Here is a 144,179-nt window from a genome sequence, read left to right on the forward strand (position 1 = left end):
CGTGTAAATGATCCTATGGACGTAATTCGGAACAAACCAATCAATTTCTTCACCGTTGCGTTGTAACCGTCTTTTTTCGTCACCCTTTACTTACAACTGTCGGACGCATTTGAGCCCTGTAATGAAAAGCACATTTGTCACCAAAGTAGTGAGGTTCAAATAATAGAGCCTGAGACGAAACTTTTCTTCCCCACTTGTTCGATAACCCAATTTACTGCCATAACCGGAATGTTTGCGTATTGCATGATTCTCAGATTTTTAGTTTGTTGATTATTGTAAAAGCAATTACATAAACGATAGTGTGTGCTTTTATATCTGATGCACTCTCTCATATCACTGCATTAGTTCTCCCCCTCCCCCATCTCACAAGGCTTCAAACGTCGAAATTTACCACGCAGATGTCAATACCTTGACGCAATCACACATCCCTAACATCATAAGATGTACTTTGTACTAGACGCGTTGTTTTTACACTTATAATACAGCGCTGAATTTTATTGGAAATGCACAAGACAACATGGCAGGACCTGAGATATTAATACGAATCTTTGAACACTTTTTTACGGTTTAATCTATTTTCAGAATATTTGTTATAAGTCCATAACAGATTACCGAAGTTTGGGTCATTGGTGCGCGCGCGCAACAAAGAAGAAAGAGCGCGCCGTCCGATGGCTAGTGATTGTGACGTAACATTATTGCCCACCTGTACAGGTCTGTACATGACAATGGCCTCGCGCTTCGAAGACACCGCCCGCAAAATGTGGTGGATTGGTCACGTGGAAAATATTGCGAAGTTTCAGTTGCTAGCGGTCACTTGGCCAAAAGATCGAGAAGTTTGGGGGGGGGGGGTGAGGGAAATATCCCTAGTTAGTGGGGAATTAGTTTCACGGGAAGTTTACGGTCACACTTATACTAGGCGCGGTCAGACTGGCAAAAGATCGAGTAATTAACATCGCGAAGTCTTCGCAATCTTTTGTCGAGCGGCAACCAAACTTGGATCAAGAAGTTTTGGGTCGTGGGTACGCGCGCACAAGAAAGAACAAAGAGCGCCCCGTCCGATGGCTAGTGATTGTGACGTAGGAGCAATGCACATCTGTACATGACAATGGCCATGCGCTTCGAAGACACCGCCCGCGAACAGATCGAGAAGTTCGGCGGGGGTGAGGGAAATATCCCTGTTTGGAGTGTGAAGTTTCGCGAGAAGTTTTGCGACAAGTTTGCGGTCACACTAGCAAAACTTCGAAATCTTATAGATCGCGAAAGTCAACAGGTAGTGGGTTTGAAATCTTCTCGATCTTTTGCCAGTCTGACCGTGCCTATTGAAAATAGGCCCATGAGTCATACGGCTCACGAGTTATACAACCCATGAGTTCGACACTACGCAAAAAAAAAAGGGGGGGGGGGGGGCTCACGAGACCGACACTATAGGTGAATGATAAAGCCCACGAGACCGACACAGGGCAAAGAAGGCCCATGAGACCGAAAGGATGAACAACGCCATCTCTATGTCAATTACTGGTGTGCATTCTAGTTGTTTTGTTTTGTTTTGTTTTTTTTTTTTATACAGGGTGTTGCATGAATAATGGTGCATTTTCGTCACGCTATTGAGCTCGAGATTGTAACTAAATGGACAGCTATCTCAACGACAACGATATATAAATTTGTCATACAGGTGTGGCATAATAGGAGGCAGTTCTGTCACTCCACCAGGAGCGACATTATTACCAATAATGTTTTCTATGAAAACATTGTACACTTCATGGACCCACCCCCCCCCCCCAAAAAAAAGGCCTAAAGGCAAGAACGATGTACGGCTTCAAGTTCAGATCTTTGATAATGACACCATGTTAATTTTAGTAGACTTTTCTCCATTTCTAGCTCGAAGATATATGCAGGCAGGATGTAGGACCTATGGTTTTCCCCCTTTTCTCTCTCGCTCCACTAGTTAAGTATTAGATATCACCGACTGCTAAGAGGTTTTAGAAAACCAACTTGTAATCCTCTCTGTGACTATTACTGTATGAAATTCAATTGGTGAAAACATTTTATATAGTATCGATACATCCTCAGTTTGTAAATCAAAACGGTAGATTTTTGAAGAAATAAATAGCTGTTTTCCTTTATAATGCATCAGTTTTCCTGACTTACTATACCTTGATAGACGATTACGTTATTTGCTATGATCCATACAAAATCTACTCCTTTACAGATGACTGCACCCCCTCCAGATCGCAGGTGTGCACTGCGACAACCATTTTTGTAAAATATTTCTTTGTAAACTTCACTTCATAATTGCGCAGATCACACTTAATCAAATCTATTTTTTTTTTTCAGAGGGCGAAAGCAAGAATACCTCAAAAGGTAGAGGAGTTAACACGCAAACGATGGTGCTCTTGCATTTTTGGAATTGAAGAGGAAATTCTGGTGCACACTTTCAGTGAATTGTATTAATTTTTGCAAAAATCAAAACACTGACACCACACACGCACACACCAAATAAAAGGTCATGAAAGTTCTAGAGGGTGAGGGAGGGCAACTACTAATAAAGGGTCCCGCTTGCGTTTTTTGTAAAGACGGCACAGATTGGGGCATGGCGCGTGTTAAACCTAGGGGAAAAACGTTGGGTTAGGGTTTTTGGTTATGGTTAGGGTTAGGGTTGGGGTTAGGGTTAGGGTTAGGGTTAGGGTTAGGGTTAGGGTTAGGGTTAGGGTTAGGGTTAGGGTTTGATGGTTAGGGTTAGGATTAGGATTAGGGTTAGGTTTAGGAATAGGGGCCCCGATAGATTTTTAGTTTCCCCAATCTGTGCCGTCTAAAAAAAAACACGCGTCCCGCTTGTCCCCTCTGCTATGGCTCTACACTATGGAACGCAATGTGTTGCAAAAGTCGGGAATAACCGCTGAGCAGAGGATTTTACTGGAATTTTACAGAGGATCTTCCGCTGTGGCGGCGTGCAAAGAAAAAAAAAAAACAAACTACTGACTAGAGGTTTCTAACTCTGCACCAACAAAGAAAGAAAGAAAGCAAGAAAGAACCCTCTGATCAGTAGTTTTATCTCTGCACGCAAAGCTCAAAACCGCTGATCAGTAGTTTTAAACCTCTGATCAGTATAGTTGTAACTCTGCAGCACAGCACGAAATTTCTGATCAGTCGTTTTTATCTCTGCACTCAGTTGCGAAGCTGTTTGGGACAGCCTTCGCCCCACAAGCATCTCACGCTATTACAGTCGGGGGGGGGGGGGGGATCTGGGTACCGTTTCATGAAAGTTGTCAGCGCTGACAATCACCATAGTAAACCGGGGTACCTTTTCATGAACGTTGTCAGCGCTGACAAGTTGTCAGTCTCTGACAATCACCATGGTAACAGTCAGTGACCAGGGGGGCGTTTCATGAAGGAACTTGTCGGATAAAATGTCCGACAAGTCAATTACATCCGACAAGTTCAGAGAAATCAGCCAATCAGACATAAGAATTTCTCAAAACTTGTCGGATACAATTGACTTGTCAGATATTTTATCCGACAAGTTCCTTCATGAAACGCCCCCTGAGCATCTCAGCCAAACAAAACCAAGGATTTTGCTGAAATTGTCAGAGACTGACAACTTGTCAGTGCTGACTAAATTTATGAAACACCCCCTGGACAGATCACTTGGGACAGATATCTGTAGAGAAGCCTATCTGGCTCGCCTTCATGTGCGATTCTGCTCAGTTTTACCATACTCCCATACTAACATATCAGCTCAATTCAAGATAATTGCAGACATCGTTTACAGGGGAGTCACGTCCTCTGAACAGTAAATAAATTAATCTTCTTGCCAATCATGTGAACATGTCGTCTATCATTATCAAGATAAATTCCAGGGGGGCATTTCATTGAGCGTTTTGTCAGATATTTCATCTGACAAACTGTTAAAAGCTACAGAAATCCTTGCATCTGATTGGCTGAAAGCAAATTTGTCTGACAAAGTTGTCGGACAAAATGCTTCATGAAATGCCCCCCAGGTCTATTTGGATACTATCTGCCGCAGGCAACCACCTGCCATAGCAATATCTATTGCAAAAGAGAGAGAGAGAGAGGGAGGGAGAGAAGAAAAAAAAAAACAAGCAAACAAACAAAGGCCTTACCGTGCTCACACTTCAAGGTTCCATTTTTTTTCCTGGTGCCACTTCTGGGGTTAAAAAAAAATAAAAATAAAAAGTGGGGGTCCAAATTGTGAAATCGCGGCATGTCCTCGAGGCTTGGAGGTGGGGTGGGGGCAGAGGTGAATGCAAGATAATGACCACCCCCGTTAGGAAGAGTTAGAAAAGTTAGAGTTAGAAAACTCCGATGAGTAGTTTTTACTTTTTACGAGCAAAGTAATAAAAACGTGATCCCTGATTAGTTACAGTTTTAAACGCACATTAAGTAAAAACCTCTGATCAATTTTTTCCCCGACTTTTGTAACACATGGCGTCCCATACCCTACCACTGTACCGAGCTGAGTGTAGTCTTCTTTGCATGTCCCTACCTCAACTGACAATTCAACACTGAGTGCATGCATATCGCATACGTGCATGTGCGTACCGTGCATAATTACCCTCGTATATGGGGAGTATGGTTGTAAGAACACGTCAACCTACGCGAGAAAAGTGTACTCAGTTCAGCTCTACATCCAGCACAAACCCCTCTCGATCTCCGCGAAGTAAGAAAAGTGTTCGCGAAAGACAACCGCAAGAAGCTGAGCCTGAGCCAAATGATTCTTATACCGACGGTAGGATGTCAAAGGAAAACTTAGGAATCGTCTAATTACCCTACGCAGCGCAGCTGAAGAAGAATTATAACGACTTTCGAACCTACCCGTGATGTTTGCATGTTATGTCCGGATAAATAGTACGAGTGGGAAGTGCTGTCGTAACAGATGAGAGAGCCGCAGCTGGGAAATGCTCTGTGGAATTGCAATTGTTTCACGTGGAGCAAGTTGAGAGCGACAAGCAGTCTGAAATAATGCGACTCGTCATTACTTTTACTGAACGTAACCCGAGTTGATATGGCATCTAAAAATACCATAATTCGCTCCAGACTGAGACTGTCTGGCAGAGCGTACAGGCGCATTTACACCGTCCCCGTTATGGTGACATTTCTATGGACCACCTGTGTGTGTTTATGCGTAGTAGCACAGTTCCCCGTGGACCCCAGCCCAGCAACTCCGGGGGCAGAAAGCAACGGCAAGGGAGGAGAAGCGGTGTCGGCTTCTTCAGCCGCAGTAACTGACACAAGATCTTTTGAATACCCAGGTTGGTCGGGTATTAATATGGAAGCCTGTGCCTGATTAAGGGTCAGAGCTTAAGTTCAGTAAAGGTCTGAAAGTGTTCATATGAAAGTAGAACCTAAGTAAGCAAGCGCGCTGGAGGCCCAAAACCACTAGATGTAGATCTATTTCGGCGCAATTGGTCAAAAATCGTGTCGCTTATGTTCCTTCTCACCTAGGAGAGATAAAAAGCTCTTTCAAAATGCTCCTGTGATTTTATGTGATGCCAAGGGACATATAGACAAAAACTGAAATCATTTCGAAGGCGAGATTGTACCACTAAGCCATTGTGGAGGGTTAAGTTCGGCCAACAGGCTGAAAAGTGCAAGTCGCCAACGATGATTTTTTTATGTTTTCTCAACTTTATGGGAAAATATGAGCATAAAGAAGAAGCTTACTCACACTTTGAGTCACAGTTTCAGGAAAGTAGCCGAACGTTCTATGCAAACCTAACACAACTTTATAAGCTTATCATTCTTTAACAACAAAATACCTGATGGAAATGTGTCGCCAGATCTGCTGAAACATACGTTACCATCTTTGTACTGCAAACTTGGTAGTGCTATTACAGTGAATACTACACAATTGTATTGCTTTTCTGACCAAAAGGGGTCTAAGTTTATGTTAAAAAATATTTCATCACTCGGCTTCAAAAGACATGCGACTGCTAATCTCGCAAATATGGATTTTAAAAAGGTAGATTTAAGAGAAGTAACATACGTTGCCATCTTTGTAAAAAGTACGAAGGTGCATGGCTCTGAATGATTGTTCTAGAGTTGAGACTTATGGAGTAGATTGTCCTCATACCCATGGGTGGCAAAACATTCATTATTATGTTGCTAACTTATACGATTTTATCCACAAGTGTAACATACGTGATGTAACTTATGTTACCACCAAATGACAGAAAGCTTAATTACACCATTAATTACCACCTAAATGTATATTTCTCGAATCTGTGCCGTCGATTTGAGGTCATGGGATAGCTCAGCAACCTCTTTTACTGGCATCTTGAGCATTGGCAGCGCGCAAAATACCTTTACATGATGTGTTGAAAAACTGAGTAAGTATTTGATTGTTGGAAATGTGTCGTTGTTTTTCATAGAATCATGCTTTACTTCTGTTTATTGTGTGTTTATTAAGTCAGTATATTCCACCGTAAAAATCCAGTAATTATTTTGCTGTACAGGCTTATTCTTTTGAAATAAATCACTCAATATGTTAAGTAACGTATGTTTCAAATTTTGGTAACGTAAGTTTCAAGATGTTGTCATGTTAATAACAGACAATCTATGGAAAAGCCCACTTAATCTGAGACAATTTAATTGTTGCAGTTATGATGTTGATGAATTTCTACGTCAAAACATATCAAATTCATTTACAGCTGTATGTTCTTGTTTGTTTGGAGGATGCAGTAAAAGGGGACATAATCATAGTATCTTTAAAAAAAAAAATCGTTTGGTGGGCGTTGATGTTCAACTTGGTTTTAATGATGTCATATCAGGTATAAGCAATGAATTTAACATTGTTTTAAGAAAATTCAATGAATAGCTAATAAAATTAGAGATTACACAAATCTCTACTTCAAAACTAGTGGACCAGGTCCCTGCATTAATGTAGTAACGTAAGTTTCTAGTTTTGGTAACGTAAGTTTTATCAATTCATGTCATTGAAAAAGGATATTTTAGAGAATGTGCATGGATAAGAATAATATTCAATTGTTCTAGAACTATTGTTCAAGGAATTCTGTAGGGAAATACGTCTTTTCAATTATATTTATCTTTGGTTATCATAAACCAATATCGTGACTTACTCCCTGACTATTTTTAACGGAGAAAATAAACTCAAATTTCTGTCGTAATGTCGTTGATGATCTCAAAGTGAAGAAAAACACATTTTGAATGAAGAAAAGGCAACAAAAATACAGTGCATTAGAGAAATGCAGTTTCATCTATTACTGTTACTATCATAGATCAGGCCTACATGATAATAATAATGATAATGATAATAGTAATTATAGTAATAAATGTTTCAGTAAGCTACACGTTTAAGACATTAACATTTTTTGTTCTTCCTTCTCGTTGAAGTTAATACAGTTGCAATGGGGAAGAGCAGTGCTAGGATTAAAACCCCATATTTAGGGTGTAGCTGTAATCAGAATGGCGAAAAATTATCTCTAAGCAAAGATTCAAGAAAAAAAAATTATGCCCGTCTCATAGTTAACAAAGAAAAGAAACAGTCACACATCTTTTTTTTTTTACTCTACCACATCAGGGTAATTATAGGGGAGGGGGTTCAGGGTCCCCCGCCCCTTTGCCAGCAGTCAAAATATAAACAAAAGGAAATAAAAAGAAAAAAATGAATCGCGGACTGACCCTCGCCCGTTTGAAATAAAAAAAAAGCAAACATGAAATTGGGCTTGTATTGGCAGAATCGAATTGAGCTGAAGCCTTTTTTTTTATATTTCTTCAATTTTCTTTTCTTTCTTTTTTTTCTTGCTTGTCAGTCGATGAAAACCGGCAAAAGAAATGAAAAAAAAACCAATGGCACGGGAGCTTTTTATTTTTCTGCCCGTCAGGAGATTAAAACTGGAAGTGTTCGACTTTTTCTAACTCCTGACCCCATTCCCCCACCCCATAAAAATCCTACTTATACGGGCCTGCATGCCTATAATCATTATCAGTACCTTTGTAATGCATGTATAGCAACTTGTCCTTTCACTTTTCTTTTTAAAGATTCAAAACATTTTTCCTGGAGACAATTTCAAGATAAGGCAAGAATTATTAATACAAGACTTGTTATTCTTGTAATCCTTGTGGATTATACTGTTTTATGCATACATAGCAAGTGAAAATCGAGTACATCATTTTACTAATGACAATTTCATTCATCCTACCCAGTATTGTGCGAATGAAACTGGGTAATTTGACGTTATTTCATGAACCTCATTTTGCCATAGTCAACTTAGTAAAGTGGTCATTTATTTAGTTAACAAAGAACATTTCTCGGTTCTTCTTTCCCTATCTCTTGTTTACCAAGTTCAGACATTTTAAATACAAGCAATATGGCGTTATTGTTCATTATGAAGCACTTTAACAGAGTAATCATCTCGTTTCTGCCGTTTCTTGTTTCATACAAGTGTTAAAAATTTTGTGAATACTATTTTATTGCAACTGCTATTTTCAAACTGTTCCTGCATAGAGTAACTGTTGCGACAGCTGATGAGTCTACAAAGTTATGGATTCGAAACATATCTTTCAACAGCATGAAGATAACAAGTTACAAGACATCATATGAAGATAACAAGTCACAAGACATCAAGCATACGAAAACTTTCATTATGATAAAATTAAAGTGAAACCTACGTTACCCACCACTCGTTTTATATTACACGTACATCATGACAATATTTTCATCCGTTAAGGCACGAAACAGCATGTTCCCAACTCTTATCATTTCAATGCCATATATTCATAAGTATGAAGCCAATTGTCTTCAAAATATCAACAGTTACGGATTACTGTTCTACTGAAGAGTTTATACGAGGACATGTTATAAAGTCTTGCAGTTTTACAACTATTTTAATTCTTATTTTTGAGAATTGTATCGCCATAATATTGCGACATCGTGTTATAATATTCGTTCACTTAGAGTTGAAGAGAAATTAGTGTAAGAATATATACAAAAACCAAAAAGAAAATATTCCAAAATTTGCTGCACATGTAGTAGTATTTTCTTTGTAACTTACGTTACATTAACGTGAAACATACGTTACGTGGAATCTAACGACTATATTTTTGTGCACATAGTTTCACATGTTTCATCGATGATACTCAAGAATTAGCTGGCAATTTGTGACTGATAAATGTTGAAAATAATTTCTGAAGAAAGTCTGACGTCAAATTATCAAGAATACAAATTAACATTACCTGTCTAAGGTTTAACACAATAGGACATGCTGTGTTCAGTATAGCATACAGGTCATTTGCCATCCTTCCCATCTGCAGGCAGCATTTACAAACATGGCAGCCGATGGTATACTTCACATCTGACGCATAATTATCTCAATCATAGAATGTAGTCACCAATCTTAATGCATTTGAAATAGAATGACATGGTAACGTATGTTACATGATGAAATTTACGCCCCATGAAAGAAATTATCACACCTTTAAAATGAAGCAAAACTATGTGTTCATATTTTTCAACTACAAACTTGAATATTTGTCTCGTGGATTGGTATAAAAATGAAACCTATTCTAACAACTTTAATTTTCCCGTTTTGTGATTGTCCAATTGTGCCGAAATAGTGGTTTTGGGCCTGGAGCACTTCTGTTCTGTTTTTTTTTTTTTTGGGGGGGGGGGGGGTAGGGGGAGGAGGAGGGGGGCAAAATCTCGACAGGGGCACTTTTTGTCACTTGTGACGATGTGAGATCCTCAGGCTCGGCGAGGGAGCGAAGCGACCGAGCGGGGGTGGGGTGTTGGAGGGGGGGGGGATACCCCCTCCAACAGTAGTAGTGCTTAGAGGGACTTTTTGTAAAAACAGAGTACAAAAGTGACGTTTATTCTAATTATAGAGCGTTTAAAAGCAAATTTTTAGGAAATTTAACATAGATCTAGTGGGGAAAAAAATCTGTGCGAAGGACTATGATAAATGTTAACATATACGGGAGTACATTTATGTGATGGTGTGAGATCCTCAGCAGGGAGCAAAGCGACTGAGTGGAGGGAGGGTGTGGAAGGGGTATACCACCCTCCCACGGTAGGGACTTTTTGTAAAAACAGATTACCCTGGTACAAAAGTCGCGTTTATACTATATGTCTAGAGCATTTAAAAGTAGGGTGTCTGGAGCATTTTTGTAACTTTTGAAATTCTGTGAGAAACGAATTGTGAATTATTTCATATGAAAGAGAATTACATCATTAAGACATGTTTCAAATTTCATGGCGAAATGATGTTTCTATCTTGAGAAATTTAACTTTGAAATCACAGCAATATCACCCCCTTTTTTTACGAGCACGCATGAAAATGTGTCCCAATCATGTTTGCAAACAACGCCGAAAAGCTGCATTCGCGTGTGGATCTCCAGCGATCAGATAATGAGCGTACAGCGGTTAGAAAATACACGTAACAAGCGCAGAAGCCACTCCCCCTATGTGTTGTCATACCCTGTGTGCGCTGCGTGCATACGTACGTGCTCGGTATTCAGTTTATATTCGATTCGCAGGTACCGTATTGAGCGCCCTACAACACGCACGAATCCCGCGTATGTATGCAGGCGCAGCTAGCAGCAGCTAGCGCAGCCCCGCCGGTAAAATTCGGGGAGCCGAGCGGAGAGAGAGCATCGCGATTGTAAGCCAGCAGGGCAGCCGGCATGGCGAGCATGGTTCGAAGAAATATGCAGTCGATTGTCGAGAGCCGGTGCACGCAGCTCGCGTGAAATGTACAAGCTACAACCTCTACAGCCACAGGCTTGGAATTGATGCCACATTACCACTATTCGTACATGCAAAAATGGCCAAATAAGAGTCTTCCGAAATCTTTTGCATGCCCTTTATCGGGTGTTCGTAATACATTGCTGCCGCTACCACCACAGTAACGTTAGTTAAGGCCTACTTCGTCGCACTTGGCTAAGCAGACATGATTGTATTCACAACCGACTTCTCGGCTTAGTGCCAGTGACTCGAGCATCGCGAGTGCACTTTCGAAATAAATGAACAACGATAAGAGCATAACCAATCCACAAGTAAACTAATAGTAGTAGACAGAAATTTAGTAGAGTCTGGTTGTTTTGCAAGACGTACGTGATTTGTGAGCGTGACTGTATCTGATATGTACATTACAGAGTGCATGCTATGTGTGATGCGTGTTGTAGAAGCTATCGCAAGCGACAGCCCATGTCCTGCCTCGTGATATGCACATCATACACAACACATACACACACACACGTAGTGACACACACACAGAGGTAGCTCTTTGCTGGCAGCATCTGGCGTGCGCCGCATGCACACACGATCCCCACACACCGCAGAGGCCATGTGGTGGTAGACGGCGATGCGTACAGTGTAATCAAATTTACATATGCATTAGCCCCTTCGCGCGAAGTTACTATGGATTCTTGCATACGAAGCCCCGCCTAAAACGTTCGCTGTGACCAAAAATTTATTGCAAGGGGTATCTTCAAGGCGATATCCCCACACCAAGACGTGGAGCTAGCGAAAAACTAGCCACACCATCGGATTCAGCATATCCTCAACTACTAGCATGTCTCGGGGCGATACAAGTACCGAAGCAGATGCTGAGATATGGGGATAGATGTGCTTCTATCGATGTTTACATCAATTTATCGTCGGATTCATGAACCGCCCCTCTGATAGAATATGGAGCAAAACTTCCTCTTTCATATGATACCAAATTTGTCAGGATTCGTTAATGGCATGGTCTGGGGATTTGGCAATAAAGGCGAAATTCGGCACAAAAATGCTGGGTCCAAACAGCGTAGGCGCGTGGCTCCATTGCGTTCTATGGGACTTGCGTGTTATTAGATAGCGGCGCGTTTTGGTCGAGGGTTAGCAGTGCGCGATCAGACACCCTATTAAAAGCAAATTTTTAGGAGATTAAACATAGTGGGAAAAAAATCAGTGCGAAGGACTATGATTATGTTAACATACGGGGGGTAAATTTATGTGACGGTGTGAGATCCTCGACGAGGGAGCGAAGCGACCGAGCAGGGGGGGGGGGGGTGCGGGAGGGGGGATACCTTCCTCTTACGGTAGGGACTTTTTGTAAAAAGAGTACAAAAGTCGCATTTATAGAACATTTAAAAGCAAATTTCTAGGGAATTAAACATGAAGAAAAACGTACGATTATAACATACGGGGGTACTTATATGTGATGGTGTGAGATCCTCGGCGAGGGAGTGACAGCAGTGCAATGTTGTGCGCATGTGTGACTGAAAGTGCTTTATAAATGTGTAGTGATCATTTCGGTGCGCTTGCCACTGATCTCTGTAGAGATCAATGGCATGCACTGCTTCAGTGTACCTCCGAAGCATTACCTTTTGAAGAGTGCAGCATGATAACCATGCAGAGAAATGTGGTCCACAGTGTGCAGATGATACATTAAATCTTTGTTTTCAGTTAGTTATGAATTGTGTATGTCAATATCGATATATCACCAGTCAATAGCTAAATTGATTAAGATGTTACATAATGGCCCGAATTAATGAAGATGGGTTAAACTTAGACCATGGTACAAATTTAGACCATGGTCTAAAATAAGCATGAAATAGCCGTACCTTTGACATGCGCGTACCGGCGTATCAATGCACGTTTGCTAATAGTACTACACATATGTAGATGTCTGTTGACTTTCTGTCAATCGTATTTACGCAGAAGAAATTTGCTTAAACCATGGTTTAAACCATGGTTTCAATTGTACCATCTTTGTAAATTCTTGCCAGTGGGTCTCAAGTAATGAACGTATGAATTCACAGTCTGTGTGATCGTACTGTGTAGGATGGTGTTTCAACTGCGACTGGTACAGTCCTGTCGCAACTTCTATACAGTGACAGGGCTGTGTAAAGTTATCGATGGATCTACTCATTGTCTATAACTCTTTTGAACTGCATATTTGTGCATCATAATCGCAATTATAATACAATATGAACTATTACCAAGACCACGCCAAGGATGATATGCATTTATCATATATATGTCGTGTCCTTGGCAAGGTATCGATGTAATGATTCTGTTGTGTTACATATCTTTCAGTGTTTTCCTTTGTTGTTGTTTGATTAATGTCAAGAAAGTGATGATGATCATCAAGTAGGAAAGCATCAGACAAGAGATGTCAAAATCACAGGGTACTGTGGCAGCTGTTTAGACTCTAACTGTCATGGATAGGCAGGAGTTGACTTTGTCATTATTGAGAAAAGTCAAATTATCATAGCCTTTAACCGGTAGTTCCATTGTATTTATTGCCACCAATGCATGAAAATGTGCTGGTAGTGGATTTAACAAAGAAACTGATTCGGTATGCAAAGTGCAAATATGAATATGTAAGATATGAATCCATTACATTTGGAAAATAGAGTGCATGGGCAAGGTTTCTTGTTGCCTTCTTCCTACTGACATTAAAATTAAATCACTGTAGACGTGCATTTTATGTGCCATTGACTCATGTGATAATTTATGTACACTGTAGGTTTTCTATGTTTCATAATGACCTTGCAAGTTCACACACTCTTACATGTGTGTATTTTGTTTGAAGTCTCAAGGGTCCGGTGCTTAACCAGTGATTGTTACCTCCTGTCTGTTAAAAAAGAATACTACAACGTAAATGGCGTGATTCTGATTTTCGTTAATTCATTTTTGTTTTCTTTTGCATCTGTTGGTGATTCCATAATTCTTTTTGTAGAGATTACCTCATCTACAATAATATATGTATTATGACTCCCTGCTGCTCTCTGTACCCTCTGGCATACAGAATGTACCACTGATGATGTTGCCTGTATTGAGGAACACAAAGAGAAAGACAGACTGGGCAAGGAGGCTATAATGCAGCTACATAAGCAGATGGATGATGATCGTGATGGCGAGGTGGAGCTGTCTGAGAGTGATGAGGTAGGCATCCTTTGCAGTGGGCATTGTGATAGTGTGTAGATGAAAGTTTATGAAGACAAACCTCATCTTGTCTTTTTTTCCTCTTTTTTTTTTTCTTCAGATGATCTGGCATCTATAAACCTCTCTTTTCTTTCTATATATTTCTCCCCCCCCCCTTTTTTTTTTTTGGGGGGGGGGCAATTTTTAAACATGTAAAGCAAATCAATCTAAAGTTTTCACCACCAGTTGCAAGTAGTCACAAATGTAGAAAACCTTTTCAGTATGCATCTGATTGACAAATATCCTTTCATCAGTGTACTAAATATATACACCAATTATTCAGTATTTCCAGTATGATATCTTGACTGTGATTTCATAGAGGCATCAATTTCAGTAAATCATACAGTGTTTACAGATCAAAAGTTGAATAGTTATTGGTGCACTGTCAACGTCTGTGTAAAGAGAAAGGCTCAAAATCACTCCTTGACCGATGCAGATTAGATTTCAGGCCATTTTGAGAATTTCAACATTTTTTTTTTTTTTTTTGGGGGGGGGGGCATTCAATGTTGATGAACAATTCATTTAAAAGGGGTAATGTCATAGATCTACAACTACAACTGCATTCTGGTTAATACATGTGTATGACTGCACTTAAGTGGATTAGGAACGGTCATACACACACATACAGTTGTACATCGGTTCACATATATACACAAAAACAGCCTTCTTCAGTATCTAAAACCTTACATGGAGATATGCCTGTCTGTAACCGGGTGCTGACCATGAGATTGCATCCCCAGTCTTTGTTTCAATCATTTCTTCTTTTTTTATTTTTTTAATTGTAATTGTGGTAGTGGGAGATTAAGGAATTGAAGCCAAGTTTATTTTGTGTAATCAGTATTTACTCACTGAACACAACATTATTAAAAAATGATCCTTGTATGTGAAGTACATGGGAAAGTACAATAAAGACTTGATAAATATTGTGTATTCTATCATCCTTGCCACAAAATCACAAGTGTTGTAGATGGGATTGTGGAAACTTTCTTTGATTGGCAGATGAACTCTTCATTGCAATATGTAGTTCAGACTACCGTGGTAATGCATGGGGATGATAAGGATTTAAATAGATTGTTGTGATTTTAAGTCCTTTTTGTTCTTCTTTGTGTTTAAATTCTTCAGAAATGCACAAGGTGAACTTGGACAGATAAAACAAAAACAAGAACAATCCCAACCCAAAACCAGAACATGCATACACTGAATTTCAATTTCATTAGTAGTGTACTATTAATGTAGTCGGGGCATGACACATGAGACATTTTAGAAGATGCAGCCTTTATTTATTCATTTATTTGTACAATGCATTATGTAGATAATACATTTTTTTTTTTTTTTTTTTTTATAGTGACCAATACATTTCCATTGTGTAGTATTTCATCTGTGTGGTCTTCAGATGCTAAACATTGGACAACATCTATATAGCAAATACCTGGAGTACAGTAAGTGTGAAGTGTTCCATTTCAGGTAACTTGAAGAGTCTTGCAGCATATGTACAGGAACTGACAAGTGTAAAGACTCCTTTATGTCTCTGGTCAATTTCTGCTGATCATGTGAGCCAAGCATTGACCTATTGATTGGCCTGAATTAGGTGGTGATGATGCTATTGCCCTGATTACATTATTAGAATTGTTATATGATAAGTAGGAATACTTTTTGTTTGTTACTTTCTCCTTCTAGACAGAATTTTCTTTATAATGTGATGTTCATCTCAGCAGCCTGGAAAATGTTTGTCATTTTGTTTTGTTTTGTTTTTTCCTTTCTTTTTGGAGGGAATATACAATGTAGAAATGAATATTTTGTTGTAATTTCTCATCTGCCTTATCTTTGCTGCTTGATGAAATAGAATATCGAGGAAGCAAAGAAGAGCAAAATGATATTGTTTTTGCTGAAGGTCATGGAAGTTCAGTAAATTACCCATAATTTAACAAGCCTGAACAACTCCTGGTCATATACTATGGATAGTTTGTACACATGACCCTCATATTACATTTGTACTACACACAGAAAAAGTGTGTTTGTGCAACTGGGTGGGTATCCTCCTGCACACGGTTGTGACTGCGTACAGTAGTTGTGATGGTTCAGGACATACAATTGTACAGTACACACACACAAAGCAAGAAGAAAAAAAAATACCCAAAATGGCTGGTGAGCCAAACTGTATCTCTTGAACCGTGTCAGAGTATCCTTTAGAGGCTACTGAACTGTACACCTATACTTTAGTTGGAAACATCCAAACCTTCTGATCAGTATTGAACCCAAGTTCTTGAATTCTTTTTTATACTACAACTAAGTCAGAACTGTAGAAGGCATTGACTTTCAGGAGTCTATCACTTGGCTTGGAGCACATTTCAGATTTTGTGATTTTCAGATGACATATTTACTGCTTTTGCCATGTGAGTAAAATATTTCACAATTTGGGACTTGTACAGTGGTAAAATAATTTGTAAGAGATTGAGTTTGTGATCACATTGATAGAATAAGAAGAACTACAATGTATTATCATTTTGCAGGAGAAAAGTTACTGATTTCACACCTTGGAGATGATATACTGTAAGACGCACTTGTGTTTATTCAAGGGATGCAATATTATTTTTGTGCATTGTTACACATTTCCTGAATATCGGTCGACTCACAAATTTGTGAAAAATAAAAGCGCCAGGAAATACATGGTATACAGTTATTGAGTTTATAAACAGATGCATAGTATGTTCATGTGTAGTCCATGCTAGCATGAGCATGTACTGCTGGTTTCAATTACTCACTGACCTGTTTGTTATGTTACAGTATAAGATGCTGGTAATTAAATTTCTGTGGAGACATTGTATGCCCAAATTACTTGTGTCTGCAGAAGTCTTTGTGTCTATGTAGTGGGTTTTTACATTGTAGTCCTCACAATGAACTACTGCACACTTGTAATCACAGTACAGTAACCTACAATGTACAGACAGCAACATGTACAATACGTGTACATGTTTTGACCAACTGAATATGTTTTTTCATTTTGGAGACTGCTGTTTATTTACCTTTTGTGAGATAAAATGCCATGGTCAAGTCTACTATAAAATGTTTCTTCAGTGAAGTTTGTTAAAATCAGGAAGGTCAATTTAGGGGAGCTGCAATAGATCCATTTATATTTTTTATACCGGTAGTAAAGGTTTACTTTGCTTGTGCTGATTTTATGGATCTAATTTCCTTTTGTCCAGTACCTACAATGTAATACTCTGTCTTGTCTTACAAAACAGCACTTAATAGACATAGGATTAGGAATACGAGGAGGAATTAAGAGTTACGCAAGAGTGGACAATTTGAGAAGAATTTTGGACAGTGGTGATTTTCAGGGTTATAATAATCGATGTTTAAAACATGAGATATGAGCAAATGTGGAGAGTCACATACAGTACCAATGGAAAATCTTTGCCTATTAAAGTAGTTGGCACAGTCCTAGATTGTCCATGCACAATCATGTTTGCAGGAGTTTGTTATAGAAGTAACAGATGTGTGTACACTGTGTTGCATTTCATGTGACCAGTGAAATTCCTTTTTCATTAATTGTTGCAATATTGATCATAACACAACTACCAGAGTTGAGATTGCCTTGTGTGCCAGAATGCATTTCATTCATGGGGTTGAGAAAGAAAGAATACTTCTATTCACATACCAATTAACAGAGAGTTCCATCTTACTTTCCAGTACTTTCAATATTTCTGAGTAGTTCTATTTTGTTCACTTCTTCTTACAGTATAGATTCTGCTGGAGAATATTTCATGTGCAAGATGCACATCTGAACTCAGTCAACAAGTAATTCACTTTTTAAGAGAAGAGAAAAAATACTGATAACTACTGAAAAACCAAAAACATTTGTGGCATGAAATTTTTACGAATTGGAGCCAATGGTCTTTTTTGTGCTATGAGACTTTTGAGAATAAATATTGCAACTAGAATTCCATGTATAGTGTAGTGCATTTTACTTTTGCGAATCTTGGCTCCTTGCAAAATTTGCAAAAGTTTCAGGCCCGCAAAAATTTCTGGTTTTACTGTACCAGAGGTTAAGAAAAGAAAAATTGCTATAAGCCACATTATGTATGAAGATGGATAGTCATGTACAGATCATTGCAGCCTGTATAGGTGGTACATTAACAATTGAGAAACATTCTAGTTACTGGCATCATTTGATCTGATAATAAAAGAGAGCAAGAGCTGTAAGTCTATCAGTCATGCTGGGGTAGATTGGTTTACAGAAGAAGGAAGTACATTTGTAACCGTGCTGTGTGGAAGTTCTTCAGAGATACTAGCTTTGCTGCCACTCAATCCTTTGACTGTCAAGACAAATTATACTTTGTCACATGATGAAATCTTGTGGGTAGTGTGGAAAATTAGCAACTTGGCTCTGCAAAGCATGTAATACTAAATTCACATACAAAAAATTTGTGATTCATATTGACATCCCAGTTGCAAGGTAAGTAATGCCAATGACTGTTACTGTAGGCAAAACCAACCAACCAGCCAACCAACCAACAGCAAAGTAACTACTGTAACTAACTAACTAACTAACTAACTAACTAACTAGATAACTAAATAAATACATAAATAAAAGAATTAAAAAAAAATTCTGATCTTGGATATATAGTGCTCCATGGCTTTTCTATCTTTATGAGCTGGTTAAGCATTAAACAAATCTTGAAAATAAATTTAGAAAAAAAAAGATTAATTACCATTTTATATGATTTTTTGATGAGTTTTGAAAAGCCTACATTCTCAGTCCAACATTATTGCATTAACTCATACATGCTTCTTTTACTGTATAAGCTGTTATTTTTGTGAGGGTTTAATTTTTGCGAATCACAGTTGGATTGTGAATTTTATGGTGCTTTTATGGTAGCGTTGGCGTCAGTTCACAAAAACAACATCTTGCAAAAATGTCTATGACCTCCTCATTCGGGAAAATATCTGTACGCAAAAATATAACAGTGTGATATGAATTATCTGAAAGTTTACGAGCATAGGTATGTAGTGTTATAGTTGTATGTACCTGTAGGCAAATATTGCAGTTTCATCAAACTTCTGGCAGAAAAGTTGTTCAGTACATACCTACAGTATGAAAGAGTATCGTGAGCAATCGTACTGTTCCAGTCAAAATTTAGCCATTTTAATTTGAAGCACAGATCCATGCCCAAAGTCTGTCTCGGCTTCAACTGAATTATAAAAGGGACTGTACATGAAATGGAGTCACACTCTGCATGCTATGTGTTTTGCTTCTCAAGTATTAAAGTACAGGGAGGACTGCGACTCACATAAACTGTTGATCAAATCCAAGGCTTTTCCTATATGCCTGGCTTGAGTTGCTTCACTTGCATTGGTTGTTATCTGATAGTGTTTGTTCTTGTCTGAAACACAATCTCTACATATCATGTATACTTCCTTTCACATTGGAGACTCTTGTCAATTCTGCGCACAGGCACTTCTTGCTGATTATATTCTTGTTCAGTGTGTTTAGTCTCTTCACAGTCTTCACGGCTGGCATAACATTGCAATACATACATGTACCCACTCTACAAGTGACTGTTTATGAAAGTATTGTCACAAGTGTAACACTTGTTGATATTCTCTTGGGAGGCAGATTAAGATGAAGGTGTTGTCAAGGACATCTTACTGTACAAAGTAAAATGTGTGAGAAATCTAAATATTGAGCAAGGGATTATTCCGCCAAACTTCAGAGAGTGAATCTGTTCATTTCTGTAGTACATCCCCTCTCCTTTGCGTTCTTTTTTTTTTCCATTCTTTGTTATTTTTTTCTTTTTATTAAGTCCACCTAAGTTTGTTCTGTCACTCCCTAATTTAACATGAATGCTTCAAATAGTTCTTTTGCAGGGCACACTGAAAACACACCTTGTTATAAAATTTCAAATCCAATGTATCCAACGAAGTATTGATTTCTGTATTTGATAGCACAATGAGCCTAGTGAAGCAGAGTATGCCCCTATGTACAATGTACATTGTACTTGTACTCGTAGATTTAATAAAACTACACACGTATATGTTGTAGTTCCATAACATTACTGGACCTTCATGTACATTGTAGAAGTCCAGCATTTGCTGGAATGTTGTATTCTGAACTTACATTTCAGTCTCTCACAAATTCATCTAAAAATTTGTAGATGTATTTTCATGAAATAAATATTATATCAAACAAACAAACAAACAAAAACATGCCTTTTCACTTTACACAGGTAGATGGTTCCTGGTATTGGCACAGTGTATGTCAAAGTTTAGTGTTTTCCATCTAGATAGTAGTATGACACAGTCACAAACAAACACTTTAAAAGATATCCCTAACAGAAAACAAAATTTAAAGATTCTGGCATGACAGCCAATGTTGGGGCATACACTGTATGCATGAATAAGGGTGACAGGGCCTGCAGTGGTTGAGGCTGAGTGTCAGGAATCGCGCAGAGCTGTTGCTGCATGGTTCTGCCATCTTCAGCAAAGTGTTCCTCACTGCAAAGCCCATTTCATGCTCTCTGAGTTTGTCAGAGCCTTTTGCCATGTTAGTAGAACATGCATTCCTTCTTTCTCAGTGTGAACGAGTCATCAAGACATGTTTCCCGAAGGGTGGCTCTATCCACATTCATTGTCTTCAGTTCATCGTTAATGACCAGTGGTCCTTCAGGTAGCGCAGATGTCTTGGAGGCTTTCCCCACAGCCAGTCCTGATTTTGCCACTGCCACAACATTGCTCAAATGAAGATTTTTTGTTCTGATTTCCAAGTACGATTTGCAAATTGTACATTATCATTCACATGTCCCTTGTGTGTTAACTACGAATTTGTATTTAAAGTAACCATGCTACTTTTGTTTTTGACCTGTGCTGTATAGTTTCTGAGAGATGAACTGAAATATGTGGACGACTTTGAGAGGCACACTCAACTTCATGGGAACGACAAAGAGATTAGCGTTGAGGATTTGTGGAAGACGTGGAAATACTCTGAAGGTTCGTACATGACATTCATAGAAACCTTGGTACACAGATTTGGGTACCAGAATGCATAAAGCACATTGTAAAGAGTGATCTGAATTATCAGATCGCATTTTAGGATTTTGTGCAGATTCAGTGAATTCCAATGAAAAGTGAAAACCAAATCCATCATTCCATATCACTTATCAGTGAAAACCAAATTCATCTGATCTTGTGTTCTTAATAAAATATGGAGTGAAATTGGAAGGTTGTAAGTTTTAACTTAAACAGTTTTCTGCAAAGCTACAGTAGATGGGTTCAAGTAGAACAAAGTCAACAGAGGTTCTGCCTGCAAGAATGACTAAATTCTGTACTACAAGTTATTATGCTATAAAGGGAAGAGTATGGATTTGAATATATATTCTAATTAGCAATGAACTCAGTTTGCTGGTTAAGCAGAAACAACAGATGTCTGGGAATATTGTCTAGTTTATCATGATCAATAATCCTGCCATATGGAAGTGACTAGACGATAAATCTGAATTATGCATTCCAGAACAACCAGCAAAACTTGAATTCATTGCCATTTCAGTGTACTCAAGTCCATTAAGTAGCAGCAGTGCAGTCATCATTTATACTACTTGGCTTGTAAGCTAGACATGACAAGTCGACTGGATTGTGGTATTAGGTTGGCTGCTTGATTGCTTGTACCTTTAAAGAAAACCTTGCAAAGAGCTCATAAGCAGTATTACAAAAAATATTTCATATTTTCTGCTTGTTATTTTTATACACGTAGTTACTTAACCTCTCCAAATTTTCTAGACTTTTTCATACAATTAGCCTATGGAAAGTGACCACAATTGTTGTAGATCTCATAAAAGTATTATAAATAAAAGTTGACAATTCCTCTGTCCAAAAGAAACAGCATATTAAAGAATTAACCAGTGTTGGCAAAGGGCATGACATGCTGTTGGTTTCTATGCTATGACAAAGCTGCTGTTTTTCTCAGATGAAAATTACATCATCTTCACCGTGAATGCCTTTGTAGCATGACTCTTTTTCAAGTCAATGAGTCCCTTCAAAAAAAATTGTCATGGAACAACTTGCTCATGTAACCTTCTTTAAATCAGAGTACAAGCATTTGCAAATAGAAACATTTTCTTAATAGGCGTTTTCACATCAGCCCGATGTTTCGAAATAGCGCGCTATTTTCTGACTTGGGAAATTAACCCGATCACAAAATAATGGGCTATTTGATAGTGTGAATACAAATTAGCGCGCTGATTGATCGAGAAAATTTCTCGAGTCCAACTCGGGAAATTTCCGAAATAGCAGTATAGTTAATGCGAACTATCGCTATTTGATAATGTTCGGGCTGATGTGAATAGGAAATGAAATAGCACGCTAATTTGCAATTACGAAAAATATCTCGAGCTTGGATATTTATCGGGCTGATGTGAAAACGCCTACTGCTTATTGGAGGTACTGTGAAAGTCTTAAGAAAAAAAAATAGCTACAAAGAAATGCACCAGAATGCATGCCAAACAAGAAAGAAAAAATGTTTATTGTACAGATGTTGTGCTATCGGGCTTCATATATAATCTGAATGTAGAATTACTCAGTATGACTGGAGAATATAAACAAGTCTAATCATCAAGTTATCATTAAGTAAAATGTAGGATACTTTGATGCATCATGTGATTCATCGACATATAATTATTCAGCCTTTCAATCTGTAGGACCAAAAATATTGGTACATGCATTGCATTGCATTGTATTGTATTGTCAATATGAATGTACTATCACTTGTGAAATGATCCTCATCCTGTTAAATGCATGAAAGGATAAACTAGCTTTTTCCATGCAAGTTGTACATACTTATATTATAGGAGAAATTGTTCATGCACATCTGTTTAATAACAAAAAGTCATGATTCATTATTCTTTCTTGGTACCTGGCCAAGATATACTATAATTATGCCAAAATTTTGTAGGAAGGGTATAATTAATTACATGCAGAGAACAACAGTGTTGAAAGGTCAATGATACACTGTTAAGATCAAATATCACTGTAATTTGGGGGTGGGGGAATGAACACCAACTAAGAATAACCAGTGGTTATGTAATTTAATGGAAGAGTATAAAAAATGTTAAGTAAATAGGTCATTATTTGAATACACATGACAGTAGTGACAGGTCAAGGGTCAGTAAAGTTTGGCTTACCTGCATGCATACAACTGTATATTTGTATAAACTGAGGTAATAATATTTCTCATGTTCGCTGATCTACTGATTTCATTCAAAACAAAGTTATCTCTCAAATTTTCCATTAATAACCACTTCCTCAGTGGCAGCTTTATTTATGACACATCTGCACCCCCACCCAAGCTCATTGATGCTACTGTGCTCCCATCTACACATCACAATGTAAAGATCAATTCAGTGTGATTTATACCTGCAGATTTTTTTTTTCTTTCATTTGTTGTCTGTCCTACCAGGATATCTTACAAAATTGTCTCCTTGTACCAACACATTGAATGTCTTGATGGTTGCTTTCTGATGTTCTGCATGATGTAGCAGAACAATTCATATCATGTTCATGATAAGATTCTTAATGTTTTTTTGTTTTTTTTTTAAACAGTGAGATAAATGATACTGAATATCTAAGACAACATGGATCAGTGGAGAAGTCATCCAGTGATAATGAATTAAAAATACTTACTAACAAGGACTTTTGGCAAGGTTGAGATGATAGAAATTCATATAGCAGTTCATATGAGAAATTATAGAGAGGAAATCATCTTTTCTAAAGGCTAAAATGTACACAAATATAGAATTAGAATAAGTCAATTTCCTTGACTCCAAAGAAAGTGCTCCTTCAAGTTCAAATTGACTTGAATAATATTTGTAAAAATCAAGAAATAGAACAATGGAAGTTCCATGGAAAAAAGAAATCTTACCACAAATCTTAAATGTGTACCATTTACTGCAGATGTTTAAAATGTGTGGGGTTTTCTTTGTTGTTGTTTTTTGAGGGGGGGGGGGTTGTTAGAAACATTGATATTAGTGACAAGCCCATACGGTATTTATATGTGTATTCGAGAAGGCAACAATGTTATGGCCTCACAACTTTTCCATTGGTTGAAAGAATTTGACTTGAAAGTATTAAAAGTCATTCTTTTTATGACTGTAACCCCCGTTAAACCATTACAAAGTCATTATAACCAAAATTACCATTAACTCACAAGTGTCTCTAGATGAATTCATTTCTAGCAAAGAATGTCCCTGAGGATTTTTTTACTTGTAAATAGGAGACTTGTGAGGCCATGATATCATCATCTTGGTCAATTTGTGTATCACTTCAACCAACATCACTGCATTAAAAAAAAAAAAAAGTTGAAAATTACAGAAGGTTTGTATATCATGTCTTAGTTTTATGAAAGTTACACAGTTCTGTTTGAGTTTACTCTCTTTATCAAAGTCAACTTGAACACGAAATGCCAAATTACATAAACTTGAACGCACTCTAATTCATGTCAAAAACTATAGACAGGATATGAAAATATTCTTGTCGATACATTATGATGTCATGTTTGTGGAGTTCCATTCTTCTATTCCTTTTTTCAGGTAGCATCTGTTTACCTAATTTAAGATTCTGATAGTAGTCAAACATAAAATGGCAATGATAAAAAATAACCCTACAATTCTACAGTGGTAGGACATGCTCTGTCATCACAATAGCATGTCTTCTTGAGCAGAAAACTAAAGCTAAAGAGTATAATTTGTACGTGCCAAGTTACTGAAGAAAGTCTGGATGGATAACTATGGTGTATGTTATTTCATACTGTGGGTGATTCTTCGAGGGAGCAAGCTCTGTGCACACAAGTGTTGATTCTTAGGTGTACGTGTCAGCATACACTGTAGCAAGACAAATTGTTGAGAGAACCAATGCTTAGTTCACACGTGTCCATTAAGGGGCGATGGGATAAGTGCTCTTTACTGGTTATTATTTGACAATGATAGTCTGCACTCAGACCCTAATTTTGTCGCAGAAAGGAAAACTTTGCCATCTTTTTTTTTTGTCTGTTTAATTTGGCCAGTTGCATTGATTGCCATAATAAACATGTCACAGTAACAATAATGATACCCTACATACTTTTTCTGTTTACTTGAAAGATAGTGTGGCCTTTTAATATTTCCTACATTGTATGTGAATATACACTGTTATGATTTGTATGTACTCACAATGTAGTTGCAAAATTGTGAGTATGGTAGGGTTTTGATTAGATTGTACTGAAGTCATAAGTGGTTCTTTTTTGGCCAGCAGGGAATAAGTTGTCTCATAACTGTTCATGAATACAGAAAAAGTGGACCTTTCCATGTGGTAATTTCTTCTCCACACATGGACTAATACAAGGCAAAACTCAAAACTTTATGAAGTGAAGAACCCTGTTTGAAATTTGGTCATGATTTCTTGTAAAATTTTAGGTGCATTTCATTTATGTGGCAGTAAAATTTTATCTAGTTATTTTCTGTCTTGAAACTTGGTGAAGGAATCCGTGGGAGTAAGATTCCTCTCTGTCTCAGGTGTTCATTAGCAATTCATTTGATAAAATTTGTGTCAATAAAATATTCTGCAAAGCTGTAGAATAGCCAGGCATGTCCTCTGGTGTAGAGAAACACTGTCCTCAACCAGGGGCATACATAATGCAATCAAGAAATCTCAGTGGCTTAGATAATGCAATAAAGATAATTCAGCGATTGGATCTGTCTTGCATGAGGAATGGAGATTGCTAAATGGAATTAATCCTGTCTGTGTTCATTTGTCCCTGAGGTCACTGATGTGGGGTAGCAAAGCATCTTTGTGGCTTTCAATAGTGCAGCGAATTGCATGAACATGCTGTAGACAGACCTGTATGCAGAGAGAATCTGTATTTATCAATGTATGTTGGACATACAAATATGCACCAAGTGCACATATATACAAGTTGTATGTAAACAAACATTCCTGCATAGATTGTTCATTCCCTTTGTGAGAAGTGATGACAACTTTGCATAATTTTTTTGTAGTGCCCTATTGTATATCTTGATGCCAGGGATACATAGATCAATACACTATACTGTTAAACCAGAAACCTTTGCAGCATGAAACTTTTCTTCTTTTTTTTGTGCATTGCCACTGGCATTCAGTGCATTGCCACTGGCATTCAGTGCATTGTGTAGACAAAAACTCGTGTGCATTTTTGTTTCTCAAATCTTGGCTTCTCACAAATTCCCGAAGTTTCATGCATCCGAAAATTTCTTGTTTTATATCATGTAATTGTATCTACAGCTGACAGCCACAGAAGCAGTGAAATCATACACCTAACATTTCATTTTGTATAATTTGTCTGTCATAATTTTTCTTCATTCTGAAGCACAATGAATTACATGTGTAATGCTTTCATGTCAAAAGCTGGAACTGTTATGAGGGAACCATAGAAAGTGATATCTGAGATGAGTAGATGAACAGAGGGATGGATTATAATTCAAGCAGAATGCCCCATGCATCTTTCTAAATAGAGACATAAAACAACACCAGTGTTCAAAAGGAATTATTAACCCATTGAGGGGCAGGTGTCTATGGGGAAATGCGTGTTGTGCCAAATCAGACTATCCTCAACGGGTTAAGGCTTTGAAAAGGATATTGACTTCAACCAAAATTCTGTCAATTCAAATATTTGACATTTCATTTTTCATGGTTAAAAAAAAGATTAAACCAGCATTCCATGTTTTTGTTGATGTTGTTTTTATGCCTCCGCCACGAAGTGGTGCCGGAGGCATTATGTTTTCGGGTTGTCCGTCCGTCCGTCCGTCCGTCCGTCCTTCCGTCCGTCCGTCCTTCCGTCCGTCCGTAATAAATTTTGTGGACAGGGTAACTATCAAAACCTTTTAAGGTATCCTAATGAAACTTGGCATGTATGTGTATTAGGGAATGAAGTTTTGCCTATCAACTTTTGGGTGCACATGGTCAAGGTCAAAGGTCAAAAGGTCACGGTCAAATACATAAATTTTCACTATTTCCTCCATATCTATGCAATGCCTGAAGATATTTTCTTGAAACTTAGTGTATACATGTATTACCCAATTAAGATTCTCTGGTGAAAGTTTTGGGTCATGAGGTCAAAGGTCAAAGGTCAAAAGGTCAAGTTAAAATATTAAAACTTCGCTTTTTTCTCTGTACCTTGGAAATTGTTCAAGGTATCTTCATGGAACATAGTATATATACATGTACTGACTGGCAGTTATTATCTAGAGAATCTAGGGTTCATAGGGTCAAAGGTCAGGGGTCAAAGGTCAAGTGCAACACTTCAACTTTTTACTATTTCCCTCATACATGTATTTATGTAATGCCAGCAATTTTTTTTTTCTTTGCACTTGGTGTATGCATGTATAACCTAGATTATGTGGAAATTTTCTTTTTCTCTTTTTTTTTTTTGGGGGGGGAGATTTGCCTCAAAGGTCAAAAGGTCAAAGATCAAGGGAAAGTGCTGAACTAACTTTTTCCTCCATATCTCAGAAGTTGCTCAAGTTATCTTGAAACTTACTACATATTTATGCATGTTCTGCCTGACAGTGATTATCCTATGAATTTTAGGGTCAAAGGCCAAAAGAAAATGGTAACAAGTGTACTTTTCAATACAGAAATTACACTTTTTCTCCATACCTTGAAAATTACAGTATGCATACACTTATGAATGGGTCAAAGTCAAGTTAAAGTCCTTGAATCCCCAAATACATGCTCTCCTATTCATCTAATTAAACCTAGGTAAAGGAAGGTGAACATTCAACACATTTGTGACAAACATGTAATTTCAATATTTTGCCAATATTGTGAAAATGTAATTATACATTGTCCACATGTACTATAGACCTATTAGGAGAATCATGCATTATGGCGGAGGCATAGCAGTCGCCTTAGCGACATTTCTAGTTATTCATGTTTATAGTGTTTGTGGTTTCTAGCAAGTTTTGATGATTTTATTTCAATCCTTGTGGTTGACACTGTCAAGGCACACATGGGAATGTTGAAAGGTTGCACTCAGCCACAACTTTTCCACCATATCAATGTGTAACTTTGTATTTTTGTAATTAAGTTCATCCATACCTATTGCATTTCAGTGTATAACTGGACTGTGGACAGGACATCCAAGTGGTTGGAGGAGACAGTGGAACTCCCTCAGTATGCTGAGCGGTTCCAGAACAACGGCATTGAGGGATCCGCACTTCCAAGGTACAGTGTATACACAGACACACTAACCCCAGGTGTGCCATATGCTAGCTACAATCCAAGCTTACGGCGTGTATTCAGATCTTAATAAAAAAATTATATGTGTATTTATACAGAGAGATAAGTACTAGCAGTATACCTACATTTTTTACCATCCCCCACTTTTTTTTTCTTTCTTTTTTTTAATGGGGGAGGGGTGATCTTTTTTCACATTTTTTTTTTTTATGGCAAACCGCTTTGAGAGTGAGACTCCAGATTACTCAGGAATTGGGATTCCCAACTTGGGAGCTTTTGTAAGAAAACTAATCATCTTTTTGTTTTCTTTATTTTTATGTCTTTTCATATCAGAAAAAAACAGTAAAGAAGTGGGAATGTTGCTCTGAGAAAAAAACAACAACAACAACAATGTACATTTGATTGCTGTCTGAAAATTGCTTTTTATGTGGGGAGATATCAAAATACGTAGCAAATGGTATGGTCATTGACATGACTAGAAATATAGACAAATGGAAAAACTAGAAAACATCTTCATTGGATGATCTAGTCGTCATCACTGTAGTAAATCCTGAAGGAGACTTCCCACTATTAAAATGAAGCAAAGTTTCCACACAGACAAGAGCAATAAGCATCACTATTGCTCAATGGAAGTTTTTGTGACGTGATGTATACAATGTATATTATAAGAATAGTTAGGACTGCCTACATGAATGGAAATCCAACATTGGTCAGTATTGCTAATGCGAATTACTTTTTTAAATTTTTGTCATGTAAAGAAAAAGAGCAATACATGTAATACTCAAACTGGATGTCATTGGTTCCAGTGTATGTTGCTGGCCAGGGTAGGTATGTTATTTTGCATGATTCATTTTTCACACCAAATGGCTCATAAACATGTTTGCAGGTTCTTGAATTTGTGCAATTGTCAACCCATTCAAAATGTGCAGATGAAATTGTGCAGATATTTTTGCAGGTTTTAGAATTCGTGCAAGCCCAAAGTAGAGTGAAATAAGTGAAGATTAATGTCCGCATTTACAGATGAATACGATTCTGCAATTTGAAACAAACAAAATGACACACAGAAAATCTCAACTGAAGATTTTTTTTCTTTACCTTCAAATACATTCCCAAGTGATATAAATTATGATAGATAGATACAGCATCCAACCCTAAAAGTGAAATTTCTGTGACCTGATGGTTAAGTCTGTGTTGTCACTAGTCTAATGTGTGGTTGGTATTCTTACTGCTCTTTATAGTAGCTATAAAGCTCCTTTAGCATACAGGGATAGCTTGGTTTGCCTAACCTGCAGGTGGTATTGTTTAGTTGTATTATGGCTTTGGTGCACTTGGCAATGACTTGTTCTCTAAAGTCTATCAAGTTCTTTCCCCTAAATGGCAGAATGGTTCTAACTGTTAGTAACTGGGTATTTCAAACAAAATCATTGAATTTGGGGTATCGTTACATGTCAGGTGATCCCAAAGTTTCACATATGTTCATATTTACCCAAAACATTTATTGTTGTTTGCCACAGCTGACTGTTGGCTCATCTAAAGACAGACTTGCAAGCTTAGTGCCCTTCTGACAGCTGAGAAATCACTTTATCAGATACAAGAGATATCAAACTTCAAACCAAACTAACTCTGAGGGCTTGGCCAAAATAACTATGTGTGCTTGCCAGTTTGAAAAAGATATTTGTATTATGCTAGCTGAACTGTCATTTAGGTGAATGGCCTACTTTTTATTATTATTTTTTTAATAAGTTTAGAAGAAAATCTTTCCACTCAGACAAGGTAAATTACATTAACAGTATTTTTTTTTCTAACAAGGAAACCAGTTTCTCTTTGTTCTGTCGTGATGTAGTTCAAAGATATGAGAATTTCTCTGCAAGTTAAAAGCTTGTTACATATTGATGCAAGCAGTGAATTGTGAAAAGAATCAATGTCAAATATGTATGGAAGCCTATTTTATTTTTTAAAGCAAGCAAGATTTATGGAATGGAAGGAAAAAATGGAAATTTCCGAAATGAAGCAAGATGCTTTCTAGAGGAATCCTTTCCGCAGTCCCCTCACTGTCTTCTGGATGAGTGAATTGTTATGCATTTTATTGTCCCCGCCGAACGAGTTCGAGCAGGGGACTATGAAACGGGCTCCGTACGTGTGTGTGTCCGTGTGTCCGTCCGTCCGTCTGTCCGTCCGTCCGTGTGTCCGTGTGTGCGTCCGTGTGTGATCAAAATCTTCAATTTGCTACTTCTCTGTCATTTATGAGCCAATTTTGATTCTGTTTGCTTTATATGATAGCACTACATGGGAGCTTTGAAACTTCTACACAGAATTTCAGTCGTGACCTTTGACCTTGACCTTTGACCTATATTGTACATTTTGCTACAAAATGCTACTCCTTCGCCATTTCTAACCCGATTTCGATTCCGTTTGCTTTATGTGATGGCACTAGGTGAGGGCTTCAAAACTTCTACACAGAATTTTGACCTTTGACTTCTTTGACCTTTGACCTTGATTTTTTGACCTATATTGTACATTTTGCTACAAAATGCTACTCCTTCGCCATTTCTAACCCGATTTCGATTCCGTTTGCTTTATGTGATGGCACTAGGTGAGGGCTTCAAAACTTCTACACAGAATTTTGACCTTTGACTTCTTTGACCTTTGACCTTGATTTTTGACCTATATTGTACATTTTGCTACGAAATGCTACTCCTTCGCCATTTTTAACCCGATTTCGATTCCATTTGCTTTATATGATGGCACTAGTTGAGGGCTTCAAAACTTCTACACAGAATTTTGACCTTTGACTTCTTTGACCTTTGACCTTGATTTTTGACCTATATTGTGCATTTTGCTACAGAATGCTACTCCTGCGCCATTTCTAACCCGATTTCGATTCCGTTTGCTTTATGTGATAGCACTAGGTGAGGGCTTCAAAACTTCTACACAGAATTTTGACCTTTGTCTTCTTTGACCTTTGACCTTGATTTTTGACCTATATTGTACATTGGCTACAAAATGCTACTCCTTCGCCATTTCTAACCCAATTTCGATTCCATTTGCTTTATGTGATGGCACTAGGTGAGGGCTTCAAAACTTCTACACAGAATTTTGACCTTTGACTTCTTTGACCTTTGACCTTGATTTTTTACCTATATTGCACATTTTGTTACAAAATGCTACTTCCGGCGGGGACATATGTTACGCACCGCGTAATTTCTACTTTTCCTTGTTTCTTTGGTGTTGAACAAATATAGGCATCCCATGAATAATAATTCTTGTCACAGTAAAACATTTAAAAGATTGATTATATGGTATCTCTATGCATTCAGCCAGTATGTATCATTACATTTTACGTGTAAGAAAATATTTGCAATAGAAGAACTCATGACTGGTGATAATCATAGATGACAAATTCTGCTAGAGGTAAAAACTAATCATGCAGTTTCCTCTCAAATTTAAAGTATGTATTTTGACTTTTCAAAAGTTGATTTGGAGTGCTTATATTCCAGGTTCCTTGCAGCTCTAAGAGTAAATATCTGCATGATATTTGCTATTATCAGAGATTAGAATAAGAATGATGATGGCATCAGAGCCAGGCAAAGATAGATGAATCAAACATGTTTTAGATTACCTGCCCATATTAACTGGTAAATTTCAAATGTCTGCCATTTACTTGAGTCAGAAGCTAATGAGGTGAACATATGGCCCTCAAAATTAAAACATTTAAAGAAGTAAAACAATGAAATAACAAGACCCTACAGTTTGTAGTAGTTCAACAGGTAGACATGAAATATCAGTTTTAAAATTTTATTAATTGACAGTCCTTCATGAAAAATGAAAATAACAAAATTGATTTTTTTAAACTCTCGAGCAACTCCCTGTCCTTGTCTAAACAGGATTTTATTTGCCCACCCCATGGACAAATACGCATTAGGAGCTTTTTGCAATGAATGAATGAAAATTGCTGGTATTGACCAATACTTGCTGACACACATAATCATATTGATGATATTCATATGAATGTGCGCTACTTCCTCATGCTGTATTTACTTTGATGCAAGGTATTGTGGGTTTTGAAGAGAGTGCTATGGCTAATCTCCCTCTCTATCTCTCTTCCCAATTCTTCCTCTGTCCATCCCCATCGTGATCCCCCAAAAACTAATCCAATGTTACTTTACTAACATTCTACAATGAAACCCTACCATATAATGATGTGCCCTCTCATGGAAATGGAACCTACCTCTCCTGTCTGCTGACATGGTTCTTGTTTCATTCGTATTATTCATCACATCTCATCGTTCAATTCTCTGAACACTAACTTTATCTCTTCATGCATGCGCAATTAAATGATGTATGAATAACTGTTGTTGACCACTGAACCGTGAAACAAATCACTCATATGGACTTTTCATTGTTGACAAATCCTTGTTAATATCTGGCATAAACTACTATTTTTACCCATGTTATGTACATGCAATGTACTTGTGTTGTATATTTCCTCCTTTCTCGCTTTAATACTTTGCTTTAACATATTGGTTTGCTGTAAAAATTGAAATAATACCAAAATTCTTGTTTGTTCCTGGTTCCTTTGCCTTGTTAATTTACATAATTTGCAATTAACAACAACAACAACAACAACAAAATCAAAACACACATATCTCAATGTTAATCACATTGAATATCATGGGCTGGTAAAATTTCTGAACTTTTTTTTTTTGAGGGTGGTTCTCTTTCTTGATGATGCTTTTACATGTATTTCCCCTTCTCCTCAAACTGAAATCTGGGTCAAACTTACTTGTACACTTTTACTTTCTTTTTTTTTTGTCCACTGCTTTGCCTTTTGTTTTTTAAATGGGTTGGGTGGATATATGTGGTATCCATCACTCTGTTCAAATGCAAATTACTTCACCTCTTCACTCTTTGTCAATCCTCTAATTTATGCGTTCACTAATCACCCTTTAATGTGATTTCTCTTTCTTTTGTCCTGTCGGCTCTCATTTCCTAATTCTCCTCCATACCTTCATGATTGTAACTTATTGTGGTTTCTGTCACTTTTCCCTGTGACTTTTGATTGTGCTGGATGTGTACTTCAAACATTCTTCTCTATCTCTGAACTTCATCTTTTCCTGTGCCTTGCAATTTTGTTTTTGTCTTTGTTTTGACTGCACCCTTTTGCACCTTTCACCTTTGACCTCTGACCTCATCACTGGCCCACCCCACTAACCACCTCCAGGTTGGCAACCAACAACGGTCACTTCATGACAGCCATTCTGGGCATCACAGATGCCAAACACAGACAGAAAATAAGCCTAAAGGCCATGGATGTGGTGCTCTTTGGTCCTCCCAAACGTAAGTTATTGGAAACTTGTACGTCTTGAATGATATTTGAGTTGATAACCTATTTTTGTTGTTGTTTTTTCCTCCTCTTGTCTTTCTCACCTTTCCTGCTAACCTATTGCATATCTGTTTGACACAATTTCATTTCTATATTGCATGCTCTATTTTCTCCACTTTCACCATCACCTCAAAAACAACCTTCCTTGTGGTCATCCTGACTGCCCTTTCGTTGTATCTACCCCTTTTGGTCATGTAAATTCTGACTTCCTCTGTTATCATCTTGCTGTCACTCTGTCATACTTTTGTCTTTTTTCTTTCTCATCTTTTTTTTTGTGTGCATTTTTCCCCCACCTTGTGCTTTGCTGATTTTCTTCTATTGTTTTGCCACTGTTTGCATGACATTTGGTTGAATTATTTGGTTGCCCCTTATCCATTCTGCATGGTCTGTCCCCCGCCTGCCTTGACATCCTGACTGTCATGCTGCTGCCGCCACCCTCTGTTTCCTCTCCCCATTGCCTTCTTCCGGCACCTCTTGTCGCCCCCACCCCATCATCGGAAAAAAAAAAATCACTCCTGCATCACAGGTTGGCAGCCAACAATCCTCAGTTCATGCTAACCATCTTAGGGATAAGCGATCCTCTCCATCGGCAGAAGATTTCAGTGAAAGCCATGGATGTTGTCCTGTTTGGTCCACCCAAAGGTAGGAGAGGTCACAAGCTCTTCAGAAGATGTTATACATGTCATATTTACATTGTTCCTCTTTCTCTTTCGCCCTTCATAATAGTAACATCAGTGATGTGCCAGAAAGGAATCAGGTCCTGGGATTAAGTATGGCATTAACTCAGTCAGTACCATGGGTGAGGTCTTTGCACAATCTCAATAGTACACTATGTTAACCCTATCTCTGTCACGGGCCGATTAAATCGGCCCAAAAACTGCAATAGAAATGCTTCGGCCGATATTATCGGCCCTATTTTGATTGACAGATTACTTCAAAGGCTATGACACTACCACTCTATAAACTCATTTGTGATTGGCTGACAGTGTAAGGAAACGATTTCCAGCGTGAAAAAAGTTGCCCCACCTTTAACCAATCAGGAAAGCTTTCTCAAAGTCCAAGAAATTGTGGTGGCCCCGCCCATGTTCATTTGCATTCAGACTGCAATGTATTGTGTACAGTTTTGCCATGTGTGGAGAACTTACACGAATCTGTATATGTGGGACTATCATAGAGATCGCCGCGAGCGGTGAAAAGATCGTACATGTGGGTCAATTTTCATCTATTTTATCTAAGTCAAAATAGTAAAACATGAAGTGAAAACATTCAGATTAGGGATTTCAACATCTCTAAATTCTGTGAAGGGGTATAGTTTCAGTAATATCGGCCTCATAAATGATCTGAAGAATAGATGAACACTGCACATTCGGTGCAGCAGTTGCAACTGTTTACTCAGCACTAACAGCAGTGCAATGGGTCTCTAGTTAGCCGGGGCCAGCGGGGCAGGTGTAAGGAGCAATAGGGTTACAGTAGCTTCCTGCTGGCGGCCTGAAGCTATACAGTCTTGATGTTGGGGTATGTTTGACTGTTTATTATTATTACATGATGAAACCGTCACTATGCGAAACTTCAGTTCAATGCAGGTTTATCATAAAGAAAATGACCGCTGTGATAGTTAATTCTGTTTCAATAAGGAAAGTGCAGAAAGCCGTAGACTAGCATATGATGATCAACTGGAATGCATGGACACTCCAACGTCGATATTTTCAATAAAATTTTTTATCCTTAGATTATCTTATCTTTATGGCATTATCATAGCACAAGATTAATATAAATTTGAAAGAAAAAAAGCACAATTCAATTTATATTTTCAGCTTGACAAGATACAAACAAGCTTTCTACGGTTTGTCTACTTTCAGGCCAACATCACTCACAAAATCAGAAATTACACAAAATGTGTGAAATCTACGTTGTAATTGCCACAGACTTTTGTTCATAAAATGAAAAGTACTGATGCTATTGATGAAAAAATCATACCATCTGAAAGCTAAATAAATTCTCTACAACATCTATGAGACCTTTTTGTGATGCAAGCTCATGTTGTGTGGAAAAATGAGGTGGTAACATGTAGAAATAAGTCTGCATTGATAATTATGTGACATAAGAGGGCGTCCTACTTAAAATTGAAGTGCGCCCTCACTCAGATTATCATGGAAAATGAAAGTTTAGATCATAAGCTTTCAAATGATGTATAACATGACACATTAGTGTCAATAATAATAATCAGAAATGGCCATCAACAATCTTGTGTCTGTGCACTGCAAAGTGTCTGAGCAGTCTGGCTACGGCGTATGTGACAGATATAGGGTTAAGATAGTGGTGCTGGGAGGGGTAACGCTCTTGTGGCTCAGTGGAAGTGAAATGTGAGACAACATCTGGGGGGCATTTCATGAAGCATTTTTGTCCGACAACTTGTCGGACAAATTTGCTCTCAGCCAATCAGATACAAGGATTTCAGTAGCTTCAACATTTTGTCAGACAAAATATCTGACAAAACGCTTCATGAAATGCCCCCCTGGAGATAGGCCAAGTGCCAGACCGTCATTCTATACCCACACAAATTAAGAAACTTAACATGTAGTGTACTTGGCGAAAGACTTGATTCCTTGTTCCTGTGCATTACCAGGCTGATGCCGGTTAGAGTCGTATGGACGAGAAAGGAGGTATTAAAAAATAGAATACTGACCTGCTCTGCCTATTATTTCATCTGAACAATGAAAAGCTACCAGTTGCAGTGGAACCTGTTAGTGTAGCAGGTGTCTTCCCTGGGGGGCGTTTCATCAACGAGTTCGTCTGAGGTTTTCACCGACAAATTTGCTATCAGCCAATCAGACGCAAGGATTTACACTGACAACTGTTAAAAGCTAATGAAATCCTTGGTCTGATTGGCTGATAGCAAATTTGTCGGTGAAAACTCCGACGAACTTCATTGATGAAACGCCCCCAGGTTTATTGCCATGACATGACTGTTCAGTCATTCCCCAAAATCTAGCTTTATTATTTGTAGTTGTATGCGAGTGACTTATCCCGCAAAATGTGCAGGTTTTGGTCCCATAAACAATCAATGTCATATCCTTAGCAATGAGTTTTGAAAGATAAGCCATAATGGACATAGTATCTGAGAAGTTCAGGCCAAGGGCACAAGTGTTTTTATTTTCAGCCAGCAGAGCAGCAGCAATGGGGTGTGAAGCAGGCATGATTTCCTACTTCGTTGTGAAGGCTTGTTTGGTTTGAGCATAGCTGATGCTCTATCTTACTCTACTTGTCTTATGCCACAGCCCTGAAGGTTACTGGAGGCATTATGCTTTGGGGTTGTTGGTCTGTTCGTCCATTTTTTCCTTCTGTTTGTCCCTGATCCCGTTCCTCACAATTTAAGGAAGGAAAATTTCTTAGATATTCTGTGATGCCTGGCCTAGCTAGATACAACATACGCTATATGTGATGCAAATATGCTGGTTAAACTTGGGCAGAATTCCTCAGGGTCAGAGATCAAAGGTCACTGACTGTTGGCGTAAAAAAAAAGGAAAAAAAGAAAAAAAAGATGTTTAGTTGCAACATCAGTGAGGATATCTTCTTCTTCATATAATTCTGAATGAAAGTAAATCCTTTTCTATATCAGTGCATAAAAAGTAGCTAAGTTATTTTCTTTATCAGTGCATAGAAAGGAGCTCATCTCTTACCAGGATCATAATGTTCTTTTATTTATACTCAAGGCTTGACAATTTATTGAAATAACAGTAATAGTGACTGTGCAACTTTTACATATGTACTAAAAGAGCCTAAAAGTAAGGCCATAATTTAAGTAAATGCATTTGGGAGAGTCATTCTATCAAAGTTGATGAGACTGGGGTAAAAATGTACATACCAGTATTTCTGGCCATATTTCAGTAATATTAAAAAAAATCAAATCTGTCATAGTCTAATGTGAAGTTTATTGTTGAGTATTGAATTGTATTCCTTGACCAAAGTTAGCTGTTCCATGATCACATTCTAATACTTTCTTACAGTCAACCAAGTATAAAGTAATGAAATGTCCCCACGTTCATGGTATGGGGTCTCCTAGTGTGGCTGCGTGCAGGTGCGTGCTACCTCGCACAGGTGCCTATGGCTCAGTGTGCTCTCTTATGCCCCAGTGCGGATCCGTACGCCCTTGTGCGCTTTCATACACACCTGTGAGGCTTCGTACACTCTGATGCAGCTTTCCTCCATCACCCCGTGCAAGGCTGTGTGCTGGTCTATGCATGTGTAGCGTAGCACCCCGTGCGAGGCCGTGCGCCTTGCGCTGCACCTTCTGTACATTTAGTTTAGTAAGTGGAAAAATGTATCTTCTTGTGTGCAGCCTTCCTCAAATCAGATCCTGAGAAAATGTCGTATCTGAGAGACCAAAAGATTTCTTACCGATTTCATGATCAAGCTTTGTGTGATAGACTCAATAGCTTTTTTCAAAATCGGCAATCGTGGAATTTCATCAACAGTTAATCTGCCCTCGAGGAAACCTCTCTGACTTTCATCAAAGTTAGAACTCTTTGCATTAGCTATTCAAGCAGAAGCTAATCTATGAATGAAACATGTTTAAAAACAGAGAAGAAAGTGGACTTTTACCTTTCTTTGAAGTAAATTGCCATGAATCTGCAGAGTTGTCTTGGGTATGATTATGAAAGGCCAGCATTTGATATGAACACAATGAATATGTGTGCAACCATTTAAATTCACATGTGACAGTGAAGTTCACAGTACTGTGTACTATACAGGTGTAGCTCATCCGTGTGTAAATGTATGCTGTGTATGTACAATGACATGTTACTGTACAATGTGATGATGTAAACAGAAAATGTGAGCATGAAGGATATTTTCACATGTGAGAAGGGTTGCGCATTCATACAAATATTTTGTAACAACTACAATGTATATCTCATGACCAGGAATCTCTGTTGCAGTAATGTGTTTTTAAAATACTTCTCTCTTGAAATGTTTTCTCTCCTCTTATGTGTAAATAGAAGTAGTCCAGACTTCCTTGTTCATTGTACACGAGATCCATATAGCCTGCCTGACTGCAAGTATCGCAATGCTTGCAGTAAGGCTTTGCGTGCAACTAATGCTGCCGACGATTGCTGTGCATTTCATACAACATTGCCATTGTGTGCTGGGCTGATTTTGTGGTGTGTTCTTTGTGCAATTATTGATCAATACATGAAATTCATCAATATACTGTAAACTAGATATTTTCGTGGCTTGACATTTTTCGCAAATTGGAGCTGACAACGTTTTACGCAGCATGAAATTTTCAAAAAATGGTACTGGCATTTAATGCATATATAGTGTAGACATGAACTCTTCCATTCAGTTTCGCGAATCTCCCATAATCCATGAAATCATAATGCACGCGAACATTTCTGATTTCCAGTAAAACCAGAGTGAATTGAATGATGATGATCTAACTAAAGAATAGTTTTATTTCCTTGAAAACAACATCCTCAACCTTCTTTGTAGTGCATCAGAAAAGACGGCTGCTTCCCTGGATAGTTCATTAATTGGCTCGGACACAATTCCACATGTATATCATCAATATAACTTCATTTGTTTTTTCAAGGTCAGAAAATAAATAAGTTCTGAATCTCAACAAACTCTTTTGATGTGTCAGACACACACACACAAATGAAATTTAATTGCAAATACATTTAAACTGGTTTTCCTTAATCAGTTTTCTAGCCAAAAGAAAAATACAGTCACTCATACCGTGATACCCTCATTAGATCAGCCACAATATGCCTTTGAACAATCAAACATTTTGCCCTCTTATAGTAAATGGGATTCTCATTACCAGGTAATGACAGGCACAGTCTGAAGATTTAGATGAGTTACATACAAATGTTTGAAAATCCAGGGCATCCCAACAAAAGGTAGATGTATTTTGTGGTGTCAGTACAACAACTTGTGGCTCCTTCTAACATGATAGGTTACATATTTGTTTTTGAGACCAGCTGTCTGTAGTATAGAATCTTCTCAGCATTGTCTCATTGCATCGAGTGTGTCTATCACCTCATCAAGAACTCCCAATACCTGGGAAGTGTCTCTTATCTAAACAAAATGTGTCGAGCAAGAAGATAGCTACATTGCCCTCTGTCTATCCAAAAAAAAAAAAAGGACAAAAGAGAAGAAAATAAATATCATGCAGGCATAAATGAGGCAGTAACGTCATGATCTTCAAAATATGTCATTGATTTTGATTCAGTCAATGAGTCATAACCTCATTTTGTCTGATTAAGTAAGCAAAAACAATTTTTTGTTGAAGACAGCATGTATTTCTGAATGGTTAGATGAAAAGTGATCTGTTAGATGTCACCTTTAACTCAACTCAATAAACAATATCCTTATGATGTTTACACAGGACTTGAGCGTGGAACAACTCAAAATTATTCATACAGAAACTAGAGAGTCCCTAGCATATTGTTCATTGACATCGCTTGATGATGTTAGCATTTTATTCTAGTGTGGAAATTGGTGGTGTACATGTAGGATGTCATAAATTTGGGTGTGCCTCATTAACACAATTACGGCAGCTTGTATTGGCTGTATTTTATGGGAATTGATGAGCAATTTCATTTTCATTCAATCAATTGTAAGAAAGAGAGGGGGGGGAGAGAGAGAGAGAGTTTTAATGAGATTGTGGCATTGTATGATACACATTCTTAGTATTTTGGCATCCATTTGGTTTCCCTGGAGATGTAGGTCTACCAAGTAGTTTCTGTCATGGTACATTATACCCATTACTACCCTTTCCCCAAGGTTTCACACTCTCTCATGTCCCATTGATGCTAATCTTTGTACAGTAACCTCCTTCTGCAGGGCCCCTTCGATGTTTAAATAAAAGAGCATCTTTGATGATAAATTGGGAGGGGGAATAACAGTGAACAATATTTAGGGCTCAAATTAAAAGCTGTTGGCCTACATTGTAGTTTTGTGTTGGAATTACTCTCAGTATAACAAGCACGTAGTGTAGCTAGTACCAGGGCAACATCTACAGTGTAGGCCATAATGAATCATATGTAAACATGGCATTTGTTGGTGTGGTGCAAACTGTTGTAACATATTGTTATAAGAACCTTTAATTAACTACACTGTAAGCCCCTGACTTTGCAGTGAAGAAAGAAAATGTGCCATGGACTATGTGGTGTTATGTTGCTCTGATCTTAGCATGGGAATAAATGAATGAATGAACATTAACCTATTATTCCATAAACATGCATCTAATACTGCTGATTTCCCTCACTATTTCATGTAGTATTTGCAATATTGCCATCAAATCAACAAAGCAAAATCGAATTGATACCAAATTTACCTACAATGTGCACTATGTACAACTGTTAAGGAAGCTAGCATGTGGCTCTACAAGCCAAGTACATGTACCTCTTTGAATCTGCTGCTTTACTTTGGCATTAGGAAGAATATTTCCTAGCATTTATCTTTAAGTCTGTCCCTACAAGTATTTCTGATTCATTTTTTTTATTGAATTGATATCTACCATAGATACTGACAGCAGTAGCTGTAGTTCTGTCAAAAGAAACAGTTACCTATGATGTTTGATTCAGAAGGGAGGAGAGGGCAGGAGTGCATTCGTACTGACCGTATGAATGATCTAATCATGATAATATCTGGTGCCCAAAGGTCAATTATTTGTTTATGATTGATCATGCAGTCTATGAGGGGCTGATGCAAACCATGCTATTTATACAAGAAGAGTATGCTCTCCCCATAGACACCTGATACAGTATAGCAAATGTCAGCTATGTAGGATGTATATATTTGTACTGCCCCACATTGTGAGAAAATTATTTGGCTTTAGATGCAAGCACCGGATAGGCCCTATGTATGTGATCATAAGCCATGTGCTATGGATACCTTCTGAAAATGTATTATTATCAACCTAAATACATATATGTATGCATAAATATATGTATCTGTAATGTATCTGTCTGTCTGTCTGTCTATCACAGTGTATTTGTTGTGTGTTTCTATCAGTATCACATATCTCCATGTGTATTTTTTCTACCCTTGTGTGTACAGAGGGATCGGTGTGTGTGTGCATTAATTTATATGTGTGGTTGTATACATATCAAATCAATGAAAAAAAAAAGCTTATGGGTATACGTCATCAAACGTTAGAACCAATAGATCACAATTGAGTTTACAATATACATTATATGAAATACTATTTGTTTTCGCAGTAATTTTCCTTTGACAGTATATTGGATGAGGGAAGTGGCACATCAATAGGTCTGCTATGAAGATTTTATACAAACCACATTCATTGTATTGGATTATCCTGGATGGATCATGTGATCTGACACCTGCCGATAGATGCATACCTGCCAACTCTACCGCATTTGGCGGTAGACTACCGCTTTTGAAAGATTTCATTAGCATTCAATCTAGCGCTGCTCGCATAGGCATCCTGGATTCTACCGCTTTCTCAAATGAAAATGTTGGCAAGTATGTAGATGTAGCATTGATCTTTTAATGGGGATCAAATGCGTTATTCTCTTTCATGTTGGACCTCGACATTTTGTCAGTTAGCCACCAAAATGCGTAGATCAGTGGCAGAGTGCTAGCATCCATTCTAATACAGTGTGTGCAAGTGTCTGGAAGAACAGGTACACTACATTGTGTGACATTTGACAATGGAACAAAGCTTTTTACATTGCATATGTACAAACTGTGTACAGTACAACCTGTCTTGGGCACCTGTATGTAGCAGACATCTGTTTCTGCCCCTCTGAGGTACAGTGACCAGCTGTGTATAAAGGCCACTTTCATTCTTTTCCACGTATGGTCAGTGTACACAGGGCTGTAACTGATATGGTGTCACACTAGTCGACTGTTAAGCTACTTAGTACTTGAAATGATGTGATGACTTGCACAGGATGTGCATGTAAGGGTGTGTTTATGCTCAATTTGCGAAGGCAGAATCAGCGTTTTGAAACGCTGATTCAAAACACTGATTCAAAACGCCGTTCACGGGAGCACTGTTTATGCTCACTTTCTTCGAGCCTTGGAAAGAGCGTTTGCGATTGCTTAGCTGACCTCAGCAGAGGCAGGTCAAATTGGGGCGCGCGCTGCGATTGGTGGCCTGGCCTGGGAGAGCAGCTGGGAAAGACATGCGTATACACAGTACAAGGGAAAATTGCATAGGCCAGGCGTGCGCTTTTTCACATGAACCGGAAAGGCATTTAGATGATGTCACTCTTAACGCGTTTAGAAATGCTGTTGCGTTTATGCTTCCCAGTCAAACGTGATTAGTCAGAAACGCCGATCGTAAACGCACCTTTTTGTGCGTTTTGGATCGGCGTTTTGGATCGGCGTTTTGAATCGGCGTTTCTATCGAAGTGAGCATGAACGCAACAGCGTTTGCACTAATCACATTTCAAAACGCTGATTCTGGCCCGAAAAGGGGAAGCATAAACACGGCCTAAGAGTGAAATGCAAAGTAGGGTATAACATATTAAATCTCCTGTGTGATTGGGAGACAAAGGATTTTAATCATCTAGATATGCACTCCAATCTTCAGATATAAATCATATTTGTATACACGTAACTTCATGGATTGCACACAATAGTCGTCCTAGTGAATTTTAGGTTAATTTGAGAACATTGGAAGATAGGACCCTGACATGGGACTTTGTCATCTGCAAAATCAAATCAAAAGAAAAAAGAGAAAGAAAGAGATAGATCTTGTGCTGATTGACAGAATATTATTATTATTTTTGTGTGTATGTTATCAATGTTATATACAGGGCAGGACATTAACAGTGGCCCAAAGGCCCATGACCACAAAAAAAAAAAAAAAATAAAATAAAAATGAAAATAAAAATAAATGATTTTGACCCACGAAATATCTCAAAAGGGTATCTTCTGATGGCCCGATCAGGCAAATAAGATTCAAAATAGATTGTTACATTTGCTTTTATTTCATTCCACTACGTAGCTTTTTGGTCCTCCAAATTTCAATTTTAAAGATTTTTGTGGCGCAAATAGGCCACTAGAGAAAAAAGTTAGTGTCGAACCCTGTTATTTGTAATATAGAAACATGGTATCTGTATCAGGAAATATGACTGTACAACTGTGCATGTATTTCACATGTCTCATGTTCATTTAGTGTACTCTCACTTCTCAGTAAACAGTGATAAAGATAAAATCCATGCCAGGTCATGCAGCAGAATATCAATGTGCACTGCTGACATGCATATCACATCAGGACAAGATTTAACGTGCAGTAGTTAATACCATATTCATGGTATGAATTCAGTGATATTAGATTACACTTGAGGTGAAATCATTACAGTTGCATTGATGTTAGATTCCACAGTGCCTGTGGGTTGTAATTAGAGGCACGTCATGCTAAAAGATGATGTTGATACTGTGAATCCCTTTCATAAATCATCCTTGTTAGACCTAGATACTCACAGGGCACCGTCTCCTATATGTATGAGTTAACCATAGACATCCGTCTTCATGTTAAATGATAATGACCCCTGTTAGTGCTGTGAGAGAACCTACAATGATGTAGACAAATTGCTATGAAAGAAGTCATGGGCGGATGATGCAATCATCCTCCCCTCCTCTATCCCCCCCCCCCCCCCCCCTTCCTTGAGATGCCACTGAAACTGTGTTGACCAATGACTCATTCAGACCCAGATTGGTGTACCTACCATACCGGTGTGTAAGAGGTAAAAGGTTTGTCAGTGGCAAGGAGCAGAGCCCACCCCCTCATATGTCTGCAAAAGGAATCATGAGATTCAGGGGTACCGTACCGATCTGTGATGGTGATTACTGTCTCCAATGCTATGGCTTTTAAGAGGAGCATTGTTCCTGCTGCCTTTAAGCGCGCTACGAAATGATGCTGTAACTCACCTATCAAAGTTGTACGTATTCCGGAAGAATAAATGTATTGCATCATTTGGTAAACTTTTTTTTTCCTTTTATCAAGGGGATATGCTCATTTGTCTAGATGTCTGAAGTGACATTAAAATGGATGTAGGAGGAAATTAAACTGAACTGTGACTTTTGCATATATGTAGACACTGCATGCTCCCCACACTGAGGTGTCTCCATTTCTGAACTATTTAATTACAATGACTAAAGAGGAAAGATGGGATGCTGGGCAGGGTTGCAGGTGTTGGGAAAAGAATTTGACCTTTCCGTCCCTTTGTGCTACGATTGGAGCATGATGCAGAATTTGAAATGTCGTTACTATGACTCATGAGAAGTGTGGGTCAACTACCTCACATATGCCTTCTTTCCCTTTCTCTCTCTATCTCTCCCTCTCTCTCTCATTGTCTCTGTCTCTCTGTGTCTTTTCCGATCTCCTTTGTGGCCTATTGCACAGCCAATAGGCATTGGATGCCGTGAAAATTATGTTGGCAAGCAACATGTCCGCAAATAGGCTGCTTCTCCATAAAAAGTCTGCTTTCCTTTTAGTCATTGACCAAGTAAAGGACCTTGAGCGTGTCTTCCCATACTGAATGACTATCAATTTGTATTTCTTTATGCAGCTGAATTGCCAATTTGATGGACTGTGTGTAAGCTTTCTACTGATGTTATACCACAGGTATTGCGAACACGCTATGTGTATTGTTGAGTCATAGGCAGATTGCAGCAGTATTGTACGTACCTGTATCACCAACCACTGAATAGGTTAAGTGCTCTAGACAAAAGCATCTCTATTGCCAGCAGGTATTCTCTGTTACTGCACATACACTTTAACAGGTTTTTATGTCAAAAGACTCAACAAGATACTTTTATACTCTTTTATTGATGGTGGAAGTCCTTATCAGTGTATTCAATGGAGTAATAGGTGTCTTGGATGAAATGGGTTGAAATCTTAGTTTTGTGGTACGTTGTATGCTGGAGACCTTTTACTTTCTAGTTTGCATGCTTCGATAGGTGAATATGTTCAAACTGCATACACCCAGAAGCATCATATTGTGGCCTTGGTTACTGTTCAGTAGTGTTATTTTAGCATACAGATATTTTTGTGAATGATGAGGTCACCGACAATTTTGTGAGATGTTGTTTTCACAATTTTGGGAAATAACTATGGTAAACTTTTCTCTTAAAAGGAGTTTATACTTAATTCTCCTTTTTTTTTTTTTGTTCCTGTAATTCCTTATTAGGACTTAAAGACTCACAAAATGTCTGTTCAGTCACAATATGAAAAAAAAAATTATGCTTGTGAAATATCTAGCATGCATATTGAATAGTGCAGCTGCCATCTGAATATCAGTGGAATATGCCCTCTGCATTCAGAAAGAAAATGGAAATAAGGTTTCCTTTCTCACTGGCAAACCAAAACGAGGCTGATTTGATGATTGATTAAGCACAATGCATTCTGATATGGACTGCTCTTAAAGTTTGGCAAATCATAATGATTTGAAATAACAGTAAGAGCTAGCTGAAATATGATATTGTTCTGGCAGTGTCATGGTTGATGTAGATGGAGCTTTCATTCACCCGTGATGATCATTTGACTCTGAGCTCTGACCGGAACTGTGGGAAACTTCAGCATGATTGTCGAGGATCAAATGAGTGTGTCGGCAATGTATTCTTCACAGTGGTTAGATTGCAATACTGGTAAATGTGATTGATGTGTTATGTACTTTACTTTGGTTTGTTGATGAAATATCAAGTAACAATCAAAGGCTGTTTTACATCATTGAATTCCCAAAAGTCAGAACTAAATTTACAATAACGTTGAATATATACATGATAATATAATACAGTACAAAGTTAAAGTAAATACACATCAAATGTATAGGCTTCAATGATGAGATAGGTAAATTGTAAAACAGGAAATGAGATTGAGGTTGGTATGAAGCATTGTTTAGAAAGATGGCCATTGCAGTAAAGAAACAAGAGTGGGAAAATATGTCCAGTGCACAAATGCATGAAAACTGACAGCCATGAACATGGTGTCAACACAACATTAAGCAGGAATGGTTTAACTTTCAAATATGAGAAGACTTCCATTTATGTGAATATTGAAATGGCAATACATTACAGATGTTTACGCTATTTCCTTGCTCTTCTTTTTTTTTTCCTCTGTGCAGTCCAGAATTTTGTGGAGCCTAGCTTTTAGAATGAACTGGTCCACTTCTTCTTCGTATGGCACTGGTGCTTGGGTACTTGATACTGTTTGCGGAGTACCAGTATCGCTAGTCACCTGGGGTGAACCACTAGGGGTCAGCATCATTTGCCCATTTTTTTTCTGGTGTGGGCATTTAGGACACACCACTTCACTGGGTTAGCACCGTGCTATTTGTGAGGAAGTGAAGTGGGATCTTTTTCATGTTTAAGTCATGACTTCCTTACATGCAGAACCTCCAATTCATTGTCCTATCCAATGGACTAATGTGTTTGCCTCTTACTAGAGTAAGCTAGAACAACCGGACAGCTTGCCAGAGGCTTGCCATATGTGACAACAAAAATTCATGAAGATTTTCAGGTATGGAAATGAACAAAGAAGGAGCAGTTGAGTTGAGTAGGTCATTGTGAGATTACCCAGTCGCAGCGGACGGGTGCAATTAACTCACTGTTTTCATTTTGACCTGACCTCGCTTTCCTCTTGAATGAATACGTTTCGCACGAAAACCGCGGGGAAAGTGTCGCAGCAAAACTGCTGTCACTTTACTATTTATTCATATTTTTTGAAAATCCAAACGGTTATGAAAAGTAAAAACCTCATTTTAACCTGCCATTATGTTACCTTTTTAAAATAACGACAATAAAATATTCCAAAATGGAGCATAACTTCACTCTCAAAATGGAAAATAATTGTCAGAAATCGTTGCTAAAATTTCACATTTTGACTTCGTGAACAACAAAAAACTTTCAAGTATGTTACTAAGTATGTATTTCTTTCCGGAACTCTAAAATATCACATTCGAGAATTCATGCGTCCGGATATGTCTGGAAATAATCGAAAGTGGTGCACTTTTTGTACCTTCGTTCCGAGCACGAAATTTCATAGTCATTCGCATACGGGAAGACAGGGTACAGTCACACATACCCACATCTTTGTCGCTCTCACGTCACCTGTACTTCAGTGCCGTACGGCACTGCTGTACTCTGATCGTAACTTGTACCGGTAATTCATAGTTGTAATGTTATTTACTAGTGCAGTAAAATCTGCGTAAAGTCCGAATAATCCAATGTCATGAATTTGCAACTGGTATCATAGCTGATAGATTTTCAAATATTTGCTACATTCTTTTTAATAGGCCAGTTCTGATAATGTAAGTGCTTGTTTTTGAGGTGGCGAAGTCCCCAGCAGCGCACTGCTACATTGTACTTATCGACACCCCGCGTCCCACTCTCATAGCATGCATGTGCAGTTTACTAGGCATCCGCAGCAGCCACCTCGCATCGCGCAGTAACACTACGCTGCATTGCATCGACCAATCAGCTCGCTGGATCGAAGCAGCATGGGAAAGTCCTTTCATTGCACAAGCGCAAATCAGTTTTTCTTAGAATATGACGTCATTTTTCTGGTTTGCTGCTCCGAGATTTCTGACAAGATACCTCATTTATTTTCACTTGTAACTTCAAAAATAGGTCTTTGGCAAAGCGAACAGGGCTACATTAACGTCCGCACATATCTTATGAATATGTATGTCAAGTTTCATGAATATTAAGTGGTGCGTCCAGATGTGTCTGGAAATAATCGGACGGTAGTTTTCCGAGACAGTGAAACATGAAATGTTGAATAACTTTAAAAGTTCTCAATTGTTTCTCGTGATTTTTCGTGTGTAGATAGAAATCATCATTTTGCATTGATACTGAAAGTTTGAACGATTTTGGTCAATGTATAGCGGAGATATGAGAAGGTGAAATTTTGATGAAAATGAGAACGCCCGATTCGCACTGCCTCGATGGCGGTTGAAAATTCAAAACGTTTCGTGGGTTTCGGGGGAGTTAATTATAGTCGTCCGCTGCGACTGTACCAGGGAAAAATGTTCATAATGTTAACTGCATTAGCAAACCAGTCTGTTTGTAGCAAATCCTGTCAAGTGTCAAATGCAAAAGGTCATGTCTTAAGAGTATGGCTCATGTGAGCTACTGTCACAGCTGCAGTTCTTTCAAGTCATATCCTACGTACTATAGTGCAGTACCACAGCAAGCCTATTATCAAATGGATGAATGTAGAGTAATAACTGACAGCAAGTACTGCCATTGAATTTGTCTCGTAAATGCTTTTAAAACACAGAGACACATGTATAGATAGGCACAAAACAGTTTCTCTCTCACACATTAAATTTATGCAATATGGGCTGCAGTTTGTTAGTGTAATGCCAAAGTGCCTGTTATCACATTAGTCCCAATTGCTTTCTGAGTGGGTCAATTCATCTCTGGCCTAATCATTCGGCCAATTAGTCTTTCATTTCAGACCCTAATCAAGATATTGGACATGGTGACATCTCTTGTATTAAATTTCTTATCTGAGTTGACTTTATTTGAAGATAGAGCATTACAGGCTTTCAAAAAAAAAGAAAAAAGAAAAAAAAAGGTAGTCTTGAAAGAGACAAGGTGCAGACAATGCTGATTATGCAGTATAGCCCCTGTGAGGTATATTTGCTTTCATAACTACCTTGATTATTATAGCTGTCTATTATATCAAATTAATGTAATTTTTTGCTGACATCCTAGCCCACCTTGAGAGAGCTTCATGGCTCACCGGTTGAAAAACACTGATACCGCTGTATTTTTCAATAACAGAAATATCAAAGTCCTCTCTAAAACCGCAGATTTTATAACAAATCTTTCCAAAGTATTTTAGAAAATTATAGTTCCTTTTTTTTTCCCTCAAATTGGCAAGTGTGTGTAATTTGTTTTCTGGATTTGTGGAGATATATTGAATTTAGCCAGTTCCATGTAATCTGTCTCTATTAGTATTATACCTGTAAGATATGCAGTAGACATCATATTTGCCAAATTTAATAATAGCAAAAATGATAATTCCTGCAGCATATTCAAGGATGACTATTAGCCCACCTAGACACACAACTATAGGTGATCATATGCCACTACTATAGAACCATGCATTATGTGCTTTTGTATATTTAAATACAAGCATGTTTCCTTGAAGCCTGCCTTTGATATCAAATGCAGCCATCAAATGCAACATTGACAAGAGGGAATGCAATTTGCAAAGTTGCTTTTGAATTGTGAAAGTAAAAAACGTCTGCCTACCTTTAGATATTAAAGTAGAGTATATATCCCAACATCATGCTAACATTGTGCACATGGTCTACCATGGGACAAAATCTTTGATTGAAGAGATGCGTAAATCTTGAAAAGAATAGCAAGTTACAGGTGACAAAACAATATGAATACATTATTATTTCCTGCAAGTGATGCAGAGCCCAAAATTTCACGAAAAAAAAGTCATTCTCATTAACGTGCAGGTATTGCACCAGTTGTTATCTTTATCATTCTTAATATTCGATATCATCATTACTATTAGCTGTTTTTATCATCTCTATTACTGATTTTATCTTCAATTGTAGTGATTATAGTGATTGATTCTGCAACAACCATCCATCTTTGCCACCCCGGTACTTCCATGGCATTCATTAGTCTCCAGAGTCCCACTATGAATTTCTGTTGTGTAAAAATATGCCTTTTTTTCTCAACTGAGAGAGCAGTTAAAGGACAAGTTCACCTTCATGAACATAAGGATTGAAAAAATGTAGCAATATTAGTAGAATACATCATTGAAGGTTTGAGGAAAATCGGACAATCCGTTCAAAAGTTATGAATTTTTGAAGTTTTTGTGCAGTAACCGCTGGATGAGAAGACTACTGCAGTGTACGATGTCACATGCGTACAACAATATAAGGAAAATATAAAGAGAATTTCACAAAATTTCATCTTTTGAAAAAAGTACACATTCCCTTGACTCGTTACCGACATGTGTTATGGGTAATATTATTCCCCCTGCCTTTATAAAGAGGCAAGTCAAATGCTCTTTTATTGTGCGAAAAAAAAGTGAAAAAATGTTGAATTTTCTTTACATTTTCTTTATACTGTTGTACTCATATGACATCACAATCTGTAGTAGTCTCCTCGTCCAGCAGTTCCAACACAAAAATTTCAAAAATTTCATAACTTTTGCATCGATTGTCCAATTTTCGTCAAACTTTCACTGATGTGTTCTACTAATATTGCTGCATTCTCTCAATCCTTATGTTTATGAAGGTCAACTTGTCCTTTAAATTCATTGAGCATGACAACTGCTTTAAGGTGATCTTTAAAGCCTAGCTCACACCTTTGCGTTTCGAGCTTGCGTTCAGCTGCGTATTGCCCGAACGCAGTCGAACGCAGTCTAACGCAGCCCAACGCAGCACTACGCAATGAAACGAGCTAATACGAGGTTAATACGCAGACTAACGCAGAGGCTTTGCGTTCTAGCTCGCTAGTTTGAAATTTTTTCAAACATCCGCAACTGAACGCAAGATCAAAATTCATTCGAGCTAAGACGAGGGACAACCAGCTAGTGCGAGCAAGGACGAGCAAGGGCGAGCGACAACGAGCTGCTTAACGCAGGCCAACGCAGCTTTACTTTGAACTGCGTTTCACTGCGTATGGTTACGATACCTGCTCGCCTCACCTCGACTTACCTCGCTTTCGTTCGCGTGACCTCGCTTTACCTCGCATCACCTCACTCTACTCCTAGTACGCTGCTCGCATTAGCAAGGACCGTTGCGGATGTAACTCGCTTCATTGCGAATCTAGCTCGTCCGTCGCTCGCTCCCCCTCGTTCATCCTCGCCTTACCTCGTTCCTCCTCGATCCTGTTCGATGCTGCTCGCTTTAGCTCGCTATGACTGCGTATACATCTGTTCATACAAAATCTAGTTTAGAATTCACTTAGTTGACTAAGAAACATAATATGCTTATCAAATCATGAAGCTTTTGGAATGATTGTGTGCTTTCAGCAACATCAGATTCAAACATATCAGTTTTTAAAAACACCTCAAACTGAGTTTCCCGCTGTTGTAGGTTTTGTGGAAAATCTTTTTTTTTCTCAGAATTGTATTACCACACAATGTATATTGCTGAAAAGTAATTTTTAACACAGTAACATGCTCTGTTTAGTCCTCAACAACTGCAGGTAATGAGCAAGGTTGTCATTCCTGTTATAGTGACCATAGGCAAGCCATTTTGAAATAACCTGTAGTGAAAATAATGTCCTGACCCAAAGCGACATTAAGGGTGACCCTATAAGGAAAAGTTGACTTCAGACCATGAAAACAACATTCAGAATCGATTTCATTGACCCAGAAAACCTATAATACAGATTTTGAAAATTATTGTGAAATGTTTACCTTTTTAAACAATGGAAGTGACTTTTGAATTTCAGATGGCGGCCATATTGGATTTGGCCAATATGGCCTCAGGGCGCCCTTCTTGGCGCCCATCAAAAATTGAAATACACGAGTATGCTTTGGGCAACACGTGTACCAAATTTAGTGCTTTTTGAAGAATTTGAACCAAAAAGTCCTTGTGCCCCCCCCCCCCCGTAACTGTAAAATGTCAAAATTTTTATACTAGTGAAGCTCTCTACGAGCTTATACGCAGCAGGGCGAATTGATACGCAGCGGATCGAGCCGGAACGAGTAACAGTCGAGTGGATGAGCAGTGAAACGAGGAGAAGCGAGTTCATGCGAGCTGCTACGAGCTAGTGCGAGACGCCAGCGAGCAACGAACGAGTGGCGAACGAGGTACACGCGCAACGGGGCGAGCAATCTTCGTACTGAATCGTACTGTTACGAGCAAAAGCGAGATGGAGCGAGGTGAAAAGCAAACTAAGGCAACCGTACGCAGTTTGTACAAAATATACGAGCTACAACGCAACAATGTGACTGCTACAAAATATTTTGCCGCGGAGTGCTGCGTTAGGCTGCTTTAAGGCTGCGTTCAACTGACGCAGCTATACGCAGCTAAAACCGCAAAGGTGTGAGCTGGGCTTTAGAGAGCATCTTTTTACACCTGAACAATAACACACACTGTCATGCATATGTATGTGACATGAGTTGTATATTTGTAAGCAATGTGACAAGTTCCCATATTTGACATAATAATCCAATGCAATATGCAGATTGTGTGTTGTAACATATTTCTTCTTCTTTTTTTTTAATCAAGACTTGTCCGTAAAGAGCCAATCGTGAATATAATGCAAAGACCAAACAAATTGCAATATCGTGCAGCTTGCTGTCTGCAATGGTCACTTGCAATCAATCAGCAAGTTATATTGATTCATGCATTTGATTTCAAGTTGCAATCAGTCGCAGCTATGCTTTTCTTACAATTTAGCACTCATCTGTTAAAAAGGAAGTCATGTTAGAGCTCTATTTTGAGGCCGTAGTGTATTTTCATCATCTCAGTGGAGTTTTCAAAACATGTTTGTTCTTGATGTGTGGATTCCATGTTTGTTCACTTGAGCTCAATCTGAGAGACCTCTGAAAGCTATTACCAGTATATTTGGAGGAAGGCTTTGAATGCTTCTTTTGTAGCTCCAACTCGTGACAAGCATGCGTAATAACAACAACATTGCCATTTAGAAAAAAAAAATGTGCATGCCATTTGAGGAATATGTGGAAGCACCAAAAATGAAGAAAAACATGCGTAACTGGAAGTCTGGTGGTATTGCCAGAAATTGCATCAAGCGGATTTTCTTCAATAATCTTTTGCCTGAAATAGTCACGTATACAAAACATACCAGTATATATATACAACATGAAAATTGCTCAGTAAGATATTAACTTTTATATCATTCAGTAGAGACTCAATAGAAGACAAATAAGAAATGTGGAAATCAAAATTTTTATTACCATTTTTCAACAATGAAGTTAGAGGACATGGAATAAGGAGCCTATATTCTCGTATGATATGTGTCTTAGTCATGTGCACTCCTGAAAGTCAAGTCACGTTTGGGAGGGCTACTTTGTGAACTTGGGGATTTATGCACCAATCCACTATGCCCAGCGTGGGTCATGACTCATGCTGGAATATTTGGGGGGGGGGGGGGGAACACATTGTACCAGAGGTTGTGTAAATACAACTTGGCTAGAGGTAGGGTGCATTCTATTATGTCTTTGATATTCAAATGAAGGTATGTGCCATGGTTCTGCAGTGCTTGAGAAAATCAGTACAGACCTGGAGTGTGTTGCCACCTGTAGTGAATGTTACGATACAGTAGGTACAGTATGTAGCTTCGCTGACTCCTCCCCTACCCCCCCCCCCCCCCCCCTCCCTACCCCATTTTCGGCTATTCATATTGCACTATCAGATGTCAGTGGTATTTCAGAGTAGTGTCTAGAGGGGGTTGATTTTATTTGATTCATATGAACATGCCAGAAAATCCTCACTGGTTCTCCCAAGCTTGTATTTCCTGATTATTGGCAATGTACAGGATGACAAAAACAGTGCTGTATTTACCATATTTTATATACTTACATTTTGACCTCTGCAATTGATTGAGAGGGCCATAACTCTACAGCTCTGAGCTAAGGTTGAAATTGCCCGTCCTCAGTGTTAAAGAGTTCCCTTTTCACAAATTTACAATCAAGAATGACTTTTTATGATAGGTAGCCTAGTGGTATGATATATGGCCTGTTTGGTACATAGTCCATATCTTATCACTATTCTTTGTGCCTTTTGGAGCTATATTCCTAACTGAGAACTTGATCTTGTTTATTATGATGAGAAAAGCAAAGGGAGAAAGAGATGGGGGAGATGGAGCCAAACTTGGCAGTCGGTTATGAAGACACATCATTTAGTCTTTAGGTTTAATCTGATCATTGATTTGTTAAAGAATTAGATACGTATTTTGAAGTGTGTGTGTGTGTGTGTGTTGGGGGGGGGTGACAGACATAATGGATGGTTTGTTTGAAACGCCTGTCAGATTTCAAAGGAGACAATTTGAATAGCTATTTCTCTGTTGTCTGGTTATAATGCAGATTTCTGTGTGAATCCCAAGTCAGGAAAAGGGTATCATGCAGAAGACCTGTTCGATATTCTGCACCATTAAAATACATGTATTATTACTGGTATTGTTTTTTTTTTTACTATTCAGTCATATCTTTTCCATGAGGTAGAGTGTATTACAAGGTTTTCTTACATTTGAGCTTGTTCTTCATATGTAATTTTTCATTTCAGTCACATAAGTTTCAAAAGCTTCTCAATGCCTGAATTCATGACTGATTTGTAGATATAGGCAACATATTTTAGAATATACTTCCTGTTTCTAATTAAGATTGGCAAATCTTTGTAATTTTCCTGGTTTTGTACAAGCTAGAAGGAATTTAAGTAATTCTACATAATTTTTCTCCAGTATATGACATGAAGTAAAATTCATAGTTGACAATTTGATAAGGACAAGAAGGTAATAGAAAAATTACCCAAATACATTGTACCTGATGGGCCTAGAAGAATTGATGTGTTTTCAGAATTTTTGGTCTCAAATTTGTTTAATTGATTCTTCAGCATATCTTGAGAGCATAGGTGTACCTTGAAAAGAATATGACTAAACTTTGTTTGGGTTAAGTAATCAGGCAGTCAATATATGTCCCTGATGTGTTGTTTGCGTGTTTGTTTGTTTGTTTGTTTGTTTGTTTTTGGTGTTTATTTGCTAAGTTTTTGTTAGTTTGAGTAATTTTTGTCTGTCTGTTTGTTTTACCAGGCACAAATTGTAGTAGTAGTATTGTAAGAGACATTTCATAGTGAGTCATGTCGTCACTTACTCTATGTAGGCTGTTGTATGAATAAGATTTTATTCAAGTCCTCTACACAGGTGTATATTCTCATACTGTAAAAGCGGAAATTTTTGCGGTGTTGAAATTTTCGTGCATTTCGCGCTACCAGAAACTAGCGCAAAAATAGAAGCACGCGAATATTTTTGCTTACCATGTGTACCAATAGTTGATGTCTTGATTCTGCGGAATCAAAAACATGTGAAACTCCTCTTACTCTGCTGAGCGCGAAAAATTAGTAGCGCAAAAGTATCCACTTTTACAGTATTGTTTGATGTTGTGCGACTATAGTGAAATAAATGGGAAATCTCGGAAATCTGTCTGTCAATGCCTGCACTCCATTGCCAATGTGAAGCTAATGATTCATCTCCAAAGTTGAGAGGGTCTTTTTTTTGTGTAACCTTGCAGAGATTGCGCAAAGATTGCTTGCAAAGTTATCAGGGCAGTGACTTGATTTCTTTGTACATGGTTAACATTGCAAACAAAATGTGCCTTACTTGTGCATGAATGTTGAGGTATTTATTGTCATTGTGGCAAGGGAGAGGAATGCTGAAATATTCTGCAGCCAATAATTACATCTTTCACTTTATTTGGGTTAGTTTAAAAAACAGCTGTTATCTGCATGAAATTTCCCAGAGATTATCACCCAGTTCCTGTCTACTATCCATGTTTAAACTGTTAGTTAATGTTTGATTTTTTGAAATTGATAAGTATGCTCTGATTGATTCATTTGCTGTAGCAAATGGGAGAAAGTGTTCAAAATTATATCAATGGAGTTAGTTGCAGAAATTATGTTTGTATGTTATACGAAGGGCGTACACACACATTATCCAATGAAGTATGAAGTAGATGCTGATGGTAGTTTATTTTGAGTAACAAAGGATGGCTATCCATTGATGATATTAACACTTGGGTATTTAATGGTAATTACATAGTATAAAGAATAAGAGAGAAAAAATATTTGTCAAAATTGTCAGATTGATGGATAGTGCAACTAATTCATATACATCAAGATAAATCTATGCTGTTTAAATTCAGAATTTAGCAATGTCTAATGTGAGATGTGCAGTAATCAACTGACAAGCAAGCTGATCTCTTCAGTCCTCTCAGTATCTCACAACACAATTTACCAGAGATTTACACCAGATGTCTCATGGCCTCATTTTGTTCACCCCTTGAACCAAGCTGAAAATCAAGTGTGTGAGCTGATTGTATCCGCACCTTCGCCATGTAAAGTAGTTAATCTTCCTGCCACTTCACTTACGTGCTGGAGTGCTGATAAGTTCTAATGACATATACATATATAAAAGCAGTGAAACTGAAATACTAGCCTGCAATCACATCTTGTTGATGTTGTTGTGTTTTTGTTTTTTTTTAGATGCTCAATCCCTCCATCTCCCACTAAAAATGTAACAACAAAATCAAGACAGAGCAAAGCCTGGGATGTGTCTCAATTGAGAACCTTTGGAATTGAGATTATTCATAGACTCTTTAAGCTTAGGGCCACTTGATATGACCATGTTTACATCTACAGGAGATGAAATGGTAACAAGTCATTTAGGTTGCTCTCACCAAAGATGATGATGATGATGATGATGAGGAGGAGGAGGAGGAAGAAGAGGAGGAGGAGGAAGAAGAAGAAGAAAAGAAAGAAAGAAATAGAGAAACAAGCCATGATTCAAAACTATAGAGCATACGTAGATTCAGTGGAAAAATAGACTGGAAGAATGACTGAAAAGATATCAGTACAATGCAGTTTGATTAGTGATGCAAAGCATTTGCCTTCTACCACTAGATTAATTTGTCAATTTCCTTGTTCCATGATAAAAATATAATATGATGACCACATTAAAAAGCACAAATGTAAGTAAAAATCCAAATGAAGAAAAATGTGTTGTAACTACTTGTAACAGGGTAACAGTGAGACAAGGACGTAAGAAACAGACTCTTTTGAACAATCAGTCTTTTGAACACTTTTGAACAATCCAAAAATCTTCTTCTTTTGATTGACATGTTTATGAACACTATTAATCAAATATTTATATAATATTGACTGGCCTTGAGGGAGATACCAGAAAATATTGCCCAAACTGAAAGAATATTTATCTGGTATCTCCCTCAAGGCCAGTCAATATCATAATCATTACCTATCCCCTTGGTAAATTAGGAAAATATGTGAATACGGTTATACACTATGATATAGATCAAGCCACATTTGACTACCTGTAGATCATCACCAACATGTCGAATAATTGAAAAATTGTTCATCAATGTATATCATTCACGTCCAACTTCTAAGATACATATTATGTAGTTGTAACAGGCGAACTTCAAACATCTGAACGCTTTTACACTTTATTTTTGTTTCTGTTTTAATTCGGAGAGTTGTAATAACTGATGGTCACTGTGCAGTTATTAAGCACAAATGGACTAGTCATTGTTTGACGCGTAGTGCTGCTGGAAGTGGTCGACCTTGTATGAGTTGATTTATCGGCGTTCTTCTGCGGTGCGTGTAATCGACACGCAGCGACCTCCTTGAATGTTTTCTCTTTGTGGTCGATCGAATGTGTACATGTAAAGCAGGGAGGTGGGAAGAGAGATTCCTCTCCTTCTCTTCCCACCTTCCTGTTTTACAGTGCACTCCCGTTATAACGACAGTGCACTTCCGTTATAACGAACACGGTTAAAACAAAATTCTGGTTATAACGAAGTTTAAAATTTGGGCTTTAATGTCATCCGCTCTATGTATTTCTATTTTTTATTTGTTTGGTTAGAATGAAATTCCGATGTAACAAAAGAAAACTGCCGGTCCCGAGGATTTTGTTATAATGGGGGTCCACTTTATGTAAAAACCCAGATGCTTGTGATATGCTCTAATGTCGCCTGCTGAACTGCACGACCCTGCAAAATACCAACTGTAATTGCCTCACAAAACTACCTCGTATAGGTAATAATTGTTGATATTGACCAACAGGCTAAGCAATGTCCATGACATTTTTATGCTGCCAGAAGATTGTTGTGTGTGTTTGTATATGGGTAATTCCATAAAATTGGGACCCACGTTGTGACATGCCTATTTTGCCAATAAAATCAGAAAATCAGATTTTTGTTCAACATAACTTTAAAAAACATTCATATTGAGTAAGTCCCTTGAAAACTGACTGAAAATTAACATTCTAAACTGAAATTGAAGGAAGTCAGCATACCAAATTGCAGTGTATGGGGAAAAACTGGTTCACCATGTAAAGGGGACACCATTGGTGTCCCCCTTACACGGTGAACCATCCATTTTGGCTACTTACCACATATTTCAAACTAGTTCTATGTTTGTTTCAATAGAAGTGATTATTTTGAAGTAAGAAATTAACTATACCATTGAAAAAATGACACAACCCCTATTTTTGGTCAGGAAAAAGATTCTTCAATGTTTCTTGTGTAAGGGGGACACCAAATATTATTTTTGCATTTTTTTCTTCAAATTAATAGTGTGGTCAATTTTTGATACCTGTTACAAAGAAACCACAGCTACATTGTAAAATATGCCAATGAGGAGCAATTATTGTTGTGATAAGACACAAAAAATTTGCTATCACTGTGCCCCGACGTAATATTTAGGGGGACACCAAAGCCACATGTGTGAAAATTATAATTTGGTCTTTTTCTTTCCAAATTTATTTATTTTACCCCAATTTTCTCTTGAAATCTTTTAAACTATGTGTTTGCTACCAAAATAACAACAAACAGTTCAACACTGGTCCTTAATATGGATTCCACACTCATAAATTAAGGTTTCTTGTGTAAGCAATTATGGGGACACTAAAACTTACACGTGAAACGTCTTTCTTAGGATTTATGTGCACAAATGTGTATCAATTGATGCATGAATTATATTCATAGTGTTCAAAATTTGCTCATCTTTCATCATTTTTGACCCCTTAAAATAGAGTTTAATCCACAAACAAGCTGTAAATCTGTCTAACTGGTATTACTGTAAAATGTCACACAATTTTGCCCAAAACGTTGTGATTTTGCACTTTTTGTCAAAATTCATGTGGAACTTTGAAGAAGCAATTTCTATATTTTACTTTGAAAAGGAAGATACTTACCTGAATAAGAGTATTCAGAAGTAAAATTGATTTAGGGTATGTGATTTTTAAGCAATGACCATATGAAGCAAATAGAAGGGGCATTTAACTAGTGGGACCCTTTTTAATGGAATTACCCATATTTACCTGCATAAGTTAAACTGAATATAGATCATGTGATTTGCCTCAAGGGGTTTCGTAAATAGTTACGTTCAGACGGCAGGCCCTAACCTCGAGGTTAGGAAACCTCGAGGTTTAGCTCTTGCCCCCTAACTACGACGTGTGTCCACACGACGAATCTTAACCTCGAGGTTACGAAACCTCGAGGTTAAGCTTCTGCCCCCCGTAACTACGAGTGGATCCCACACGATATCAAAACCACAAAACCGGAAGTTTCAGCCCACACTGCTAACCCTGTCGGACTCGCTTACAGATACTCTTTTTCTCTGTCATGGTATGCAGAGATAGCACTGCCTTGATGAATTTATGCCTTTTTGAAGATATTCGTCGAAAACATATTTTTAGCGTCGGAGAAGAATAAAATAGAATACAGTAGCGAGTTCGACGTGTTTAGTTTCAGAGATCAAGCGCATGGGAAGAAAAGAATGTTATTGTGTCGTGCGTCATAGGTTTTTCACGTGTAGTGTATTTGTGGTGTACGTTTGGGAGGTTGACCCGGAAGCAGAGGGAAATTGTGGGGGCTGGAGTTTACGGCGAGGTCACTCTTAACTTCGAGTTCGTTGTGTTTTGTGTCCACACGGTGCTAAACTACGAGTGGGGACCCCCCGCGGCTCGTGGTTAGAGCACTAACCATAAGATTTCTCGTGGTTCGAAACATCGAGCAAACCTCGAGGTTTGCTAACTACGAGTGCGTCTTGACGGTCCCTAATTACAAGCTCTAACCTCGAAGTTTCCTAACTTCGAGGTTAAGGGCTCCCGTCTGAACGTAACTAATGTCTACCAGATTTTCCTCTGTGAAGATGGAGGATTTTAAAGACAAGGGGCAGGGTGTCTTTTCTGGTAACCTAAAGAATTTGTGTAGATGCTATGCCAGTGCATGTAACTTCTGTTGAGTTGAACAGATCTATAAAGCCACTCATTTTAAGCCATTTAGGCTGAATATGTGTGGTATGTTTTTAAATGCTCTTGTGCACCTTGCCGATCATACATTCAATGTAGCAAGCCTCAAGATTAGCCCCTTTTCCCAGAGACTGCTATAAGGCAGCCAAAATAAACTAAAGTGATAACCCCTTAGGCGCACCTGGTAAACTAGGGACGGCGAGCGACGCGGTGCGACGCTTCTGCAAATTTCTTTCAATTTCCGACGTCAAAGGACACCCAGCGACGGTTAGCGACGGCGTACAATCACTAGTTTAGACTGCGTGTCGGCGGGCGCCGCCGAGCGTCGCAAAGCGTCGGCTAACTCCCAAGTATACTTGTGAAAGACGAGCCCTCACAAGTGGACCGTTGCATGTACGAAAAGGAGCTTACCTGGTGGCCGTCTCGCTGCGTCCGCGAAATAAGCTCCTTCCCTCTACCCTACCGATGCGTCCCGACGCGTCTCGAGGCGTCCCTCGTTGAATGGCGACTATTGTTTCGTAATGAATAGAAAACTAAAGTGCTACTACTAGTGCTAAGCGGAGAAGCCATCGGCAATCCAGGATTTGGGGCCACGCACTGTTTTGACATGAAAATTACACTTACTGATACATGTGCAAAATAATTAATGTATTTTAGGTTACAGAAATGAATTGTGACATGATTCAACTCCTCAGCAATGCAACTGCGAACCAAATTCGGCAATTAGTATTAAGGAGGAAATGCCATAAATATACTATTGCTTGATGCTTTAAAAAATCGCGAGTTTACCGTTTAATTCGCGCTACTCGCTCGCTACTCATACGAATCCCCGATACGCGTGCGTGTACGTAGTGCAGCGTCCGAGTATACTTGGGCACACAATCTGCGCCTTCGGCTTGAGATGAAATTTTATGAAGCACAGCTGTGACTTGTGAGAGCTAAAACATCAAATGCAAGTCCCCGCACCGTACGTAAATTTTCATTTAAACGCAAGGAAGTTCATTGCTAAAAGGAAGCGTGATTCCGTATAGGCAAATATCGAACGCAACCTTCGCTAATCAAATGGAATAGAAAGTGCTACATATTACTAGCAGACAAAGCGGAGAAGCCATCGGCAATAGGACAGGGTTTGGGGCCACGCACTGTTTTGACCTGAAAATTACACTTACTGATTTTCTAGGTTACAGAAATGAAGTCTGACATGATTCAGCTCCTCAGCAGTGCAGTTTCGAACCAAATTCGGCATTAAGTATGAAGGTAGAATTGCTGCCCGATGCTTACAAAAATCGCGAATTTACTGTTTCGCGCTACTCGTTCGCTACAACTCCCGATATCGTTCCGAAAATCCCCGATACGCATAAAGTATTGTGTTATAATATAGCGTGTGGTATAGTGCACATGATCTAAGCACTGAGCTTGGGAAATTTCAGTAGTTGTGAGAGGTAAAGCATCAACACATGCAAGTTCCCGCCCGAGAGCGACAAGCAAGTTCATTGCTAAGCGGACGCTCGATTTCGTAGGGAAAATATCGAACGCAACCTTGACTAATCCAATGCCAATTTGCGTTTGTTTCTAATTCAACGCACAGTTTCAGGCAAAACTGTATTACTTATTTGCAGTTGCAAGTCAAATCTCTCACAGGGCCAGCGAGCCCTGGTCCCAACAACTTTTGTTACTGTCATTTTAAGGCACGACGGACATCCACTCGTTGGTATTCCAGAATGCGTTCGGAATACACTTTGTACCTTTTATCTCAGTGGCATGCACTCGAGAATGCGCGCATTCTATACCCATTCTGGCCGTCGCCTGGGAATGCTCAGCTTAACAGGGCCTAGAAATAAGCCGGGCATTCCGGAATGAAACTGAGAATGCATCGACTTTGTCTAATCTCTCTATTGTCTGTTAAAACCTAACGGTAACACTACCAACAGGATTAATTTACCAGGGTTCACAACCTTTGTCTTCTAGCATGCATTCGATCAGCCCCACGCTTTCACCAATGAGGTGCATTTTGTATACGTACATGCCGCTACTAGCTCACCGTTTTGCTTCCGTCGCTAGCTCTCAACGATCGAACATGTGGCTGGATCTCTAGCTGGCCTGGTATTGCGAAGGTACCAAGGTAGTCTTTATACAGGCATGCTAGATTTCGAATTTTCTATCAAAGGACATTTAATTCAGTTTTCGCCGAGAAGGAATAAATCAATCCTTTTGCATGGCTACGTGAACATTTATGATATCAGGGAGGTGAGGTCTGTTCGCTATATGTTTTTTTTTAGGCGAAAAGAAAGACAAAACAGTATCATATGACGTTTACAGGAACTCAAAAGGGGCTTTTACTCAAGACTAGTGCTAGAGACATGTCCCTGGCTCACTCCCACTCCCAGGCCAGACTGTCTAATTGATATCTACACGTGGTTTACAACACGGGTGGGGTGTGAAGGAATGCATACGCGCATTCCTTTGCTGGCAGGCAACACTAACTTATTGATTGATCCACTCTGCTTTCATGGAAATTTCCACAAGTTTGGCCTGGCTGGGGCATAGGTATCATTCCCATTTATTCAGCTAGCACATGTTCCTTTGTTTGTTTGTTTTAGTTTTAGTTTAGTTTAGTTTTTGTTTTTGTATTGTACTGAACTTCTTCTTTGTGGGGTGGGCTGGGGAGAGAGGAAAGATCAAAGTGAGCTGAGAGGGAATGAGACAGGGAGAGGGGAATCAAAAGGAGGAATCGTCTGCTGAGCATGTTGTCTCCTATACTTTTGCACAGTTCCATAAATTGTCCTCAAATGCCGATCATGTGAAATTAACCGGATTTGGATCAAACAGAATTGAACTGATATGAATAATAATATGAAAATCAGTGCTGTTGCTACAATACAAACGCATTCTACTTCACTACGAATGATTACAAGTTACTGATCTTATACTGCAGGACCTATAATGTATTACAAAGCGTTTTTAAAGCGACAGGGCTGTAATGAAATTACAGACCAGCGTTGCTAACGAGCTACCCTCACAACCATGAAGCAAACGGGCAAATTACAGATAGGAAAATTATTCGACATGTATTCTAGCATGTTCCGGAGCTGCATGTTATTGCTATTTACTTTCGAACGTAAAAGCAAACATGTGACATTTATTTTATCGTCGTACGGAGTTGAATATTATCGTTATTAATTTCCGAAAGTTAAAGGAAATATTCCACATTTATTTTAGCATCTTCCGGGGCCGAATGTTATTGCTATTTACTTTCGAACATAAAAGCAAACATCCGGCATTTATTTTACCATCGTCCGGAGTGGAATATCATTATTATTCATTTCCCAACGTCAAAGCAAACGTGCGATATTTATTTCAGCATCTTCCACAGCCGAATGATACCCTTATTCATTTCCCAACGCAAAACCAAATACTCGACATTAATTTTAGCACCGTACGGAGCTGAATCTTACTGTTATTCATTTCCAAAAAGTATAAGAAAACATCCGACATTTATTTTAGTATCATACAAAGTCAAATACTACCGTTATTTATATCCCAAAATTAAAAACAAATATCCGACATCTATTTTAGCATCTTTCGGCGGTAAATGTTATTGCTACAGATTCGAACATAAAAGCAAACATCAGACATTTATTTCATCGTCGTACGGAGTTGAATTTTATTGTTATTCATTTCCGAACGTCAAAGGGATCATTCGACATTTATTTTAGCACAGGCGCGCCGGAAGCAGTTTTGGATTGGGGGGGCAAACATTGGAGGGGGCTCAAGATTAGACCATGCATATGTTACACAATATACATATACACACACACACACACACACACACACACACACACGCACACACACATCTATTATATATATATATATATATATATATATATGTAAAGTGGCGTACGGTGGGTCGAAATATGGGGGGAACCATAAAGTAATTTTGACGGTCTGTATGCTTGTGCGTGTGTGCGTGTGTGCGTGAGCAATAATGGGACTACAATACATTACGGAATGTGATACATTCAACAACGCAGTCATTGAGGAACATTGTAAGTTTTCCTTACATGGATTATGGAATGACGGTGTGAAACGATCGACAAATTGTATACTGTCAGCAACATAAGGTGAATGGCATAACAATAAAATGCGAGCGAGCGAAGCGAGCGAGCTTGAAAATTTTGATATTCTACTAAACAGTTCCAAAACTGGAGTTTTAATCGTAGCTATATATTTCGCTTTGGAAATAAATGGGGGCGCATCGGGCGCAACTGCTGGCAATTATTGGCAACAACATTAGGAGAATGGCATAACAATTCAATGCGAGCGAGCGAAGCAAGCAAGCTTGAAAATTTTGACATTCTACAGTCCCAAAACTGGGGTTTGTTGCTATATCTTTCACTTTGGAAATTAATGGGGCGGCGCATCGGGCGCAACTGCTGGCAATTACTGGCAGCAACATTAGGAGAATGGCATAACGATTCAATGCGAGCGAGCAAAGTGAGCGAGCTTGAGAATTTTGACATTTTACAGTCCAAAAACTCCCGTTTGTAGCTATATCTTTCGCTTTGGAAATAGTCCAAAAACTCCCATTTGTAGCTATATCTTTCGCTTTGGAAATTAAGGGGGGGGGCATCGGGTGCAACTGCTGGCAATTACTGGCAGCAACATTAGGAGAGTGGCATATCGATTCAATTCGAGCGAGCGAAGCGAGCGAGCTTGAAAATTTTGACATTTTACAGTCCCCAAACTCCCGTTTGTAGCTATATTTATCTTTCGCTTTGGAAATTAAGGGGTGGGGGCATCGGGCGCAACTACTGGCAATTACTGTCAGCAACATTAGGAGAATGGCATAACGATTCAATGCGAGCGAGTGAAGCGAGCGAGCTTGAAAATTTTGACATTCTAGAGTCCAACAACTGCCGTCGTAGCTATGTTTTTCGCTTTAGAAATTAAAGGGAAGGCGCACCGGGCTCAACTGCTGGATGCGAGCGAGCGAAGCGAGCGAGCTTGAAAATTTTGACATTTTACAGTCCAAAATCTGCCGTTTGTAGCCATATTTTTTCCCTTTTATTCATATATATACATATTTATTTATTTTCTTTGTTTATTCATTTATTTTTATCATTATTATTATTTTTTTTTTTTTGGGGGGGGGGGGGGGCTTTTTGGGGGGGCAAAAATGCGTTTTGCCCCCCCACTTTTTGGATTGGGGGGGCGGCCGCCCCCCCTGCCCCCCCACTTCCGGCGCCTATGTTTTAGCATCTTCCGGAGCTGACTGTTATTGCTATTTACTTTCGAACGTAAAAGCAAACATGCGACATTTATTTCAGCATCTACCAGAGCCGAATGTTATCTTTATTCATTTCCGAACGCAAAATCAGATATCTGACATAAATTTTAGCACCTTAGGAAGCTAAATCTTACTGTAGTCATTTCCAGAAGTATAAGCAAACACCCGATATTAATTTTCGTGTCATAAAGTCGAATATTACCGTTATTCATTTCTCGAAAATAAAAACAAAATATCCGACATTTATTTTAGCATCTTATGGAGTCGATTGTTAGCGCTGTTCATTTCCAAAAGTATAAAGGCAAACATCCGACTTTTCTTGGTGGCCCGATCGGTCCACCAAAATCTTCATACAGTTTGTATATGAAATTCTGGTGCCCGACGTGCGTTTTTTGATGGCCCCGGGCCACCGCTAGTATCGAGACCCGACGGTATACCTGGTAGGTACCTCCTAGCAACAGGGTTGGCGTCTCAATCTGGCAAGAAAAAATACGAATGTATCGAACTGCGGTACGAAACGCAACTTTAGGCGACGAGTATTATATCGTAAAAAAACAAACTAACCAACATACCAATACAGAAAGTCGAATAAAAACAAAATCTCTGTGTTAGAAATCAGTTTCCAGAGACACTTTCACTCATTTTTTTTTTTTCACACTGAAACACAACGTGTATAATATGGCGCGACTTTTCTTTCTCACAACGCAACAGGGCGGCGTGTCGTTCTTTTGAAGGTCAAAGACAATAGTAGAGGTGCACGAGGCCGCTATCATTCTTCGTGAATGAATGGTTTCAGTAACGCGTCTGCATTCTCGGACGCATTCCGGACGCCTTGAATAGAGGATTTTATAATCCCCATTCTCGGAATACGACGGAATGCCTCTATTCACAAGGCTGAGGGGAGTAACAATAGGGCATTCTCAGTGCAGGCAGAATGCGTGGACCCGGAATGAAGTAGAGAATGCCTGCATGCCGGACGCATTCTGGATTACCAGCGACTGGATGTCCGTCGTCACAGCATACAATTCATCACATTTTATTTTGCTTTCTGCTTGAATGTGCGTCATCATGCGTCCCGAGAAGTCCCTCTCTGAATGGCTACTGCTGTTTTTTAATGAATAGAAAGCGCTACACTGTACTGGCAAACAAAGAAGAGAAGATTAATCATTATCTTACAATGTCTTAATGAAGCGTAAAGTTACTCTAAATACTACGGATTTGGAAGTAAAACGTGATTCGTTTTCTTCTCTTAAATGCGTTCTTTGAGACCTTCAGCAAATTGTGATAGTCCCTTACGTGCTACTAAATAGGTTATAGCTCGTTATTCCGAAGGTTCGTTATTCCCGAATTTCATTTTCGGATTAACGAATCTCCGGAATAACGCCACAAATGTTCGGATTAGCGAACGTCTAGATATAGGGAATTTGCGTATTTCGGATCAACGAACCTTCGGAATAACGAACCTTCAGAATAGCGAACCTTCTGAATTTTGAATTGATTTGATTTGATTCATTTCATTCTCATTTTCATTTTTTTCTTTCATTCCACAAAACATAACACAAAGTAAATCTCAAATTCAATCATAAGCTGATTATACATTACAAAGTATAACAATCAATGGTAATCAACAAACTTGCAAAGATATGCACACATACTGGAATTACAAAGTTATGTTTGAAGGATAAAAAAAAATGAGAACTGAGGGGTCCACTAAAAAGCATTGCTTGTAAATTGTGGACCACTCTAAAATATCTTCAAAAATACTTATTGTAAGTACAAGTACATGTACATAATACAGAAAATAAGACAAAATGAAACAAAGAACAGAGACACAACAACATGGCATGACTAAACTGAGGGGGATACGATTGAAAGGAATACCCTTAGCAAAAAAAAAAAAAAAAAAAAAAACACGCACACACATTTAAGGGAAGAAGGGAAAGAAAGAAATAAAGAGAGTGCCTGCACGCTGGACAGAGAAACGGAAAAGGGATTGTGGAAGTATTTCGGACAGCTGGTGACTGCACGCAGCTGTGGAAAAGTTAAGGATATAAAATGCCGAATTTCTTTATACACTTGTACTTTATAATGCCATTCTTTACTTTATAATGAATAACGAACAGCACCCACTAAGTACAGTTGTATTTAGTGGCAAGTATAGATACGAGGCCGATTGTAGTCATCATCATGAAGCATACTAACGTAGTATTTAATCTTCCAGCGCGCGTTGGTGCGTTGTTTGTAATTCTTGGTAAAACCATTGTTTTCAAAGAGAGAACATCATCTTGCTGATATAGATCTGCTCTACAAAGCTGTCACATTCATGACAGCAGTTTTAAATTTTGTATTAAACCTATGTCATTAAACTTTTCGTCTAAATTTCGTCTTTATATACACACTGATTAAATACGAAAAGGTTTAAAATGTTCATCAAAGAAGGAGGTCTGGACATTCACATGTTGGCATCAGTGACTGTTCATTCATCACGATTTATTTTTCTCTGTTCATTCACGAATCAACAGTATCATCATTCATCTAGTATTAAGACAAAAAGGTAATGTATATAGATAGGGAACATAACTGCATCACCAATAAAATATTATCGATGTGTATGACTGTATCACAACATACCTTGGTACCAGTGCTCACACTCGTGTTCATTCGTTTGTTTTGGTTTTCATAAAATTCATTCTTTCATATCTTGGTGGTACCTTATAAGCAGCCGTTGGGTTTGCAATTCCCTCGTCGATTGAATGTCGACGGACTCTTCGATGATTTTCAGCGTCGATTACTAACTTACCTTAACACCCACAGACACGCACGACAGCTTTCAAAGTCCCTTGGCTGTAAACTTGGAGAGGTGCTCACATGGACTGTTATCTCGGTGTCGTAACATGCCGAAACACAAATTCCCTATGCCTAGAGGTTCGTTAATCCGAAAATGAAAAAGGGTCTGTTAATCGGAACATTTTGTGGCGTTATTCCGAAGTTTCGTTATTTCGAAGGTTCGTTCATTCGAAAATTAAATAAGGTTCGACCGCATACAATCCGTTCGTGTTTTTCCCCTTATTTTTTTTTCCTTTGCTGGTAATGAACATTTAGTTTTAACTTAACGAAGGTGAGGTGTATGTATTTTTCCCATCATTCATGGGAAGAGAAGAAGAGTGAAAGAGGGAGAAATGAAATCAGACGGAGGACACGTAGCTCAACAAGCTGTCTTTTACACCAGCATCAGTAATATCATTACCATCACTCAGATCATTTGGCCCTTTTCGTATCAAAATTAGGAACACGACCACCATACCATCATCACTCGAGATAACACCTAAGCAAACTAATCACAAAGTACCAACAACCTCTCAGACAACAACACAAACACTACAAAATATCACACAGCACACCGAAGAGGCTGGGATCGAACTTCCTTCGAAATATGCAGTACTACAGCAAATTGGAGAAATCGCCGTTACGAAAATACATGTGCAGTAACCGAGACGGGTGCTGTTCGTTATTCCGAAGGTTCGCTATTCCGAAGGTTCGTTATTCCGAAGGGTCGTTAATCAGACGCAGACACGCAAATTCCCTATACCTAGAGGTTCGTTAATCCGAAAATGAAAAAGGTTCGTTAATCCGAAAGTTTGTGGCGTTATTCCAAAGGTTCATTACTCCGAAGATTGGTTAATCCGAATCTGAAATTCGGAACAATGAACCTTCGGAATAACAAATCTTAGGAATAAAGAGCCTTCGGAATAACGAATCTTCGGAATAACGAGCTGTAACCAGAGAGACACCTGAAAGAATTTTTACATACCGGTACTTCGAAACAAAGGGAACGAATAAAGTGACATTAAACGAAAGAAATCGTACCAAACGAGGTATGAGAAATGGAGGAAATAAAACAATGAGTAAAGGCCCTCGCCGAAGTTTGCAGCAGCGAACACCACGCGAAAATTATACAAAGTCAACACGTGGCAACTCGCTATGACGAGATCTTGAGACAGACATATTTTGTTCTTTGTAATCTTTATCAGTACACAATAAACAATACAAAACAGAAAATGAATTCGTTGGGACCGGAGAAATTAGTTTGTTATATCGGGTATTATTTTGTTACATCAGGATCTCCTATGCCTAATCGAGTTTCCACGGGACACTGGAAACAAAGTTCGAACGCTTTTTCTCATGCACAAAATACATGCAAGAACAATTATCGCAGGAGCAAATGTGTTATCATCCAGTTCATTCCCAAAAATCTTCTTTTTTTCAGTCACAAAATTGTCCCGAAACGAGAGAGTGCCACAGAACTTCTTTAGAGTTCTGTGGAGAGTGCCCGTCACCTTCTTCTGAGGGAATTGCTAGTAAGCCTGACCAGACGCAGTGCAATTCTATGCAGCGACAAGGGCTGGGTAGTTAGTGAATGAGTTGCCTCCTAATCCGTCTTTTGTTCGCACGAGGCGTGGCGTGGACATTCTGTTTTGAAATCGGCAAGCCGTAATTGTCTCTGATCAAAGTTACTCTGTACAATGTACTTGAAAGTCTGTGGTGTAGGGGGTCACTGAGACACCTTCCTTGCAAGACACAGTGCGATGCGTAAAAAAAAAGACAGATTAGTGCTTGTTCATTAATTTTCTACGCCACCACGCCAATGTGCTGAATACGCACTGTATCACGTTATGTGCACCATCTTGTTGATGAACCCTATGAATTTGTTTATCAAATCGTTGCTGACCGTAAAAGAGAGGTGGAAATTATAAGTCACGAACTGCCAGCCGCATGACAGAAATGTACCAAGCAAGCAAACAAGCAAGCACCAGTGAATGCCGTTTACAAACGCAAAAACTTGAACTGTTAATAGCAAAATCGACTGAAATCGTGTTAAGACTAAGTAAGAAGCTAAAGGGCCTACTCGTACATTAATATTGCAGAGATCAGTTACTCAGGATGATTTCTAACAGAAAGAAAACTCGCCTTTTAAAATGCAAGGTAAAACTCGCTCCACATCACAATAGGGCAACGAGTAGGTTCAGATGTACATGTTTGTTGATTTACAGATCAGCAGTTGCGATCTTAACAAATTTAATTTGTAGAGGGAGACAAAGTGAAGAAACTCGCATCTGAACCTTCACCCCTCTGAATAATATCTTTCTTTCAATGCAAAATGTTTTGGGTATATTCAGTTATTGTTTACTATAAAACATAGTCATGTGTTATTTACAGGCTTTTTCATGTTATTTATTGGATTCTATACATCTTAACTATTCCAGTTTCTTTCCCCCTGACTGATATCACAAAGTCTGCCATAACGATGTTCGCTAAACAGTTTACGTTCCATACGAAGAAATTATGTCTTTTAAACGAGGAAAAAACAAAAACGAACGAATGTTGATAGCCAAATAACTTCACAGTTCGTAGGTGAAGTTCCTTCAAATTTTCCAAAGTAATACGTAGTTTTGAGCGTGAAATTGTCAGGATTTTGCTGTCTAACCCGGTAGTAGCTGCATCACATACTCGTAGTGAATTTGTGTGGGCATACGAGGCCTTTCGTATATTTCTGTGAGTAACCAATCCCTTCCTGTACAATTTGTAATTCAGTAAACATTTAAAATACTCAATTAAGTACACAATAATAAACTGTTCGATATTTCTACTAACGGTCAAAAGAAAGGCTATAATTAGAATCATGATCTTTGCGATGACAACTCATGAGCTAGTTCTTCGATCGATATTTCCAGGCTATTTACACGCGGTTTATTCCAGTGCGCGCATTCTTTCGTCTGGCACCTTGGGTCTGGCACCTGGTTTTGTGGAAATTTTCCACAAGGAGGGGAGAAGGGTGGGGTGTCAAGTTTCTCGTAAATGCCAGAGAGTGCCTACACAATCTCTTTGCTTCAGTTACTGTTGTGTTTTTCCCCTTTGCTTGTAATGAACTTCTAGATTTAACTTTACGAAGGTTGCTAGCACGTGGTTCTTTTTGTTGTGAGGTGTATGTTTTTTTTTTTTTTTTTTTTTTTGCACCATTCATGGGCCGGAAGGGAAAGAAGTATGTTCTGCAAGCTGTCTTACACTCGCATTAGTATAACTTATCATCACCATCACTCAGATCACTCAGCCTTTTTCTATAAACATTCAGAAACATGACCAACATCATCATCAATCAAAGATTATTCCTCCCGTCTATATTTCTTTTCTGAATTATCCTCCACTACTCGCTTTAATGATTAACAAAAAATCGTAACTGTTCGTTACTTTGAAAGTTTGCAATTTCCGAAGTCTCGTTATTCGAAAAAAAAAATAAAAGCAACAACAAAACTGTGTTGCTGTTTTGAAGATTCGTCAATTCAAAAACGAAGGAAGGTTTGGTTTTCTAAATGCTGTTAATCCGAAAACAAAACAAATTTTTGACCACATTATTCGTTTTCAGATTAACGAACCGTATTTCCCATTTTCAGATTAACGAACCTTCGGAATGTCACAAAATGTTCGGATTAACAAACCCTACTACACTTTCAGATTACTATAGTAACAAACATGGAATTTGCGTTTTTCGGATACGGAAGAACGAACCATCGGAATATAAGTATATACACCTATCCGGTATCATCATACCTGACTCTTTTTGGAATAATAACCACCACGCAAAGAAATTAACAATGTCAAACTGAGAAACTGATTTCTTGCCTCAAAATTTTCCCTGATGCCGTCTATATATTTCTTTTCTGAATTACCCTTCCCCCTTTCCAGAATACACACATCACGCAAAAAAAAAAATTAACGATATCAAACTGAGAATTTCACTTACTTGTATTTCTTGCCTCAAGATTTTCACTCCCTTCTATATTTATTTTCTGAATCACCCCCCCCCCCATCCCCTAATCGACTGAAAAAAAAAATAAACGTAGTTACAGTCATTCCGAAGGCTCGTAAATCCCAAATTGACGAACAAGGGGGGGGGGGGGGGATCGTTTTTTTGAAGAATCGTCGACTCGAAAACGAAACGGGGGTCGATATTAAATCGTTGTTAAACTCAAAAGATAAATGAGTAAATAAACAAATAGATAGATAAATAAATAAATAAATACATAATAAATAAATAAATAAAATTTTGTGCCGGATTAAGAGTGTTCAGACTAAGGCACCTTCGGAATAATCCCACACACTGTTAGTTACTTAAAAGTTGATGCCTATTTAGGTGGTCAAATCTTACGTTTGAAATGAGAAAGTGGGAGCATTTGCAGACATTTAAAACATCCGACATTAATGTTTTAGCACAATAAAGAGCCGAAAGTTATCGTTATTCATTTCCGTTTGTAAGAGCAATCATGCAACATTTACTAGTATTTTAGCACCTTACGGAGCCGAATGTTACCGTTAATCATTTTCAAATGTAAAAGCAAACTACCGACATTCATTTTAGCATCTTAGGGAGCTGAATGTTATCCTTATTCATTTCCGAACGTGAAAGCAAACATCCGCTATCTATTTCAGCATCTAACTGAGCCGATTGATACAGTTAGTCATTTCCAAAATTAATGTAAAAGCAACAATCTCTTACTGTTTTAGCATCGTACGGAGCAGAATATTACTGATATTCATTTCCAAATTTAAAAGCAAACATCCGACATTTATTTATCATACGGAGCCGAATGTTATATGCTGCTGTCCACTTCCGAAAGTGAAATGAATCATCTGACAATATTATTTTAGCATCGTACGGAGCCGAAAAGTAGGGCCTACTGTTGTTCATTTTTAACGTCAAGGCAGATATCAGACATTTACTTTCCCATCAAACGCAGCTGAATGTTACTGTTATTCATTTCGAGATGTAAAAGCAAATATCCAACATTTATTTTAGCATCGTATGGACCAGAATGTTACTTCTATTCACTTCCGAACGTAAAAGCAATCATCTGACATTTATTTCAGCATCTTCCGGAGCCGAATGTCATTGCTATTTACTTTCGAAAGTATAAGCAAACATCCGACATTCATTTGATCATAGTACGGAATTGAATATTATCGTTATTCATTTCCGAACGTCAAAGGGATCATTCGACATTTATTTTAGCATCTTCCGGAGCTGAATGTTATTGATATTTGTTTTCGAACATTAAAGCAAACATCCGGCATTTATTTCACCATCACACGGCGTTGAATATTATTGGTATTCATTTCCAAACGTCAAAGGGATCATTCAACATTTACTTTAGCATCTTCCAGAGCTGAATGTTATCGCTAATTTACTTTCGAACGTTAAATTAAACATCCAGCATTTATAGCATCTTCCGGAGCTGAATGTTATTGCTATTTACTTTCAAACATAAAAGTAAACATCAGACAGTTATTTTATCATCGTATACGGAGTTGAATATAATTGTTATTCATTTCCGAACGTCAAAGCAAACATCAAACATCAATTTTAATGAATCAATGTTACTGTTATTCATTTCGAAATTTAAAAAGCAGACATCCGACAATTATTTTAGCATCGTATGGAGCAGAATATTACTGCTATTCGCTTCCGAACGTAAAAGCAATCATTTGATAGTCATTTTAGCATCTTCTGGAGCCAAATGTTGCTATTTACTTTCGAAAGTAAAAGCAAACATGCGGCGTTTATTTATTATCATCGTACGGAGTTGAATATTATTGTTAATCATTTCCGAAAGTCAAAGCAAACATTCGACATTTATTTCAGCATCTTCCGGAGCAAAATGTTATCCTTATGCATTTCCGATCGCAAAATCAAATATCTGACATCAATTTTAGCACCGTATGGAGCTGAATCTTACCGTTATTCATTTCCAAAAGTATAAACAAACATCCGACATTTATTTTAGTATCATACGAAATTACCATTATTCATTTCCAAAATTAAAATGAAACACCTGACATTAATTTTAGCATCTTGCGGAGCCGATTGTTGCCGCTGTTCATTTCCAAAAGTAAAGGCAAACATTCTGACTTTTTCCTACGGGAGAAATAGGACGACTTCGTAATACACTGTATTCAGTTCTTGAGTCACTTGACAGATAAAAAAAGATCTCACCTCATGCATGCAAAATTTTACATGTATGGAGCTGCCTAATTAAGGCATACATTCGCGTTTAAGTGTAGACCTACATGTGTTTTCATAAACCCTCTTCGATCGCTACTTTCAAAGTGTTCCCCGTTCAGTGAGATCACACCCCATAATTACGTTTTGAACTCGTGGGTTGTTACAACGCCGTCATTACCGACCGCGAATTTAAACACACGCGAAAAAGTCGGCACCGATGGAAACCGCGAAAGTTTCTGTACGCGAAAGAAACCACTTTTACAGTAGCCAAACGAAACGCAAATCAACTCATAACCAATGTTGAGACAAAGGAAAGCGTCGGGACACGTCGCTCATCGTCGGGCTATCACGAACATCATTTGTAATCTGGAGAGGTGCGTCTGGACACGTCGCTCGCTATTCAATTTGAGCACTGGCCGTGACCATTCAGAAATCTCGCTACATCTCAAGCGCCATGTCCCGAAACGTCGGCGCTATTAAAACGAACACTTGCGTGAGCGGAGGTCACGCAACATAGAAATAATCAACAGCTTCTTTCGAGGGTGTCGGCAAGTGTCAGCAAGCGTCGGCAAGCGTCGCGGTATCATCAAAATGATGGCGCGTACTGCTTTGACCGACGCTTAGCGACGGAGTGAAAACATACTGCAACGCACTTCATTGTTCTCGCAATATGTCCCCGTCGCTGAGTGTCGCTCTCCGTCGCTCGCAGTCCCTAGTTTACCAGGTGCGCCTTAGAAACCTTGTGTACTGGCACACAATGGCATCATGCACCGTTATGCAATACCACCTCTCAAGCCGTCTTCCCCTGGCAGTTAACTTTTATTATTCTTGCAAAGAGCTATTTGGTCTAGGATCTCAACACAACATTTGCTCCTATGTGAAAGCATGCTTACTTCTTGAAGGTGAATAGGTAAATATCAATTGATTGTAAAACCAGGCTCTGATGTCAGTTGGAAAACAATGATCTGCAAATTCTGGCAAGGCTGAAGACAATAAAGTTTTGGGGAAAATGAAATAAAATCAGTCAGTCAACCAGCACCCAGCACTCATTTGGTTCAAACAGATGACTTTGTGATGTTTTAAACTACGTCACACAGTTATGTAGATTTTGATTCATCTAGGTGATGACAAAACGTAATTAAATCTGTTTGACTGGTCTTACTCATGAAAATCATGGAGAAGACAGGTTTGTTACTTGTCTGAGTTACTTCTTCAGCTCTGATTGGCTGGCTAGCATTCACTCGTGATAGGTGAATGACTGTGTAAGGGCGCTATATAAATGATCTGATTGTATTGTATGGTATAAGAGCCCTAATGTCCTAGGGTGTAAAACACAGACATGGCACGATCAGCCATTCAGCCATAGCAATATGTAGTAATAATGCTGTATTCCCATGACTATGAATATGAGGATGCCATTGTCACACTTCGTTCATAGCCACCTCCTTCAAGAACAGTTGTCATGTCTCATTAGAGAAATATAGTTGGACTATGTTCATGACTCAAATACTCTTATCTCTATATTAAAGATGCATAATACACTTCTTCCTTGTTTCACATTTCCCTCAATGATTTTTTTTTTTCCCTGAGGAAATGATAGTTCAGATACTGTACTTGAATACTGTAAAAGTGGATACTTTTGCACGACTAAATTTTCGCGCTTGGCAGGGTAAGAAGAGTTTCGCGTGTTTTTAATTCCGCAGAATCAAGACATCAACTACTGGAACATATGGCACGCAAAAATATTTGCGTGCTTTTATTTTCGTGTTAGCTTCTGGTTGCGCGAAATGCGCAAAAATTTCAACACCGCGAAAATTTCCACTTTTACAGCATATGTAGGAAACTGTTCACAAGTAGCCTACCAACATTCACTTGCATTTTGACCCCTCAATGAACAAAAGAAATTTAAATGTGACACAGTAGTAGTAACGGTTTAATAGGGTAAAAGTAGGAGTAGTTGATACAGTGGAACATATTTCAAGATTTTCTGCCAGTGATCAGATAGCAAAGAATGAAAAGCTCAGTAAGTAGAAAGCTGCAGGGTAAGGCTGATATGATTGGAGTCTTTGCATGCAAGGCTGTGCTTGCTGCCAGTTGGTTGGCAAGAAAATCCATTAGTGTGCTCTACTGACCTGTCAGACACAGTTTTTGTCTTCTACCAACGACTGATGGCAGGCAGGGCTAATGTCAGAGTTCACTTTAGTGTATGTCTGCTTCCCAAGGCAGCCTGCCTGCAAGCATAGGCTCTGTTCTTATGAGGAGAAGCAAAACTCTGATGTACACGAATGATGTTTCTCTTTCCAGAAACCGAGAGATATACTGGCATTCTGCCATGATAGCCATTGTATGATAATGTTCAATTTTCGCCAGATACAGGATCGATATGCTATCTGTATGTGTGTAGCTATGCATGACCCAAATCGTCATCTCAGCACTGCTATCTTACGTAGTTTTTACATGGGTGGATTGAAAGTGGTCAGCACGGAACATGAACCCAAATATGTCACATCAGTGTGACCTTTGACCTTTGCAACGTGAATGTGAAACCTTTGTAGAGATTATGGAGCCCTTTGGCTACTGTATACCTTCAAGGTTACTGCCGACAATAGCAGGAAATGTAGTAACAGCCATTCAGTTGTCATGATTTCCACTTGTTGACATAGCAGCTTTCATTGAATTCGCAGCATGGCAAAGGTTGCATTTTTTTTTCTCTTCTGAAGCCTAAAGATATGTGCAGTACAGTCATATTTGTTTCAGAAAGCAACGAGGTCACTTGTATTTGTTTGATGGATTGATTTTGTGTTATGTATTTGATTTATTACTTTTTATTTTCTTCATTGTCATTTTTATCTTCATGTTTTTATGCCTCCGCCACGAAGTGGTGCCGGAGGCATTATGTTTTCGGGTTGTCCGTCCGTCCGTATTGAATTTTGTGGACAGGGTAAGTATCAAAACCTTTTGAGGTATCCTAATGAAACTTGGCATGTATATGTATTAGGGAGTGAAGTTGTGCCTATCAACTTTTGGGTGCACATGCTCAAGGTCAAAGGTCAAAAGGTCATGGTCATATACATAAAATTTCACTATTTCCACCATATCCATGCAATGCCTGAAGATATTTTCTTGAAACTTAATGTATAAATGTATTACCCAATTAAGATTCTCTGGTGAAAGTTTGGGTCATGAGGTCAAAGGTCAAAAGGTCAAGTAAGAATATTAAAACTTTACCTTTTTTCTCTGTACCTTGGAAATTGTTCAAGGTATCTTTATGGAACATAGTATATATACATGTACTGACTGGCAGTGATTTTTTAGAGAATTTAGGGTTCATGGGGTCAAAGGTCAGGGGTCAAAGGTCAAGGGCAACACTTCAAAACTTAACTATTTCCCTTATGTCATGCTAAGCATTTATAGGATTACCAGGTATTATATTTTTTTACACTTGGTGTGTGAATGTATAACCTAATAGAGATTCTCTGGAAAGTTTTTTTGCTTTTGTTTTTGCCTCAAAGGTCAAAGGTCAAAGATCAAGTGAAAGTGCTGAACTACTTTTTTCCTCCATATCTTGGAAGTGGCTCAAGTTCTCTTGAAACGTACTACTTGTTCATATTTATGCATGTTCTGCCTGACAGTGATTATCTTATGAATTTTAGGGTCAAAGGCCAGATGAAAATGGTAACAATTTACCATTCAATACAGAAATTGCACTTTTTCTCCATACCTTGAAAATTACTAAATGCATAAATGTATGAATGAGTCAAAGTCAAGTTAAAATCCTTAAATCCAAAATACATGCTCTCCTATTCATTCAATTAAACCTAGGTCAAGGAAGATGAACATTCAACACATTTGTGACAAACTTGTCATTTTAGTATTTTGCCAGTTTTGTGAAAATGTAATCACACATTGTCCACATGTACTATCTAGACCTATTAGGAGAATCATGCATTATGGCGGAGGCATACCAGTCGCCATAGCGACATTTCTAGTTTCAATATAGCTCTTGTGCAATTCACAATAGATGCTAGCATTTGTAATGTACGAGGTAATTCACAGTGACTATGCCATGGTAAGTGAAGGCAAGTTTAACAGATGATTAGTACATGTAGCAGATGCTTGTCACACGCATTATTATATGTGGAGGAACAGATGTACTTTACAGGTGTACTTTGCTGCTGCTCTTTCGGAGTAGTGATAGTTTAGTATGAAAGAGTAGGGTTTCCACTAATATGATTAAATGGAGTTTTACTTGATAAGGCACTGTTCAATTTACTTTGATGATAGAAACAAGACTGCTGATGTGATAGAACACATACACAAATACACACAAAGTGGAAAACTAAACTCTTGATCATTGTTTTGTGAATGAAACTAATCCTCCACGGATGTGCAGTACTACACAGTAGCATGGCATACATACTGAAGACTAATAATTTCAGCAATAAATAGGTAGTCCATTGTGTGTGATCTCTAGTCTTATATCCAGTCTGTACCACCCTTTTATATTTGAAAAGAAACATGGATTAAATGTACGTGTATACTCTTATGTTTTTCTCAATACATTCACATGAATAATTCATAAGCCTATCATATGATGCCAAATATTCCGCTTCCTAAAACAAATGAATGATATGTGATCATTGACCATGAAAATAAAAGAATGTATGTTGGTCATTACAGAGGTCATTAGATACAGTCAAACCTGTCAATTGTGGTCACCCAAAGGAGATGGAAAAGAGTGGCCCTTACAGATAGGTGGCCATTATAGATGGATACTCTGACACTTCCTATGTATCACATACACGTGTATCATCGTTGTACTTGTATAAAGGTACATGAATGTGTTTACAGTATTCATCTGTACCATATGAAGGAGTTAATAGCTACCTTTTGATCAAATTTCCTTCTTGTGAGGTCCTAGAAAAGACCTATTTGTGAACTATTCACCATGCTTCTCCAGAGCAGAAAAGCATGCTGAATTATTGGCTCTTTTATGGCTCCGTATGGGACTGTGGTGGCTACATACAGTTGAAAATCTACCATGCGATGCAAAACTGGTGTCTGCTGTCTGCCTCAGACATTGATACAACATTTGCTCTTGGGACAGTTGCTCTGAGCCCCGTTTTATCAAAAGATATAATTGATTGTAAATTCTCTTACCACACAAGCAGCCATAGACTAATGATAAAAATCAATAATTAATTATAACTCTTCATAAAACAGGGCCCCTGGTCTCATTTTTCTCCACGGACTTTAGGTTAGGGTTGTGATGGGGTTTTAGGTTTTAGTTTGATGTGAGGATTAGGATTAGGGTTAGGGTTACGTTTTTGGGTAGAATTTTTGCTTGGCTTAGTGTGCAGATACACAATGTATTCCATGGGAGCAATTATGGCAGGAGCAAATGTCATGGACCAGCCTTAGACAGGTGGTCGCTATGGCTTTTCTCTCGGTGGGATTTTTTGAAGGGCGCACTATGGCAAGTGGCTGCTGTAGAGAAGTCACTGCTAAAGCAGGTGTGACTGTATTTTTACATTTAAAATTCCATTTTAAGCAGGAAGTAAAAGGTAAAGAAGTGTAGAATTTTGTACAACCTCTGTAAAGCCAAGGGAGTTGTTCCCTGAAGAAGAAGCTTTTCTAAAGCTTCTGTATGATATATTAACTCCCATAAAGTGTAAAAGTAGGTTAGTACATGTAGTCTACATGGGGATTGTGAAGCTATTCTGGTTTTCTGTAGTAAAGTGTAAGAATGTTCCTAGCTAATGGCTGAAACATGCTTGAATGGATTTAGAAATGAACAGACCTACTTGATTTATTACTTTGTAAGGTTTAGGCACAAAAATAAAAGTAAAAGTGAAAATAAAATAGAAGAAGTGAGAACATGCTTTTAAAGGGGAGGATATGAAAACGAATGTGTATGACCATGGCGTTTTCCTTGTAGCACTGTTCTATGAATTCATATTGACATATGATGGACATAGTATGTACATATCAATCATTTGGAAGCAATTCTCTAATTTGCTGATGATTTTCCCTTGTGTTGGTGAAAATGAATATAGATATGCATTTACATTTTGATAGCCTGAAAAATTGTAAATACATGTTGCTTCATTGACAAATCATATAGAGGAAGGAAACTTGAGGTCCAGACACTTAGTAACCGTTTGCTTTTAATTCAACAGTAACTTTGTTGTTCATAAGTTTAATATTACTCCAGGGAAAGCCATAAGTATTGCATGTTTTAGTCCCATGTGGAATATTATCAGTAAATGAATGGTATAATTGACTCCTTCAAGATACATGGCAATTGAGATAGTATTATACATGCAAAGAAACTTTATAATGTGATACTGATAATAAAGAGCTGTGTGCAATTTTCTTTCCTTTGATATTTGTGAGAATTGAGGCCTTCACCTCTGTCATGCTCAGCGACTGCTTTTCTCACTCGAGCAAACACACTCAGATGCATGAGCTTGTATCAAACGTAGCCATGGCAGCAAAGTACTGTAGGTTGAAACCTGCTGTTTGCTCCATTCATTACTAATTAAGGCAAAGATTCATTAACCTGCTCCCCTCTTTAAAACAGATGGGTAGTGAAAAGTAATTGCATGTTGCCATGGCAATGATAAAGATGTGTGATATGCGAGCAAGGTATGAGTTTTTAACACCCATAATATGTTTTAATTACTTGATGAAAGATATTCCTTGTGTTCAAGTCCACAAAGTCCTTGTTCTACTTTGCCACTCCCACCACGATTTGACGTTTTTGAGGTTTTTTTTTCAGATTGGGTATGATTTATGGAGAATGCGGTATATAAATGCATTATTATTGTTATTATTGTTATTATTATCATTAGTGTTATCATTACTACTATTATTGTTATTATTATTATTATTATTAGTGTTATTATTATCAGTGTTATTATTACTACTATTATTGTTATTATTATTATTGTAATTATTATTATTATTAGTGTTGTTATTATCATTAGTGTTATTATTACTACTATTGTTATTATTATTATTATAATTATTATTATTGTTATTATTATTATTATTATTATTATCATTATTATTATTTGGTGCAACATGAATCAATCTTGACCTGATTCAATGTTTAGCCACTGTAGAAATGCTATATTTATGACCAGCAAGGGTGAGGTAGCTCATCGTCAGTAGCGTGCCTGCCTTGCAAGCAGTTGGCTCAGCCTGGAAGTCCAGAGAGTCTTGCTGAACAGTGTTTTGTGTTAGCATGCCATCCTCTTTAGTAAGAGGCAAAAATACTCTGTCCCTCGAGTAGGCCATAAAATGGGGGTCCTGTGTGCAAAGAGAGTCACAACCAACTCACATTAAAAGATCCCGCTTCATTCATTCATCGCAAAGAGCAGGGTACTGACCTTGTGAAGTGGCTCCCCCTCCAAATACACACAGGAAAATGCACCAGACCAGTCAATCAATTTGAGTACAAAAATACACCAGATGGTGGACTATACTCCAACCGGAAGAAGTAGAAAAAGAGAAAAACACATGCTCTTACTGCAGTCAAGTAGGTGGATACCTCCCTGCTGCAATCATCGGGAAAGGACATTATGATGTTGAATGCTCTAGAATTATATAGCTATGTTGTAAGTGCGGTGTTGCTAAATCTTCTGCTAATGCTTTATCTTCTGCTTCATCTTTTGCTTCTACAGCCACGGCAGGTGTGGCAAGAACTTCTTTATAGGGTGCAAATAAGTCTTAGTAAGCACTAGGGCAGGAACGCAACGTTTTGTAAGAACTGGCCTTAATCTCATAAATAGGATGGAGCACATAGCAAGAGCAGTGTTACAGTGGGAAAGTCTTCCTTTGATCAGGGGAGAGCAGCAGGACCACATTGTGTCTTGTTTATGCCCTGTTCTCATGCCTTCGTTACTTCACTTAGAGAGACCTTCCTACATTCATTCTGATGTGTTTTTAAGTTGCAGTTACAGTGTATGTTCTTCCCTCTTTACTTATACTATAGTTCAAAGTGGGGAAATTTTGATCAGGACAACTGTCGAGAAATTTTGAATGTGTTCAAAAGTTTTTGCTCATCTGGAAATATGCCTGCTTCTTTTCAACATTGCTGCTGCAATGCTGCTCACAATTTCATCAGACCCTTGTATGTTTTTGCTGCTCTTACTGATCTGCTGGATCACAATAGATTGAGGTCCAGGTTGTGTAAGTGGTACAGGGGCTTGAGTGCCATGGCTCCTGATAGCTTGCTTGAGTGGTCACATTATGCAGCGTATTTTAACCCTCTCCTGTGAAGAAAACACAAAATTCAAGCAAGCATCTGATCTTTTGATCTCATACAACAATGTACTTTTTATCCATATGAGACAAGTTGTATATATCTAAAAGCACATGCTGGATCATGTGAAACTATGACCCTATCACCAGACTATCCAGTCAAAGTTTCAGTATCATTGTCATTTTGTGTTTACATGTGTAGGTTGCCTCCATGACATCTTGACTTTAGAAAGTATTTAGAAATACATAAAATACTTTACAATAGAAAGTATTAATTTAGCACTGATGAAGCCATAGCTTGCTTATGTATTCTCTTATGCAAAAGAAAAAAATTGATATCCCTTTCATTATGTTTCATATGTCTTTTTTCCTCTCATTTTTATAATAGTTGAAGTTCTTTTTTATATCCTCTAAGAATTTCCTTTCTTCTCTTCCTTTTCTTGTCTACACACACCACTTGCTTTTCACTCCTAGTTGTATCTTTACTCTTTTGAAACAAAATAAAATAATCCATACTGATTTTCTTGTTTACACATTCCATTCAATATGTAACTTTGTCTCCAGTCATGCCTATGGTTGCTGTGCCGACCCACTCCCAATATTGTTACTATGGATCACGCCTTGATATATACCCCACCCCAACCCTTCCACGACCACTTCTGTAAAGACATCATCAATATTTTATGCAGGCCATTTGCCAGAGGCGATGACAAAAATGAATTGAATTCTGTCATCCCACCTGTTTGCTTCTCCACAGCGATGCATAACTACCTGAAAGACTGGCTGCTGGTGCTTTCGTTGGTGGTAGCGCTGGGAGGCTGCTGGTTTGCCTTCATCCAACACCGCTACTCCCAGAGCCATGTCAAGCAGCTCCTCAGGGAGATGGAGACACTGTCTAGGGCTGAGGACTCCCTCAAGGAGCTTCAAGAAAAGTAAGCTAGGTCTCCTCCTCTTCCTCTTCCCTTTCTCATTATCTTCCTGTTATTTTTCCCCTTTTTTTTCTTGTGGGTAGACCTATTTTCAAATATTACTTCTTCTTGGTGTAAGAGGCTTTAGAACTCAAAAGTTGATGTTTGCTGTGAAAAAGTTTCTGCAGCATTTTTTTTTCTTCAAAGAGAAAAAAATGTCCTCATGTTTTTTTCTTCATCACCAGACTTTTTCATCTTTTGCTGCATTGTTCCACATTTCATCCTCGTATGTGACACTGGATCAAATATACCTCTGTATGACATAGTACTGTACTTTTTAAAGATGGTAACAATGTTATTTTCTGAAAATAAAGGGAATATTTTGTCACACTCCGTTTTGTAGTATGGTCAATTACTGCTCCTAAGCTTCCCCAAATTTGAGTTCTTATATTTTGCAGTTATTGCAATTACCCACCCAAGTGATTGAAATGAGTACATTGTGGCTGAGGTAGAACCCTCCTGATCCCTCTCCCCTACCCTTCATCTCTAGGCTGGATGTGGCTCAGGAGGAGCACAAGTCAGCCGTCCTAGAAAAGCAGACGATAGAGAAGCAGCTGACGGACGAGATCGAGCGTGCCAAGCATGAGGCGCAGCGCCTCCATGTAGAACGGAACGAGGATGAGGTGGATGGAAACTCAAGTCTTGCCAACAAGCTGCGTCTTGCTGAAGAGGAGCTAGTTCAGGTCAGTGAAAGAAAAAAAAAATCACTGTGGTGTGGGATTGTAGTCCTAGCAAATCTTGCCATCTTGTTTTAACAGGTCCAGGAAATTCTTCCCTATACACTGGTTGGCAGCTAAAATCAGGTGCAGAACTGAATAATTGTTGCTTCCCAATGAGAAAATGAATAAACAAGAGACAGGAAAGATTGCTTTGACCAATGATGTGATGAATTTTAGTCTGTGTGCTTGAGAGGTCATTGAACTGTTCTGTTCCCTAAAATCTCTATTTAGCATCTCCATCGTCGTAATGGGTGTCAGTATTTGTTCTTGAAATTGGTCATGTCACTGTTACAAGATTTAATGAACTGATCATGGAACTCCAATATGATGGATGCTTGAAAACATTCAGAATCACGCCAGGCCTTCCGCGTGAAGATGTGTGTTCATATGTGATGTGATGCACATGACTTTTACAGGTGTTGGTCCTGTCGTTGCCGCTGTAACCATTCAATACGTCTTCAGCAGTTTGGTAAAACAAATACTTCAAAATGAAATCAAAATCAATCAGTATGAGCAAAGATCAACTCTGGAATATGTGTAGAGATACACATGTAGCTAACCAGTGGATTCTATGTCATATTTGTTTACTCCCACTACCTACCAATATATGTCTTCACCAGGTTCGTTGTGCCCTGGAGGAAGCTGAGAGAAGACTCAGTGAACAGCGGAACTGGAGTGCACCCATGACCCTGCAGCAGTGGCTGCAGCTGACTTACGAGATCGAGTACCGCTACTACGTGGCCAAGCGGGTCTCGGCAGCCAAGCAGCTTCAGGAGGCCAAAGAGGAGTGCGAGAAGCTTCGCCGCAAGCGAGCCTCACTCATTGGCTCATTCCGCATTGCCCATGGGGGTTCGCTGGACGCTGTCGACCAGCGCATCGTGAGCGCCAGGTGAAAAGGGAGAAGAGTTGACAAGAATGAAGTACTGTATATGCCGAATATTTCGTGAGGTTTTTATGTTTACGAATTTTGCAAGTCAGGTGCTATTCGTGAAATTAAAGACGTGAAAATATTGACTCTGATCCTGATGTGGATGTGACGTATGTGTGTACATTTCTTCATTCAGTACAGGACTCCACGATCGCGAATTTAACCACTCACGAAATCGTTGGGAATTCCCGATTGGCGAAAATTTAGACTCGCGAAATATATGGCGTATACAGTAGATGAGTAATTCTCCTTTTTGTCTTGCCTGTTTAGGGAAAGCGAGACATAGCTGTCACTTTTCCATTGTCGCCGTTATTGGTGGTGGCGGTGGCATTGTCAACAATTTGGTGTACTCTCAATAACTTTCCTCAACTTTGAGCTATGACCTCCAAACTCACACCACAGCTACACATCCTGAAAATGCTTGTCAAGTTTGAATATTGATGATGTCTTGTATGGAAAGTGAAGTGTCCTTCAGGAGATCTTGTAGGGTTTGATAGATTTGGTTGTCATATGACAATTTCTGTGGATGTTTCTGTCATATTCCTAACGTATTGCTCAAGATCAATTTGTTTCCATCCCTCCCCCTTCTCTTTTGCAAATTAGAGAATGTTTTTATTGTCTCCATGGGTAAGCTGATACACTGCCCAACATGTTTCCTAGGAAGCTGTGGGAATCATGTCAGTAGTAAGGCATTTGACTGCACAAAGGAAAATATAATATGTAACTCAATGAGAATTGCAGTAAAAGTAAACTTTAGTGCCTATGAGGAAGACTGTATTTCAAGTGCAGTATATAGCATATCTTGTGACTGATTGGCATCTCCCATTCTGACTGTGCTCACCCAGGTCAGCACTGCACGAGGTGACTGCTGAACTGAAGGAGCGTACCCACCGCTGGAATCAGATTGAGGTGTTGTGCCAGTTTGCCATCACAAACAACCCAGGGTTCCAGGCTCTTATGGGTAACCTGGTGCCGGCCACCAATGGCTCCGATGCTTCTGGTAAGTTTGGATGAAGTGCATGATTGGCACTCAGTTTTTGGATTTGAGAGCAATGAGATGTGGAAGGAAATGTTCTGTTGCTTGCAACATTACATCAAGTCACAGCTTGCGCAATGACACAGAAGGAGATTAGTTTGCGCATCATGCATGTGTCCCGTCTTTTGCTCACCAAAGTAAAGGTTTTGATTGACCTGGTACATGCATGACCCTGTCTGCTTGCTGAAAGCTTGTCCATGTTACCCCCAGCATTAATACACCAGCCCCATTCATCACTGTCACTTTGATTGCAGAGTCAACATTAGTTTGCATGCCACGTAATTGGTGTGAACACAGTACTTATTGCAATCCTAGAATATATTGCATATCCAGTCTTCTTCTTTTAAAAAAAAAATCTTTTTACCTTATTTGTTTTGTTTTATTTTTTGTTTTGCGGCAAGTGAGCTTTCCTTTTGATAGGCTTCTTCAATCATGAGCCTAACGCCTATGTAAAATTTAGCCTTACTTAGCAAAATGTAAAGGAATACAAGTAGTGTGCATCAAGGCATAACTATGCCTCCTTTTGAGGTTATGGACCATGCTTTTGATAAATGATCTTACAGTGAAAGCAGCCCTCTGTGTCTAATATGTATCTTCATTGATTGCATACTCTGCTCCATGCTGTGTCAATCGTATTACACCTGTCAATGATTGACAGATGGGTGTTTCTTTTCTGCTCTCTTTTTGGTTTGGAGTTAATTACAGTATGACATTTATTCCACAAGAGAATGTAAGATTTGCAAATAACAAATTCCAGAATTAATGTTCTATAGCTGTTCACAAGCCTTTTTTTGTAAACATGTCACATATAAGAAGAACTTGATATGATGACATTTTCACCCTTCAGTTTGAAAATGAAAGGACATCAAAACACTTAAGTCTCACTTTGAAGTTTGGAGGGGGACATGCAACCAAGCAAGGATATAGTCGAAAATTTGGACTTTGTAGAGGTTTGCATTAGGAAGGTACATGGTCAGTGGCACAGACTAGAGATTGGAATTTCGAAAGCAGTGATTCCAGATATATTGGATAATATCCAATCAAAATTGATAGCACAGTGACAATATTCAACAAATTTCAGTCAACCTCTTAGGTATTTGTAGTCACACAGTTTATGAAGATAATTGCGAACTTGATGTTGAGTTTGACAAAGTTTAAGGTTACCATTACATCTCAAGATAACATTGTAAACAAGATTGACTCTAAAACATTCGTCATCAATGAAAGTGATCACAGTTACAAAATATCCTGATTTTTCTGTCCAGTTTTAAAGTACATACATATCATGATATCTGTGGTTTTGTTTAAATGCATGATGGCCAGCGATTCCCACTGTGTTATGTTTGCACCTGATTCTGCATGTTCTATTGATTACGTAGGCGGACAGAGTCCAGAAGTGGGAATAGAAGGGTTGGCCCAATCTGTCGGTAAGACCCCACCACTATCCTTCCCCCTCCCTTTATTCTTTTCCTCAAATAAAACCCTGCATCCAGGACTACTGGCTGCCATGGCTGAAACTTGTGTAGGACTGATCATGGCTTTTAGACTTTGTCATTTGTCCTGGCATGCAGACTTATCATTACTGTTATGTGCCTGGAATATGCCTTCCAATATGTTGTCTGTTTATTCTGTATTCAGTTTCCATCATTACTTATTTGTTTGTGTGCATAATTGTGTGTAATTTACAAATCATCGTTGAAAAGTGGTTATGCCATCGTGTGTTCAACCACTGGGAGTGATGGCGAGTAGCTGTTAAACAACAAACTAGGCACATCATTTTGTTGCGTGTTTAAGTAGTTATTCATGAATATTTCAGAGGATAATATAGTTTGAATATTTTTAATTGTTTAAACTCATGCATTGTAAGAATTGTGTCCTAATCAAGGGTGCAGCTTTAACTTCAATGAAGCAATTGGACAAATTCTCACTCTGGTCATCTTCATAATTATCATCATCAACAATAAAAACAACAATGCTGCACCATTTTCTAATGGCACTTCACAGATGTGTGCATCACAGCTATATATGTGTCTATTTTTTGCAATAAATGGTTAGTCGCATTGTATTGAATCCTCGGTTGCCTTGTGGTCTAAACCTACATCATCCTCTCCTTTCACACTTGTCCCTTGAAGCTTGTAAACTCATCCTACACTGTAAACGTACTCTTCATGCAGAGAAACAAATGCTATGAAAAGTTAATAATCCTTCAGAAGGCACCATCACTCTGGGCTACTTGTGTGGTGTTTCTATTCCATCTATTGCACATGCCTCCGACTGAGGCTCATCATATTTAGACTTGTCATAATGCACTTGTGCACCAGACGTCACGACGGGTTATATTTGTAGTTATCCCTACATCTCCACCACACGCACTGCCACATGCCTTGGAACAAAAATACATTTTCATTCTGCACAGTTTTAACATAATTCACAGCACCATTATTTTTCTCAAAAACCATTTGTGAATAACTTGGTTCATTGCGACTGTAATGTGGAAATTTTCAAATTTCACATGTTTTTGATTCTGTGGAATCAAAATATAAAGTATTACATACAAGAAGCAAAATAGTTCATTGCAACTGATTTACATATTGCCCTACATCGACATAAATTTGAATAAGCAAAACATTTGCCTATTTCTATCTTCGCGCTACTTTCATGTCGCTAGAAATGTGTGAAAATTTCCACTCTGAAAATTTCCACTTTTGACGTATAGTGAATTCACTGTCTTCCCACAGGTTTGCAAGGTGCAGAGAAAGGAAAAATTAGAAAAGAACAAAATGTGAAGGTGATGTGCTGTGATTGACAATAAAACATTTATGATGATTGATTGACATAACTCAAATGAACATTAGATGTGTTGATTTCAGTCTTGAGTCTGTTTATATTGCACTCTAATTTCTTGCAGTCTTTCCCAGTAAAAACTGAGATAACAATAATGAACTATTTCTAATGCAGGCTCTGTGATTGGCAGCATGACACACATGGCGGAGTGCAATCCACCAATGGGAATGGACGAATGTGATGAGGATGTGCCCCCAGCCCCACAGATGTTTTCAGCCATGCAAGGTTTGTGGAACACAGATACAATCTGTCCAAGTAAATGAAAAAGGTTGGGTAGGCAGGGAAGGATAGCTTTGGTGATAATACTTTTGAAAAGAAGATAAGTTACAGCGTGAAAGGAAGAGATGCAATAGTTAAAATTAAATCCACTTACTGATCATGAAAGTTTCTAAAGTAACATTGTTCTAATTCAGGGGTTCAAAATTAACTGTTAAACTGCTGCTGTCATGAGCCACTGCCGTGATTTGGTGGAACAGTATTGGGCAGCCCTTGATATCCCATTGCATGTTATACCACTTATTTCAAAGGTTCTCTCCCACCAGTAGTAGCTGGTTTTATGACATCTGTATTGACAACTGTACGAGCCTAGGGAGGGCAACATATCATTACAGAAATTATAGTGACTTGCTGTCCGTTGAGCTATAGTTTCATGATCACTCTATGGTGTGATCTTTCTCTGTTGCGAATGTGATCAAGCAGCACACTGACCACAATCTGCCCGATGGTCTTATCCACTGAAATTAGCCACAAGGGCAAAACTATGCATGAAATTTGCCTAAATATCACCTTGATAGAATTTCTTTCATCCATTTCTGTCAGTTAAATAACCTGTTTATGGATCCATCCCAGTAAAAGGATACAGGACCTCAGCCTGGGCAGTGGGTTCAGCAACATTTAGTGCTGTCTACACAGTCCCACTCATATATTTTTCATGTTTGTGTAGTTTCCATGGGCATTAGAGAAGCATGATGGGAAGTGACAAATCATATGTCATTATAAGTCTCTAGAATTGATAAATCGTATATGATAAACCTTGTAGTATGCTCCAAATCACATTCTTTGGCATTTCTGCTACCAAAGCATTCTATTTGGATGATCTCCTGTCGACACAGACTTTTGCTGTGGACAAATTTGCTGGTCCCTTGAATAGGCTCCACCACCTGTTGTGAGGGCCTTCCTGTCAGTAAATATGTGCAGTTAGTACACCAAAAAGTGTGGTAATCAAACCTTGTTCTTTCTCAATAATGTATCACCCCAGCCGCTTCCATGCCCCGCCCATCGAGCCAGGAGTTCCGACGTGTGGCAGGCCAGACACTCTCTCAAAGCCAACAGAGCCTTGTCTCTGCTGGGGGCACCCAGCTGATCCACCGGAGCCACCCCCAGCAGCCGGCCAAGCCACAAGCTGGCACCAGCATAGGCACCACTCCAGCACCTCCTGGAGCAGGATCCGTCAGTGGCAATGGAATGACGACAAACAAACCAAAATATATTCTTGGTGGAGACAGGTCAGTGGAAATAAACTACATTTTAATTTGTTGGGAAAATGCAGTATGGTATCACCTAGATGATTTTTCAATCAGTAGCTACTGCCTGTAGATGAAGAAAGCAATAATGGATTTATGATTGATACTTTGTATAGCAAATATTTTGGGTGGTTTGATTTTCATGAAATTTCGCGAACCGACTGATGTTTGTGACATGAGCAACATGCAAAAATATTTCCATCTGAAGCAGAAATGCCATGCATAATATCCCCAACATGAAAAACTGCCAGTTGTGTCTCTTGAAAATGCAGTATACTTATTATTCTGTCGTTGAGGTTGTTGATTGTAGATTTAACCTTCGCATAATTGTGTGACAAGTACTGATCTGCAAAATATGCAAGCAAAAGATATGTTGTGTACAATATTATCACAGGTGCAGCAGCTAATTTAAAGGCTTATTGAGTGTGGTGATGTGTTGAATATTCATTTGATATATGTATGTGTCTCTGTTTGTTCTCCTTACAGCAGTTTTGAGCGGATGTCTTCCCAAGATTCCTCAAGCTCGCTACCCAGCACCTCATCCCTGGGGAGCCCCCAGCAACCCCAGGGACCACCTCTCCCTCAGACGGCCTCCACATCGTCACTAACCTCCTCCCAATCTCAAGGCATGGGTGTTTCTCCTCCTCCTCCTTACCCCAACCCTAACCACCCTGGCCATGTTGCCACCAACCCATCCTTTGTTGCTGCCAGTTCAGTTGTTGCCACCACTAGCCATGCCCCACATCCATCTAACCACACCACTCATCCACATTCCACTCAGCCTCCCCATCCATCCGCCTCTGCTGCCCGCCATTCATATCGCGACAAACGCTCCAGCACGCACCCCTTACTTAACTTCAAGCGCAATTCTTTTGACTCTTCTTTTCCTCCCTACTCCGCCTCCACCCTGCCCCCATTGGACAGTCAGTCTACCTCCCACTTGCCCAACTCTCGCTCCGACTCCACCCTATCTGCCCTGGGTGTGCAGAGACCACTGAATGGCAGGGGTCGAAGGGAAAAGGACTCATCACGGGTAAAAACAGCCAACAAAAACAGCACAAAGCTGAGAAGAGGTGTGTAGGCGTGCATTTAGCTTTCTTATTGTATGTAAGGTATGCTCAGTAGTTCAGATTCAATTCAGGCATAAGTTGTACTCCTGGCTACATCACAAACAAACAAAATGTGAGAAATGGACACAGTACAAAAAAGTGGACATTAACCTCCCTGTAAGAAATGCATGTGAGATTCAAGAAGTATGGCATGAAAGTGAATACTAAAAACTTGATGGAAGTTGACAGCAAATGCACAAAACTTGTCTTGTGTCAGCATTGCACAGATTTTACAGCTGGTTCTCTCCTGAGGTGCTTATAGAAGCAACCACGCGATTACAAAGAGAAAAAGTGACTTCTTGTAACACAGTATTTTTACTATTCATGATAGTTTGCACCTGTGCTTTTGGCTAATTTCCATCACTGGTTGTGAATGGTCTAGAAAACAGTTATTCCTTCTGCTGCATGAGTGTTGTAAGCACCGGCAAAAGCAAACTAAATTGTTTCCTAATGTCAGGCATGGAGAAAAAAACCTCAATAGAAAGAGGGTCATGTTTCAAGTTAAAGGGTGTGACCCATGTGGTAAAGATACGTGTTCTGTGATGAGATTTCATGAGGCTAGTTACTCATCTTTTGGGGAGAAGAGATAGCTGAAAGAATAGCATTAAATGTCAATCTCAGTTTCATAAAGATTATTGGTTCTCATATTTATGCAGATATTTAGAAAAAACACCAAAAAAAACTTACTTCCTGATGTGGGTCTTAAAAATCATTTTGTAGTTTGCTGTGGTAGATAGTATGAGAAGAGTCAAGAACTTAGCGTATGGAGTGACATGTACAGTGTTCCCACTAACGTGCATCTTGTTGCTAACTTTTAGAGGAAAATTCCCTTGGCCGAAGAGGTATGTATGTATGGATGGACAAATACACCATATACATGAATCCAAAAATGTACACAGTGTACAATATGTGAACTGCACATTGGTTTCTCATTCACTTGAGACTTCTTATGAACACTGGTAGTGACAAACCCCAGGAGTGTGCACACCGAGCCTTTCACATGTTACAAGATTGAGACCGTGTCGTGAGATTTGGCAGATAATCATATAGTCATGGCGTGGAACCCAAAGAGATCAATGACTGTCACATGAGCCTGATATTTATGAGAATCAGAGTGTCAAAATGCTGGAAATTTTGGAGATTGAATGGCTGAATAGTAATAATTTTTTTTTTTTTTAAAGTATATAATGTCCAGTGTACTGCTATTGAAGGTTGTATGGCAGTCATGGAGAGAGCAAATCTTGTTGGAGCATACTCAGACCTCAGATTTGGATGAAAACGTCATATTTGGATGAAAACTTCATACTTGATATGACTCTGCATATGTCTTCATTCACTCCCTTCAAGCCCAACACACAAACCTTATTTTGATGCTGAACTTGAAATCAGATCTTCCATACTCATATATTTTTCCTCCTGTTTTGTTTGTTTCTCATTGACAAAAATGGCAACAAATGCACAAATAGAACATTTTAAAGGTACTTTTTACAATACACTTACAATGCATTTTTGTATTTACTACTCTTTCTTGCATTTTCCTCGGACAAATGTTTGCCCTGAAAGACAGTGCATATACCCTACAATGCTACCTCTCATGCCTCTCTTCTAAAAGCTACACTTTCTTGAGCATTTACAAATTTAGTGTTATCACTTTCAACAGTTGTACCTTGGTATTCTCATGCAGTAATGAAGCAGCTTGTGCGTACCTGCCAACTGTTATAGGAACAGTCCTTATTTCTTGGGACAGAAGAACTTTCATTCCACCTTGTGTTCCAATTCTTGTCAACACCTGCTAATAGTGATGTATTGAGAAGATGGATGAAATTCCCATTTCTGCATTATTTTCTTCCAGTTATTCCTATTTCCTGAATTTTAGGGTTGGCAGGTATGCTAATATACAGCATTTGTAGCAAACTAGCAAATTTACTGTGCAGAATTAAAGATTTGCAACCACTTCATCACCTCCTGCTAAGACCATTCCAGAAAACTGTTGAAAGCTTTGTAGAACAGATTGCTTTTCCCATATCCCACCCTTTCCCCTATAAAAATCTACCAGCCTGGATTTTAATTGAAGAGGGAGAAGCCAAACATGGAGTATTTTGGTGCTGTGAGAAAATGAAATTCTTGTAACAAAACGCTTGAAGTGTCATTGGCTAGGAGTCTACCAAACCATATTCTGCTTAAAAAAAAAAAAAAATGTAAATTCCAGCTAACATGTAGCAAAAATCTAAGACAGGATTGATGACAGTATCTGAGATATTAAAATAGATGAGCTTGGTTTCAGATTCCAAACATAATGGCTTTTACCAAAACCAAATGAAACTGTGTTGGCATATTCCTCAATGTTGTGTCTTGTTGCTGAAGCCAGGGCAGCTCTGCATACAGGAATTGGGGGGTCTAGGGCAATTACCCCCTTGGCAGTTGCCCCAGACCGTTTCCCTGACCCTAACCCTAATGCTAAATCCTGAACCTAAACCTAACCCTAACCCTTAACCTAATCTTTACTCTAACCTATCACTAGCCAGTATTTAGCCGGTGGTTAGTTGCCCTCGAGGGGCAATTGCCCTGACACAGAATTGAGCTCTTGCAAAATAGCATTTCAAATATTTACCTTCAATTAAGAAAGAGAGGGGGAGCCAAGGTAGTTAGTACTCCATCATAAATTATTGTCCAATGTATATCAAAGTCTAGAAAAGAGGCTGAACAGAAATATTAACCACCTTGTCGCCAAGTAATACATAGTGATTAATTTGGTCACTGCCATATTAAACTCTGCTCATTTTTGAAAATCTTGTGTTTTGACCAACACAGTGTTTTACATACACTCGTATAAATTCTTTGAAGTACTCCTTTGCCTCATCTGCATATCAAAAGAATCTCTGCAGTCAGGCATGGCTAGATCAATCACACACATGCTGGAATGAAGACTATCTATTATTGGCATCATCTTCCGAGTTAAGACACAGTTTTTGAAGCCTCTGTGTCTCCTACCATTGGTATAACAGTGTACATTGCAGTGGCGGATCCAGAGGGGGGCGCAACTGGCGCAGGGCCCCCCCCCCCTTATTTTTCGTGAAAAACAAAAGAAATAAAAAGAAAAAATATGAAATGAAACCCGGAAATGCCACCAGAAATATTAGTCACGCACCCCTTTACAGAATTCCTGGATCCGCCCCTGCATTGAGCTTGAGATGGCTACTTACATTGTACCTGTTATGCTTTCCCTGTCATGAAATCATGCCTGTCTATCCAAATACAGTGTATGTGAGTGCTTGTAAGTGCACAAGAAAATGCAATAGCTAAAAGCTTGAAGCTTTGTACATTGTTTCAAGCAATCACTCACATCATACTGGGGCATAACAAGAGTGGCTATGCAAGTCAGTTCGTCTGTTGAGTATATTACTGCCTTGATTCTGGTGTAGAGACGTCGTGCTCATGCTCATTTATGTCCCAGATATTTTTAGGAGCAGTTTTCTTCTTTTTTTCACCTTCAGTGTCAAACCAAATAATCTAGATGGCTTCTCACAATCTTGATCTGCCTGCTAACTTTATAAATCTAGGTAGTTAAGCTTTAGTGCTCAGACATGTTAAGTACTGGTATCTGGAATTTTCAGTGAGCAATATGTTACATTCTTCTCACCAATCCAACCACCCACATGATTAGCGGGAGTGTTTTAAATCTGACACAAACACAACAATAGCTGCTATGTCCACCAGCCCCCCCCCCCCCCCCTTCCCCCTCCACTCCCTTGCTGTTCAAAAGGTGCTTGCTTTTACATATTCACACATCGTTTATAGCTTTGAGTTGATCTTTGAGTTGACAGCATGTCTGTTTATTTACACTAACTTCACCCATTTACCAAGGAGAATTATTGAATGCGCCATTTGGGTTTAAGTTGAACACATAACACCTAACATGTAGTTCTATAAGTTTGGTTGCATGGACCATTTTGTTGTCAAGGGCAGATTTAACACACATGTATGAAGACCTCCATAAAAAAGATAGCAATATGCAAATCACATCGTAATATGGTGTAGATGTTGTAGAAGTGGGAACAGACATAATAAAAATTCATATTTCATGGTGATGTATGAGGAAATGCCTGTCATGGATTTGACACTGGTGTGTAAATTATATTTCATAGTGATTTTCAGTGTATAGTAGGGAAAAGATAGGTATTACATAGTGTAGATATCGGACAGCTTTTCAATGTGCATCAATTTCAGAGAGAGCCATGAAAGTTTTGACATGAATCAGACATTTGATTTAACAAATTTGCATGTCAGTTTGATTGTCTGACATAGATGTCTTTAGAAGAGCTAGTGGTACACCAGAATCTATGTGAATAAAACATTTTAAGTTATTTAAAAGACAGAAAAACAAATGAAATTATCCCTTGGAAGGAATTATAATCCCATCTTTAATGCCAGTATTTTTGATATTCATTGTTAATTTTCTGTACACTTGCAATTTTTATCACTTGATGTGCCTGCCTCACTATGCATAATAGTTATAGAGAGCTTAGCCACAAGCAGTGTGCAGCTGGTACAGTATCTCTTACCTAGGTACTCGACCCCAGCACTTTGGTCATAGGTGTACCAATCAAAATGCTGATCCTTGATGTGTCAAGCATATGGGTGTGCAAAGAAGCCAGTTAATGGCCCCCAAAGAAACAACAATTATGACAAGATAATGACTTTGCAGTAACACTATAATACTCTCTATTTTCATCAACCTTAAAAAGAAAAATGACGAAAATTACAGCTTTGTGGGATTACATCAAATAAATGATATCAAGCAGTACCACTAGCTTAATGTCACTGACTTCAATGCCCTACTCACTGCTGCCGCTTCACAAAAAAATGACACACAATGCATTCTAGTTGAGATCCTATTCAAGAACTTTGACTGTATTTTATTCCAGTAGTGATAGTGAAGGATTGTTATTATTTTTTTTAATGAGACAAATGTAATATGCCCCCAAAATATTGAACTTTGGACTGATAAACCTCTCCTTAACGTTGATGGAACCCATGAACTGAGAGTAGATCTGTGAAAATCATTCTGCCTGCTCTTTTTCTGTAGGTCATTCTTTCTCTAACAGTTACAGAGCTTTGTGTGTTTTTATTTATAGTTGTTGAATTCAGATTCCACATTTTTAGATGAATTGAATGTGAATGTGATGTGAATAGAAAATTGATTTTGTCTTGCTGTATAATTAGTTTTTCAAATTCTTTTCTTATTGTGCCTGCCTGCAAATCGTAGCATGCTTGTTTTTATCAGCTTCTTTCTGATGTGCCTTGTTACTTTGGGTGTCACTATCAAAATATGTGTACAGCATTGTGCCTTAGTGTAAGAATGCAGGAAATGTCCCACCTTTTAGAGGAAAAATTTACACTTTGCAGGTCAGACCTATATACACCCACTTCTTAGTAATACTTTAATCAATGACAGGGCAGCTCTGCCTTATCTCGCATGATGTATCAAGAAGGGGACGTAGTTGTTTGAATGCATTCAAAATGGTTCATGTACTCATATCCAATGCGTTTGAACTGGAAATATGTCAATGAACAGCACTGATATATTGGTTTGAAATTTATGTAAACTGGCTTGTTCAATTTTGTTGTTAATATGATTATCATGTAGCTTATATAAAATTATGAACTTAATACCTCTACTCACAAAAACCATTTGGTATGGGTGAACATGAGATCACTAATTTCTGACAGACTTTCTTGGAACATCAGACATTTGCAGACAGCCGTTCTCAAATCCCCCCCCCCCCCCCTAAAAAAAAAAAAAAAAAAAAAAAAAAGTTCAAATTAAATGATTTTTTTTTTTTAATTTGGGGTAGGCAAGAGGTAACATTTCAGGGCTGACTATTTTTAGAAGTGAAGGTTTACTTGCAAAGTGACTTAGTTTGAACCTTTTGGTAATTGATCTCATGAAGATTTTAACAAGACTTTTGTGTAGCTTAAAAATGTTGTCATGAAGTTGCTACAATGTCTTGCAAATGCCTGGTAATGGATTACACACCATTACATAAATTCAATAACATTTGATAATTGGTATTATAAGAAGTACATGCATGTTTTTTTTTTTTTTTTGTGTGTGTGTGTTTTTTTGTTGATAGCGTAGGGTTCCTTAAAATGCTCATCACTGTCTTTATATGTGTTGATGGTGGTCTTTCTCATTCCTGTTTGCGTTCCTCCAGATCAACTCAAGAAGTTGGGCATGATGCCAACTGCAGAAGAGGAAGTGGCTTCATCCAGTGATGGCGACATTGAGGTCACCAAGAAAAAGCACAGGTTACGCCTGCCACGGCTGGGAACAAAGCAAGACAAGATCAAGACCAGCTGATAATCGCTTGCTGCCCAAACTAGGACTTGTTAAGAACTGCCGACATAGAACGAAGTGCATCGGACTACATGAAAGCCAGGCACTGCACCTGTGACTGCGTGCATTTGTCCACCATTTCATAGAAAGAGACGATGATAGAAGCACAGTGCTGACTTTTCTCTGTGGGATATGATTGCACTCTTGTCAGCTACAGAGAAATCACTGAAATCTGCTTTTATGTGTAAACCAACAAAAAGAAAAACACACACAAAGAAGAACAATAGCTGCATCAAGTCAAAATTGACCAAAGCAAATACAAGCATACCAGCTAGTACAGAGCTACCATAGGAAGGAGACAGGAGTTTGATGCTACACATGAAATGAAATGGCAAGGATACATCTTTAGTACTCAATGACAAAATATTAATATGGAGTTCTTATGATGTTTTGCGCTGTATGTGTCATTGTTTTGCTCTTGCCGTTTATCACTGTGCTTGAATGATACTAGCATGTGGATTCCTTGTTTCACCTCATGTGACCATTACAGATTAGTTTTAGTGTCCTTCAGTGTCCACTGTTAATGAGAGCTTAGCATTGATCAGAGTGACTTTGCAACAACTCATTGGGTATAGAAGCATTTAAGGGAAGTTTTGCAACATGTGCAGGTTGACTTATAATAAAAGAGAATAAAATCAAGAGAATGATGGAATTAACAGTAAAATATATATAAAACAAGAGAATTGACTTTCGAATTTGGCATGTGCTTGTGAAACAGTAATATCAGTGGCAATGATATGCAAACTAGATGAAGTCATACCCTCATCAGTCTCTCAGTAGCTTGCTCATACATCTTTGCTAAATTTCCTTATTTGAATAGAATTTAAAGATTCTTCACATCAAATTACTGAAAGTCTGTAATCATCTTAAGCTCAATTTACCCAAGAACCCCGTGGAGCTATTGCATCCATTGTCTGTGGGATGTACATTATTGTATGTTGTCTATACATTTTTACAATTTCACCCATTTTTCTTTAGAAGACCCATTGTCTCATTCGTAAGCAAACTTGTCACAAATCATTCTTAGTGATGGAGGATAAAAAGTTGTTCAAACAGTTCAGATGGCCCCCATAGGAACCCAGGCACAGGGCCCTTAAGGCCCAAAGGTGACTTAATTACAAAGATTTTCTTCCTCAGATCCAGAAGAAATATAGTTCAGTGGCATTGCTTTTCGATGATATCAAAGCTAGTAAATACAAGTTGTCCTTAACAGTAGCAGTTGTGCCTATTTTGTCACCTAAGATTTACATTTTATTTTCATGATTTCAGATTTCACCAAACTTGGAAAGAATCATTCAAAGGGGCAGGTTGATATAAAAGTTGTCCAAATTGCGGAAGTGGCCCCAGGGGGTATGGCAAGCTCAAAGAGCCAAATCTGTGTGAATTTTAGATATGTTTTTTATTTTGTTTTTGTTTTTCTAGATCCAGAAGTAGTACACCTAAGTTGCTCTGTCTTTGGATACTGAATTAGAAGTAACTACCACTGTGTCCTTGGCTACTGCCAAGTGATTCCCTGAGATGCTCTTGTAAGAGGCAGGTGTCAGAGTCACTAGATTATCTTTCAAAAATGATACCAAAACTCTTTGATGAATGATGAATCAGAGTGTTATGAGATGCTGACATCATAACCTTATCTCATTGACACATGTGGGACTGAAAGAACAATTTCTTAAAAACTCCAGAAACTCACTCTGATTTTTGTAAAACTTTCATCACTCTATGCTCTTTCACCCAAAGTAGATTGTAGACCAAAGATATCACACCTTCTCATACTGTGCAGGAAAAGAATGGCATGAGACAGGAAGAAAAGGTGTCAAAAGTTTGTAAATCAAAGAACCAAAGTTTTGTTCATAGAGGCTATTTGTTCACGGAGTAAGACTTTACTGCATGCAGTCTCCTTTGTCAATATCATATAATGTATGCAATGAGCCAATAAGGTATGGGTACTGGGTAGGGCTCTGGGTTCTTAATGGTAGTGAGGAAAATTTATGTACTGTGAAAAGGCTTGTAGACAGGAAGTATTTAAAGTAGGAGCAATACTTTTGCAGTTAACAATATTTCCAGAAAAGTGTTAGATGAAAGTTGGCCTAGCTTGAAACTTGAAAAGTGGATACTATAGAGTCAGTTACCACCATACAAACCACGCTTGACATAATTTTGTGTAATTTTGGGGAATAGAGGAGATGGCATCCACACTTTAGAATGATGGAATTATATTGTGATGACTGAAAAGATTGTCCTTGATGATATAGTGATTTACAGCTTTGCTTATGACACCTCTGTATGAGCTTCTTTAATGTTGGAATGGTACATTTTTCCTGATTTTGTAGAGACAGCTATAAATTGGGATTGTGCATTTTATAAGTTACTGCTAATTTAAGCAAAATAATGTGTATTTTCTTTTCCTTCTCATGAATACATAAGCGTACATTTTAATTTTAAGATTTGTGAAATTCGTTTTAGAACAACTTGAGGGTAAGGTTATGTCATTTAGAATGGAAATGATGTATATAGTCTTTTGATATATATAGGAGAGAACTTTTTTTTTTCTTTTGGCTTGGAAATTTAGTATCATATTACAGGTTTGCACTTTTAGCAGTGCCTGTATCTTCAATAGCAAGAGCTTTCTTATTTGTCTCTTTTGTACGTGAATACATTCAGGAAGGGCTGTAACTGTGAATAAATTCATTTTAAGACAATATTTCCTTACTTTCAGTTACCCTAGCAATTATACGAGACTATAATTTACCATTAGAATACCAAAAAAAAAAGAAAAAAATAGTTTGTGTTTTTGAAACTCTTGTCATGTTATCAAATTTAAAGTAAAGGCACAGACTGCTGCTTTGTATAAAAGCCATTTGAATGTTACAATTCCAAGTTCCCAACACATCTGTTTTACATGTGAATCTTTGGTTCATGTTATGTTTGTTGAAATTCATTGTACGTGAAAATAATACTAACTGATAAACTATTCAATATTCAATGATAATCATGATAACATCACCCTGTAGGAAGTATGGATAACATAGATAACATAGATAACAGTTATTTGAGTGAGCTGAGAGGGGTAGGAGGAGGTCAAAGGTCACTTTAATAATTTGAATTGAAAATGTCATATTCTAGGCATTACTTTAAAGGCAGGAAAGTTCAGTGACACTTTCATTTGATACAGTAAAATGAAATGGGTTTAGAACTTTGCTTCTCTGCTTAACCCTAACGAGGCCGGGCTATTTAGGTAGATCATTATTGTGTATTTGTTCGGTTATGATGAAATTTCAATATAACGAAAGAAAACTGCCGGTCCCGAGGACTTCGTCATAACGGGAGTCCACTGTATTTATTGTCGGGGAAATGTTCTGCAGAGACTATGTTTGGCTTCACGGAATCCCTCTCCTATACAGACTGAAGGCTCTCACACTGTGGGGGGGGGGGGGGGGGGGGGGGGGGTGCTCTAGCACATAAACCAATGTGATCTGCTAACGGATGCATTTCCAGTGATCAGTAATCGCCATGTGTTAGCTTGTCATTTAGCGTGTCAATGAGCTATGTCTTTTTCCATGAAAATTCCTGCCTAATATTTGGTATCTCAAACAGCTGATGAGCGCATTGTATTTACTTTTACTATTAAAGTTTGAATTTGCTGATCTAGGACTGTAAGTTTACTAGATGTAATCGAGGAGGGTGAGATTCCTTACACTTAGCATGTCCGTAGGGACAGTGGTGAAGCATCCCCCCACAGTGATGTCTATGAGAGGCTTCTGTCTTTCTCCTACGAGAACCGTCATGGAATCCCATTTTCTGTGTTCACTTATTCACTAATGAATTATGTCAATTTCTGGTCAGTTTCCCTTTGTTTGCATTTATTATAAAGTTAAAAAAATGTTAGAAAACTCCTCCAAACAGATGGATTTTTGTGTCTAGTATGTAGGGTGACCAGTTGTGGAGTCAAAGATAAAAGTTCGTGGGGCAGCAAGCTGTGTAAGTTGGGAAAAATACTTGTCCTTGGCTGAACAAAAACATGTTGAGAGTTTTAATATGCAGTCACACAGGAGTCATTTTGACATTGTATCATTGCTTTTCATGAAAACCCTCTCACAAGAGGTATTTGGCGCTTAGGTCAGCTTTTACAGCATGACGTCATACCTGCTATGGTCATTTCACAAGAAGCTCTCTCCACATCTATCATAGCTGCAACAGTCACTGTGTCCTTGGCACTGGCTGGACAATGGCCAGTTAGCTGACAGTATTTCTGGTCATACTTTGGAAATTGCAAATACTGCAGCTTGAAATGATTGCAAATCTCCCTCTGTAAAGGGACCCAATATGAGTATATTGCTGTGTTTCTGTGTTTGTATGTTTGTATGTTACTTCAGTTGTTTAACATCTATGAAAATTATGCTTGTGAAGAGTTATATAGTTCTACTTGTATCAGACGGCAGTGCATCGCTGGTGCACAAGGAAGCTGTCTTCAGTGTTAACTATACAAGAGATGTTTATGTTTTCAGAAATTGGTGTTATCACAACTGTCTTTAATATTATTTTCATTCATTTCATGTGTAAAACCTCCCTCCAAACAGAGACAAGGGCTTAATAAGGCTCATGATTGTACAGTGATCATGATTGTACTCACCCCCCCCCCAAAAAAAAAAAAAAAACCCTGAAAAATGGAATCTTATATTTCACTCTATTTCCATTTCACTCTGAATCATGAAACAACAGTATCATACAAATAGCCATTGCATGCATTAAAGGAATGACAGTAACGTACACATTATACTCAATAGAATTTATCTAAAAATGCTGTATTTGACACATACCTCTTGTCAGACCACAGCTCTCACGCCGGTGAGTTTGTGACACAATGAAACTATACACACACATCAAATGTCGTAATTCAAACACTGATGAAATCACTACAACCAAAGGAAAATTGGCACTTTAAGTGTTGTTGGAGCTTGAATATTGAACACAGAGAAAAAGATGTTCCATATAATTGTAATGATGTTGTACTGTTAAGTGTGACATGTTACTGCATGTTAAGATTTGGCATCAATCATTTTGGTGGTATCTGGTCCATGGGTACTAACTCTGAAGTTTTCAGTGCAGGTTTCTCATTCAACACTCCTATTCTGCTGTGCAGAATGATTTTTTTTTCTTTTTTTATCATGGTACTATATGCTGTTTAGATAATATGTGACTCAAACATCATTTATTGTTGAAATATCTCCCCTATATTTTCAGACTTGCTTGTGTGTTTGCTGTTGTATTTTGTGTTAGAATACAAATGCCCAGTGCTGCTGTGTACACATTCCTTTCATACACATTTATATGATTTTATGGTTGGGTGTGCATGAATAATATTTCTCTTCTGAATGTTTTCTGTATTTTAAATATGCTAGGATTTGGTGTATCAAGTGAAAAAAAGTATAGGATATGGATGAGCATATTACTGTATACATATTGTATGAGCTTTGACCTCTTTTTTTTTTTCTTCTTCTTTTGAAATCCTTTTGAAATGGACTGCTGAGCAGTCACCCTGGAGTTTGGTATATCACATATTACATTACATATATGATTTTACAATGAATTTTTGTATGTGACAAGAACTTGAATATTAAGTGCCTTGGGTTGCTCTGTATACCAAATAATGTATGTGTGAAGGAACGAAGGTAACAAAGCAACGTAATTGTAATGATGTATGTTCAGTGTTCACACTGCAGTCTCATACTGTTGATGACAGAGATTGCAAGTTTTCTTGTTTGAGAATTGGTTTTATAGTTGTAAAGATGTCACTGTTTGCAGGAATGATTGTTCAAAAACAAACAAACAATAACAGTAAAATGAGAGGAAGCATATATGTGTAGTCATTTAGGATGAAATATTACTCAGAATTTTCCTTCATGATTTGCAAGGTGTCTTTTATAGAAAATAATCACACAAGAGCTAGCTGTTCTCTGCCAAGACATAGATCAGGAAAATGTCATACACTACATTCCCATAAAACCGTACAGGTATGAAATGAAGGCTTGTCAATATTTTTCATTATGTTGTGCAGGCTGCACACAATGGCAGAAGTATCCATTTAAGTCCTTTCTCTCCATCAATAGTGAATAACCATATGAAAAGTGAGGAAACAACGAGTAATCTGTTCCTGTGTGAATATTATGTAAGATATCAACACATACTTGCTTTAAAAAGCATGCATTATTTATTATCTGTGGGATGCCAAATTTTCGTCACACTTTACAGGTGAACCTCACTAGAATAAGGTCAGGTATTGCAAAGATCTGTAATGGTACTGGTATTGATTCAATTTATTTTAATTGAGCATTGCTCAGAGGGAAAACAGTAATCTTAAGTGGAGTTTTGAGACCAGGTTTGGGCTTTTTTTTTTCCACTGACAACAAGTGTTGTAAAGGAAATATAAATTCAATTTTCTCCTTACTCTATCACATTCAGTGTTGGTATTATTTCTTGGCTGGTTTGTTGGATGCTTTGTGAAAGTCTGTGTATGTGTTATGTTCTAAGCAATACAACTACAAATGTATGTTGTGTGGAGTGAGAGCTGTAAAGTGGATTGCTTTTCGGGCAGATGTCTACCTGTGCTGGAGCACAGAGTATAGAATGTGTGATTGTGTTGGGGATAACGTGAGTTGCATTCATTTAGAGTATGGAGCGAACTGGTATCTATTCTGACAAAAGTTTAATGTATTCCCACTCAAACTAAATAAAACCCTAACCGTTAAACCCTATGACTTGTGATTACTAAGTTTTACTTGTACTGAGGTAAATATACATGTAGAGTATACATCAATTTTGTGTGTATGATTATATATACATGTATATATTGTGACAAACTCGCCTTCTCGTCGTGAATTAAGAGAGTGTATTTGACTATTTGTACAAATGTCTCCGCGAGCCGTGTCAGGATGGCCGAGTAGGCGGGGTTCGTTTTGTTGCAGTTTACAACGATCCCTTTAAATTATTAAAACTACTAGTCTGTATGCTACCATGTATTATGTTGTGTCAGAAGCAGCTCACCAACACAAGCGGCACACATACCAAGTGCAGCATCACTTAAAGTATGTCACTCCCAAGCGTCACTTGTAGAGGATGTTAAACTGGTACACTTATTTTGTTACCAACTTTTACTACCAACTCTTGCTACCAAGTTCTGCTACCAAGTTTTGTTACCAACTCTGCTACCAAGTTTTGCTACCAACTCAGTCACGCTAACGTGGAACACCTTTCACAACCATATGGTGGCACAGGTATCGTTGATGGCACGGGGCACGGGGTAAAGTGCTGTATCGCACCGTTACCAACTTCCTCAGGCGACGACTGGAACTTGGATTGGGCACAGGGCATATGCGACAAGTCACATTACCACTATTCCCGAAATCCAACGGCGACGACTGGAACCTGGATTGGGCACGGACTATGCGACAAGTCACATTCCCATTATACCCGAAATCCAATGACTTGCTAGTTGGTCTTCTCAGGAATGGCGCTCCAACTCAGAAACATGTACCACCACTCTCCAAGCTGTTGTATTGTGGTAGAACCCTCAAGAAGACACAGTGAAGACAGCAATGGAGGAATACATGTACAGTTTATTACATATAGAAGCAGAGACTCCAACCCCAAGCACCTTCTGATCTGGAGATTCTCCCGCCCGAAACCCCTAGCAAACGGGAGACTCAAAGTTGATGTGTGCGAAGCGCGAAGTTCCTAGGATTCTAGATGTTCTCTGGTGGTATCTAAGGCTTATTTTTTCAACATACGATAAAAATAAGTAAGAAAGCCTTTCCACCGGGAGACACAGAGCCAGGGCGGGAGAAATCAAATCTCAAACGGGAGAACGGGAGATTGTGCAAAAATGGGTTTTCGGCGGGAGATCTCCCGCCGAAAACGGGAGAGTTGGAGTCTCTGTAGAAGTGAACATTAACAACACATTGGAAATGTATCATACACGGGCTACGTGTTGTGGACCATGTCACACAACGGTGACTTTATATGCCTCTCCTCCTATCGCGGAACGAGGAGACAATCCCGCACGGTCGTAAGCGACGAAGAAAATACTCGCAGTAGTCGTTCAAATTCTTTACAATGTTGGCTTGGTTATTAAATTCGTACAACGATTATACATTTTAGCAGTATCTCTTGTACATGGTTACTTTAATTCGGCATGTATCATCGGTCTAAACCGGAGTTGGTATTAAACAACCCAAACTTGCCCATGACAAACAAGTAACCACATGTTTAATAATAAATGTTAAAATTCATAATAACGCACTACCACATTAAAATGTCTGTCCAACATTCCGATAATGCCCCATTTCTATACTACCGGCACAATCGATTATGACAAATTATAATCGAACGGTTAAATCGAATTTCGTTACAATATATATATATATATATATATATATATATATATATATATACACACACAGTTGGTGATTCTATCCTTCTATCCTGAAGAGTGCTCGATATCCTCAAAGGAAGAGCTTTAGACAGAAGCAATAAATACGGATGAACCTGCTGTCAACCGAGTGAACTTGTTCCAATACTTATATATATATATATATATATATATATATATATATATATTCATATAAATGAAATTATGGGGATGGAGTACATACAACATAATTTCTTAACATAATTATGACAGTGCTCACTGGAACTTATAAAATATTGAAACCCTGCAAAAGTTAAATTCACTAAGTTGAAATCGCACAAATGAAATGAAATGAAATGAAATGAAATGAAATTTATTCATATTCCACATGGTGGACATTATATGATAGAATATACAGGGTATAACACATAGTGGACATTATATCAAAACTATACAGAGTATGTTACATGTATATACAAAATATAGTGATATTCTGAGATAGAATAACACCATATACAAATGTGGAGGGGACTACTTAGAAGCAATGCTTGTTAAATGTAGTCCCCCTACAGATTATAGACAAAATGATATCAAAGGTAAGGCTGAGTGAAATTTAACAAAAACACCATAAGATTATATACACTATTTACAAGGGCACATGAACCGTACTATGGATAAACAAACAAGTCATGTATATGTTACAAAGCACAAGTTTATGTATAAAGTGTTTACAGTGTACATTATATACAGTGTGCCATTAGAATAATGAATGAAACAGAAGATAACCTCCCGAGTATACTTAATGAAGTACTTCTAGAAAACAATGATTTAAATATACATACGCTTAATTACCATAAAACTGTTTATTAATACTTATCAAGAAACACATTTTTGAGCTTATACTTAAAGCTATTCACACTCTGAGCTTGTTTTAGTGAACGATCAAAGGAATTCCAAAGCTTAGGACCAGTAAACATAAAATTTCTGTTAGCAAAACTGGTTCTATTTTTAGGAAGATGATAATCATTCGCATACCTTGTTGAGTGGTTATGTATAACATTATTTTTTCGAAACATTTCCTTGAATACAGCAGGAGTAGCGTTAATTTCAACATTGTACATAAAACAACCCAGCTGAAGACGATATAAGTCAGTAATCTTAAGAATACGGTTTTCTTTAAACAAAACATCAGTGTGTGATCTAAACACTAAACAAAAAGTAAGTTCCCCCTAAAACAAACATCATTATTTTATGAATCAGGAACCTTCGAGGAAATCTGAATACAGGATCATGTAGCTGTAGTTCTCGGCTAACTTTCATATGAAATTCAGTGGATATCACTGGGTCACGCTTGAGTGAACATGACTTAAAGTCAAAATGGTCAAAATGGTCAAAATGAAGTTCACAAGCCCAATTTTGCAACTTTGATTTGGTGATATCTTAACAAATTTTAATTTTCCAGGATGAAAATGAATGCAACGTGTAATTTATGTGCTTCTTATCGTACTATGTGACTTGTGCACAAAATTTCACGGTTGAGTGAACACGGGGTGAAAATTACCAAAATGGCCGATTTGACATGTTTCTCGTGGCAATTTCTATCAATTGAGATTGAATTCGGGTGTTGAACAGTTTTTACATACAATTCACGTAATTTCACGGTTGAATGAGCACATTAAAAACAAAGAAAAATAACAATGTAAATTGTGCAGTAAGTATTGCGATAATTTTACGCTCTGAAATCAACTGTATGATGCTTTTTTATATTGTGCTAATACCCAAACGCATATTAGTGACCACCTGACATTTCAGTCACGCTTCAATAAGCACGTGAGGCTTGAAACCCTCTTTTTTAACCTACAAAATGAAAAATTGGCAGTTTGCCCATAATCTCCATGGTAAGTTCATGTGAAGAGGAGGAATTTATGCTTTAGAAAGCTAACGATGGCTTTTGCATGCAATGTGGTATATTTTACGGTTGAATGACCACATCATGAAACAATTATTTATCTTATTAAAACCATCCAGCAGGTGTTGCATTGATCTTCTGCATTTGAAATCAACTGAAAAACATCTCGTTATTGCGTTTAGGACCGATATAAATGTCTCAGCGATCCTTGGCATTCCTTCAAAATTTTACAAGTCAACGGGTACATGGTGCCGGAAACCCTCCTTCTAATCCATGGCTACCTTTGATTAAATATTGAAGCATTCGTGGGGAAATTGGTCTACCTTTAGTTTGATGAAATCCCCTTGTTGGAGCAGAGATGATAAATTATGCAAATTAAATCTTCGGGCCTTTGTTCTCGCTACTGAATACTAATTTTGGCATTAAGCTCTTGATCTTTGTAAAGTCATGAAGTCATGCATTAACTGAAAGGGAAAATAAATGCAATTAATCATTGACATGGTACCAAATTTCACTTTTGTTCAACATCAATATCCTCCCGTGCTGCACATATGCATGGAGAGCCTGGAGACAGATATTGATTGTGGTGAGAAACATGTAGTGGCCTTTATGATTGTGATGGTGATGATAGTTGCTTAAAATGTTGGTTGACTATTATGCGATCGTTATGGCAATATAACACAGATTGGGGAGCATCTGCACTCACTTTTTAGGCTCTATCCACTTACACCGCTGAACACGTCTTCAAAACCAACCAAATGTAAATCTTATGGGAATTTCAGCCACGAAAATGGTTTTGACCTGCACACTTTGCTCATCTTATGTGCTCACTGAAGCATGTCACAATGTCATTTTTTTATTGAAATGTTATTTTTTTCATTGAATTCAGAGTAATTTCCTAACATTTCAACTAAAACATAAAAAACAATGAATATTTCTTATTATTTAGGGTAAAAAAAGGGTTTTCCAGCCCCACATGCTCATTGAAGCGTGACTAAAATGTCAGGTGATCACTGTACGCACAGTGGTATTAAACATAATACAAAAAACATTAAAACAATTGATTTCAGTGCGCAAAATTATCGCAATACTTACTGCACAATTCAAATTGTTATTTTTCTTTGTTTTTAATGTGCTCATTCAACCGTGAAATTACGTGAATTGTGTGTAAAAACTGTTCAACACACGAATTTGATCTCAATTGATAGAAATGACCACGAGAAACATGTCAAATCGGCCATTTTGGTAATTTTCACCCCGTGTTCACTCAACCGTAAAATTTTGTGCACAAGTCACATGGTACGATAAGAAGCACATAAATTGTACGTTGCATGCATTTTTATCCTGGAAAATTGAAATTCGTTCCGATATCACCAAATCAAAGTTGCAAAAATGCGCTTGTGAACTTCAAAAAGTGACCATTTTGACTTTAAGTCATGCTCACTCAAGCGTGACCAAGTGATATCCACTGAATTTCACATGAAAGGTAGCCGAGAACTACAGCTACATGATCCTGTATTCAGATTTCCTCAGAGGTTCCCGATTCATAAATTACACAGGTTTGTTTTAGGGGGAACTTACTTTTTGTTTAGTGTTTATAAGCGGTATTGCATATCAAACGCATCGCTCTTTTCTGCAAGAGGAGCACCCTGTCCATTTTAGTTTGTATTGCATTTCCCCATGCCATTACGCCATAATTAAGGTAAGGAAGAATAAGAGTTGAATATAACATAAGAAGCACTGACTTGGGGAGAATCCGTTTAACGTGATTAATGATGCCAATATTTCTTGAAACTATCTTACAAATATTATCAATATGACAATTCCAAGTTAGCTTATTGTCAATTGTAATACCGAGAAATTTTGTAGTCTTGACTTCTTTCATAACAGAATTATCAAATATCACTTGGTCAGGAAGTTGTTTAACAGAGTTACTGAATAACATGTAATTGGTTTTTTGTTTATTTAAAGATAATTTATTTGCTTTTATCCAATTTGTTACATGTGCAAGTTCTACATTTAAAACTTCCACTAACTTATTAGGATCACTGTGAATATAGAATACGTTTGAATCATCAGCAAAAAGGATAAAAGAAAGAACACTCGAAGAACATCGAATGTCATTTACATAAATAGAGAATAGAGTGGACCAAGAAGGCTTCCTTGGGGAACTCCACACGTGATTGGTACCGTAGACGAATTACATCCATCAATGGTAACAAATTGCTTTCTTCCAGAAAGATAACTTTTGAACCATTCCAGAGCCGTACCTCTAATACCATAGTGCGCAAGTTTGTATAACAGAATGTCGTGATTTATAGTATCGAATGCTTTAGAAAAATCTAAGAACAAACCGATAGTATGACAGGATTTTTCGATTGAAGCTGATATGGTATTTATTAAACTTAGAATGGCATGAGTTGTGTTATGTTTTTCTCTAAAGCCAAATTGGGAGTCAGATATGATGTTGTGAGATTCAATTTTCTCTAAGATTTTTGATAACGAAGTTAACAAAGATATTGGGCGATAGTTGCTGATACATAATTTGTCTCCTTAGACAAGTCACAAGTTTAAAAAAAATAAACCAAAAATAATAATTAATGTAGCAAGTTGAAGTCATGCAAGTCAAAATCGCCCGACTCGATATAGTCAAGTCATGATATTTTGCTTTAATGTAATTTCTCTGAAAATTTCTTGTGAAAGGTGATATTTACAAATCAACCAATCACCTATGCCAACAGATTTCTTGAGCCCAACTGGGAAAACCCTGTATTTGGCACCTCTTGTTAATCGACTGGTATTTCCCCCTGAATAACTAACAACCAAAAGACAAAACAAGGTTGCTTGATTATTGCTGATGTGATTCAATTATCTACGGCATATCTGGACCTGTGCTCTCAAATCATCATGTTCTATACAGAATCTGAAGAGGTAGATTGTGTCAAATGAATGTACAGTGTATTTGTCTCTCTTTGCGTTTCTTATGCTCTTGGGCCTGCGCTGTGTGATCACCTGTTTATGACTGTTCCAATGTTTTGGTTTTAGTCTCTATCAGTACCAGCAACAATGATGATTTATATAAGTAGCAATATTCTTCACTGGTAAAACAAAGAAGTTTGTGAAACCCACCCTCCCCCATTCTCACACTCCAGATAATGGCTATAGATGCCTTAGCATAGTAATGGCTATAACTTTGGCATCAACCAAAACCTCACCCGTATTTCATTACCATGCCACATCAGAGGAGAATAAAATCCAAATATTTATTTGGATTGAATGAATGTATCAACAGCAGCAGAACACATCAGTGTAAAGTTTCAGGAAAATCTGACAGTCTGATGATAATTTACAATTCTTTAAAGTTTTGGTGCTGCCACTGTTTGATGAGAGGACTATACAAAATTTTGTGATGTTATGTATGGACGATAATAAAGAAAATAGTATACAAATACTCCAACATATTCTCACTTTTTCAGCATAGTCACAGAGCACTTTACTTATATACCTCTTTCAGAAAGCAGGGAGAATTATATCACTCTTTGCATATGTCAGTAACAATTCGAAGGAATGTGTAATCTTCATAAAAATGAAGTTTGTGAATTCTCTTTATATTTTCCTTGTACTGTTTCCACATAACAAAACTAGTAATAGTCTCATGCAGCAATGAAAATTCGTGATTTTAGAATGGATTGTCAGATATTTGGCAATTCTTTCACTGAACCATTCTAATATTATAATATGCATTAACTCCATGCTTGTTAATGTTAAGTTTCATTTCTCTTTTAAGAGGAATTAAAGAAAAAACACACAAACATACATTCATTTATATTTTAAATGAATTAGGGTAAGTGAAATGCTCTTGAGAAATTTGGATAAAATTTAAACAATATGACTATGTTGAGGAGCTTTGGTCTATTATTTGGTTGAACACCACAGTGACTTGCAATAGTGCATTATGTAGTTCGATAAAAATATATATATATATAATTGGAAGTTTTTACACACACACACACACACACACACACACACACATTCTTGTAAGGATCTTCAATTGGGGAATATGTTTTTTTCACCTTCAAACGGGCACATTTTAGTTAATTAGTTTGGAGCAATGTGATTGGCTAAAATATTCTACTTGATTTTATTGAAGGTAGCCTATATAGATGTAAGGTTATAATTACACTGAAAAGCGCTACTCAGAAACGAGCTACATTGGTCACTGTGAACACGTTGTAGAATTAATCTTGTGTGTGATAATTCACATGAATGGTTAATTATCATAAGTATCAGTTTCTGTTTTATACTTTCATTCTAAGACGACCATAATCAAAAGCTAGATCGCCCGTATATGTATGATGTCAGCTAACATGTTAGCAATGTCGATGAATGTCATCACTTTGGAATGTCGATGAATATCATCAATTTGGAAACAATGAAAGGCACAAGTCAATGTTTCTACATTCATTGGAAGTTCTAAGAGATCTTGTCACGTAGACCTACTTTGAAGTGGAAGGGACAAAGGAAAGTGTTCGATATTAACGGATAATTCGTCTCAATAACTTAAAGGCTATATTAGTAACTGTGTGTACTTTGCAAGTAGGTAGTGATAAAAGGAGAAACAGAAAAGGAGAAATCCTCTCATAGCTAAAATAACAAGGAAAAGTAGAAATTACACGGTGCGTAATATATGTCCCCGCCGGAAGTAGCATTTAGTAGCAAAATGTACAATATAGGTCAAAAATCAAGGTGAAAGGTCAAAGAAGTCAAAGGTCAAAATTCTGTGTAGAAGTTTTGAAGCCCTCACCTAGTGCCATCACATAAAGCAAACGGAATCGAAATCGGGTTAGAAATGGCGAAGGAGTAGCATTTGGTAGCAAAATGTACAATACAGGTCAAAAATCAAGGTCAGAGGTCAAAGAAGTCAAAGGTCAAAATTCTGTGTAGAAGTTTTGAAGCCCTCACCTAGCGCCATCACTTAAAGCAAACGGAATTGAAATCGGGTTACAAATGGCGAAGGAGTAGCGTTTTGTAGCAAAATGTACAATATAGGTAAAAAATCAAGGTCAAAGGTCAAAGAAGTCAAAGGTCAAAATTCTGTGTAGAAGTTTTGAAGCCCTCACCTAGTGTCATCACATAAAGCAAACGGAATTGAAATCGGGTTAGAAATGGCGAAGGAGTAGCATTTTGTAGCCAATGTACAATATAGGTCAAAAATCAAGGTCAAAGGTCAAAGAAGTCAAAGGTCAAAATTCTGTGTAGAAGTTTTGAAGCCCTCACCTAGTGCCATCACATAAAGCAAACGGAATCAAAATCGGGTTAGAAATGGCGAAGGAGTAGCATTTTGAAGCCAATGTACAATATAGGTCAAAGGTCACAACTGAAATTCTGTGTAGAAGTTTCAAAGCTCCCATGTAGTGCTATCATATAAAGCAAACAGAATCAAAATTGGCTCATAAATGACAGAGAAGTAGCAAATTGAACATTTTGATCACACACGGACGCACAGACGGACAGACGGACGGACGGACGGACGGACCCACAGACACACACACGTACGGAGCCCGTTTCATAGTCCCCTGCTCGAACTCGTTCGGCGGGGACAATTACTCGTTAAAGGTGGTAGCCGTATTCCCTAAAACCTTATACGGATCCTGTGAATGAAGAAAAAAGTAAACACTTCAAGTGAAACACAACTTATGCAAAATACAGAAAAATGCCCCAAAAAGGTGAAACCTGCTCATCCGATAGTATTATAGCGACCCATTCAGGAGAGCAAAATTGAGATGGGGGGGGGGGGGGTAAGTTTTCAATGCAAGCTGAATCTTCATCAGAGGCAAAATGGCAAACATGAAAGGTAAGCAGACACTTACATGGACTAAAGACATATACATAAAATAACAATGAAACATGCACTATTTCGGAGGGGCGATGGATATGGAGCACTGAAAGTAAACAAACGTTTGCCAATCTATAATATAAGTAGGCGTTTTAGATCATATACGAAAATCAGTTATGATTCGTAACTGTGTGCCTATTGCACGAAAATCTTTGAATTTCTATCTGCACACGTAGGGGAAGTGTGGGAGAGTTGAGCCACTTTTTACATTTAGTGATATTGTTCAATAACTATACACAATTTATGGATTATTCGTTCGCTGGTATATACTACAACTATTCAGGGATAATATGATAGCCCAATAAGACACCTAGCACATACAACTTGGGGGTGACATTTCAACAAAAATATTTTGCAAAATGGCTCAAGTCTCCCTTGATGTGGTGAGAGTTGAGCCACGGGGTTGGGAGAGTTGAGCCACTATGCTATAGGCCCTACATATCATATTAAGAAGTTCAGGCTTATAAAAGAAAATGACTATGGAAACCTATCTAAGGAAAGATGGTGTAATGGTAACAGAGGGGGCGGGGCGTCTATTTGACTTGCGGGTCATCGGATGGATAATGTGGATGTTGTTGGGGTCCAACTACGATCACATGATCAGGATTTCCAGATGCACCCTGATTGGATTTGTGTAATAAGTCAAGTGTTGGTGTTAGGAAGAAGAAACCGCCTGTAGGGCGTCACCCCTGGCGAGAACACCACATACCTTTCCAATATTCCTCACCTCATCCAATTGCAGACCCGTTTCTTTGACCAAAAAATGATACTCATTGACCCACTTGAAGGGAGGGTTGAGCCACTTGAGGGCTGAGCCATTGGAATGCAGGGTTTAGCCGTGGCACAACTCTCCCTCGACACGTTGGCACAACTCTCCCCACAGTCGCCATTTAATCTAACCTTCAAAACCTACGAAAGTTAACACACCAAACATGTTGAAATTTGCTGAAAGAAACAAATGATATACAGACTATCTGCTACTCCAACTGCATGATTCGCACTTATCCTCTACCATTGGTGTGAGAGAAAACCACATATCTGACAAGTTGACATTCACTTTTGGTGACCAAAAATGGTTTTTCTTTGACTATATTGTCATGCTTCGTCCAACGTCGCTGCCTCATACACTGGTACATAGTTAATCATAGGCAATCAACAAGAAATGGCAGCAGCTGACTGCTGTCAGTCACTATGAAGATGTGAGGTGGCCTGGATCAACTCTCCCAGTGGCTCAACTCTCCCACACTTCCCCTACAGACTATAACAGTCTACGATTTTTTATTTTCACCATTTGAAACCTAATCTGCACGATAAGCCAAACATAAATTCTACCCACACACATAACCCTAATCCTAATCCTCACATCAAACTAAACCTAAAACCCTATCACAACCCTAACCCCAACTCTAAGTCCTCGGAGAACATCAGAGCAATTATCGGAGGAGCAAATGTCGTGTCACCCCGACTATCTTCGTCATAATGCTGTAAGGTGGCGCCATTGCACATCATATCTAGTGAAAACAGAGTTACGTGTATTTATACTAGTGTTTCAAAAAACATTTTCCACTTTTGATTCTGAATAATTCAAAAACTATATATCAAATAACACTGTCATTGATATGAGTGGTAGCTGAACAGTGTACAATTTTGTTGAAGGTGGTTTAAATATGAAAGCATAGATAAGTTCCATAAAATCCATGATTAATTTCACAGTTGGTTCCAGATTTTGTTTTATTTTCAATCCCCTGTACAAAACTTTCACTTTGCACAGGGGTCAATGGGTGTGTATGGGAGTGTGTGGTTAACACCCTGACAATGGTCCTGAACAATGGCCACGGTTTGAATGCTTCATTATTTATTCATGAGAAATTCCACTATCACAACTAGTCTTTATTCAGCCTCTGGCAGTATCTCTGTAAAGTCAAACGCCTGCTGATACTGTCGTTGAGTCGAGACAGTGCTCTCCTTATTTCTGAAAAACGGAATTACAATGAATACCTTCTGTTCTGTCGTACACATGGTGACAGAAAGCAAAGAAAATCAATTAGAATATACACTTGTGTATATGGAGCCTTAAATAAATCTACTGTGAAACAAATCGCCCCAATAAAAAATGCGGCTGAACTCTTTACCAACAATGATCAATTTTTATCGAAAAAGCGACAAATTTGTCAGACTATTAGTAGACAGTTGTATTATAATGAAGAACTTATTTATGCTTATTTATATCCCAAATTTTATTTAGTGATATGTGAAGCAAAATTTGAAAATGATTGCCAGCTGGAATGAAATGTGGTGTTTGCAAGCATATGGAAACATGTGCTTACTTTTTCCATGTGCATGCATTTTACCCTTTACCGTGCATGAATTCAGACTAGCAGTGCCCAGGGCAATCCACATGAATTATTGATTAAGCATTCATGTGCCTGGGAGCGCGAGACTGACGCCTCGTCAACAGGTGGTTCAGGCATGTCCATTGTTCTGGGCCATTGTCAGCACACATCCACATCAGCACACATACACATCATTGGTTCCTGTGCAAAGTTCTTTTTTTGTGTGTGTACAGAGGGTTAAAGGGACTGTACAGTACTGGTTGGGGTGGGGATTCATGTTTTGAACATTCTTAAGTGAGATAATGAGAAACCTCATATGAAATATGAAAGAGCATGTAATTTCAAGAAGGATTCAACGTTTATTTGATGAAAATTGGTTTTTAAATCGCTGAGATATCCAAAAGAGTGATAATAATAAAAGGCGACATGCCACAACTTTATTAGGATCTCTTTGTTTCACCTAGTTTTTGGATATCTCAGCCATTTCAAAACCGATTTTCATCAAATAAACTTTTGATACCCCTTAGAATTGCATGCTCCTTGACATCTCATAGGGTGGTTTCTGAATATCTCGCAAAACGTTAAAAGCTAAATCCTCACCTCGACCTGAACTGTACACACCCTTTAAGATTTGACCAAAATCTGAAACCTTACTTCAAAATCAATCTTAGATCTAATGAAACTGATTTATGCTTTCACATTCAAATTACCTTCAACAAAATTGTACACTTTTCAGCTATTACTCATATCAATGACAATTTTATCGAATGAATAGTTTTTGAACTATTAATGATCAAAAGTGGAAAATGTTTTTTGAAACACCTAGTACCAGGACAATCTTTAGAGAGACGGCACCCCAAACAGACTCTAAAAAGATGTGTCAGTCAAAACCGATGATATACTGAGCTCTTGGTGCAAGGAAACACTAGCGAAGATCAGCATTTGATAGGACTATACCACTGCAAATGTATAAAATTGTGCGTTAAGATGTATTAGTTTGATGAAGGTCCTAAGGACGACTGTAGTAACAAGAAAAAAAGTGTTAGCTGCAGCATGGACTAAGCTGCTTATAAGCTTAGAATAGAGGCAGGGATACGATACAGTTTTGTAAAGGAACCCTGTACAGCTGTATTGGATAAGATCTTTTTACGAGTAAAAGTTGGGGGTACTGATTAAGTAAATTAATGTATGCATCAAGCAAACATCATCGTCGCGATGGGTGACTACATAATTATCATACATGTAGTCACCCAATCCCCCTGGGCGTGGCACACTCTTGTTTACACCCCACCCCCTGGGCATGGCACGCTCTTGTTTACATCGCACCCCCTGGGTGTGCGACCGGGGGCTTAGGAGGTTTATTCAACCGGAAAGAGGACAAGCAACTGACCTCATAGGAAGTTTACATGGACCCTGGACATCACAAAACTGTAATGCTCGCGGCTGCCGTTTCTCATCGTTGGCCTTCCCGCCAAAATCACTCAATGTATGACGTCCTTTCTGGTTGGCACTTTTCCCAAATTTTTGTGACAGTTTGCACTGAAGCATCATTATCAAGATGTCAGTTTCAGCGTCTTGAGTGTCATATTCTATTTGGTATCTAATTAGTGTGGAGTATGTGCAACCATCTAATTGCTCCTTTTCTATGTGACGATGTTGCTGAGGGTGAATATGATCATGGCAATCAGTGTCGACGTCGCTGTCTGATAGAAAATGGCACCTAGATTTTGATCACTTTTTTAGAAGATAATTGTTAATGCTCTCTTAAAATATCTCAATGTTGTCTAATGGTTGTATGAATTAACAAGCCCTTCTTGTGATTTGACATAAGTCTAGTCTGTTCAAACATTGAACGGGAAAACCCTTCCACCATTTCGGGTTGCGCCCTCGGTGATCCGAATCTCTGCAACACAAAAACTAAACTTTGAAACAATTAAGCATTAATAGACACATATAGGAGATTAATGTCCATAATGAGTACGAAAAATTGTATATCTTGTTAGAATATTACAATACCCTTCACTGAGATAATTTATGGAAGAGTGTAAAGGAACTAGGCATAACTACATCTTATACATTGGCAAACAGTATTTGAATCATTTCGATTAGAGTCAAACTAAATTCGCAATATTAGCCTACGTGACACAGCCTTCAGAATGTCTTCTTCATCACTGACGCTTCCATCACTCTCATCGCTTTGCCCAACCCATGTCCCTTCGGATTCCTCATTGTCTCGGTTTGCATTATCTGAGGGGTTCAACGATGAGCCTTCGAGAGATGCGGGGACTGCACTTCCTTGGTACCAGTCTGGCTCAAAGTGGTTCTGCGTAGATTTCCACCCATACTCTATGATTCGCTGCACCAGTCGGATATGTCGTGCTGGCTCTCTTCCACATTCTGACAACATACTGACCTCTCCGGATGTGATTTTAAAATGCTGTGGCACAGGGACGAAGAGAAGAGCAGTTGATATTCTTCAGTCTTGCTCCAAGGGGACCGTTGTCACCTCAACTGCTCATTCGCTTGAATGCATTGTATTATATCTGGCATCGTTTATGTCCAATAGTGCAAAGCCATACAGTGAGCAGATAAAGAACGTGACAGCTGGAATATCTACTTCCTCGTTTAATTGAGACTGGAATGCTTTGATGTGTGTTGCACTATTTTCCATCTTTTGATAGGACTTTGCTTTCCCCTTCCTGGAGAAACATGAAGTGAAATCACAACCCGTTGGGGCGTGCAGACCAATAAGTGCTTCGGTAATGCCAGGTTGCCTCTCTTCGAGCACTGCTGCAATTTTTGACAAATCAATGTACCTTATTCCGCCGTTATTGCCCGAACCAAAGTCCATAATTATTTTTCCTTCATCCTACCTGATGGCACAGTATAGCAAGATGATGATGACGTCTGTATCACTGGACCTCACCAAGATATTACCCTTTGAAATCCTATTCGTGTGGAAGACTTTTAGAGTATCAGCTTCTTCATGATTTCCTTGCAATTTGTGACTCGGCATATCTGCTTGCAGTTGGTTGTTGTCATTCCTCAGTTCCACACAGCTGCCGAATGAGAAACATCCAACGTTTTCTGGCCAATAACCTGTCCATATAACTGTATGGAGCTTCCTCCATTCCTGCGTGACAAATCTCGCGAACTGTTCCTTGAACGAAGAACTCTTGAGTAAATCCTGGCGTTGAACCTGATCTGGCCTAGTAATGAAGAATTCATGTGAAGTAGATCATCGCAGGATTCGCTCAGGATCTTTGATGGAGGCGAATTGGTATTTGTCTAGCACCATGTGTAAGTGAATTTCCTGTCCGCGACATGAGCAAACTCTCTTCAAGAGATCCCTGGCCATAGATCCATATGTTGAACTGCGGTGTTGTAGAATGGTCTCATAAATGATGATACTTCCGTCAATCCCACTTGTTGAGATCACCGGAAAATTTGTTTCTAACAGAGTTTCTTCGTTCAAGCAGCATTGTCAAAGCTGCTAACTCAATCTTCAGTGGTGTCCCATCACTATGGACCAGCGAAAGGGGTAGGCCTACTGTAGTAAGAGGGTGGCTTAAAATGTCCTTAAGATCGATTGTATCACTTGAGTCAGCTGCAACCGTAAGCATCGTCCGAAAACGTCTTTTGCTCCCTCAGCTGCGTGTACTCTGTGTGTACTGCTGTTATAGATCTCTTTGCGTTTTCTGAGGCAAAGTTTAACATTTTGATTCTGGGAAATGGCTTCAGAAACCTGGAACTGTCAGCTGCACATTCATCTTGAAACTGAGTCCGACTTTTCTGCCCTCGTTCAAGTGTTGTTAGGAGAAATTGCCTCCTTGTCTCACTGGCCATCTTCCCCGATGCGATATTGATGAACTCTGAAGGAGTATCATGGGCGAAGGGGTTGCATGTGTTGTTCAGTGTGTTTAAAGGACAAGTCGACCTTCATATACATAAGGATTGAGAGAATGCAGCGATATTAGTAGCACACATCAGTGAAAGTTTGAGGAAAATTGGACAATCCGTTCAAAAGTTACGAATATTTTAAGTATCTGCGCAGTCACTGCTGGAAGAGAATTCAATTCAATTCAATTCATTTTATTTTCATACTTCTCATTTATGAACATTACAACAGAAACCAGACAAGTTCTTTTACCTTGTGAACAATGTGCAGAAAACAAACAATATACATGGTGATAACACAGTAATTACATGTAATGATAACTGGTCAAAATCGAAATCGAAATGGGGTTGATCAAAGAGAAGTATGACGGGACCTACATGAAAGCTAGCTTGTTTGGCTGTAAGCCCCGAGTAATCAGTGTTTGTGAAAAAGAAACGGAGAACGGATAGAAGATAAGACCAGAATGATGATGTAAGGTTGCTAAATTTTATGTAATAAAAAAGAAGAAGAAGAAGAAGAAGAAGAAAAACAAACAAACTATACATTAATATGAACTTACTGTGACCGAGCCATCATTATTATACAGCCTACTTTGGTATATATACTATAAACTATTATTGCATTAAAACTTTCACCAGGATATGATCAGTAAGACACAAAAAGTAACATGTACAACTATTAAGCCATTTGGTGCCTGCCGTCAAGCTCTGCATAGAAGGTTAGAGAGGGGTAGAGGGAAAGAGGAAGAGAGGGAAACGAAGTAGAATGTGGAATTGCTAATGATGAATTCAGAGAGCCCGATGGCAAGACCCTAAATGGAATCTGCAACGTGTTGACAAAATGTTTGATTGGACAATAACATACCACAGTATTACATAAGACATTACGACTGTTCAGTGTCTGCAAAATATACACTCAATAAAAACTCTTTTAATTTACGTTTAAAGGAATATAAAGACGAGCAGCTTGTTATTTCGGGGGAGAGGTCATTCCAGTATCTAGGGCCGTATACATTATCGTTTTTTTAGCGAAAATTGTTCGAGTACGTGGAAGGTGAAATGCGTCACTTTGGCGGGTAGGATAATTATGAATCAAATAGTTTTTTCTGAACATGTTAGTAAAAACATCCGGTAACTCGTTGGCAGAAAATTTGTACATGAATATGCCGACGTTGTAACTGAACAGATCTGATATTTTCAGTATTTTATTTTTCAAAAATAAATCATTCGTGTGGGACAAATATCCGACATGGTTGATATTTCTGATGGCACGTTTTTGAATGAGGAACAGTATATCAAAAAGATTTCTAGTTGCATTCCCCCACACAAGAATACCATAATTAAGGTACGGAGTAATCAAAGTAGAATAAAGATTAAGCAGAATTTGACTTGGAAAAACACTCTTAAGTTTATTAAGAACACCCGTATTTTTAGAAAGAATATTACTTAAATAACTAACGTGGGATTTCCAAGATAAATCACTATCAATAAAAAGCCCTAAAAATTTTATACTATTGACTTGATTTAATTCAGTTTCATTAAACTTAATATGAAAAGGAAGGGTTTTAAGACTATTGCTAAAAAGCATACAATGAGTTTTATCAATATTAAGTGACAATTTGTTGGCGTATATCCAAGATTGCACAGATTTAAGTTCTTTATTCACTGTGTTAACAAGAGTATAAGGATCTCTGTGTGTAAAAAACAGATTGGAGTCGTCAGCAAAACATATAAAGGAAAGAATTGGCGAGGAACTAGGAAGATCGTTAATGTACAAAATGAACAATAGTGGGCCTAGTAAGGAGCCCTGTGGAACACCACATGAAATTAACTTTAACTGAGAATCACGGCCATTTATACTCACAAATTGTTTTCTGTTTGATAAATAATCTCGAAACCAGTCCAAAGCCTTCCCACGTATACCATAATGTCGTAGCTTGTAAATCAAAATATCGTGGTCAATTGTGTCGAAGGCCTTCGAAAAATCAAGAAAAACTCCAATAGTGTGGGAGACATCATCTATAGCATGAGCAACTTTATGGATAAAAGTGAGTAAGGCATGGGTCGTACTGTGGTTTTCCCTAAAACCAAACTGGGAGTTACAAAAAACTTCACACTTTTCGAGAAATTTGTGTGTGCGCGTATATACCAACCTTTCAAGAATTTTTGAAAATGAAATTAACAAAGATATAGGGCGATAATTTGTCACAGATTCTCTTTGTCCTTTTTTAAAAATTGGTACTACTTTAGCTATTTTCATTTTTTGTGGAACTATGCCAGTAGATAACGATAAATTAAGAATGTGTGTTAATGGTATAACTATTTCATTAATGATGTTTTTAAGGAGAAAATTGGTGATTCCATCACATCCAGAGCTTTTCTTAGTGTTCAAGTTTTGCACGATATCTTTGATTTCTTCTTCAATGACAGGTTCAAAAAAAAGAGACTGCTGATTCTGGTCTTTTAGAAAGTAATAAAAATCAGTATTTGAATGCGGAATACTGCTGGCAAGATTAGGTCCTATGCTTACAAAGTATTCATTGAATACTTCTGCCACATCAGCTTCATCTTCAATGTACTTATCATTATTAATAATATGCCTAGGTGGTTCGATGTTATTTTTAGTGTTCAGCGCTTCATTTATCACCTTCCACGTACTCTTGATGTCATTTTTATGCTTGATAAATTGCTTTGAAAAATACATTCGTTTGGCTAAACGTATGGATGATGTAAGAATGTTGCGATAATGCACATACCGAGACCGAGTTCGACTGTTAGGATCACTTCGGTATTTGTAGAAAAGAACATTTTTACGGTTAATAGACCTCAGGAGAGATTTCGTAATCCATGGTTTCTTTGGAACCTTTTTACGGTTTGAACGAGTAAATGGCTTAAAGGGTATAATGGAATTGAATGCGGATGATAATATTTGTGAAAAGTGTTCAAAAGCTAAATTTGCATCGCTTTGGTTATTAACAATTGACCAATTAACGGATCCTAGTCTCTCCCTAAGTCTATTAAGATTAGTTTCTGACATTTCTCGAAAACCAGAATTGGGCGAATAAAAAGAGGCATTACTTATGTTAACATTGGGCAGAACAGCGAAAATCGGAAAATGATCGGATACATCAGACACTATTACACCAAACGTGATATTGGAAAGAGAACTATTAACAAAGATGTTGTCAATTAGAGTTGCTGTGACATCTGAAATTCGAGTGGGCTTCTTTATAAGAGGTGAAAAGGACTCGGATAACATCACATTGAGGAAATCTTGGCATGCGGAGTTGGTATGACAGTCTAAAAGGTTGAAATTGAAGTCACCCATGATAAAACAACATTTATTCTCCAAATATTTATCAGCTAAAAGTACGGATAAAGATTCAATAAATTCAGTGGGGCTTGTATTTGGAGGTCTGTATATTTCACCGACAACAATACTTTTTCTATTTGGAACCCTAATTTCAATGAAAATACTCTCAATAACTTCAGACATTAAACTGAATTCGTCTAAGAGTTCATAATTCAAATTCTGAGTGATGTAAAGCCCAACTCCGCCGCCCTTTTTACCTGCCCTGTTTTTGTCAAAAGTGTGAAGCCATCAATGGTAAATAGCGAAGAAGGTGATGTTTCATTTAACCAGGTTTCACTGATTCCGATAACCTGACTATCAAATTTAACTTGATTCACGAACATATTGAATTGATCAAAGTTTTTATTTATACTCCTTATGTTAAAGTGCGAAATAAAAAATTGGTTTGGATTAGAATGAGATAATGAAATTATGTCGTCTTCAATGTGGTATTCTGTGGGTGGTATTTGAGGACTGGTGTCGTTTACATCAGAATCAAGTATCAGTTCGTGAGCTTGTGAGTTCAAAAAACTAATTATATCAGGGTTATTACCCTCTTCGCTATTTGTGGCATGTACGGGTACATCTACTGTAGTAGAAGACTACTACAGTATATGATGTCACATGCGTACAACTATATAAGGAAAACAAAAAGAGAATTTCACAAAACTTTACTTTTTGAATAAAGTGCACAGTTCTTCGACTTGCTACTGACGTATGTTAAGGATAATATTATTCCCCCTGCCCTCTGAAAGAGAGAAGTCGAGTGTTCTTTTGTTATGGGAGAAAAATGGAAATATGTTGTATTTTCTTTATTCTTTCCTTATATCGTTGTACTCATGTGACATCACAAGCTATAGTAGTCTTTTCATCCAGCCGTGACTGAGCAGAAACTTCAAAAATTCGTAACCTTTTAACGGATTGTCCGATTTTGCTCAAACTCTCACTGTTGTGCTCTACTAATGTTGCTGCATTCACTCAACCCACATGTCTATGAAGGTGAACTTGTCCTTTAAGATTGCTGCGATGTCGCCATTGTCCCGTTCTTGTTTTCCTGAGTTGATTGATGAATGCCTCTCCAGCCTGAAGATCAACCACTTCTCGCAGCTCCGTACAGCCATACTTCGTTGTGTAAGAGTGATAGCCCATCTCCTGTAGCCACTGTTGGAATTAATGAACGATGAAATTCTCCTTGTGGGAGAAGCCGCATCCCTATTAACAGTTTGCTCCGCAGGTGAATTCAGCAGGTATCCTTGAAAAGGAATTCTTCGTACGTCGGATTGACATTGCTCCAGCCTCAAGAATCTCACGCTTTTCAAGATCCATATTTCTAAGTCTGTCGAGGGAGAGGGATCCCCACAGCGCATAATGGGACCACTGTCCGCAGTAACTTCTGACCTAGGAAACTAGTGTAAAGGTAATATAATTTTAATTTTCGAGTGCCCCCTCTCCATGGGAAATAAATTTGAATTAAAGCTTTATAGCTTTTACAGTGTCATAGCTTTTACAAGCGTAAACAGTTTCAGCGCAACTTTACACTTATCTAGCGACATCACATTGACAATGTCCATGAATTTTGAGGGTCACAGGTTCTATAGCACCTGTATAAAAATGCAAAATAATCTAAATTTCCTGGTTTTTTTATTTCCGTGCTTAATCACGCCGATATTTTCATACCGAAAAATAGAGTGATAGAAACAAAACAAACATTATAATTATTACTTAAATTGCAGTTGCAACCCATTTTCTATCATACAGCAGAAGCTTTTCAATAATAAGTCTCCAGCAATTATTTGCTTTTCACATAAATTCCAAATTTAAAAAGAAAGGGCACTTTCAAGAGTTCTCTGTGTGGAAATAATTTGAATACCATTTTTATCCTGTGACAATGAACCGCATGAAGCACATATACGGCATTCTAAATGTGTTGGTCATTACACAATGTTCAATAATTGTGATTATAATTCTGAAGAAAATCATGGAAATCAGTTATTTTATTAGGCTAAGAAGATCTTTCTTTAATACTGGGCGAATGTATGAAGAAAATGTCTATTCAAATTGGGATGTAAAACAAGATCAACTTACCTAGATTTGATGATTTGTTGAAACCACAAAGTTCAAACCCTTATACCACCAGAGTGCAGAAAACATTTGACCAATCACATGCAAACTATTGGGAGGATCCCCGAAACTGAAAGGAGAGCTTACACGTGCAGGTGCTTGTTGTCTGAGATTATGTTACACTAAAAATGATAGTAGTGTAGTGTTGTACTTTGAAAATTGAAAATTTAAATATTTGAAAGTGTATGTGTCATGCGACAGACAAAACATACATCAGGAAAAACAGGTTTGATAGCAATCATAGTAAAACAGTAATGGGATTGCCCTTTGCCAGTGTAGTAAAGCAAGGTTTGCAGGGAGAGTAGGATGACAAATGATGCAAATTTCTTAAATTCAATAGCGAAATAAAGGAAAAATTCACTGGGGGAATATTTTCAACCCTTCTCCAACCATAACATGTGCTGCATAAAAATATATCGAATTCTAGAACAGTAGACAAGGTTGAGTTATGCATGTTTAAAATCATATTCTGAAACTGCTATAGATATACTGTATAAAAAAAAAAAAAAAAACTACGACGGCAACGCAATCTGTCTCGAAATTTGGGGAAAAGGCCAACCGGAAATGCCGTTAAAGAGTGGTAATTTTTGGCACCCCTGGGTGTGGCACACTCTAGCTTTGCACTCAGTTGTGAGAAGACACAAAAACTCGACCAGAAAGGGGAAAAGGCAAACCGGAAGTGACGTCATAGAGTAATAATTTTTGGGTGAGCCCCACCCCCTGGGTCTGCATACTCTTGCTCCGCGCCCCACCCCCTGGGTCTGCATACTCTTGCTCCGCGCCCCACCCCCTGGGTCTGCATACTCTTGCTCCGCGCCCCACCCCCTGGGTCTGCATACTCTTGCTCCGCGCCCCACCCCCTGGGTCTGCATACTCTTGCTCCGCGCCCCACCCCCTGGGTCTGCATACTCTTGCTCCGCGCCCCACCCCCTGGGTCTGCATACTCTTGCTCCGCGCCCCACCCCCTGGGTCTGCATACTCTTGCTCCGCGCCCCACCCCCTGGGTCTGCATACTCTTGCTCCGCGCCCCACCCCCTGGGTCTGCATACTCTTGCTCCGCGCCCCACCCCCTGGGTCTGCATACTCTTGCTCCGCGCCCCACCCCCTGGGTCTGCATACTCTTGCTCCGCGCCCCACCCCCTGGGTCTGCATACTCTTGCTCCGCGCCCCACCCCCTGGGTCTGCATACTCTTGCTCCGCGCCCCACCCCCTGGGTCTGCATACTCTTGCTCCGCGCCCCACCCCCTGGGTCTGCATACTCTTGCTCCGCGCCCCACCCCCTGGGTCTGCATACTCTTGCTCCGCGCCCCACCCCCTGGGTCTGCATACTCTTGCTCCGCGCCCCACCCCCTGGGTCTGCATACTCTTGCTCCGCGCCCCACCCCCTGGGTCTGCATACTCTTGCTCCGCGCCCCACCCCCTGGGTCTGCATACTCTTGCTCCGCGCCCCACCCCCTGGGTCTGCATACTCTTGCTCCGCGCCCCACCCCCTGGGTCTGCATACTCTTGCTCCGCGCCCCACCCCCTGGGTCTGCATACTCTTGCTCCGCGCCCCACCCCCTGGGTCTGCATACTCTTGCTCCGCGCCCCACCCCCTGGGTCTGCATACTCTTGCTCCGCGCCCCACCCCCTGGGTCTGCATACTCTTGCTCCGCGCCCCACCCCCTGGGTCTGCATACTCTTGCTCCGCGCCCCACCCCCTGGGTCTGCATACTCTTGCTCCGCGCCCCACCCCCTGGGTCTGCATACTCTTGCTCCGCGCCCCACCCCCTGGGTCTGCATACTCTTGCTCCGCGCCCCACCCCCTGGGTCTGCATACTCTTGCTCCGCGCCCCACCCCCTGGGTCTGCATACTCTTGCTCCGCGCCCCACCCCCTGGGTCTGCATACTCTTGCTCCGCGCCCCACCCCCTGGGTCTGCATACTCTTGCTCCGCGCCCCACCCCCTGGGTCTGCATACTCTTGCTCCGCGCCCCACCCCCTGGGTCTGCATACTCTTGCTCCGCGCCCCACCCCCTGGGTCTGCATACTCTTGCTCCGCGCCCCACCCCCTGGGTCTGCATACTCTTGCTCCGCGCCCCACCCCCTGGGTCTGCATACTCTTGCTCCGCGCCCCACCCCCTGGGTCTGCATACTCTTGCTCCGCGCCCCACCCCCTGGGTCTGCATACTCTTGCTCCGCGCCCCACCCCCTGGGTCTGCATACTCTTGCTCCGCGCCCCACCCCCTGGGTCTGCATACTCTTGCTCCGCGCCCCACCCCCTGGGTCTGCATACTCTTGCTCCGCGCCCCACCCCCTGGGTCTGCATACTCTTGCTCCGCGCCCCACCCCCTGGGTCTGCATACTCTTGCTCCGCGCCCCACCCCCTGGGTCTGCATACTCTTGCTCCGCGCCCCACCCCCTGGGTCTGCATACTCTTGCTCCGCGCCCCACCCCCTGGGTCTGCATACTCTTGCTCCGCGCCCCACCCCCTGGGTCTGCATACTCTTGCTCCGCGCCCCACCCCCTGGGTCTGCATACTCTTGCTCCGCGCCCCACCCCCTGGGTCTGCATACTCTTGCTCCGCGCCCCACCCCCTGGGTCTGCATACTCTTGCTCCGCGCCCCACCCCCTGGGTCTGCATACTCTTGCTCCGCGCCCCACCCCCTGGGTCTGCATACTCTTGCTCCGCGCCCCACCCCCTGGGTCTGCATACTCTTGCTCCGCGCCCCACCCCCTGGGTCTGCATACTCTTGCTCCGCGCCCCACCCCCTGGGTCTGCATACTCTTGCTCCGCGCCCCACCCCCTGGGTCTGCATACTCTTGCTCCGCGCCCCACCCCCTGGGTCTGCATACTCTTGCTCCGCGCCCCACCCCCTGGGTCTGCATACTCTTGCTCCGCGCCCCACCCCCTGGGTCTGCATACTCTTGCTCCGCGCCCCACCCCCTGGGTCTGCATACTCTTGCTCCGCGCCCCACCCCCTGGGTCTGCATACTCTTGCTCCGCGCCCCACCCCCTGGGTCTGCATACTCTTGCTCCGCGCCCCACCCCCTGGGTCTGCATACTCTTGCTCCGCGCCCCACCCCCTGGGTCTGCATACTCTTGCTCCGCGCCCCACCCCCTGGGTCTGCATACTCTTGCTCCGCGCCCCACCCCCTGGGTCTGCATACTCTTGCTCCGCGCCCCACCCCCTGGGTCTGCATACTCTTGCTCCGCGCCCCACCCCCTGGGTCTGCATACTCTTGCTCCGCGCCCCACCCCCTGGGTCTGCATACTCTTGCTCCGCGCCCCACCCCCTGGGTCTGCATACTCTTGCTCCGCGCCCCACCCCCTGGGTCTGCATACTCTTGCTCCGCGCCCCACCCCCTGGGTCTGCATACTCTTGCTCCGCGCCCCACCCCCTGGGTCTGCATACTCTTGCTCCGCGCCCCACCCCCTGGGTCTGCATACTCTTGCTCCGCGCCCCACCCCCTGGGTCTGCATACTCTTGCTCCGCGCCCCACCCCCTGGGTCTGCATACTCTTGCTCCGCGCCCCACCCCCTGGGTCTGCATACTCTTGCTCCGCGCCCCACCCCCTGGGTCTGCATACTCTTGCTCCGCGCCCCACCCCCTGGGTCTGCATACTCTTGCTCCGCGCCCCACCCCCTGGGTCTGCATACTCTTGCTCCGCGCCCCACCCCCTGGGTCTGCATACTCTTGCTCCGCGCCCCACCCCCTGGGTCTGCATACTCTTGCTCCGCGCCCCACCCCCTGGGTCTGCATACTCTTGCTCCGCGCCCCACCCCCTGGGTCTGCATACTCTTGCTCCGCGCCCCACCCCCTGGGTCTGCATACTCTTGCTCCGCGCCCCACCCCCTGGGTCTGCATACTCTTGCTCCGCGCCCCACCCCCTGGGTCTGCATACTCTTGCTCCGCGCCCCACCCCCTGGGTCTGCATACTCTTGCTCCGCGCCCCACCCCCTGGGTCTGCATACTCTTGCTCCGCGCCCCACCCCCTGGGTCTGCATACTCTTGCTCCGCGCCCCACCCCCTGGGTCTGCATACTCTTGCTCCGCGCCCCACCCCCTGGGTCTGCATACTCTTGCTCCGCGCCCCACCCCCTGGGTCTGCATACTCTTGCTCCGCGCCCCACCCCCTGGGTCTGCATACTCTTGCTCCGCGCCCCACCCCCTGGGTCTGCATACTCTTGCTCCGCGCCCCACCCCCTGGGTCTGCATACTCTTGCTCCGCGCCCCACCCCCTGGGTCTGCATACTCTTGCTCCGCGCCCCACCCCCTGGGTCTGCATACTCTTGCTCCGCGCCCCACCCCCTGGGTCTGCATACTCTTGCTCCGCGCCCCACCCCCTGGGTCTGCATACTCTTGCTCCGCGCCCCACCCCCTGGGTCTGCATACTCTTGCTCCGCGCCCCACCCCCTGGGTCTGCATACTCTTGCTCCGCGCCCCACCCCCTGGGTCTGCATACTCTTGCTCCGCGCCCCACCCCCTGGGTCTGCATACTCTTGCTCCGCGCCCCACCCCCTGGGTCTGCATACTCTTGCTCCGCGCCCCACCCCCTGGGTCTGCATACTCTTGCTCCGCGCCCCACCCCCTGGGTCTGCATACTCTTGCTCCGCGCCCCACCCCCTGGGTCTGCATACTCTTGCTCCGCGCCCCACCCCCTGGGTCTGCATACTCTTGCTCCGCGCCCCACCCCCTGGGTCTGCATACTCTTGCTCCGCGCCCCACCCCCTGGGTCTGCATACTCTTGCTCCGCGCCCCACCCCCTGGGTCTGCATACTCTTGCTCCGCGCCCCACCCCCTGGGTCTGCATACTCTTGCTCCGCGCCCCACCCCCTGGGTCTGCATACTCTTGCTCCGCGCCCCACCCCCTGGGTCTGCATACTCTTGCTCCGCGCCCCACCCCCTGGGTCTGCATACTCTTGCTCCGCGCCCCACCCCCTGGGTCTGCATACTCTTGCTCCGCGCCCCACCCCCTGGGTCTGCATACTCTTGCTCCGCGCCCCACCCCCTGGGTCTGCATACTCTTGCTCCGCGCCCCACCCCCTGGGTCTGCATACTCTTGCTCCGCGCCCCACCCCCTGGGTCTGCATACTCTTGCTCCGCGCCCCACCCCCTGGGTCTGCATACTCTTGCTCCGCGCCCCACCCCCTGGGTCTGCATACTCTTGCTCCGCGCCCCACCCCCTGGGTCTGCATACTCTTGCTCCGCGCCCCACCCCCTGGGTCTGCATACTCTTGCTCCGCGCCCCACCCCCTGGGTCTGCATACTCTTGCTCCGAGCCCCACCCCCTGGGTCTGCATACTCTTGCTCCGAGCCCCACCCCCTGGGTCTGCATACTCTTGCTCCGAGCCCCACCCCTGGGTCTGCATACTCTTGCTCCGAGCCCCACCCCCTGGGTCTGCATACTCTTGCTCCGAGCCCCACCCCCTGGGTCTGCATACTCTTGCTCCGAGCCCCACCCCCTGGGTCTGCATACTCTTGCTCCGAGCCCCACCCCCTGGGTCTGCATACTCTTGCTCCGAGCCCCACCCCCTGGGTCTGCATACTCTTGCTCCGAGCCCCACCCCCTGGGTCTGCATACTCTTGCTCCGAGCCCCACCCCCTGGGTCTGCATACTCTTGCTCCGAGCCCCACCCCCTGGGTCTGCATACTCTTGCTCCGAGCCCCACCCCCTGGGTCTGCATACTCTTGCTCCGAGCCCCACCCCCTGGGTCTGCATACTCTTGCTCCGAGCCCCACCCCCTGGGTCTGCATACTCTTGCTCCGAGCCCCACCCCCTGGGTCTGCATACTCTTGCTCCGAGCCCCACCCCCTGGGTCTGCATACTCTTGCTCCGAGCCCCACCCCCTGGGTCTGCATACTCTTGCTCCGAGCCCCACCCCCTGGGTCTGCATACTCTTGCTCCGAGCCCCACCCCCTGGGTCTGCATACTCTTGCTCCGAGCCCCACCCCCTGGGTCTGCATACTCTTGCTCCGAGCCCCACCCCCTGGGTCTGCATACTCTTGCTCCGAGCCCCACCCCCTGGGTCTGCATACTCTTGCTCCGAGCCCCACCCCCTGGGTCTGCATACTCTTGCTCCGAGCCCCACCCCCTGGGTCTGCATACTCTTGCTCCGAGCCCCACCCCCTGGGTCTGCATACTCTTGCTCCGCGCCCCACCCCCTGGGTCTGCATACTCTTGCTCCGCGCCCCACCCCCTGGGTCTGCATACTCTTGCTCCGAGCCCCACCCCCTGGGTCTGCATACTCTTGCTCCGAGCCCCACCCCCTGGGTCTGCATACTCTTGCTCCGAGCCCCACCCCCTGGGTCTGCATACTCTTGCTCCGAGCCCCACCCCCTGGGTCTGCATACTCTTGCTCCGAGCCCCACCCCCTGGGTCTGCATACTCTTGCTCCGCGCCCCACCCCCTGGGTCTGCATACTCTTGCTCCGAGCCCCACCCCCTGGGTCTGCATACTCTTGCTCCGAGCCCCACCCCCTGGGTCTGCATACTCTTGCTCCGAGCCCCACCCCCTGGGTCTGCATACTCTTGCTCCGAGCCCCACCCCCTGGGTCTGCATACTCTTGCTCCGAGCCCCACCCCCTGGGTCTGCATACTCTTGCTCCGAGCCCCACCCCCTGGGTCTGCATACTCTTGCTCCGAGCCCCACCCCCTGGGTCTGCATACTCTTGCTCCGAGCCCCACCCCCTGGGTCTGCATACTCTTGCTCCGAGCCCCACCCCCTGGGTCTGCATACTCTTGCTCCGAGCCCCACCCCCTGGGTCTGCATACTCTTGCTCCGAGCCCCACCCCCTGGGTCTGCATACTCTTGCTCCGAGCCCCACCCCCTGGGTCTGCATACTCTTGCTCCGAGCCCCACCCCCTGGGTCTGCATACTCTTGCTCCGAGCCCCACCCCCTGGGTCTGCATACTCTTGCTCCGAGCCCCACCCCCTGGGTCTGCATACTCTTGCTCCGAGCCCCACCCCCTGGGTCTGCATACTCTTGCTCCGAGCCCCACCCCCTGGGTCTGCATACTCTTGCTCCGAGCCCCACCCCCTGGGTCTGCATACTCTTGCTCCGAGCCCCACCCCCTGGGTCTGCATACTCTTGCTCCGAGCCCCACCCCCTGGGTCTGCATACTCTTGCTCCGAGCCCCACCCCCTGGGTCTGCATACTCTTGCTCCGAGCCCCACCCCCTGGGTCTGCATACTCTTGCTCCGAGCCCCACCCCCTGGGTCTGCATACTCTTGCTCCGAGCCCCACCCCCTGGGTCTGCATACTCTTGCTCCGAGCCCCACCCCCTGGGTCTGCATACTCTTGCTCCGAGCCCCACCCCCTGGGTCTGCATACTCTTGCTCCGAGCCCCACCCCCTGGGTCTGCATACTCTTGCTCCGAGCCCCACCCCCTGGGTCTGCATACTCTTGCTCCGAGCCCCACCCCCTGGGTCTGCATACTCTTGCTCCGAGCCCCACCCCCTGGGTCTGCATACTCTTGCTCCGAGCCCCACCCCCTGGGTCTGCATACTCTTGCTCCGAGCCCCACCCCCTGGGTCTGCATACTCTTGCTCCGAGCCCCACCCCCTGGGTCTGCATACTCTTGCTCCGAGCCCCACCCCCTGGGTCTGCATACTCTTGCTCCGAGCCCCACCCCCTGGGTCTGCATACTCTTGCTCCGAGCCCCACCCCCTGGGTCTGCATACTCTTGCTCCGAGCCCCACCCCCTGGGTCTGCATACTCTTGCTCCGAGCCCCACCCCCTGGGTCTGCATACTCTTGCTCCGAGCCCCACCCCCTGGGTCTGCATACTCTTGCTCCGAGCCCCACCCCCTGGGTCTGCATACTCTTGCTCCGAGCCCCACCCCCTGGGTCTGCATACTCTTGCTCCGAGCCCCACCCCCTGGGTCTGCATACTCTTGCTCCGAGCCCCACCCCCTGGGTCTGCATACTCTTGCTCCGAGCCCCACCCCCTGGGTCTGCATACTCTTGCTCCGAGCCCCACCCCCTGGGTCTGCATACTCTTGCTCCGAGCCCCACCCCCTGGGTCTGCATACTCTTGCTCCGAGCCCCACCCCCTGGGTCTGCATACTCTTGCTCCGAGCCCCACCCCCTGGGTCTGCATACTCTTGCTCCGAGCCCCACCCCCTGGGTCTGCATACTCTTGCTCCGAGCCCCACCCCCTGGGTCTGCATACTCTTGCTCCGAGCCCCACCCCCTGGGTCTGCATACTCTTGCTCCGAGCCCCACCCCCTGGGTCTGCATACTCTTGCTCCGAGCCCCACCCCCTGGGTCTGCATACTCTTGCTCCGAGCCCCACCCCCTGGGTCTGCATACTCTTGCTCCGAGCCCCACCCCCTGGGTCTGCATACTCTTGCTCCGAGCCCCACCCCCTGGGTCTGCATACTCTTGCTCCGAGCCCCACCCCCTGGGTCTGCATACTCTTGCTCCGAGCCCCACCCCCTGGGTCTGCATACTCTTGCTCCGAGCCCCACCCCCTGGGTCTGCATACTCTTGCTCCGAGCCCCACCCCCTGGGTCTGCATACTCTTGCTCCGAGCCCCACCCCCTGGGTCTGCATACTCTTGCTCCGAGCCCCACCCCCTGGGTCTGCATACTCTTGCTCCGAGCCCCACCCCCTGGGTCTGCATACTCTTGCTCCGAGCCCCACCCCCTGGGTCTGCATACTCTTGCTCCGAGCCCCACCCCCTGGGTCTGCATACTCTTGCTCCGAGCCCCACCCCCTGGGTCTGCATACTCTTGCTCCGAGCCCCACCCCCTGGGTCTGCATACTCTTGCTCCGAGCCCCACCCCCTGGGTCTGCATACTCTTGCTCCGAGCCCCACCCCCTGGGTCTGCATACTCTTGCTCCGAGCCCCACCCCCTGGGTCTGCATACTCTTGCTCCGAGCCCCACCCCCTGGGTCTGCATACTCTTGCTCCGAGCCCCACCCCCTGGGTCTGCATACTCTTGCTCCGAGCCCCACCCCCTGGGTCTGCATACTCTTGCTCCGAGCCCCACCCCCTGGGTCTGCATACTCTTGCTCCGAGCCCCACCCCCTGGGTCTGCATACTCTTGCTCCGAGCCCCACCCCCTGGGTCTGCATACTCTTGCTCCGAGCCCCACCCCCTGGGTCTGCATACTCTTGCTCCGAGCCCCACCCCCTGGGTCTGCATACTCTTGCTCCGAGCCCCACCCCCTGGGTCTGCATACTCTTGCTCCGAGCCCCACCCCCTGGGTCTGCATACTCTTGCTCTTCATTTGTTAGAAGACAAAAATATTCAGTTGTTAAAAGACACAAAACGCTCAAGCAGAGAAGACAAAGTATAATGTGCCAACCCAGAGATGAGGTGAAAACAAGATTGTACTCTTGTTTAAACTCCACCCCCTGAGTGTGGGACATGATACTTTGTCTTGTCTGGTTGAGTGTTTTGTGTCTTTTAACAACTGAATATTTTTTCATATCGTTTTGTATACTCTGTATACAAAGTGATATGGGACACGCCTTGCTGTCACACCAACACAAATTTATTTTTATATCATTTTGTATACCGTGATGTATACAAAGTGAAGTGGATGTCACATCTCACACTTTCACAACACACCCGAAATTACAAGCCTGAATAAATGAATTTTATTTTCCATTTCATTTTGTATGCCAGAGTATATAAGATATATACGCCAAAAGTGCAGAGTGTACAGACCCCAGGGGGTGTGCTGTCACAGTGCTGACTGGGTGGGCACCGTGACAGCACACCCCCTGGGGTCTACATTCTGCACTTTTTTGACATATTTTATCTTATATACTCTGCATACAAAATGAGATGGGTGTCACATTTCAATCTGGGCACTCTGAAAACAAGGACAAAACAGGTTCTGAAAATAAACTTTTATTTTAATTTTGTAACATTATTTCTTCTTTATTGCAATCAACTGTACAAGATGTCTACAAGAAGTCTATGAAGCAACGAGTGTATTTCCACTAAAGATTTAATGCTTGACCAGGTCTTTGAGCGATTTTCAAGTCTTAAGATGAAGCTGTCGTTATTAGAGGGTAAGTCATGTTATTCAGCTAAATGTCTCGAGGCAACGGGGAATACTGTTGTACATACGACATGCATCACAAGGCACGTCGACAGCTATTTTGTTGGTTTCTTGGGAAGAGAATTAAAACCAAAAAAGGGTCTAAATTCTTTTATTGGAGAGCCTCCATTCAGTCTGATGGTTTAAGATATTAGTAGATTTATATCGTCTGTCAGGAAATACCAAAATGGATTGTGGATCTGATCTAAATATATCTAACCTTACTTGATGTACAAATGGTTTTAACAACAGTTCCTTCCGAAAGTATATACAATTAAATGCGAAACTTGTTCGCAGTCATTTGTCTTCTAAGATCATTCGGATTTTATCATAAAGGAATAAAGTTATCTGGGATGAAGCAAAGAATCAGCCAGTAACCAAAAAGACAGCCAAATCACTTAATAAAGACTTTAGATGCATTACCCGGGATCGTAAAAGTCGTCCCCACCGTGCTGACCAATGTGAAGTACGGGAGGGGAGGCCCCGTTCGTCGAAGATGGCTGTATGGTCAGCTCTAGTAATGGGTTGTTTGAGCGTGGGTTAGTCTCGTTGGTTGTATGCCCCACCAAGGCAATGGGATGCTCGGCATTCTGGATCGTAGACTGGACAAGTAACCTGTAGAAGTCTTATTAACTATACAGAGACATAACATGATATCGATCATAAACTTTTCTGCAATCTACATCTCACTACACTCATCAGAATCGGTATTACTTTTCACTTGGTTTTTTTTTTTCAAATAAAAAGGAAAACCAAACGGAAGTCGAGGATATAGATGATATGGTAGCACATGGCATGTAGTAGCATAGCAAATTTCTACAATTTCTGTCCCAAATATGGAATTCAAAAACCAAAGGCAATGAGAGCTTACAGCCAATACATTATCACCGCCTAAAACCGTATTCTGCTAAAATGTCCACTTGAGCTAACTGCTAGATTCTATAACCTGTACAAGAGATAAAAGAAATAAAGTGGCATATTGGACACGCCCTAATTACTGTAACACAAGTGATACAATATCATATTGCAAGCATAGATTTAAAAGACACAGACTAAACTACTAATGGCCCATCGTGGCGGGTACAGGTGGACCGGTGTCTGCTGCCGGGGATGGCTCCGTGGTCGGTCCAGCAGGTGTCAGAGCTTGGATTGGTCTCACTGGCTGCACGTCCCCTATAAAGGCTGTTGGGACACTCGGCATGGTGGGGTTGTCGACTAGCATTCACCTTTGACACGACAGGCATAAAAAATATAAGTGACCAGTTAAACAGTTTCCACACAAACATATGTTACCTAACATAACAACTTGTAAACATAAAAAAGCATTGGATGCACGCGTTGTGTGTAGAAATAGTTTTGTCCTCACTAAGACCATAGATCTATATAGTCTACAGATATTTCGGGAAGCAAATAAATAGATAAATAGAGGGCTAAATGTATTTTACTTACACTTGCTTTGAATGCCGGTACAAAGGAGCCAAAGTAGACAGCTGCCCGACTCCTGGGAGAGATGATGTCCACGAAACGGCCGTGCGGTCCTCACCGCTCCTCACCGGCATGATGTCGGATGCCTTGCTGCAGGGGAAAATGACTCGTTCCTCAGCATGCACGACTCCTCCATGAAGCAAAGACTCTCCTCCAGCGGTGACAGGCTAGTCTCTATCCACGCTGTCCCCTTAAATACTTTTCACCAGGGAGGTGGTTCCACCTCCCTGTTTTCTCTGAATCTACCCCCTAGCCAATGACAGGAGTAAAAACTCTCTTCAACGCCCATATGAGAAAATCCCTCGTTTTCATTGGTTCTCACAAAATCAGCAGTTTCTCGATATATCCTGTCACGCGACCCAAAGTGGGTGCGGTTAACATTCCTAGTCAAGGGATTCCAATCATAAGTCTAATTTTATTCAAATGCATGCGAATTCCCGCCTGATGTTAGCTATACTAGGAACAATACAAAAGGGGCAAAATGTCCACTGACTGCCCTATAATGACAAAATACCGTGTCTTCATTGGTGATACGAACAAAATCAGCTGTTTCTGAGAGTAGCCCTGGCCTATCACACAACCAAACTGGGTGCGGTTAACATTCTTAGTCAAATGATTCCTTTCAAAAGCTGAAATATATTCGAATGCATGCGAATTCTCGCTAACTGATGCTGTGTGAGGCAAACTACTACGAACATTACAAAATAGGCAACCTGACCACTCGATCGATGCCTTATCGAGAAAATGCCGTGTTTTCATTGGTGCCAATAATATCAGCAGCTTCTCAAAGTAGGCGTAGCCTATCACACGGCCTATAGGCCCTACTGGGTACGGTTAAACATTTTTAGTCAGTTGATTCCTTTCAAAACCTGAATCGTATTCAAATGCATGCAAACTCCCACCACCTGGTGCTATGTGAGGCAAGCTCCTACTAACATTACAAAAGGGGCAACGTGACCACTCCCTGCCCCATTAACAAAATACCGTGTCTTCATTGATGCTATCGAAATCACGCAGTTTCTTTAAAAAAAAAAAAAAGTCGCACAAGGATCCAAACTGGAGGATGTTAACATTAATGTGCTTGCTTTCGAAACCTGAATCGTATTCAAATACATGCAAACTCCCGCCGCCTGATGCTATGTGAGGCAGACTCCTATCTACGGACGGTACAAAGGGGCAACCTGATCACTCGCTGTCCTAATGACAAAAAATACCGTGTCTTCATTAGTGCTATCGAAATCAGCAGTTTTTCAAAGTCGCCCAAGAATCCAAACTGCGTGCGGTTAACAACATTTCTAATCATGATCCCTTTCAAAACCTGAATCCTATTCAAATGCATGCAAACTCCCACCACCTGGCGCTATGTGAGGCAAGCTACTACGAACATTACAAATAGTCCATGGGCCAGGCCAGATATTGGTACCATCTGAGGTGGCAAAACCTTTTTGGTGTCATTTTGTTTGTCGGGCATAGATATGCTTATCAAGCTATGATAGCATTTCCAAATGAGTAGCTTAGTCATAGTAAATGAATTTTTAACCAATTTGGTCTCGTTGTTATATCCCTATACTTCTGAATCGAAACTAACCGCCATACAAAGAAGAGCACTGTCTTCTGTATATAGAGCTGTAAAATGCAGCTCTCTGGTATGTTCACAGGTGTTCTGTTGTAAACGCGGTGCGCTTAGTCTTTATTCAAGGCAGCGAAGGGAATATCCAAAGGCTATGATGTCCACAGCGCTTAGTCTTTATTCTAGACGGCGAAGGGAATATCCAAAGCGTATGATACAGTGTATATCCTTTTATCTAAAAACAACAACAACAACAAAAGCAATTCCTAGTGAATTTTACCGTATTTTTCAATCATTTATCATTTTCCGGTGAAAACGCTACGGTGAAAACGCTGATACCACGCCAATGTCGCTTTATTTCCCTCCAACAATATAAGATAATGCAAAAACAATGTACCGGTACACTACGATACATTATAATGAATGATATTGTAAATGAACAGAGTGATTTTTGTTTAAAACTGATGTATTTGTTGATAGGGTAGTATAAAAACAGTATAGATAATCCCTTTTATGAGGAACTTTAGATATGATAAGGGTACATTGGTCTAGATAAAGAACTAAGCGCACCGCGTGACAGCTGTGGACATCATAACCCTTTGGATATTCCCTTCGCTGCCTTGAATAAAGACTAAGCGCACCGCGTTTACAACAGAACACCTGTGGACATACAGAAGGCAGTGCTCTTCTTTGTATAGCGGTTTAGTTTCGATTCAGAAGTATAGGGATATAAATACGAGACCAAATTGGTTAAAAATTCATTTATTATGACTAAGCTACTCATTTGGAATTGCTATCATAGCTTGATAAGCATATCTATACCCGACAAACAAAATGACACCAAAAAGGTTGTGCCACCTCAGATGGTACCAACAACCCATTTTTCGGGTCTTGGCCCATGGACTAAAAAGGGGCAACCTGACCACTCCCTATCCTATCGACAAAATACCGTGTCTTCATTGGTGCTATCGAAATCAGCACTTTTTCAAAGTCAGCCTAGGATCCAAACTGGGAGAGGTTATCATTTCTAGTCAAGTGATTCCTTTCAAAACCTGAATCGTATTCAAATACTAGGTGTTACAAAAACATTTCCCACTTTTGATCCTTAATAGTTCAAAAACTATTTATCAGATAACACTGACATTGATATGAGCAATAGCTCAATAGTGTACAATTTTGTTCGAGGCAATTTTAAAATGACAGCATAATTCAGTTTCATTAAATTACAAATTAATTTTTCAGTTAGGTTTCAGATTTTGCTCTATTTTCAACCCTCTGTACAAAACTTTAACCTTGCACAGAAGTCAATTGATGTGTATGGGAGTGTGTAGTTGACACCCAGACAATGGTCCTGGACAATGACCAGGATTTGAATGCTCCATCATTTTATTCATGAGGAATTCCACTATCACAGCTAGTCTTCTATTGATTCTGAAATGTGGTGTATGCAAGCACATGGAAATGATATTGAGAAATGTGCTTGCTCTATCATGTGCATGCATTTCACCCTTGGCTAGGAATTCAGACTAGCATGCAGTGCCCAGGGCAATCCATCATGAATAATTAATAAGCATTCATGCGCCTTGGAGCAGAGCTCTGAACAAGTGGTATCCAGGTCCATTGTTCAGGGTCATTGTAAGTACACACTCACAGACACATCATTAGTTCCTGTGTAAAGTTCAGGTTTTGTACAGAGAGTTAAAATTTGACCAAAATCTGGAACCTATCTTTGAAATTGATCATGGATTTCATGAAACTGATATAGGTTTTCATATTCAAATCACCTCCAACTAAATTGTACACTATTCAGCTATTTCTCATATCAATGACAGTTATCTGATATATAGTTTTTGAGCTATCAAGCATCAAAAGTGGGAAATGTTTTTTGTAACACCAAGTACTTTTTTTTACAGAGTCTATCGAAAGGGATCCAGTAGCGGAGCTTTCAATTCAAAGTTTATTTCATTTTTTCGACAAACGTATAAGTTACACTTCTTTTGACAACAGAGAATAAGGTAAACAGAACATTATGTATCGAAAAGAATGTAAAACAATTGAGGACCTTATAGTAATTATACATTGTAGTAAAAAACAAACACAGAAGTGATCGAAATAAAGTACATGTATAACTTTGCTTAAAGTGCGAAAAATGGAGAGACCCACTAAAAAGACGGAGCTTGTAGAATGTGGGCCCCTCTAAACTTGCAAACTCCCGCCCCCCCCCCCCCCCCCCGTAATGCTTTGTGAGGCAGGCTCCTACGGACGGTACAAAGGGGTAACCTGATCACTCGCTACCCTATTTACAAAATACCATGTCTTCATTAGTGCTATCGAAATCAGCAGTTTTTCAAAGTCGCCCAAGAATCCAAACTGCGTGTATGCGGTTAACATTTCTCATCATATGATTCCTTTCGAAACCTGAATCCTATCCAAATGCATGCAAACTCCCGCCACCTGATGCTATGTGAGGCAAACCACTATGAACAATACCAAAGGAATAAGATGTCCTCTGGGTGCCCTGCGTGGACAATACCCAGTGTTGTCTTCATTGGTGCTATCGAAATCAGCCGTTCTTGAAAGATGCCTATCACGACGTCCGTCTGAGAGGTGTTAAATAAAATAAAAAACACAATTATTTAACCAATCTCTCCTTTCTTTTTTTTATACCCCCAGATTGCTCCGTCTCGCTTAAAAGTTACTCGCTCTATCGCAGGTCATATACTGAATTGCTTTGACCATGGACATTCATCACCCGTTAATTACAGTTTCTGTCAAAAGCGTTACAATAACATTTTAAACATGCTTTCCTACTTGGATCCCATCATAACCGCCGACAGCCAGCCTGGACGAAAACAGGGAGGCATTATAGGGCTCACACCCGTAAAGACAATGGAATGTCCGAGACCCCTTCACAAATTCGTACCAAAGATACCAATATAAATGAAGAAAAAAATTAATTAAAAATCAATGATGTAGTTTGGCAAAAAACTGAATAGCTGTAGATATTGAGTATGAATTCCTCTACAAATTGCATTTTGGTTAGAAGATGAAAGCTTTTCTGGTGGAATTTGAGGGGACTATATTTCATTGGGTACGTGTACGGAAAATGGGTGATTTTTTGAGTGACAAGAACTCGTAGTCTGCCTTTTCGGACCCATGGACAGAATTTGAACTGAATTATCCACCCTGAGAATTTGATGGATGAAAGGGTACATCTATCTTATCCAGGTTAGTGAAGTTGAAACACCTCATTTCTCCCAGCTATTTTACAGAATTTTTTGAAATTTGATTTTTAACACACATCCCTGTGGGGAAATATTTATGGGTGTGAGCCCTATAGAGCGGTTTGGAACATGGAACACCAAAGCCAGAAAAAATGCTACCTTTTTCAATTGTCATGCCATAGGGCCTACGCATGAATTTGCACAATCGCGAAGAGTTATCACTTCTTTTCTAGTAACCACCTGCCTGCGCAACCAAACTGGGTGCGGATAATATTTTCTAGTTCAGTGAATGCTTTCAAAAGCTGAATTTTATTCAAATACATGCAAATTCTGACTGTCTGTTGCCATGTGAGACAAGCAACGGTGAGCAAAACAGCTTTTCCTCGAGGCGGCATACTGAAATACAAAATGGCGGCCATTCGATGTTTGTCCGACATTTCAAATCCATCCGTCATTGAATTTGAATTTAGCATGTCCAAAAGCCCTTGTTGTATACGAAATATCAATGCCACAAGTCATTAAGAAGCCAAGACAAGAATCTTTAAGCCCTAATTGTTTCTTCATAGCGGCCATGATATTGGAATTCAGGATGACGGCCGACCCAGTGGTCATGTCTCTCGGATCCGGCAATTTTTTTTTTTTTTTTTTTAATCAGCGACCCACATACCTCTATAAACAAAATTTCATACTCTACGCCGATGCAGGCATCTCGACCAATCTTTACAGCTACATATCTGCGCCACTACCGGTCTTATTATACATACCAACAGCATGTATGCATTCCTGAATCTACAATGCCTAACAAGCATGCTATGTTTGGCACTTTTCCAGACATGAGGAGTCTGCAATGAACATTTGAAGCAAACACACCATTTCTAATTGCTACTCGTCCATTTATTTCCATTTGCAATTCGTCCATTTATTTCCATTTGCTATTCGTTCATTTATACTGCAGTGTATAAGGGTTTGGAATAAACCATTCCAGTATATTATAAGTGACTAATTACGGTACTTTCTTCATTCAAATAGCTAACGAATCAGCGATTTCGTTAGATTTTCCATTACTCAGCCCAAACTGCACGTATATATTATGGTATAACCCCCTGTCAGATAAACCCTTGCATTGTCGAATGTCATAAAAGATCCTTTACGGAGAATAGATTCTTTGATATCATGCGAAATCAATGCTCACTAATTCTCGGTTGCTAGTATGTGAGGCACTCGTGTAGGCTAATTCGATTTGGGTACTGCTTTTATGGTAATTTTTAACTGGAGGCTTC

General features: G+C 40.0%; 1 protein-coding gene across 1 annotated transcript; it reads left to right on the forward strand.

The window, feature by feature from the left end:
* The first annotated feature begins 4,621 nt into the window (after positions 1–4,621).
* LOC139721091 (stromal interaction molecule 2-like) lies at positions 4,622–99,459 on the forward strand. Its single transcript, XM_071632421.1, has 14 exons — positions 4,622–5,270; positions 13,773–13,909; positions 20,821–20,935; positions 28,060–28,171; positions 33,405–33,520; positions 83,904–84,078; positions 84,605–84,797; positions 85,454–85,722; positions 86,607–86,761; positions 88,177–88,224; positions 89,756–89,866; positions 90,900–91,146; positions 91,651–92,237; positions 98,489–99,459. Exons 1-14 carry the CDS (start codon positions 5,024–5,026, stop codon positions 98,632–98,634), a joined length of 2,658 nt encoding a protein of 885 aa, XP_071488522.1. The 5' UTR covers positions 4,622–5,023; the 3' UTR covers positions 98,635–99,459.
* Positions 99,460–144,179: the final 44,720 nt, after the last annotated feature.

This window comes from Diadema antillarum, unplaced genomic scaffold, assembly GCF_040938485.1.
Source record: "Diadema antillarum isolate AM-2024a unplaced genomic scaffold, OU_Dant_1.0 scf00000138, whole genome shotgun sequence".
Classification (NCBI taxonomy): domain Eukaryota; kingdom Metazoa; phylum Echinodermata; class Echinoidea; order Diadematoida; family Diadematidae; genus Diadema; species Diadema antillarum.

What these genes read in the sequence shown, in the direction of transcription:
- LOC139721091 (XM_071632421.1), top strand. Translation starts at nt 5,024, where the DNA reads ATGGCATCTAAAAATACCATAATTCGCTCCAGACTGAGACTGTCTGGC. An exon ending in CAGCGCATCGTGAGCGCCAG is followed by an intron (nt 85,723 to 86,606) that starts GTGAAAAGGGAG and finishes GTGCTCACCCAG; the next exon opens with GTCAGCACTGCACGAGGTGA. An exon ending in GATGTTTTCAGCCATGCAAG is followed by an intron (nt 89,867 to 90,899) that starts GTTTGTGGAACA and finishes GTATCACCCCAG; the next exon opens with CCGCTTCCATGCCCCGCCCA.